The sequence below is a fragment of the Pinus tabuliformis genome, chromosome 7, assembly GCF_031772625.1.
Source record: "Pinus tabuliformis cultivar Carrire ecotype Pingquan chromosome 7, CPIR1, whole genome shotgun sequence".
NCBI classification, from domain to species: domain Eukaryota; kingdom Viridiplantae; phylum Streptophyta; class Pinopsida; order Pinales; family Pinaceae; genus Pinus; species Pinus tabuliformis.
In genome coordinates, this window is record NC_142293.1 from 892,682,213 (window position 1) to 892,826,391 (window position 144,179).

The following is a 144,179-nucleotide window of genomic DNA, read 5'->3' on the forward strand; positions in this document are numbered from 1 at the left end:
CGTGTCTTCATCCATGGATGCACCCATTGTTGATCATTCGCAGGACTCACCGGATGTTGGCCCATCATTAAACAATGGAGAGGATAAGTTATTCATTGAAAATTTACGTGATCTTTCATTTGTCTTTTTTAGAAACATAGAGGATGAGTTTGTTCGCTTTTCATATACCCCTCTGTTTGATTCATTTGATCATGAGGATGCCGTTGAAATCATTTATTTTTCTGATTGTGGCGGTCATGATCCATTTGTTTCTGTATTTGATCATGATCATGACTCCATCACAGTTGATCTTTCGAAGTGATATGGATTTAAACAGGAATGCAACAAATTATAGAGATAACCATATACACAAAGATGCAATGGAAATAATACTTCATTTCATTAATGGAAAATACTGAAATATGCTTACAACCAGAAATGGAAATAAACCAGTTAGGGTGATGATAACTTATCTCTGAGAAGAGATGTGTGGCTACTTGCCTATGAACTGTTCTGAACTATGTTACAATGAGGCTCAAAGGCCTATTTATTGTTGAGAAACAATGGAAAACCCTTCACATTCCAAAACCTAACCCTAGAAGATGAAACGCCAAATTGTGGGCCCCGTTTTTTGGTAAGTTGGTACATCAACTTCTTGGGGTCGTGAATTGGTCGTATTATCTCCGTTTGATGCACATGATAGCCTGTTGGAAAGATATCTCCGAGGACTACGATGAAAACGACAATTTTTGACAACAAAATCGCTGGTGATTTATTTCCCAAAAAATGTCGTTTAGGGCCTCAAAACGGCTCCGGAAGTTTAGGACCCAATTTTTTTTTTAAAATAGTAAACTGCGCTATAATTAAGGAAACTGAAAAACTGAAAGGGACAGTTGTGGGGGTCCAGATGGGATAGGTGGGTGGCCACCAACATCCACCTGGATCACGAAGCCACCGGTTTAGGATGATCTATGTGATGATGAAGTTGAAACACCCAAGACTGTCGAGGCACTTCAGCCCGAGCTAATGGTTATGTGAGGCCCTCGTTATCTTGGGGTTAGTCTCACTTCCAATCATGAAACTGTTCAATCACACAAGGCTCCTCATCACTCATCTGTATGCATTGAAGCCCCATCTCACACTCAGATTATACTTCCTCCACTCGAACGGCATGATCCCATCGCTCATGCATTGGGGGAATCTTACATTGAAAGCACTCATTCACGATGCAAGTTATCTTTGTTTCTTTCATTTGCTTCCATGTCTCAGTCAAGAGTGTGCTTATGCTCCAAAGTTGCATGCAATGTCAAGTAGCACCATGATAAGTCCACGGACTGCTCGTTATGTACTTGCACCCACTTATGTCCTGTGGGCACTGTCAAACATGAAGTGTGGTTGTCTTCATTTTTATATCTTTCTTGCGTATAGGTTCACACAACTGGGTTGCTCGTGGACCAAGCCTTCACCAACATGGGTCAACCAATGTGCCAGTGGTTGCATTGGAAATATCACTTCACATGATCAAGCCCATGCACCGTTAGTGTAGGAGTAGGAGTAGTGTTTGCTTTCAATTGTTTGCTTGCATGTTTGTTTGCTTACTTGCTTTGTTTGTTTGTTTTATTACTTGCTTGCTTTGCTTTTGATTTTGCTTCTGCTTTTGCTTTGCTTTGTTGTTTGTTTGTTCGCATGTTTCGTTCGTAGGTTAGTTTTGCATGAAACCATGTTTGACTCTTGAAAAGAGCTGGGTGGAGTACAAGAGGGATTGTACAACTATCACTACTTGGTTATATGTCATCTTGCCTTTGTATGAAGAACTTGTTACTTTTAATCCATGATACATCGAAGGAAAATACATACTGTTCGAAGTGAACCTTGGTGAAAACACAATGCTTGCATGCTAATTATTGTCACCTTCTCTAGTTGGTTGTTTTTGGGTTAACCCTTGTCAGTTCAGTCAAGTAGATTAAGGTGAGGGGGAAAACCTTAATAGGCACGTTAGAGATACAATAAACTACTTCTCTACTGGAACAACCTCTTCTGCTCTCAATAAGTTGGGATCCCTCTTCCACCTCTAAAATGAATAAGTGCTATGCATAGATGAAAGAATGAAAAAATGAAAAGTCAAAAAATTCAAAATGAAAAATGAATAAGGAAAAAGAAGAGAAAGGCTTCCTGGATAGGGAGGTGATGCAAGTAACTTTGCCAGGGTACTAACTAGGCTCACTGGCAGTGGAGCCATGCCTGTGTTCCTATGTGACTTTTTGGGGTACTGTCCAGGCCTGCTGGCAGCAGAGCAATACCAAAGATGAAACTAAGACTCTGCCGACTATACTTCTTGTGCATCAATATACCCCTCAACCCCAATCGAAACAACTGTGTTTCCTTGGCTTGGAATGTGTGTCAATTGACAAATATTTTGGCAGATGCTGCATCTTATAATCAAGCTAGTGTGAAACCAAGGTGAGTTGAGAATTAAATAACACTTCCAGAGGTGTTAGACTTATTTTTCATGAAAAAGGTCCATTTAGAGAGCTGGAGTTCTACTAGTGTGTCGCCAAGTGTTGTAGTGGCTACAACCACCCTCCAAAAATTGCCTTAGCTCGTTTTGGAGCCTCCCTACCAACCTTTCACAACACCTTGTGTTGCTTCGTCAAGTATACAAGATTTAGTATCTTCTTGCACAAAGGAAGCCTGTTGATCACAACTTGATGCATTCCCCTCACAGGCTATAAACCCAGACTTAGTATAGTTGTAGGCTAAGAAACTTCCCCAAGAAAATTGCCAATTTATGGAGGGAAACTAGCCTTCCCTCCGTAAATTGCGCAATCTTGTCTAGCAGCGTAGTGGGATCCAGAATTGTACAATTCTTCCAGCCAACACTCCCAACAAGAATTGTGCAAATTTCCCCAGCAGGGATGCTCAGCACAGAATTTGTGCAAATCTGGGAAAAAGTCAGCTGCTCTGCCTAGAAATTGTGTAACCTCCTGGGCAATCAACCCAACTCCCATCCAGAAATGAACATTTTTCTCAAGCGGTCAAGTAGTCTCTTGCATGTGCAGCTGAGTTGACCGGTTCCCTCCGGAACCGAGAAAAAATGACTTGCATGCATGGGCTTCTTCTCCCAAGGTAGCATGCAAAGGCATCCCTTATTTCAAGGATCTATGTTTAGTAGTTGGAAGTTACATGCAAGGATCATTTCAGAAGCCTCCCACCAAGTGTCGCTTTCCCTAGATTTGTGGCATGCACGTTAGAGCTTTGATGTTATCAAAGCTCATCAGCCGGACGTTGCAGAGCTCATTCCTCACATCAACCTTGCAGCTCTGATATCCCACATCACATCTAGGAGCAGTCGGCACATTCAGCTCAACCGTTTTGGGGTAAGCCTACTTTCCATGCATTGTGTTGCATTTATATCGCTTTTTGTGCTTTCGCTTGTGTGAGTACTGTTTGCTTGATTTCTTTGAATTCTTGCTGTCATTTTCATGTATACTAGCTTGTCCTAGAACTGTTTCAGTTTTCATTGCTATCTCACTGTTGTCGCATGCATGAAACTATTTTTCACGAACGTTCGCCGATTTGGTGACTCGCTTCACCGACATGCATGTTGATTTGTTTACTGAATCTTTCATTCATGTTTTCATGCACTGTGAATCACTTCTACTTTAACTAAGTGTTGACATCCACCCACTATCATATTTTCTTTCAGTTTCCTGTCAGCGAGTCAGACCAACCTTGGTCCGGACTCTGCCTTCACTGAGACAACATTGCGTAATTTGGGGAAGGAAGGCTCTATCTTCCTCTCCATAAATGCACATTTATGCCCACGCACTATCCTCCAGGAATGTTTTTCACATTTCTGAGGTACAGTGACTGCTGGCCCAGAAAATTGCGTAATGCAGTCACTGAGCCTGCAGCCATTGCCAGCTGAGATTGCGCATTGTGAAATTCTAGCATCTAGCAACTAGACTGGACTATGCATTGCACAGTTCCAGTAGTCAGCCAGTCTCCCAGCAGCCCAGACTGTGCCTTTCGTAGTCTTGTCAGTCTGTCTCCTGACCTCCCGTCCAAAATTACACAACCTTCATGATTAGTCACACAGGTATGTTGAAAGTCAGTTCTCAAGTTCATTTTGGTTTTCGACTGACAGATTGCTTGCCATGAGTGTTTCCTTATCTCCAGGTATTTTAGGTTTTCATCTTCCTCTCAGTAGTGTAGGTACACTGTTTTCTAAGAGGGCAGAGTCAAAGACACCATTTAGAGCACACCTCAAGATGCATTCGATCAAATGTCTATGATATTGCCTACTCATGAAGATATCAAGTTGTTCGTAGGCAAGAACATCAAGATATCACTGCGAGAAACATCATGAGCAACACTTGAAGGCAACATATGGAACACAATGAATGCAATGAATGTAGCGAATGCAATGAATACAACAAACACAACAAATGCAAGAGGGAGGTTGTTGACAACACAGAGGCAGAGAAAAGTTGAAAGATCAAGTAGATCCACTGATGATGAAAGAAACTTTGGAGACTCAGGGTATGAGGTGACGACGCAACATGAATATCGTACGAAGATAGAGAATGGAACAAAGAAGGAGTTGCATGTGCTGAAGTAGAAACTCAAGGAAGAACACGAAGCTTCACAGGCAGACAAATGAGTTGCAACAGGAACATGAACAACAGTGGGCGCAACATGCACTCACGGATGAAACTGCGCCTGTACAAGTTAAATATCCATCCCAGTAGCTAGCACAGAGCAAACATGGTGAGAAATGTTGTTGATCACATGCAAGGGATTCATGTCATTGTGCGCACGCATGCGATCCAACCCATTCAGCACACCCACCAAGGCAAAGACAAGAAGCAAGTCCTCCTGAAGCTAAACATGTACTTCGACAAGTTGATGCGCATGACCACCAGCACACACTTGAAGATCAATACAAACATTATACATTAGTGTGTTACGGGTTCAACCATACCAAATAAGACCATGCGCATGCTAACAGATGAGTTGGATGAAGGAGCCAAATCAATGCATCAGTTGCAACAGAGGTGAGAGTTTGCTTCAGAAAGATGTCACCATGGGGTGCATGCACACAATCATGGACGACCAAGCTTGGCATCGACTCACCACCTTCGCATCACAAGCATGTCAAAGAATTGGTCTCATTACAACGGACATGGCTTCCTCAAGTCGTGTTGTCTCACAGGAGTACATGTTCATTGTAATGTAACGTCATGTCAAGTGTAAGTCAAGTGTCAATAGTTAGATGTAACAGTCATAGAGTAGGTGAAGAGTCATGAGGGTAGTTGAACTGTCATAAAGAGGAATGTCAAGGGTCACACCACCCTTTGCTATAAATAGTCCCTCATAACTCATTGTCAAGGATTTTGGTCAACCAAGCTTCTGATAAGACTATCTTGGAAAGAGCTTGGACAATATTGTAACATGCCTTGGCTTCTCCACTGCACAGATCTAGTTCATCTCTTTGGAGGAGCAGGTGGATGTGGCTGTAACGTTCCATTGTTGGGGCTAGCAGGTTTACATGGATGTATTGTATGATTGGAACTTACACTTCTTTATATAATAAGAGCCAACACGTTTTCATGCATATGTTGTTATTGTAGTTGGACTGTTCTGGTTGCTATAGCAATGTATGTTGTTTAACTTACGTAGTTGTGTATGAGCACCTTTATATGCAATTATATGAATCTTCTTGCAGATGCGCTGTTGGTTAAACCATCACTTTGGATTGCCAGATTGACCTGCTTTCCATCTTGTGATGCATCTTCGCTCGTGTGTTCCCTTCCAAGCTCAGTACACTTACAAGTTGCCAAGGGGTGCACTCATCTCAACCCACCTATGTTAGGAACCTCTCATGCACCTTCCTTGACTCACTGCAACGGTCACACCCTTGCTACCAATAGATTTATCTTACTTGCCTCTGTGCAACATTGCGGTCAAGGCATTGCCTTACGACCCACTGTTGGGACTCCTATACCAAATGGTCTGAGGTCTAATTGGGACTTCTTATCAGGGAGATCCCCTTGATTGTTGGTGGGTCCAAAACCGTCAACATAATCCAATATTTAAGGATATTTTCATTGTTTCCTAGCTCATTATCATTGTGTGCCTTTTTTGCTAAGCATGTTGTTAGTAAGTAGTTTCATCTTTTTAGCATTTGAGGTATGTCCAAGAGTTCTTTAATGGGGCTTGTCATTATTTCCCAACTCATTATCATTATGTCTCGTGTTTATGCAATCAATGGCATATTTATAACATTTGAGTTATGTCCAAGAGTTCTTTAATGTTTCTTTATTTTGAATTGTTTTGTTGTGGTGTTATATAAATTCTATTTGATTTTCATAATAAAGTAGGACATTTTATTTTTAGTTTTTTATTCTATTTTCTTGTAATTCTTCATGTTTTTGGGTGTATTGCTCTTCAAGCTAGTGTGATTCATCTCATTGTTGGTGTTTGTTGGTGGAAAGGTTAAAAAATTACATCATTTTGTATTAGGCCACTAGTTTATGGAATGATTTCATTAATTAATGCCTCTTTCAACAACATTAGCTTACAATGGTAGAGAACTAGTTTTAGTAAGATTGCATTCACATTCCTCTAACATGCTAAGAATCGTAAGATCACTCACATAACCCTTAATCATCTTTCTAGCCAAAGCATTAGGTGTCCTCAATATTCAATGATTTTTAATCTTAACATTTCAATCTTCACTTATGAACTCTTGTTAAGAAACATTAGTTGATGAGATAAACTCATCTCAAGTAACCTTGCATCTAGAGTTCAAGATGCTATGACAAGAGGTCCTCTTTGACATAACTCAACCCTCCATATTCAAGCTAGATACTAATATTATTCTACCTAAATATGGAGGTTAGATAAATGTAGAGGCCTTGGATCCTTGATCCATGACCCCATAAGCCAATACTAGAGTTTCCCTAATCTCACATTGGCTTGCATTTCTTGGACAATAACCACTTGGAAGGAATCACTCAAGATTGGTGGAAATATCAACACACATAAGCAATGGTGTGTATTGAGTTTAATTATGAGTTCAACTCAAAATCTACTTAAAAATAGTATTAACATTAGGGAAGCATTATGTGATTTCCTCCATCAATATTTTTATAGTTTAGGATACCTCACTAGTTAGTGGTCCAGATGGTATTAACACCATTAAGCCCCTGTGAAAACAATGCAACAATAATTAAGGTGTTCACTTGGACTTCACATTTAGCACTAGATTCTAGATCCAAATGAGGCATTGCTATTAAATTTAATTCCAATTTATTAGTTGTTGTTAAGTTTGATGTTGACTTGTTTGAACATAGTTTTGTTGTTAAGTTTGAGGCTTCTTAATTTGAATGTAGTTGTGTTGTTAAGTTTGAGGTATCCTTGTTTGAATGCAATTCTCTTAAACAAGCCTTCCAAGATGCTCCAATTTTGAATGCAAAATTTAGTGACACCATAATTTCCAACCCTTTAGAAACTCCAACTCTCCTATTGGAGCACACCTTTGCACCTCTCCCAATAGTTGTAGATATTGTACTCTTTCCTTGTGAAACCTTAAATTTGCTAGCACCTCTATTCTATTCTTGACTAATGGTGTTAATGCCATTAAACAAACTCCCACTTTGCAATGGATTATCATGCTCTCAAATTTCAATCAAAATCTTACACACTATATATCAACTAATTGTACTATAAATTTGAAGACCCTCCTACAAATCTCTCTCCTTCACTAGCCCTTGAAATCATATCTTTGCCAAAACCTAACACTATTGAATCCTTTGTCCCTTTCCCACCCCACTAGTATAGATCTATGTTAACCATAGATCTAGCAAGCATTGAGAGGGATCAAATCTCTTGAGGTGAAAATTTCCTTTAGAGTGCAAAACATGAAAAATGTTTTGCACCTCTAAAGATTTTATCCCTCTTGCCATTTGATAGATATGTGGTTAATATGGTTCACAGAAACCATGTGTATTTTTTCATTGTTTAAATTATATTTTTAAAAGTATAAATGGATTCAATGCATTGAAAATCCCCTTAGGAACTTGGGACGACACAACTTAAACTTAAGCCAAAATGTAGAATAGTGAGAATATTTATCTTTTAACCAAAAGAATTTATTTTTTTCAATTATTTTATATAATATATACATAGTTTTTTTTCAAATATGTAAACATATTTGGCATTGAAATATTTTTTATGGATCATATTGTTCATATTAAAATGTTTTCTTTTTGTTATCGCTATATTTGAAATACATATCAATATGACTTAACCTTACATATCGAAATATTTTATTTATGACCCATATTAATTTTTTTAATCATTGTTATTGTTTTTAAAATGTCATATATTAATTTTATATTAAGAATGGAATGAATGACACATCTCCCTCTTATTATTCTTTTGAGGGATTAATCAAAATTTTTACTTCCAATTACATTTTCTCCTTGTGTATTGAAATATTGTTTACGGCCAACACACACATATACTTTCTCTTTATATACACACATATAAAATTAATATTGGAATAATTTAATAAATTAGTTAACATGGATATTGAAATAGTTTATTTAAGTGGTATAGTTAAAAGTATATCTTTATTATATTTAAAAATGAAAATATAAGTTTTTTTTTTAATTTTTTTTTTTTAAACTTATACAAAGTTATCTAATTTCACATTAATATAAAAATATTTTATTTATAGTTTATTTAAATCTTATATATATATATATATATATATATATATATATATATATAATTTTAATTATTTTATTTTTAAAATCTAATGTAAAATTATACTATTTTGCATTGGTATTGAAATATTTTATTTATAGTTGAGAGTAAGAGTAAAATATTTTTATACATTATGTTGTAATATCCACAAAGGATAAAAGGATGACATTATTGATGCTTTATAATGCATATATTTATTTTTTTAATTTTTTTATAATCAACATTATTTTAATTTAGAGAAAATTTTATTTTTAATTTAAAAGAGACAAGTGTTAACAGATTTAACAACACATCAAGATTAAACATGGAAAGAATAACACATCTCCCTAAACTGTAAAATGGACATTATGAAACAATAACAACATCATTCCCTTTCATAACTCTCACTCCTCTAATAACCCTCGAAATCTCTTTGCCTTTACCTAAAACTAAAGCTATTTGACCCTTTGCCCCTTTGCTACACCATGACAACTCCATTCCCTCTTCTAACTTCCACTTTACTCATATTTTCCATTCTCTCTTCTAACTTCCACTTTACTCATACTTTGCAGGTTTAAGATCAAATAGCCTACATGATACTTGACCATAGCTATCAAAGAAACTTCATTTCTTTTGACTTTTGCAATGGAAGTGTCTATCTAAGAGAGGAATAAAAAATTTCAAAATCTCTTGCACTATCAGTGTTTGATTCAAGTTTTTGATGATAATGAATCCAGCACTTTCTATACTACGATGTATTAAAATCCATACAATCTCCATATATTGAAACTCGTTATTTTTACCTCGACTGTTTGTATTAAATATTGAGAGTTGTCAACACCAAAATTCCAGTTTGGCCTCACCGGCCTAAACAATCATTAAGTTATCACAGCTTAAAATATGGTATTGAGAAAAAGACTCGGTATGGGGTAAAGTTAATATTTAATTTATTAAATCCATGGAATCAGTATAAATGTTTATCTGTTATGCATTATATTTATATTTATAAAATGCATTTATATTTAAAATATAGTATTGAGAAAAGGACTTGGTAGGGAGTAAAGTTAATATTTACTTTAATAATCCATGGAATGATAGAAATGTTTATCGGTCATGCATTATATTTATAATTATAACGTGTATTTATATTTATATTTATAATTACTATTAATATTATTATTTATTTTTATTTTGAATATATATAAAATAATTAATTTCTATGATATATATTTATGAGATGTATTTATATTCATAATTTATAAATTATTTAAAAAATAAAATTATTAATATTATTTATTTATGTTTATTTTGAATATATATAATAACTAATTTCAATTATGTATATAAGTATAGATATAGATTTAGTTTGTAATTATATATAATATTTGTGTTAGCAAATTTATCTCAATAGATTACTTTTTGGTCAGTTCAATTACAAAGCTTGACTCTTAGCATCATAATATTTTTAACAAGAAGCTTATAATAATAATTATAATAATAATAATAATAATAATAATAATAATAATAATTATTATTTAATTTGAATAATTATAATTATAATAATAATTATTATTATTTAATTTGAATATATATTGTAACCTTCATTTTAATATAATGAAAAAATAACACAATATTTATTTAATTATTACTAAAAAAACTTTATTTAAAAACTCAAATATAAAATAATAATTATATGAAAAATCATTTTTTTTTAACAATTAAGCCGGAAACAAATTATAGGAAATAATTCAAAATTTTCATTTAATTATTAACTTAATGTGAATATATTTTAAAAATTATCCAATATTAAAAATAAAATAATGGATTATATTGAGTATTAATTTAATTATTAATTGAGAAGTATTACAAGAAATATCAATCATCAGGAAAGATAATAAAAATAATGAGAAATAAGAAAAACACTTGTTCAAATATTGAGAAATCATTATATTAAAGAATAATGAGTTTGGGTCTAGTCATAAAGTAGTTTATAGTTTATGGCGAGCACGTGGGTTTGGAGATGAGCAAAAGTAGTTTGAACGAACAATATTTCAATTTTTAATAAAGTTATTAAGGGTTTAAATATTGCTAGATCGAGCAATACAACAAATGGTAGATCGAGCTCTTTTGTAACTTGAGGTTACCTGGGGCTTGATCTAGGGGTTTGAACTAGGGGGACCGAGTCATAAACTCCATGGAGTAATGGTTTCAAATTTCTTGCCAGTCAAATTCGACGTGGAATTCATAAACAAATGCTCATTCGAGTTTGATGGAGCATAAAATATATTATAAACTGCATTTTGTATTTGTATTAAATATTTATATTTATAAAATGTTATAAATATGTTTTGCAAATTATTACATGTAGTATTTTTTGAGTAGAAATAATATACAAATTTTAATAATAAAATAATTATATGTTTTAGTTATTAAAATTTTAATAATAATAAATAATTATAAAATATAATTTTTTTTGAGTAAGTTTTGTATTGGTGATGATACATCATGGTCATATTTAAGAATAACATTTATCTAAGAGTGCTTTAACAAATAACTTGATTACCATAAACAAAAAAATATAATAATTTAATTAGATATAAATTAATAATTATTTAAAAGAAATTATTATATTTTTAAAATATGTATGTTATTTAATTAAATTTTATTAACCATATTTTTATTATATAATATATTTTAAGGAAATAAAAAATTAAAATTTTAATGAATTCATACTTCTAAATAATTTTGAAAATTTCATATATATATAATTAAAGTAAATTTTGTTTTTATGTATTTTTAATATTTAAAATAATTTAAATTATTGAAAATTTGAAAAAAGATTAAGGTTGAATTTTATTTTATTGAAAAAAATGAACTCATTAAAATCTTCAAATATTAGTGTATTAACTTAAACTTATTAATAGTAGAATATAACTATATTAGAATGGAAACATGATGGAAAGTGCATTTTGGAAGTGGAGTTATGTAAACTAAAGTTATATTTTTTTGAAAATAGTTTAGTAAAAAATTCAATAATAGTTTGATAGATATTTAATTCTAAAATTTTTTGATTACTCATACAATCATGGGTTATAGGTTGTTAATGTTATTAACTAACTATCACCAAAATTATGAATTTTTCTTTATACTTGGTTGTGGATTTGAATGTAAATGACTTGTATGAAGAGTTTATTATTATTAAATATTATATATAGTCCTTTCAACTAGTTATATATTATATTAAAAATTCTTCTTTCTCCCTTCTAGTATTTCTTTTCTCCTTTTTCCTCTTTCTTTTTCCCTCCCTCCCCTCCCCTCTAGTTATATATTATATTATTTAAATTAGAAAAAATAGATTTTTTTTTTAATTAAATTTGATTTTTCATTGAATTTTGTTGGTCAAAAATAAATTATTAATTTTATAACCAATATCATTTATAAAAAAAACATAGGTTACATTTATATATTTAATTTTAAATTTTTTTATTAAATATATTTATATTAATTTTTATATAATTTTAATTATTATCTATATCTATATCTATATCTATATCTATATCTATATATATATATATATATATATATATATATATATATATATATATATATATATATATTTATTAATTATTACCAAATTTATATTATTTCAATGGATTTTTTTCCTTAATTCTCATTGTTGATTGATTTGAAATAGTTGGTATTTCTCAAAGATTGAATTATGATACTTCAATGCATGTATTGAACATTTCATTTAACTTTACTTTAAATACAAACCATGAAAACATTGTATATGTATTTAACTTTTAATTTTTTTATTAAACATATATTTATTATTTGTTTCTTTTTATAAATTTGAGTGTAAATGTGGTATATGAAAATATTTTAATGTAGATTTCATTTTATCTTTAATTTTTTTATATTATTTAAATTAATTTTATCTTTGAGTTTTTTTATATTATTTAAATCAAATGGATACATGTATAATAATTGATTTAAAGGAAAACATTGTAAATAGAGTTTGTTTCATATTTTAAATATTTTATAAGGAAAAATATTTTAAGTTATTTGTTAATTTGAATGTAAATATTATATTTAATTTAAATTAATAATTTTATTTTATTTTATATTAAAATTGTTTAGATAAATTACAAATAATATGATGATCTAATCCAATCAATAATAATAAATTATTAAAATTAGAATAATTATAACTATAAATTTCTTTAAGAAATAGAAAATGGTTATATATATATAACAAATGTTACATAGATATTATTAGCATGAGTTTCCCATTACATTGATTAGTGAAAATATATTAATAATATAGAATATGAGATAGTGGAGACTTCAAGCATTATGAAATTCAACATATATATTTTAATAAATCATTAATCATATGTTTTGTATTATTTTTCAAAGAAATAAAAAATTATCATAATTTCATTTCTTATGCAATGTCAAGTTTCAACAATTCATTGATATATAAATTAAATTATATTATATTAAGTTTCTTGGATTAATTCATATGTATTAGTTTTCTTTCAATTCTAAAGGTCTATGATGGAAACTTATACGGCTTAGACGACTCTTCCATACTTAAAATAAAACTCTATTGCTTCTATTACTCTATACTTTGATTGCCTTCTATTCATTAACTCTATAACTCTTAAAATCAATCCACTTCCAAGTAAATTTATGCATAGCCTTCTCCCATACGACCCCCATCCATAGGCCTTCAGAGTGTAGGCAGGTCAATTACACATGGTCAAGCTCATGAAAGATCACATAGCCTTGCTAGAGTTCGCATTCCATTAGTAGATACTGACTTTGACACTAGTAGGATTGTTAGAGATAGTGCTTTTGTCTCTATTGATGATGTTACAGAGAGTGGACCATCTTCACCTATCACAGGAACACCTTCTATATTTTTAAATCTTCTTTAAACTTTATGTGTTTATGTCTTGAAATTATCTTTAATTTTTGAATCGTCTTAAATCGATGTGTTTGAATTTGCTTAGTTTTTTATATATGTTAAATTATGTTTATGATTTGTAGAGCCTAAGCAAAGCGAAGTTGACGGTGACAACGCAGTGTCGATCCCTTCAGGGGATGACGCCATGGCCATTATCATTAGCATGCATGGATTGCAAAAGAGCTGGGTACAATCTATGCTTACTAGCCTATTAAACCTAGCTTGAATTTGATGCCATAGAGTATCAATCGGTTGATCTAGACCTACTAGATGCTGGGCCTGCACAACAACTTCCAACATGCCATACATAGGACTAGGAGGTAGAAGGCTACAGACATGGATACTTGGGAGGCAGTGAAAGCCACCACCAAGGACATTGATGTGCGTGGGGAGTTGTTTGACATCCCCTCGGCCACTGTGCTAGACATCATGATATGATTCCACTAAGATATTGTAAGATTGTTGATGCAACCCCTTTTATTTATGATCAATTCATTGGAGATTGAGGCAAGTTCACCCACCATGACAAGGCACCCCTTTACTTTTCCCAACATGTATATGTAAAATTCGTGCTACATATGAGGCAATATTACACCAACACTAAAACAAAATTTTATGGACCCGATAGGGGACTTAGCTATGACTGTCCTAGGGCTCATGTGCATGTGCCACCACCTCTGAAATGGATGCCACTAATGTCTCAGAGTGAAAGTTCTATATATATTTGTTGACTTTTTTATTTTCAACCAAAAAAATAAATTCACTATATTTAATTCATAATCAAAATTTCAGTTTCTGATCTTATTTGGCCATTGATATTGGTATTATGATAGAGGCACACATTGATATTATGATAAAAAGCATGTATTTAATTATATTCTTGTCATGTGAACTACCATTAGCATTACCTCGCTAACCTTTGAGGTTAGTTATAAACATTTCACATTCTTGATTGTCTATAAACTAGCATTTGCACCTAATGTTGCAAAGGAAACACCGTAAGGCATAGAGTGTGGAAGAATATTGAAATGTGAATGGGCATTTTTGAAAGCAAGGGTCGATGATAATGAGTTCCAATTGAGGAAGCCATGCCTAAAACCCTATTCGGGGGTTAAGTGGCTATAAAATGGAATAAAAATAGTCATAAATAGCTGTTGAAGTTGTTTAGACACCTTTGTATCTGGATAAAGATTGCCTTCTTGAAGGTGAAGGTAAACAAATGAATCCAATTGAACAACAAGTAGGTATCCATATCGATTTGGATAGGGTTATTTAAGAAATCATTATTTAAATGAAAAATTTAATTAATATCAAGATATATTTAGAACATGTATCATATTCATTAAAATAAAGTGATTTTGTTAAAAAAATATGTTAAAACCCATTCATAATGAATTGGTTGTAAAGACATAAACTATCAACATGGTATTTGATCTTGAAACATCCTTTTTCAAGTTTCAGTTGGAAAATACAAGTAGTAAATTGTAATGGAAGAGGTTAGAGAAGAAATATAATATTCTGGAGAACATTGTGGTTGTCATTCCATATTTGAAGTTGCATCAAAATTTGTTGGAGGCATGGAAGACCTGAAGAAGCAATAATGAACCTGCAAAATGTATATTTTGTTAGGATTTGTAATATGTAAATTAAGTGTGGAAATTTATTTGTAATATTTTGCATGTGAGTTGTGTTAAAATGAAATTGGAATGAATGGAAATGAAGTTACCTTTGCCATGGGGATTTAAATATTGTTAGTCGAAGATGCATGGTGAATGATGGCATACTGAACACCATTGGAGATTTATGCGTAATTGGAGATGCATATTTCTTGATTGCCATTCTTCTCGTATTTTTCGCATTTTGTCATGTTGATGAATGTGGTTTATGCGTTGCAGGGAAGATTTTATTTGTAGTAATAATTGTATAGTTGGACGGAGGCGATATAATGGTACTGTTGGATTTGGTACCAGAAGAAATATGTTTTGTATATGTTGCAGTGTAAGTATTGATGCCTCAATTTCATCCCAATAGTTATATAGTTGTGCTATTTTTGAGTCCATATGTCCTGTTGCAAAAGAAAGAAAATGTTAGAATCGAATGTATAGATAATATAAAGAAATTGTAATATTTGCAAACATGATTAATAATGATTAAATTTGATTGTTGTTGAAAGATATGAAAGGTATGTTATGAAATAGAATGAGCTTAATAAATAGAAGAAACCTTTTGGTGATGTTAAAGTATGGATTGGAGCAGATTATCTAGAGGTGGCATTGAACGGAGAATTTCTTCTGCGTGTTTTCTGCGAGCAATGTTTTTGTTGTCCTTCATTTTATTGTAACAATCGAAACTAAATGTAGGGAAAATCCGGAGATCTTGTAGAGAAGGTACTCTTGAAATTGCTGTGAATGTGAGACCTTGATGTTCAGTTTTCCCAATGTCAATTGTTGCTTTTGGAAGTGTCATACCTTGAGATTTATGTATGGTTAAAGCCCAAGCCATCTTTAGTGGAATTTGTGTACGTCCATTTCTTTTTATTACTGGAATAGGCAAGTGAGTGGGATTTCTTTCATCCCAAGGAGGCCCGATGTATTTGGGAAAAGCTACGACAACAAATCTTGGAATTTGTGGTGGTGCAGTTGATTCTTTGTAAAAGATGGTTATAATTTCTCTGAGGGAACCATTAACAAGTCTGGTTGAAACCCAAAGTTGGAAGTTAACATAATTTTTTCGCCATTGCAAAGTAACAAAATTCGCTCAAGTTGCTCTTCTTCTGACGAAATGTTGGAATATGTGTTGTCATCTTCAGCACTGGATCTTGCGAATGGCTTGTTTAGAGATTTTATCATTTGTTTATTATGGACTATTGTTTGAGCATTTGTTGGAAATAGATGCATGGAATCATGGAAGGAATGTATTTCATCTTCTAATAAAAAGGAATCTGTGCGCGACATGAGTATGTTGTAGTCATTGATTGTTGGATTTGCATCTCTAATGTTATGGAGGATGTTCCTAAAAGTAACCTGGGCGATGTTGTCGCCTTTTTGATGAAATATTGTGTCTAATGTGATCACTGTGTTGAAGGTGTTCCACTGTGCACTTCCGTGGCTCGTCCATGCATATAGAGGTATGCCTTTGAGGGGCGGCAACTGACCGAGATCACCAACCAATATAATGGAACAACCACTGAAAGGAGTGTTTATTTGCTGTGGAAATGGCTCTCGAAACGTTCGTCAATATGGCTGGGAAGATTTGGCCCAATGAAGCTCATTTCATCAATTAGTATGTATCTTATATGCCTGAGTTCTTCTTGGAATTTTGCAAGAGCATTGCCTTCTAAGGGCGTAAGATCCTTTATAGGAAGGTGGAGAGAAAAATGGATTGTCGATGCTTGTATGTTGAAGGCAGCAACCCCTGTAGGGGCGAGGAGCATGATTGGTGAAGGTTCTGGGCTTGCAAGGGTTATGAGCATATCTTTGATGCAATTGATAAGGAGGGATTTTCCTGTACTAGCAGTGCCTTGTATTATCATTTTGAGAGTGGTTAAACAATACTTGTTAGCAAAATGATTAGAAATAATATTTAGAGCTTTTCTTTGCATTGGAGATAATGTAGTAAGAGTTGCCAGGATACATTGATGTGTTTGAAGAATGCGTTGGATGGAGCGACTATTCTCAATGAATTGTATGGCATTATTTTGTAGATCTAATGGGATACTGGTATGATTCCAGTTATGGTTATCATCAAAGCCACGAAGGCCAAGCATGTCAAGGTCATTTATGAGGAGCTCATTTGTAGGGTATAATTGGGAAAGTAATTCCCATTCATTTATTTCCATGGTGTCTGGAGGATTGGTTTCATGAATAGTTGAGTTATCATTTGCGACAGATTCAATATCAGATAGTGTGTGGTGTTGATGCCAAGGTTTGTAGAATGGATGAAATGTTTGCCAATTTGTGATGAATTCTGCAGCAGAATCTCCTATATCTTGTACGATATGGCGAAAGGGTTTGTATAGCATAAGTTCAACTCTGCAAAAGTCAGCATAGCAAGGTTCGGTTGTGGATGGTATGGAGGAGTAACATGGTATGACCTGAATAATTGCTTTTGTAGGTCTTTGTTTCCATTTGTTTGTTTTGCGATGAGGATCATATGACTAGGATCTTGCTACTTCTATAAGTGATGTGGATTCTAGGGTAGAAGGGCGTTGGATATATGTATCTATGATGTGTGGGGATGTAGTGGAGGTGGTGTTTGTTTGTGGAAGGCGCATAAGAATTTTTTGCCTTACGTTCAAAGTAAAGAATGGTCGACTACACAGTATTAATGGTAATTTTTGCAGCATATGGCAGGTTTCTTGTGCTCCAATGTCACGATCAACAAGGGTTTCTACAAGAAATTTTCAAAATGCAGATGTTGCTAGGTCAGCAATGGGTGAAGTGAGGACAATTCTATGTAGCATGTGGTGGAAGCTTTCATATTTTTTTTTTGCTTTGGATGCATATTTGGCGATATATTTTTGTACAGTGTGTATGGAGAGTACTGGTTGGTAGTCAACATTTTCACGCCAAATAGATAGGATGGTAGGGTTATGGGTATTGAGTCGATCGTTGTTGCGAGCAGGGGTGTATGTTTTTTGGCCATTGGAGTCAATGAATAAGGATGATTTTGGATGTAATTCCCATGGTGCTTTATAACGACATTGGAATGAGGATCCATTCTTTCTTAGGCATGTGCTTTCGGTGCATTTTGTGTGACGTTCAATGCAATTGATGAGTTGTTCATAATCATTGAAAGGATTGGTTCTGAAGATTTGCGGTGTGGACAATAGACAAGGGTCTTCAGGATTTGTCTGAATGATTGGTTGGTTTGAAATCAATGGGGTACGAGGGTTCCAAGTGGAAATATATTTGTCAAAGAATTGTCTAGTAATATCAACTATTTCTGTGTCTTCCCAGTTGAGGCTTTCCATATCAGGTGCATTTTCTATCCAAAGGAAACCATGGATGTGTGCAGATCCCCTATGTTGCCATTCATACCTGTCAAGTATGCATTTCTGTAAGATAATTTTGTAGTAGGTGAGGTATGATGTTTAGAGTGTTACGAAAAAAATGCGGTAGAATGCGTACCTGTACCAGTAGTCTTTTGTCTGCAAGTGTTTCTCTAAGATAACCTCACGAAATGCTGTGAATCTATGGTGCATATATAGTGATGTTAAATGTGGGTTAGAGATAATGTTATCATTTCTCCATTTTTGTTGTTTTGCAATATCAGAAGGTTGACATCCGGGCATGATTGCATGAAGATCAGGCCATTTTGTATTAGCTGCACTTAATGTGAAGAAGAACGTCGGGCAACCGAGTTGAGATATCATGTCCGTCAGTTCATTTTTAGCTTTGTGCCAAAAAGATCTTGTTCCACGCAAAGAGCAACCGAATTGCATGACTTGCTCTGCCAATTGCTCATCTGGAAATTGTTTTAATCAGATGTTTAGATCTTGAATAGATGTTGGAAAGTTATCTACGATGTTATTTTTCACAAAAATCGAGGCTGTTTCTTGACTGCAATATTGCATCATGAGATTATATATGTAATAACGAAAGCGTGGGTGCTTTCCAAATCTGTTATCATAGTAACGTATGAGATGAAGTGCATATTCATGTAACTGCACTACTTTCATTCTTGGTTGATTTGGAATTGCAGCTCTTGTGGGGAAAAGGGTGGGGAAATCGATAGAGAGTAGACCTTCTGTGTTGTATTCATTGATTGGGGATAAGCCAATTTTTGGCCATTCAATTGTAGTATCATAATGGTGGTTGTAAGCATGTAAATAATGGCGGATTTCTTGGATTTTTGTATTTGTATTAGGCATGATGGGTACGAATGATGATGTTTGGTGTAGGGATGGGTTTGTGGAATCTTCAGTGGGCTCATGTGGTGGTTCAAGTGAAAGGTGGATAGTTGTTTCTGTAGTATTTGAATGGCGAAGGGAGGAGGAGACATCGGTGGGGATTTCTAGTAAGGATGCTAGTGCGTTGTTATCAATATGAGCATTCTTATAGTATGGGTCATTTGCCAATTTGTATTATAATGCAACGAAAACGCGATGTCTATAAACAATGCAATCATAAGCCTTATGGTCACTATTATGACAAGTGACAATTAGAATGTCCAAGTCTTCAACACATTGTGGTAACATGTTTTCGATTTTTGTAATGTCTTGAGGAAAACAAATTGTGTGGCCACTGTATTTAGATTGGCCACCACGTGCATGTGTTACTTGCAGTATAGGGTTAACCCTAGCAATGAGCATTTCTTCTATTTGTGAAAGAGATGTAAGGACAGCTGGTTGAGGACCAGGGTCCATGTTGTTTGATAATGATAAGCGATGACCCTTTGTTTTGGAGATGCATCTGGAGCAGCAATACATTTGGTTGGAATTGCGGATATGTATTCCAAGATGTGATTCAAGAAAAATGGAACATGGGCATTTAGGTGCAAGTTTATCAATCTTTGCACAGAAATCTCGATGTGCTTCATTAGTATAAACACTGTTGAAAGCATGTGCGAAGGATGGGTTAGGGCAATGAGGTATGGATGTATTTGTTTGAGAGGTTTGCTGAAAAGATAGAGAGTTTGATAATTGCAAAGGAGGATTTTTTTCAGGGTGGGTTGTTTCAGACGAGGAATGTTGGTTTTCCTTCTGTTTTTTGTGTTTTTGACATTCTCTGATGCCTTTTTTGCCTGATAAAGCTCGCGTCGACGTGCATTTATTTGTTCTTTATTTGTTGCATAGTATCTTCTGGCACGTTCATCATTACAAGAAGAAGACATTCGAAAAAGTTATGGTACCTATAAGCAAGAGAGGGGAAAATAGGAATGTTATTTGGAGAGAACAACCATGTTATTGTATAAAAGCGAAAGAGGAGAAAGAAATTTAAGTTTTGCATAGTTTTATGTGAATTTTTTATTTGAATAATGTGTTTGAAAGAACATTTTAATAATTTTCCTTTATACATGTAGATAAATTTACCTCATTTTTTAAAAGAAAAAAGATGATAAGAATGTGAATTTGTGTACTTAGATAATGTTAGATACAATGGAGGATGAATATTTATTTCAATACTATATAAAAGAATTTCGTGAGAAGGCATGAAACAATATATGGTGTAAAATTGTATTTATAAAATGTGATAATAGGAATTGTCAAAAAGCGAGGAGTAGATTTTGCGATATCTATCTATGATATCGAGATGTTTTGAATTTCTCGAATAATTTTATTGCATTCTATTGCGAAATGCAAGATTTCTTCTTTTATGATAACACATTTCAACCGTGGTATTCCTTTAAATTTTTTTGTCTTCACTGGTAGTGTGAAGATATGATCTGTCCATAGAGCTTTGGAGACAATTTCCTTGATTAGATCTGGATCTGAGGATAATAAATAGAAGTCTTAGGCATTATTCCCAAGAATTGTAGATCCCGCATCTTCGAAAGTAATAGTTGAAGCTAATTCACCACTGTGATCTAGTATGTCGATTTTCAGTAAGTATATGTAATCATAGTCACTTACTTCGGCATTGCATTTTGGGCAAAACCACATCCCTGTATTTTGTGGAATAAGTTTTTTCATGCATTTTTTCCCATCAACGATGGATGGGCAAGAAATGTAGAAGAAACTGTCCATCCCAATTTTTGTTATTGTTCCCTTTAATTTGAAGAATGTTGGTTTCTCTAAGGAATCCATACTGTAAATATCATCAATTGTTATTTTTTTTTATTGATGGCCAGAAGGAGATCTTGTTGTCAAAGATGTAGAAGCTGTAGTCGAACCTTCTTTTTTAAACCATGACTTTAGTGTGTGGGCCTCTTCAATGTCAGGATCTACAAGAATAATGGATCTCGTTGTAGTGCCGACATTTTTTTCATTAAATTCTCAAACACGGGCAGACTTGATTGCAATGATGGGGTTATTTCCTGCAGCACATAGAGAGGAGTTTATTGTGATACGGTATCAAAATTATCTCCCCAAAAGATTTCATCTATGTTATACCCAGACATGTCTTGAAGTTGTAGTGTTTGTTTAGTAACTTCAGAGCCGTCTTTTCTATGTATAGTGCACACACTGGAAATGTTTGTGACAATACCAAGAATATCAACAATGGAGTTGACATTTGTTTTTCTGATATCGTTGATTGATTTTATATTGAATTGCATCGTTGGATTATGATTTTTTTCGCTGGCAACATGTTCTATGGTAGATGTTACATTCAACAAAATTTCCCAGTCATTGTTCAAGTGGTTGTATTGCTTATTAGCCATTTTCACATTCCCTTTAGAGACAATGTAGACATTTCCATGTTGGATTTTGTCAAAAAAATAATCTGTGACATTGTTGAAACAAGTAATATGTATTTCTCCACCCTCTGTATCGAACAAGTCAAAACCAAACACTTTACTGGGTCCATATTGATTTTGAAATTGTCGAAGAGCTATTTTCCTTTGGATGTATCCTTTTATGCACCAATTTGAGTGGTAACAGTTTAGTGATTTGATGGGAATTTGAACTGGCAGAACGGATGGGGTTGGAGTAGTTGGAAGAGTGCAGTGTCTTTTTGATAAAGGATTTGGGTTCGATGAGGAAGGAGTGTTTTCTTCAGATATGATTGAGATACTCATAGTTTTTGGATTGCCAATTAAGGGTGCAAATGAAGTAGAAATCTCTAAGTCTATTAGCTTTATAGACCTACACGAAAAATGAGAGTCATAGGAATAATTGTTAGAGGTGGAAGTGTTATCAATAAAAATGTTAAATTTGAAATAAGAAATTTATAACAAACTTACATTGATGGACCAATAGATGAAGTAGTCCAACTTTTAACATTTATAACAAAACCCTTTTGTAGCAAGCCTGTTGCTACGAGGTCATTGATATCTTTTGGAAGAATAATGTGTTTCTTATGTGTTCTGTCAGAGATTGCAGTACGATATCGTGGAGTTGAATTTTGCATTGATTATATAGGTTCAAGTTCAACAATTTGTAGGTATGGTTGAATATGAGTTGATCCAGATAGCATTGAGAAAATTGCATTCTCAGTAAGTTTTGTTGTCATTTTCTGAAAGTAGAGATGACAAATTAAGTATTGTACAAAACAAAACACAAAAATGTTGTTTTCTTTGCGTAAGATGTTTAACATTCATTGCATTCCTATAACAGTACATGAAAATATATGAAATAAAGGGCAAGAAGCATGTTCAATTTGTTTCTAAATGAGTGGTTATCTAAGCTTCTAAACATAATAGTGAAGATATTTATTACAACAACTTCTATATCATCATTATTTTTCAAACATAGTTAAAACTGTAAATTAACAATTTCAGAAACCTACGCATGTTAGAAACAATCAGACAGGCGTAAAATACTTAATACTATAAACTGTAAATTTCATAAACCTACCAACATTTAATGCATACCAACATTTCCTTTTTAGTAGAAGTATGATTCGTGCCAAATGCATGTTGTTTCAAATTTCTATACTCTACAATTTAATTATTAAGTTATCCAAGACAATTTGCCAATTATTATGTAGCAGACAAAGATATTGCTTGGACGAAATATCATTCAATATTTTAACAGGAAAAATGTGTACAAATATTTATAGGCACACTCCTTATACCTCAAGTTTTTTGGTTTCAGCTTCAGCTTTTGAAGTCTACAGATTTATCCAAGTGTCAATTCTTTCTTCTTCTCGTTGATATCTGAAATTTACAGACAAAGAATAATTATGAAGAATAAGTGGAGAGTGACAGTTTAGGAATAATATAATCATATTATATTGTGAAGTATTATAGTCCCAAATGATCCCGATCAGCGTAGAGACAGACCACCTATTCTAACCTCAAGGTTGCGATCTCAAGGCCAGCTGAAATTCAAATTGCAGATAAAAAATAATGCAAGTGATAAAAGGTTCCAATTCCAGGATAACAATTTATAGGTTGACAAAAATAGATTAAGACAGGGTTACATCTCTTGTCAAGTATCTGAAACAAGAGATCATAACAAAACACCCACCTCATTCATAACCAATCATTGAACATATAAAGGATGTATGACAAGCATCCCTGCAAGATATCCATATAAAGGCCTAATACCACCTATGCTCGCTCTGGATACTGTTGTAATCATTCTTGTGACAAAACATCACTAATCCTATGCAAATTGTCCTGTTTTGTTGCTTGAGTAATGTCATTCAAATAAGGAAGAACCATTTTTGAGACAAAACACCACTAACTCTATGAAAAATGTCATGATTTTCTACCAAAGTAGTGTCATTCAAATAAGGAAGAACCATTCTTGAGACAAAACATCACTAACCCTGTGAAAAGTGTCATGCTTTGCTACCTGAGTAGTCACTCATTCAAATAAGGAAGAATAATTCTTGAGACCAAACATCACTAACCCTCTACAAAGTGTCCTGTTTTGCTGCCTTATTGTCATTCAAATTAGGTTGCACTGGGGTTATCCCTGTCTACTGAGGGGAAATAGAACTAATGAGGAAGATCAGAGCATAGAATTGAATAATTATGTAGAGCATTGATTCCAGTTGGCTGTGAATCGAGCCCAATTCATCCTCTGTACAACCACATCCCTAATGAGTTGAAAAGACAGAATCATCTCCATATAAACAACTACAAGAGAAAAATGATCATATAAAATATAATATATAACTTTTAAAAAAATGGTCTTATAGATACTCCTTAGCTGAGCTGTCATTCTATACTTGGTGTATCTATGCTAACAAAGTCACCAAGGGCTTACACCTAGTCTAATACACACCCACTTGGAGGGTTTTGAACCCAAGTCTCCACCTTAATAGAAGCCCAGTATATGGTATCACAGACAACATAGATTTATTTTGATTCTAGCATATGAGGAAGGGGTTTAAGATATGTGCTCTTTTTTAAATGGTAACCTCATAATTTATGTAAGAGGATTACATTTTAGAAAAGAATATGACTGTAATAACATTTTTATTGTTTTCTTAAAAATCGATTTTTGGATTAAAAAATAAATCATGTTTGTGTACGCTACAAGCTTCTTAAACTATAAATACGATAAAAAAAACTTCCAAAATTACATAGACATTAGACAACGTTGCAATCATTCTTGTGACAAAACATCACTAATCCTATGAAAATTGTCATGTTTTGCTGCCTGAGTAATGTCATTCAAATAAGGAAGAAAAAGAGGCAGGGATGTGAATCAGACTGTGCTCAATTCCCCAAAAAAGGTTTCTTGTGTTAATGTAACCAATTTATTATGATAAATTGTGATGTCTGAGCTTAGGCAACATGTCTCGGAGGAAATGGATAAGGTAAGGTGTAAATCTTACAACAAACCTATTTTGAAGTCACAGTTGAGGGAATCCCACAAGATTGAATCCCTTTATTTACAAAAACCTATATTTAAGTCACATAATTATTAATATAATATGTTATTTTGTTTGTTAACCTGTCCTAGTTATGCCAAATCCTTTGTAAGCTGCAACTCTGTAACCATTAGGCCCACTCAAGCTGTACAACCACACCCCTAAAGAGTTGAAAAGACAAAATCATCTCCGTATAAACAACTACAAGAGAAATAAAGAAAAGCAATAATATAAAATTTCAAAAAAACACCCAAAAAAAAATTGATAAACATCGATCACTAATATAAAATGACACAAAAAAACTTAATAAACACATATCACTAATATAATTTTTTTAAAAATAGTCTTATAGATACTCCCTAACTGAGGTGTCATTCTATACTTGGTGTATCTATGCTAACAAAGTCACCAAGGGCTTGCACCTGGTCTCATACACACCCACTTGGAGGGTTTTGAACCCAAGTCTCCACCTTAATAGAAGCCCAGTATATGGTATCACAGACATCATAGATTTATTTTGATTCCAGCATCTGAGGAAGAAGTTTAAGATATGTGCTCTTTTTTAAATGGTAACCTCATAATTTATGTAAGAGGATTACATTTTAGAAAAGACTATGAGTGTAACAACATTTTTATTGTTTTGTTAAAAATACAGTTTTGGATAAAAAATAAATCATGTTTGTGTACGCTGCAAGCTTCTTAAACTATAAATACGATAATTACATAGACATTAGACAACATTGGAATCATTCTTGTGACAAAACATCACTAATCCTGTGCAAATTGCCCTATTTTGTTGCCTGAGTAGTGTCATTCAAATAAGGAAGAAAAAGAGGTAGGGATGTGAATTGGACTGTGCTCAATTCCCCAAAAAAGGTTTCTTGTGTTAATGTAACCAATTTATCATGATAAATTGTGATGTTTGAGCTTAGGCAACATGTCTCGGAGGAAATGAATAAGGTAAGGTGTAAATCTTACAGCAAACCTATTTTGAAGTCACAGTTGAGGGAATCCCACAAGATTGAATCCCTTTATTTACAGAAACCTATATTTAAGTCATAGAATTATTAATATAAGATGTTATTTTGTTTGTTAACCTGTCCTAGTTATGCCAAATCCTTTGTAAGCTGCAACTCTGTAACCATTAGGCCCACTCAAGTTGTACAACCACACCCCTAAAGAGTTGAAAAAACAGAATCATCTCCATATAAACAACTACAAGAGAAATAAAGAAAAGCAATAATATAAAATTTCAAAAAAACACCCAAAAGAAATTGATAAACACTGACCACTAATATAAAATGACACAAAAAAACTTAATAAACACATATCACTAATATAACTTTTTAAAAAATAGTCTTATAGATACTCCTTAGCTGAGTTGTCATTCTATACTTGGTGTATCTATGCTAATAAAGTCACCAAGGGCTTGCACTTGGTCTCATACACACCCACTTGGAGGGTTTTGAACCCAAGTCTCCACCTTAATAGAAGCCTAGTATATGGTATCACAAACATCATAGATTTATTTTGATTCTAGCATCTAAGGAAGAAGTTTAAGATATGTGCTCTTTTTTAAATGGTAACCTCATAATTTATGTAAGAAGATTACATTTTAGAAAAGACTATGAGTGTAACAACATTTTTATAAACCATCAATAGAACGCTGAGGTGAAAAAACCCTCCAAACAATGACAAGAATGCGCTCTGAAGCGATTCGACAGTGAAAGACAAATAACCTAGCCGCCATTACACGGACCTGCCATAGCTGCTGCAGGTTCTCCACTGACGGCCGCTCATGGTACCAGCTGCAGGAGGGGAGAGCTCCGCCTCCCCTCCACAGGACATGCCCCTATCTGACAGCAAGCGAAAGCCTGTGACTCTGCCCTTCGCAGACACAGATCTGGAAACGGAAGAAACCCAGCAAAGGACGCAGAAAGAAAAGCTGCACTCAGCCCAGAATGAAGAGGATACAGAAAACAATGATAAGCATACCAATGCGGAACCATCTAAGACAAAAGCGACCTCAGCCACCTGTATACCAAAAGCGGCAGAATCGATCAAGGTGGATCTGCCAAGCCACCGCATCAATAGCGAAATACAATACATGCAGGACTACGCCCTCATCGGAAAGTTTCTGGGATTCTGGCCCACAGAGAAAGCCTTACAAGGCTGGATAGCCTCAAAATGGAAGCCAAAAGGACAAGTGACGTTGCAGCTTGGCCCAAAGGGCTTCTTCACAGCTATCTTCAACTGTCTCGAAGACAAAACAAGGGTATTTGAAGGCGGCCCGTACTTCTTTAACTCCTCCGGTTTGTATCTAACGGAATGGAAGCCAAGATTCAACCCGGACAAAGAAGACTTTAGCTGGGCCCCTGTTTGGATAAGAATGTATTCACTTCCTGTGGAATACTGGAAGGAAGAAACGCTGGCTGACATCGGCAACAAGTTGGGGACCTTTATCAAAGTTGCAACCGAAACAAAAACTCGCAAATACACCTCCTATGCCAGGATCTGCGTCAAGATGCACCTAACCAAGACCCTTGCAGACACGGTAAGTCTCTTTCACGATGACTATGAATGGAAGCAGTCTTTAGATTATGAGCACATCCCTTTTCACTGCAGAAAATGTCATGAGCACGGCCATCTCTTCCGTGACTGCCCCTTAAATGTTCAGCCACTGGCTCCTTCCAATGAAGCATCTAAGGACCAAGATGGTTTTACCAAAGTCCCCACCCGCCGCCGGCATGCCAAGAAAAACCAAGCTATTCCAGACCTAGGCCCCAAGGTGAACCCCCAGAACCGTTTCTCTGTCCTAGCCTCACAAGATTCTCCAAAGCATCCCCTCTCTGAAACCCCTGATCAACCGATCCCCACCGAGCCCCCCTCCAACCGCTCCATCACCTTAAGATCCTCGGACCCAGCCTCCTCCAAATCCGCAGATATATCCTCAATGGAGAAAATCAAATCTGTCTCAGATCTCGAACCCCCATTCCCTTCCAAGGGGAAAATCATAATGAATGAAAATCAAATAGCATCGGATATGGATCTTGATGCAGCACTAGCCTTGAGTCTTCACGATAATGCAGAGGAAATGGAACAAAACATTCCAATCATTATGGAGGAAGACAGGGTAGATGTAAATCTGGAAGAGTTTGACATCTCTAAGCTTGACATCTCCAAACTGGAGACTGCATGCAAACAAAAAGAGTATGACTCAATCCCCCCCTGGCAAATAGATAAACTTGAAGGAGTTTTGTCGAGAGTACATCACCATAAAAGTCTGGGCATTCAAGGAGGCAGTCACTGGGATGGAAAAAAGATCCTTAAAGAAACAAAGAAACGAGGCAGGAAAACAGACCTTCAGAGAACAATAACAGTTGGGTAAATACTTATGGATTCGGGGCTATTCCCCAAGCTGACAAAGTTCTATAAACCCAAAACTCAATCTCCATGAAGCTCATATCCTGGAATGTAAGAGGACTCAACAGTCCCTCTAAACACAGAATGATAAAAAACTTGATCATGCAAGAAAAACCAGCAGTTGTCTTTCTCCAAGAAACAAAAGGCAGTAGCACAATGATAGACAAGCTCAGCAACAAAATATGGGCAGGTAGTAGGTCCATATCAGTAGACGCTTCAGGGGCGTCAGGCGGTTTGGCCATTTTATGGAACCCGCAGATTGTTACGTTGGACAATTTCCATGCCACTCTCCATCTCATTCAAGCCACCTTCCATCTTATAGGTACCAACATTCATGGGCACCTCACCAATGTATATTTCCCACAGTCGATTCAGCAAAAATTGGACCTCCTGGATACGATCTCCCTCCTTAACGCAAATAGACTCTTCCCCTTGTGGATTGGAGGGGGCGATTTCAATATCATAAAATCAATGGAGGAAAAACAAGGGGGCAGAGTCCGGCTCGACAGCGACAGCAATGGCTTCAAGCAATTCATACAGAACAATCAGCTCATGGACATCCCTACCTCCAATGGTATTTTTACCTGGTCCAATAAGCGCAAAGGAGCTCACCAAATTGCCTCAAGGCTGGATCGATTTTTAATTTCAGACAATGCGATCCACCTCGGAGGAGACTTCAGCACCTCAATCATTCCTCAAAGCGGCTCAGATCACTGGCCAATTCTGCTTCATTGGTCAAGACCAGGTCATGGCTGCAATCGACCCTTTCGATTTGAAGCCTTCTGGCTCACAAACAGTAAATTAAAGGATGTAGTTACTCAAGCCTGGACATCATATTCACCACCAGCGGGAGCCAAGATGTATCAGTTTCAAGAAAAGTTAAAACATCTGAAACAAGTTCTAAAAAGATGGAATTGCACTCACTTTGGCAACATACAGGAGAGCAGACAAAAGCTGGAGCAGCAAATGAAGGAACTTCAACAAAAATTCATTCTGGAAGGACGCACAGAAGAACAAATTCAACAGGAGCAGAGCCTTTGGAGTCAGATAGAAGAGCGCCAAAAACAAGAGGAAATTTTATGGAAGCAAAAATCTCGAATAAGCTGGCTGAAAGAAGGAGAGAAAAACACAAATTTCTTCCACAAAACTACCATACAAAGGCGCATGCACAACAAAATCACCTTTGTCAATAATCAACAGGGCGACAGAATAGAGGTTCATGAAGAAATGGAAAAAGAATTTACAGGCTACTTCAAGGACATTCTAAAGGAACCTGAAGTCAATCGGGATGAGGCAATCCGAGCCATCACGCAGCACATCCCCAAAATAATCAATGAGGACCACAACAATCAACTACTCCAACCTGTTACACAGAAGGAAGTAGAAGAAGCCATGGCCCAACTCAAAGATGGCAAAGCTCCAGGGCCAGATGGATTTACGGCCAACTTCTTTCATGAATTTTGGGAGCTCATTAAAGTTGAAGTATGGAATCTAGTGGAAGAATCCCGCAGCATGCACTGGGTCCTCCCTGCCCTCAACTCAACATTCATAGCCTTGGTACCCAAAGAAGCAGCCTCCAGCAAGCCTGAGAAATACAGACCAATAGCATTATGCAATGTGATATACAAACTCATTTCCAAGGTTATTGCAAACCGACTCAAACCGCTACTTCCAATGCTCATCTCTCCAGAGCAAACGGGGTATGTCGAGGGACGGCAGATCATGGATGGAATAATTCTCTCAAATGAAGTCATACATTCTCTAAAGCTTCTCAAAAAACCAGGTATGCTTCTCAAGCTAGACCTTTCCAAAGCCTTCGACAAACTTAGCTGGAATTATATTCATAAAATGCTCTTAGCTTTTGGTTTTAATGCAACCTGGACCAGATGGATCATGAACCTCATAACTTCTCCAAGTTTTTCTGTCTTACTGAACGGATCTCCCTCACCTCCCTTCAAATCCTCACGTGGCATTAGGCAAGGGGATCCTCTTTCGCCATTTCTCTTCGTTTTAATGGCTGAAGGATTAAGTAGGCTCCTCAAATCAGCAGTCTCCTCCCAAGCTCTCAAAGGATTAACCCTCCACGGTCGCCCCCCCCAGACTCATCAACAATTCGTTGATGATACTCTGCTCTTCGGGCATCCCTCTGCTAAAGAAGCCTCCGTCTTCAAATCTCTTCTATCTATCTTTGCTGAAGCTTCCGGCACATCCATTAACTCTGCAAAATCCCAACTCTTTTTTTTCAATACTCCCCCCTCCACGCAAAGGAACATAGCCAAAATTTTGGGATTCACAATCTCCCACTTGCCTTCTAAATATCTAGGAGCCCTCCTCTCCGATTCAGCAATCAAGCAAGCGTCTTGGAGGTCACTTCTGGACAAATTTGAATCAAAGCTTTCCTCCTGGACTTTCAGGGCTCTAAATTTAGCTGGCAGGCTCGTCCTCATTAAATCAGTACTACAAGCAATGCCACTCTATCTTTTCTCCATCTTGGCAGCTCCAAAAGGGGTACTGAAGGCTATCCGCACTCTGCAACGCAACTTCCTCTGGGGTTCCACTGCCCTAAATAGGAAATGGGCTCTTGTCAAATGGACAGAGGTTTGCAAGACCAAATCAGAGGGAGGGTTAGGACTACGGGATCCGCTTCAAAGCAATAACACAATGGGAGCTAGAATATGGTGGAACTGGGTCTCCAAGCCAAACACCCCATGGGCTCAATTATGGCAAGCAAAATATGCCAGGGGCAGCTGCTGGAGCGACCTCATCAGAATTAATCCCACAGCGCAAGGTTCACTCATCTGGAACAATGCAAAAACGCAAAGCCGCTTCATTCAAGAACACAGCTTTTGGGAAATACACTCAGGGACTGCCGCCAGATTTTGGGAGGACTCTTGGCAACAGCTCCCTAAACTCGCAAATTTGTTCCATAAACCTCTCTGGCAGGCTCATATGAAGCAAGCAGGTATCACCCAGGTATACCAGTTCTGGCAGCCTTCTCCAAATCACGATTTTCAGACATGGAAACCAGCGCAACAATGGCAAATAGATTGGCAGGGAGAAACACATACAGAAATAGACCAGGAACTCAAAGAAAGGAGAATCCGCTATTCCAATCAGCAGGATAAACTACGATGGGGATATACAACCAGGGGCACCTTCACCACTAAAGAAGCTCACCATCTGCGATATTCCAATCTCCAAGAGGAGAAAGATCAAATTTGGGAGAAAGTCTGGCACACAGGGCTATGGCCCAAGATTTCCACCTTCATATGGCTATTAAGCAAAAGGCGCATTCTCACCTGGGACAACCTAATAAAAAGAGGATTCATTGGGCCCTCCAGATGCCCAAACTGCAACACTAATAATGAAACTATCAGTCATCTAATGGAAGACTGCCCCCTAGCGAAACAAATATGGAAGAAAGTAGAAAATTGTAATATGAGAGCATACCCCAGACAGGCGGACGTCACGGAAAATATAAGAAACTGGGCCAAAAATCCATTCAAAAGCCAGATTCTAAACTCTCTGTGGAACATCATTCCCGGCTTCCTGTACTGGACTCTATGGAAAGAGCGCAACCACCGAATTTTCAACAACTCTTACCGATCCATGGATGATCTCTGGCTCATCCTCAAACAAAATATACAGGAAACCTTGGCCATCAGAATCTGGAATGACACTGATATGCCCGAGACCCCGCAAGAATGCAGAATTCTGAAGGAATGGGATCTTGATCTCAAGCCCCTAGTCAAGGCAAAAACCTCCACTTGCTTCAAATCCGCCTCTCCTTCCTCCTGGTCCCCTCCTGCCTTCAACTCCTACAAGATGAACTTCGATGGAGCTGCCAAAGGCAACCCCGGCCCTGCAGGCTTCGGCGGGGTCATTAGAAATCACTCAGGAGATGCAATACTCTTGTATTTTGGCACATTAGGCAAAAACACCAACAACGCCGCAGAGCTGGAAGGACTATGGAAAGGAATCTGTTTAGCTGAACAGTATAACCTCTCCCCCCTTGAAGTTGAAGGGGACTCGCTCATACTAATAGAGGCAGCCAAAAGAATACAAGCTGGAGCCAGAGCTGTCAAGATTGCAAAAAGTTGGAGGCTGCTAAGTCGTCTGGAATCCCTGGAGGAAAAGCTCCTCCTTCCCCACAACATAACCTTCCAGCATGTCAGAAGATCAGCAAACCAGGTGGCAGATCGGTTGGCAAATCAAGGTGTGACTCAGTCGATACCTTATTTCGCGGGTGCACTGGATATGGTTGAAGATGATCAACTTAAGAAAGATTGCATCTCTCTGGTGCAAAAAGATCTCCCTCTCCCGGATGCGGGTGTTAATGGTGTTAATGACGCGTGAGGGGCATGTGGCTCGTCACATGGGCAGCTGTCAGCCCGGACGAGCCACGCCACACCAGTACGCTTGCCCCTTAAATTCGCCGGAAGGTGAAGCAATGGGCTCGAATGGTAAGGTTTTCGCGGAGGGTGACGTCGTTGGAATGTTCAGTCCAGTGCAGGCGCCATTCAATGCGCTGCAGCATTCGAGGATTATGGAGGCTATTAAGTTTGAATCCCAAACCACTCTTCCGCATTCCTTCAAGCAATTTGAGTGGGTGTTGGCAGAGGCAGAACATTCGCTGGCCCGGTGTAAGGTTTCTCAGGGGAATTCTGTTTTGGAAGGCAATTGCTGGATGTCCAGAGAAAGGCTCAGGATGAGCAGCCGCAGAGGAGGTTCAAGGGGTCGTTCAGCCTCTCAGAGGCCTGACATTTCGCCCTCCTCTGTAGTGGAGATCACCTCAGAGCAAAATAGGCCTGTGAGCGGCAATGTAAGAGGCAGCAGGGGAATTCAGGAGTGTGGGCACACGGAACACCCGGCCATTCGATACCGAATCCCCTGCGCATTTGCAAACAACACCCTCATCGTTTCGGTCACCGTGGAGCACTGCAGCAATATACGGGGTCGTCTGGAAAATGTGACTGTGCCGAGGGTTGATATGGAAACTCCCACTGTCGACTTTAGGCGACCAATTTAGAAGGATGAGGCCGGCCCTAGTGAACCTGTTCAGTGAAGCCCGCGCCAGGAAGAGGAAGATTCGAAGAAGCTCAAGGGTCCAGCAATGGACGAGCCTCATACCACGGATGAAGATTAACTTTGCAGACGCTCTGTCTTCGCGGCAAGGAATGAATCTCTCTGACTATTTCATTTTGCTCACTTTGTATGTTTGTTATGGGGTTTATGTTTATCGTGTCGGTCCAAATCACCACAGTGTTAGTCTACGTGTCAGTCTACATGTTCACCGTGTCGAATTATGTATCCACCGTGTCGAATTATGTATTCACCGTGTTGAATTATATATCCACCGTGTTGCATTATGTATCCACTGTGTCGGATATGTTAGAAGGAAGGTAAACTGGTCTCTCTGCTAATTCTGCTATGACTGCAAATACATGGGGAAAATCTCTCTGAAGGAACAGGGCCTCGGCCCAGATGTAATTTTTGCTGTAATTTTGGCATTTTTGTAATATAATTAGCTCAGTTTTAACGAGAAAAAAAAAAAAAAACAACATTTTTATTGTTTTGTTAAAAATAGAGTTTTGGATAAAAAAATAAATCATGTTTGTGTACATTACAAGCTTCTTAAACTATAAATACGATAAAAAAAACTTCCAAAATTACATAGACATTAGACAACGTTGGAATCATTCTTGTGACAAAACATCACTAATCCTATGCAAAGTGTCTTGTTTTGTTGCCTGAGTAGTGTCATTCAAATAAGGAAGAAAAAGAGGCAGGGATGTGAATCAAACTGTGCTCAATTCCCAAAAAAAGGTTTCTTGTGTTAATTTAACCAATTTATTATGATAAATTGTGATGTCTGAGCTTAGGCAACATGTATCGGAGGAAATGGATAAGGTAAGGTGTAAATCTTATAGCAAACCTATTTTGAAGTCACCGTTGAGGGAATCCCACAAGATTGAATCCCTTTATTTAGATAAACCTATATTTAAGTCACAGAATTATTAATATAAGATTTTATTTTGTTTGTTAACCTGTCCTAGTTATGCCAAATCCTTTGTAAGCTGCAACTCTGTAACCATTAGGCCCACTCAAGCTATACAACCACACCCCTAAAGAGTTGAAAAGATAGAATCATTGCCATATAAACAACTACAAGAGAAATAAAGAAAAGAAATAATATAAAATTTCAAAAAAACACCCAAAAGGAATTGATAAACACCCATCACTAATATAAAGTGACACAAAAAAAACTTAATAAACACATATCACTAATATAAAATACCATGCCATGTATAAGTAATTTCAAGATTCCATCCTTACCATCCTCTTTCTAGATACGAGGTTTTGATTGGTGAATAACTAAGGCCTTCCCCTATGGCATTAAGGCTAGGCGTTAAACTATACCCATCCCAGGATTGTAGGCAAAATAGGATTTCAACATTTATTTGTATGTTGATGATTCTTTTATACTAATTTTAGTAGCCATAACAGTAGCAGTGTTCCTATATTTTGTTCTCTCACTGTGGGTTTCAACTCCCCTTATTTTATTTCAACCAACTTTGGTTGCTTTAACATGTAAAATAAAAACATACTAGGGTATGAAGGCCATAAATCCTGCTTATGAGAGGCAAGAATCAGTGACTATGGCTAACCAGCTAATTCATTTTGTTCACAATGGTTATGTTAATTGTTTCTTGGTAAGCATGTATTTTGATGATTGTATCCATCAAGGAGTGGATATGCTATACACCAAATTGAAAAATGCGTAACAATTCACAGAAAAAAATGGAATTAATTTGATAAATTTCCAAGTTACCTATTGTCAGGGCCATCTAGTCATGGCAATAAGATATGCAAGGAGGATATACCAGTCATTTAAATGTTAAAATACCCAAATTTTTAAATCAATGGAAGGTAATACCTCAAACTCTGCCAAGTACCTCCATTGAAGAGAGCTTGACATGTAATTTCAAATGTTGAAACTCCACTCCGGACAGCTAAAAGCAGTCCCAAACGATCCCGATCAGCATAGAGACAGACCACCTATTCTAACCTCAAGGTTGTGATCTCAAGGCCAGCTGAAATTCAAATAGCATTGATTCTAGTTGGCTGTGAATCTAGCCCAACTCATCCTCTTACAAATTCCCATGATAGGAGTGGTTAAAAACATTAACCTTCCATCGTACAATGCAGATGTTTAAGCGCTGAAAATGACAAAAATGCTAGGGAAGGTCCTCTTACAAATGCCCATGATAGGCTTAACATAAAAGATAAATGAAGGTCGCCTGAAATGGTAGAAATTATTATCATCAAATGGTGAAACTCCACTCCGGACAGTGAAAAACAGTCACCAAGGGCTTGCAGACTACTTCCTCAATTTATCCTCTACACTCTGACTTATTTGTATTGCAGCCTAGCATGTGAAGGGTGTGCTAGTTAGCAGAGTAGGGCAAAGTCTAAAAAAGCGATAGATGAGCAAATCCTAAACTCCAAAATGACAGGAACCATGGCTTGTCCTGTCAAAACAGAGCAATGAAATAAATGGAAAAAAGGTTGGTTGTCTAACTGAGCCTCCATGAAGATTGAAGATTCAGATAAAGAAATGTATGTATAACAAGGTTACTTGTGAGATCACAAGAAGAAAAATAGGCAGGGATGTGAATCAGATTGTGTTCCATTCCCCAAAAAAGGTTTCTTGTGTTAATGTAACCAATTTATTATGATAAATTGTGATGTCTGAGCTTAGGCAACATGTCTCAGAGGAAATGGATAAGGTAAGGTGTAAATCTTGGAGCAAACCTATTTTGAAGTCACAGTTGAGGGAATCCCACAAGATTGAATCCCTTTATTTACAGAAACCTATATTTAAGTCACAAAATTATTAATATAAGATATTTTCTTTGTTAACCTGTCCTAGTTATGCCAAATCCTTTGTAAGATACAACTTTGTAACCATTAGGCCTACTCAAGCTGTACAACCACACCCCTAAAGAGTTGAAAAGACAGAATCAACTCCATATAAGCAACTACAAGAGAAAAATGATCATATAAAAACTAATATATAACTTTTTATAAAATGGTCTTATAGATACTCCTTAGCTGAGCTGTCATTCTATGAGGGGTGTATCTACGAATGAGTCTTGAATGCCATCGAGTTTGAATTTAAGGTCAAGACTTGGGAGTGCCATTACTTCAGGGGGGCGGGACAAAGACCGAATGAACAACTTTCAGAGAAGGGATTGGAAATAATGGAGCATGGGAAAGAGACCATAGCCACCATAAGGAAATGGAATTAATTTGATAAATATCCAAGTTACCTATTGTCAGGGCCATCTGGTCATGGCAATAAGATATGCACGAAGGATATACCAAACATTTAAATGTTAAAATAACCAAATTTTTAAATCAGTGGAAGTTAATACCTCAAACTCTGCCAAGTACCTCCATTGAAGAGAGCTTGACATGTAATTTCAAATGGTGAAAATCCACTCCGGATAGCTAAAAACAGTCCCAAACGATCTCGATCAGCATAGAGACAGACCATCTATTCTAACCTCAAGGTTGTGATCTCAAGGCTAGCTGAAATTCAAATAGCATTGATTCCAGTTGGCTGTGAATCCAACCCATTCATCCTCTTACAAATGCCCATGATAGGAGTGGTTAAAACATTAACCTTCCATCGTATAATACAGATGTTTAAGTACTAAAAATGACAAAAATTCCAGGGAAGGTCCTATTACAAATTCCCATGATAGGGATAACATAAAACATAAATGAAGGTCGCCTGAAATGGCAGAAATTATTATCATCAAATGGTGAAACTCCACTCCGGACAGCTAAAAACAGTCACCAAGGGCTTGCAGACTACTTCCTCAATTTACTGCTACAAAGTGTCATGTTTTGCTGCCTTATTGTCATTCAAATTAGGTTGCACTGGGGCTATCCCTATCTACTAAGGGGAAATAGAACTAATGAGGAAGATTGGAGCATATAATTGAATAATTATGTAGAGCATTGATTCCAATTGGCTGTGAATCTAGCCCAATTCATCCTCTGTACAACCACACCCTTAAAGAGTTCAAAAGACAGAATCATCTCCATATAAACAACTACAAGAGAAAAATGATCATATAAAATACATAAATTTTTAAAAAATGGTCTTATAGATACTCCTTAGCTGAGTTGTCATTCTATACTTGGTGTATCTATGCTTACAAAGTCACCAAGGGCTTGCACCTGGTCTCATACACACCCACTTGGAGGGTTTTGAACCCAAGTCTCCACCTTAATAGAAGCCCAGTATATGGTATCACAGACATCATAGATTTATTTTGATTCCAGCATCTGAGGAAGAAGTTTAAGATATGTGCTCTTTTTTAAATGGTAACCTCATAATTTATGTAAGAGGATTACATTTTAGAAAAGACTATGACTATAACAACATTTTTATTGTTTTGTTAAAAATAGAGTTTTGGATAAAAAAATAAATCATGTTTGTGTATGCTACAAGCTTGTTAAACTATAAATATGATAAAAAAAAAATTCCAAAATTACATAGACATTAGACAATGTTGGAATCATTCTTGTGACAAAACATCACTAATACTGTGCAAATTTTCCTGTTTTGTTGCCTGAGTAATATCATTCAAATAAGGAAGAAAAAGAGGCGGGGATGTGAATCAGACTGTGCTCAATTCCCCAAAAGAGGTTTCTTGTGTTAATGTAACCAATTTATTATGATAAATTGTGATGTTTGAGCTTAGGCAATATGTCTCGGAGGAAATGGATAAGGTAAGGTGTAAATCTTGTAGCAAACCTATTTTGAAGTCACAGTTGAGGGAATCCCATAAGATTGAATCCATTTATTTACAGAAACCTATATTTTTAAGTCACAGAATTATTAATATAAGATGTTATTTTGTTTGTTAACCTATCCTAGTTATGCCAAATCCTTTGTAAGCTGCAACTCTGTAACCATTAGGCCCACTCAAGTTGTACAACCACACTCCTAAAGAGTTGAAAAGACAGAATCATCTCCATATAAACAACTACAAGAGAAATAAAGAAAAACAATAATATAAAATTTCAAAAAAACACCCAAAAAAAATTGATAAACACTGATCACTAATATAAAATGACACAAAAAATACTTAATAAACACATGTCACTAATATAAATACCATGCCATGTATAAGTAATTTCAAGATTCCATCCTTACTATCCTCTTTCCAAATACGAGGTTTTGATTGGTGAATAACTGAAGCCTTCCCCTATGGCATTAAGGCTAGGCGTTAAACTATACCCATCCTAGGATTGTAGGCAAAATAGGATTTCAACATTTATTTTTATGTTGATGATTCTTTTATGCTAATTTTAGTAGCCATAACAGTAGCAGTGTTCCTGTATTTTGTTCTCTCACTGTGGGTTTCAATTCCCCTTATTTTATTTCAACCAACTTTGGTTGCTTTAACGTGTAAAATAAAAACATAGTAGGGTATGAAGGCCATAAATCCTGCTGATGAGAGGCAAGAATCAGTGACTATGGCTAACCAGCTAATTCATTTTGTTCACAATGGTTATGTTAATTGTTTCTTGGTAAGCATGTATTTTGATGATTGTATGCATCAAGGAGTGGATATGTTGTACACCAAATTGCAAAATGTGTAACAATTCACAGAAAAAATGGAATTAATTTGATAAATGTCCAAGTTACCTGTTGTCAGGGCCATCTGGTCATGGCAATAAGATATTCAAGGAGGATGTACCAATAATTTAAATGTTAAAATACCCAAAATTTTAAATCAGTGGAAGGTAATACCTCAAACTCTTCCAAGTACCTCCATTGAAGAGAGCTTGACATGTAATTTCAAATGGTGAAACTCCACTCCGGACAGCTAAAAACAGTTCCAAACAATCCCGATCAGCATAGAGAGAGACCACCTATTCTAACCTCAAGGTTGCGATGTCAAGACCAGCTGAAATTCAAATAGCATTGATTCTTGTTGGCTATGAATCCAGCCCAATTCATCCTCTTACAAATGCCCATGATAGGAGTGGTTAAAAACATTAACCTTCCATCGTACAATGCAGATGTTTAAGTACTGAAAATGACAAAAATGCCAGGGAAGGTCCTCTTACAAATTCCCATGATAGGCTTAAAACATAAAACTTAAATGAAGGTCGCCTGAAATGGAAGAAATTATTATCATCAAATGGTGAAACTCCACTCTAGATAGCTAAAAACAGTCACCAAGGGCTTGCAGACTACTTCCTCAATTTATCCTCTGCACTCTGACTTATTTGTAATGCAACCTAGCATGTGAAGGGTGTGCTAGTTAGCAGAGTAGGGTAAAGTCTAAAAAAGTGATAAATGAGCAAATCCTAAACTCCAAAATGACAGGAACCATGGCTTGTCCTGTCAAAACAGAGCAATGAAATAAATGGAAAAAAAGGTTGGTTGTCTAACGGAGCCTCCATGAATATTGAAGATTCAGATAAAGAAATGTATGTATAACAAGGTTACTTGTGAGATTACAACAAGAAAAAGAGGCAGGGATGTGAATCAGATTGTGCTCAATTCCCCAAAAAAGGTTTCTTGTGTTAATGTAACCAATTTATTATGATAAATTGTGATGTATGAGCTTAGACAACATGTCTCGAAGGAAATGGATAAGGTAAGGTGTAAATATTACAACAAACCTATTTTGAAGTCACAGTTGAGGGAATCCCACAAGATTGAATCCCTTTATTTACAGAAACCTATATTTAAGTCACAGAATTATTAATATAAGATGTTATTTTGTTTGCTAACCTATCCTAGTGATGCCAAATCCTTTGTTAGCTGCAACTCTGTAACCATTATGCCCACTCAAGCTGTACAACCACACCCCTAAAGAGTTGAAAACACAGAATCATCTCCATATAAACAACTACAAGAGAAAATTGATCATATAAAAATTAATATAATTTTTTTTATAAAATGGTCTTATAGATACTCCTTAGCTGAGCTATCATTCTATGAGGGGTGTATCTACGAATGAGTCTTGAATTCCATCGAGTTTGAATTGAAGGTCAAGACCTGGAAGCACCATTACTTCAGGGGGGCAGGACAAAGACTGAATGGACAACTTTTAGAGAACGGATTGGAAATAATGGAGCATGGGAAAGAGACTATAGGCACCATAAGGAAGTATAAATGTCTACAGTCCTTGGACATAATAAGCCCCATCATTTATGAATGAGCCTATAACAGAACATGTATTTAGCATATGGAGAAATGCACAAGCCAGTTGATATAATTATGCCATTTCATGTAACGAGTTGTCATTGTGCATATCAATAACCACGAGCTTTGAAGATTCAGATAAAGAAATGTATCTCATAAAAGCCTCATGGAAAGAATGTTAATGATTGAGAACACATCAAGCTTGGTGTCATTTATAACAAACAAGATTACAGACACTTGAAATAAAACAAAAATGAAGGTTGGTATAACAAGGTTACTTGTGAGATTAATTTCAAATGGTGAAACTCCACTCCGGACAACTAAAAACAGTCACCAAGGGCTTGCAGACTACTTCCTCAATTTATCCTCTGCACTCTGACTTATATATGAGATGAGAAAGGAAAACAGTATCCTAGAATATATATAAAACCTAATAACTACCACCATAACCATTTGTGATGCAGAGGGCGCCATATTCAGATATAGGGCAAAACGACCAACTAATTATTTGTCATTGCAACCATCCTGGCCCTCCTCCTCCTGCAGAAAAAATGGCCTACGCGGCCCTCGTGCAGCCAAAAAGAAGGCCCCTCGTCCTCTGCGGCCTTCATCATCCTCTTGCAATACTCTATCCAAACCCTCCTCTGTAGGTCCCCAGCCCTCCTCTGCAGCAACTCCGCTTGTGCCCTCCTCTGCACTCCCACCCTCCTCTGCATCAAACGCGGCTATCCGCGAGTAGGACAGAGGTTGGGTTGATTAGGGTAAACCATTGGGTGGGCAATAGAACCGATTTTTTTTAAAAATAATTATTAACTAATATGTTAAGGTTTTTAAAGGTTTTTTAATGTTTTATAAGATTTTTTATTAATTTAGACGGCTGATTATTCTTGAATCGTCTAACAATAGATCTGATGGCTAAGATTAGGACAACAAGGCATTTGGGGGAGTTCATTTCAGAGGGAAATGCCTTACGGTGTAAAAATTTACAGGAACAAACAAATCACTATAGATTGAACTTCCACGTGGCTATTTGCATGTTGCTTTCCTACCCCAAATAATTCACATCTTATTCACCAATTACTACATTTTGGCTTATTCAATGTTGCTTTCATGCATTATTCATTCCTGCTTTAAGCTATCATTGTTGTATTGCCTTAGAAAAATAGAAATAGAAAGTTCAAGATAGAGACAAGGAGGAGTTGTTTGTTGTTTCAGGCAATTCAATAGATACAACGAGGAGCCATGTTTCAAGCAATTCAATTCATTAGTAGGTATTCAGAATCCATTTATAATCATAAATAAAAACTACATAGAATTCAAAATTCATTATTCATTTATAAATAGATGAAAAGACTTGAAAAATAAAAGAGCTACAGCCTTGCGTACCATATTACATCGACGAACAAGATGTTGCAAAAGCTTCATACACCTGTTGATATATTCCTTATTGATATTTTCTCTTCACATTTGTCATTCAGAGGACTTACTCATAACTGCTTTAATTTTTATGTTTTTAGCTTTCATGCATAACCTAATAACTAATATTTTTTTTTCTTTTGCTTGTAAGAAGAATGAAGGCTTAATTATAGCTACTTTAATTTTCAGGTTTTTATCTTTTATGCATCAACTAATAACTAATATTTTTTTTTTCTTTTGCTATAACATGGCTATTAAATAGTAAAATTAGCTAGTGTACTCTAGGTTTTGAGATTTGAAACAATCATTTAACACTCCCCTCAGTTAATTCGGTGCTCAAGGACTTGACTTTTATATATATTTTGAAAAAATTATGAAATTCTTCCTGATGATGAAATACGAAGGGACTAGCTAATAGATTGGTTCTTCCTAACATTTAAAATATTATGTTTTTAAAGAATTTTTTGGGATTTTCCCTAAAAATAATTTCATTTTCTGTAAGATTCGTGGTAATTGATTGTGATTGTTTATTTACCATGGTTTTGAGGTCAAGTGACATTGTAATTGACCAAGTATGTCCATTAATTATTGCCTACTTTCATTTGTTTGAGTATGAAGTAAACTATTTGATTGAAATTGGAATTTTTTCGTTGCATAAGAAATATTTTATATTACTAGCATACTAATCGAGCCAATGAGAGGAAGTGATAAGTATAGCTTGCTTAGAGAGTTTTATTGGAATAATTTTGGTTCTTTCCCATTAAACCTTTTATTGTACTAATTCTCTCTCTTTCCCACGAGACCTTGCTCCTACCATTCTTTTTGAACAGAAACGATGGTTCCTAGCGTGAATTGATGGATTCTGATCACACGACTTGGAAAAGGATAGAAACTGAGTATATTCTACTGGGCCCTATGCTTTCGTAGACTTAAAAACAATGATACATTGAGCCTATATATATATATATATAAAGCTATACATTCATGTTATATATATAATTAGAAGGGAGAAGAAACATATTGAATGCCAACCTGTGAAACTAACCAATTGACCTACCAAAAATATTTAAATCATCAATCAACCTACCATCTACCACCATGGTTGTTGTACAACTCATATCTCCATTTGGCTCTGGGCGTCCAAGCTTGCTTGAATCTTAATAAAACCTGAATACCATTTGGGGAGACTAGTGGAAAAAAATTGTAATATTGATGCACAAAGTTGTTTCCAACCTCGCAGCCCACAGTTAATAGGTCACTACATAAACAATACACTAATCCCACTCCAATGCTCAATATACAAATATTAAGACACACAATACATACTGTTAGGGCAGAGGAGGGACAGGGACAATTGCTGTAGGGTTCACTTGTTGGGTCTACGATGACATTTCAAATCACGTGATATTGATATAAATTTTGTGAGTCAGATAAATCTTTTTGACTCAATCTAACTCAAATTCAATGACCCGGGAAACTTTCAATGAAGAATACATATCAAACTTGAAACCTATCCATTCCCCACCAAAATAAAAAATAAAACAATAAAAAATATCTAATAATAAAACAAAACCAAGGAATCCCTATGAAAAGCAATTAATGCAGGTCACAAAAAACAATTACGGTTGGGGATAATGCTTAATCTTGTTATGTAATTGCTAAAAAATTAGTCAGAAAATTTTGTGTTCTCTCTGCAAAATTAGGGTGACAAATTATTAGGTGGTTACTGCTCAAAATTAGCTTTGCTTTAGATTACTGTTAGTATGCTTAAAGAAGCCATTTCATATTCTACAAGTGGTATCAGAGCAGGTAAAATTGTTTTGGGTTAAATTTTTATTGTTGGAATTTAGCTAAAGTTAATCACGTCGAATTCTAACCATATGCCCATCCTAGAATTTGATGGGAATGATTATGATTATTGGTGCATTAAGATGCTGACTTTTTTGATTGGAAAATATTTGTGGGAGATTGCCGAATTAGGTTATGAGGAGTCAACTAATTGGAATGCCCTTCCATGCAATGAAATAACAATGAGAAAGGAAGCAAGGTAGAAGAAAGCTCAAGCTTTGTTTCACATTCAAATAGCTTTTGGTAAGAGCTTATTTCCAAGAATATCAAGAGCAACAACTGCCTAAGATGCTTGGAAGATTCTACAAGAATCTTACCAAGGTAGTGATCAAGTTAAGGTGGTCAAGCTTTAGACATTGAAGTGAGAGTTTGAGAATTTGAAGATGCAAGAAGCTGAAAGTATAAGTGACTATTGTGTGAAAGTCAAAGATGTGGTCAATAAAATGGCTACACTTGGAGAAACTATAAGTAATGAATTTTTAATTAAAAAGGTATTGAGATCTTTAACACCTAGACGGAATCATGTTTCCATAATCATAGAAGAAAGAAAGGATTTGAAAAAACTACAATGTGATCAATTGGTTGGATCCTTGATGTCTCATGAAGAAAGATTGAAGGACACTTTTGAAGGTGTAGAGAAAGCTTTTTCCTCTAAATTACAAATTACAAAGAATGAAGATGCAAGCAACAATAGCAACAAAAGAAATCAAGGCCAAGGTAAATGGACAAGGCAAAATTATTCAAGAGGTAGAGGAAGAGGTGGCTCAAGAGGAAGAGGTAGTTTCAGAGGAAGAGGTAGAAGTAGATTTGATAAGAGAAATGGTCAATGTTACTATTGTAGCAGGATGGCCACTTTGAAAAAGAATGCAAATTGAAAGAAGGAAAAAATTCTAACTATGCTTAAGAAAGTAGTAAGTATCCTCTAAGTCATTTATTTTTATCTTATGCGAAAGGTGCAAATACTAGTAAAGATGTTTGGTACCTAGATTCTAGATGCTCTGACCATATGACAGGGAATGAGAAGTTGTTTACAAGAAAGGATGGAAGTTTCAAATCCAATATCCAACTTGGTGATGATAAACCATTGGAGGTTGTTGCCAAAGGAGCTATGGAGGTCCAAACAAAATAAGGTATAAAGAGTATTCATGACATTTATTATACTCCACAATTGAAGCATAATTTGTTGAGCGTTGGGCAACTATGTGAGAAAAATTATAAAGCAGTCTTTGAAAATAAGACATGTACTATCTATGATAAGAATAAGGGAAATAGGGTGATCACTATTTCAGCCTATGTCAATAAATAGGATGTTTCCCTTGAGGTTTGATGAACATAACAACAACCTTGCAAATATGGCTTATGAGGATTCAAGTTGGTTATGGCATCTCAAGTGTGGGCATTTAAATTTTCACAGTTTGAAGTTTCAAACCTCACATGCATTAGTTTCTGGTTTGCCTAAGGTAGAGGAGCATAAGGAGGTTTGTGAAGGATGTGCTAAAGGAAAGAATGCAAGGGAAAAGTTTCCAAAGGGAATTGCATGGAGGGCTCATCACCAACTTTAGCTTGTTTATGTAGACATATGTGGTCCTATGTAGACTAATATTTTGGGTAAGTCATCATATTTCATCACTTTTATTGATGATTAATCACAAAATTGTTGGGTATATTTTTTCAAGGCCAAAAGTGAAGCCCTAGATACATTCAAGAAGTTCAAAGTCCTCGTAGAAAATGAGAAAGGGTGTGAGATCAAATGTTTGCGAATTGATCGAGGAGTAGAATTCTGCTCAAAATATTTCCAAATTTATTGTGATATGAATGGCATCAAGAGGCATCATACTACCACATACACACCCCAACAAAATGACATAGCTGAAAGGAAGAATCATTCCCGTGGTTGAAATGGCATGGTGCATGTTACAAACTAAGGGATTGAGCAATTCTTATTGGGGAGATGTAGTTTCTACAACAATATACATCCTCAACTCTAGCCCCACCAGTGCACTAAAAAAGATGACTCCTTATGAAGCTTGGTGTGGAAAAAGTCCTATTGTTAATCATTTCAAAGTTTTCGGTTCTTTGGCTTATGTGCATGTACCTGATCAGAATAGGAAAAATTTAGATGCAAAGAGCGATTTTTTTTATTGGGTATAGTGAGGCAAGCATGGCTTATAGATTGTATAATCCTCTCACTAACAAGCTTATTGTATCAAGAGATGTAATTTTTAATGAAGGGGGAGTTTATCTTCATAAAAAATGCCATGTTGAGAGGACAAAATCTGTTTTGAATGATGGTATAATTGTTGATTTTGATAATGACCAACCAACTAATGTTTATGTAACTAATGGGTTAACTCGACCAAGCAACCCTTCATCAGTTTCTTTAGTATCAAGTTCAAGTCCAACTTCTTATCCAAGTTCTATAAGGAAGGTAAGAAGATTGAGTGATATCTATCAGAGGTGTGCAAATCAAGCACATGAAGAAAACCCAATAAGTGAGATAGTGAATTTTTCTTTATTAGCCAAGGCTAATTTTGAACCATCGTGTTTTGAAGATGCATGTAAGAATGAGGTTTGGGTGCAATCCATGCAAGAAGAGATGGATTCCATTCACTAGAATGACACTTGGGAGTTGACAGAGCTTCCACATGATAAGAAAAACATTGGCACCAAATGGGTCCACAAGACTAAATTTAAAATTGATGGGAGTGTTGAAAGAAACAAGGCAAGATTAGTTGCTAAAGGATTCACATAGAAGTATGGAATTGATTATGAAGAGACATTTGCACTAGTAGCAAGACATGAAACCATTAGAATGTTGATTTCGTTAGCAGCTGAGAAAAAGTGGATAATGCATCATATGGATGTGAAAAGTGCCTTCTTGAATGGGTACTTAGAAGAGGAAGTATATGTGGAGAAACCACAAGGTTTTGAAATGGAAGGAAAAGAGAATAATGTCTACAAGTTGAAGAATGTTTTATATGGTCTCATGAAAGCACCAAGAGCGTGGTATGCTAGGATTGATGGATACTTTCAGAAAGATGGCTTCGAGAGAGGTAAGAGTGATCCTACCCTTACAAGAAGGTATTGATATTCTAATCATAAGTTTGTATGTTGATGATCTATTGTATATGGGTAGTAGTTCTAAGATGAATTATAAATTCAAAGTTGCTATGATGAATGAATTTGAGATGAAAGATCTAGGCCTCTTGAAATACTTTTTAGGAATGGATGTTTATCAAAGTAAGGATGAAATTTTCATTTGTGAGACAAAGTATGCACAGGATATGCTAAAGAAATTTGATATGCTTGATTGTAATCCATCCCCTACTCCAAGTTCTCATGGATTTTTGTTATGTAGAGATTATGGTGCTGATTTAGTTGATGCTGAGACAACTTACAAAAGTATTGTGGGGAGATTGATATTTCTAACCCACACAAGACCTAATATTACAGATTCAGTTTCACTTGTTTCAAGGTATATGAAAAGTCCATCTGAAATACATATGAAGGAAGCCAAGAGGATTTTAAGGTATGTGAAAGACTCTAAATTTTGTTATTCATTACTACTCTTATGAAAAGTTCAATCTTGTTGGATTTAGTGATTCGGATTAGGAGGTAGTGTTGATGACTGTAAATCCACATCTGGAAATTGTTTCTCTTTTGGTTATAGTTTTGATTACCTGAAGCTCAAAAAAACAAAGCATTGTTTCCCTCTCATCCATAGAAGCAAAGTGTGTTTCAATTACCTCAGTATGTACACAAGCTCTTTGGCTCAGAAAAAAATTGGAAGAAATTGGAGAAAACCAAATTCACCCTACAGTGATTTATTGTGATAATGTAAGTGCCATCAAGTTAGCAAAGAATCTAGTTCATAATAGTATGACAAAGCATTTTGACATGAAATATCACTTCATTCGAGATTTGGTGCATAAGAAGGATATTGAATTGAAGCACATAAATACTCAGGATCAACTAGCAGATATCTTCACCAAAGCAGTTGCAAAAGCTCAGTTTTTGGCACTATGAGATAAGATAGTAAACCCTCATTAAGCATTAAGGGGGAGTGTTGGGGATAATGCTTAATCTTGTTATGTAATTGCTCACAAATTAGTCAGTAGATTTTGTGTTCTCTCTGCAAAATTAGGGCGGCAAATTATTAGGGTGGGCAGTGCTCAAAATTAGCTTTTAGAAGATTGATAGTGTCAGTATATATTTTTTTAGATTAGACAGTGATTGATAATTATATGAGTAATACATTTATTATATAAGAATGTAGTTAATGGTTTGATTTAATATGATATTACAGGAGGTTTGAGCTCAAGCAGTGAGTGTGTTTTATTTGGTCATTAGTTTTTTTATATGTTTTTTTTTCTTCATAATTATCTTGGTTTATCAGTTGGCTTAAAGAAGCCATTTCATATTCTACAACTACAAACCAAATATATCACCATCCATGGAAACTAACAACTCAGTGAAAACATGCCTTGGCAGCCTAAGTCTAAGCTAAAGACATAAAAAACAACATTTTGGAAACCCAACAACATAAGAAACAACATTTCTAATTTGTTAAGAAAAAAAAAAAGTAAAAAGAAAAAAAAGGTTGAATGGATCACATCTGAGCATAAAGGGTAAGTTTATAAAAGCCCGAGATAACTTAGAACACAATAAAGAATTATATGTTTAGGAAAAATTACTATTTGTAGTTTGTTTTGTGACCACCCAAATCCATGCAATTGTCCAAAATAATAATGATAAGTAATAAATTGCATCAAATAATTTCTAGTGGAATACATCTTCTATGAGCATACTTTTGGAGGTGGCTTTGAACAATCTTTATCCTTTCCTTCTAACTTCTCTTCCAAAAAACATATTCTATCCAACAATTCTCCATTCCTTTATCGCAGTCGCTCGAGTTCGGCCAAAACCTCAAGCACATTCACATCATGGCCATTGATACCATTTGCATTTGATTCCTTTGTGAAGTAATGTTATATGGTCTAGCACATAGAGGTGCTAATGTTGTTTCCGCCCTACTTTTCAAGCATATCTAAAGGATTAAGGGTACTCCCTCGACCCATGTTACCACATTCGTTATAAGGTTCAACAAATTAAGGCTACTACTAATACTGCCATAAAATGTTATTAGACGGGGAAACAAAATTTCTTTAGAGGAAATACAACATTCTTTGATCTTTTGTTTTGGGTTTTGTTGTGCCTCATTGTCCCTCTCGCATATCTTATGCTCTCTTTTTGCTTTTTTCTCAGAGATAGATTTAGCACTTTAATGGACACTATTATTTTTTTTTGTTTTTTTATTTTTATTTTTATACAGTGGTCAAGATGCTTGTAACACTATTGTTCACTCAGATCACTTCACTCTTTTTTTTTCCTTCATTTGTGGTTTTAGTGGAGATGCTCTTACCACTTCTTATGTTCACTTATATCATTTTAATTTTCTAGTCACTAGTGGACATGGGCATCTAAATGTTAATTCAATTTTTTTTTCTTGAAATAGTCGATGACTTGGTCTTCATCTACTGAAAATTTTATTATTGCAATGAACTTTTGTTTTCTATTATAATTCCATCATTATGAAAATAGTTGTTATAACTTATTCTGATATATATGATCATACTAACTTTATCAATCATGCAAATTTCAGTATAAGGTCCACTAAGCAAGAATTAACTTATAGATGATCACAGAAAGGTCTCAAATCATGCAAATTTTACCACCTAGGTCACCAAGGAGGAACTAACAGATTGCAGTTTTACAAAGTTAAATTGTCAATGAGAGCCATCGACATAATTTTTATCATTGGGCCTAACACGTACTTGATGTCCTTGCACATGAATGTGGTATATTTGCTATCGTGGACAATCTTCATCGACTGAACCGAATCTTGAATCTGGAAACATGATTTTCTCTTACATGTGCCTTTTCCTATTCAAATATCTCCATGCGGATGTATGCAACACCGAAGTTAATGATTTCCTTGCCAAATCGGTTAGTAGTCTATTTCGTAATCAATGATCTGCTTGGTCCGGAAATAAGGAAGTGTTGTAACTTTTACATAACAACATATATTTATGGATTTTCTCTTTTACATATTAATCATTCTCGGAGGCAAGATTTCCTCAACTCCATACTGAGAGGATGAAACAAAATAAGAGACTATATAAACTCTAGCTTTGACATGAATTTTCAGATGATTTTTAAACATGGGTAGCTTACCATGTCAAATTATAAAACACGGAGAAAAGTGCAGCTTCTAATATCTTCATGAGTTTTTGAATATGCTCTAGTTTAATGCCAACTAACATGAGAGAAAGAGTTGACACTAGTATCGAAATAGAGCGAGACTTTTCCGAATATACTCTAGTTTAATGGCAATTGACATGAGAGAAAGAGTTGACACTAATCTCCCAATAGAGCGAGCCATATATAACTTGAGATTAAGTGATATCGTCTTAATCTGTGATAAGGCTTTAAACTAACATTACAATAGAAATTCTTCCATGTTCTATTGTATAATATATCGCTTGTTGTGATCTAATATATGCTGAGATTTGAAGACAAGTTATGGTCATTGTTGTATTTATGCTTCTCTATTTATTTTGTTTTAGACCAAACCACAGGTCATGTTTTTAGTGGTGGCCATGATTCAAGACTTTGTTGAATATTACATGATCAATATTTTATCAGATTTTAAATTAAATTTAAATTTAACCTATTTTCAATTTTCAGGTGAATTTACTAACCAAATGTTTTCATTAACAGGGATCTATCTCATTGTACAAGTTGATTACAGGAAACCTTCATTTCTATAGCCATCTATGTATAGTGAAAATACCAAATATAATCCTTTCGTGATGTTTTATACTTATAGGATTCTAATAGTATCAATTTCATGTTTGGAATTTCCAAAGCCATGGATCTACCTGAAATCCCATGATAGATTGTGTAACTCATATTTCACACAAAAATAAAATAAATAACACAACAAATTCAAAAAAGATCTTTGGCTTCAATAGTTAACGACCTTCTTGACATGGTGAATACATTTCTTCATCTCTACACACATACTTAGCCATATCACTTGCAATCTCTCCTACTATTGGCATCATGTCCTTGGGTAGGGACTTGTTGCTCTTAAACTCGTCTTGTTTAAATATTGAGAAATTGGCACAAGAAGGAATAATGAGTTACCTGTTGAAAAGGTATTTGATGTAGATATAATGGACAACTTAACCCTAGCATTTTTAGCAATAGTGTATAAGGTTGGTAGTTTCAATGACCTCCCAAGGTTGCATATACCCATAAAATTATCTCCAACACATTCTAAGAGTTGACTAGTCACCCATTAGATGCACCCATCACTCATCACGCCAGTTACATCCAACTTAACCTCTAAGAATTAAGGGGATTTTCGTTGTTTCCCAGTTCATTATGATTGTGTGCCTTGTTTGTAAAACATGTTTCACCCATCACCCATCGTACTAGGTACATCCAACTTATCATCCAATAATTAAGGGGATTTTCATTGTTTCCCAACTCATTATTATTTTGTGCCTTATTTGTAAAACATGTTGCACCCACACCCATCGCGTGCCCATTTCCCATCATGCCAGGTACATCCAACTTAGCATCCAATAATTAAGGATATTTTCATTGTTTCCCAGCTCATTATCATCGTGTGCCTTGTTTGTAAAGCATGTTGTTAGCAATTAGTTTAATCTTTTTAGCATTTGATGTATGTCCAAGAGTTCTTTAATGGTGCTTTTCACTATTTCCAAACTCATTATCATTATGTACCTTGTTTGTGCAATCAATGACATATTTATAACATTTGATTTATGTCCAAGAGTTCTTTAATGTTTCTTTATTTTGAATGGTTTTGTTGTGGTGTTATATAAATTCTAGTTGATTTTCATAATAAAGTAGGACATTTTTATTTTTAGATTTTTATTCTATATTCTTGTAATTCTTCATGTTTTTGGATGTATTGCTCTTCAAGCTATTGTGCTTCATCTCATTGTTGGTGTTTGTTGGTGGAAAGGTTAAAAAACTACATCATTTTGTATTAGGCCATTAGTTTAGGGAATGATTTCATTAATCAATGCCTCTTTCAACAACATTAGCTTACAATGGCAGAGAAATAGTTTTAGTGAGATTGCATTCACATTCCTCTTGTAAGATCACTCACATAATCCTTAGCATCTTTCTAGCCAAAGAATTAGGTATCCTTCGTATTCAATGATTTGTAATCTTAGCCTTTCAAGATTCACTTATGAACTCTCGTTAAGAAACCTTAGTTGATGAGATAAGCTCATCTCAAGTAACCTTGCATCTAGAGCTTATGATGCTATGACAAGAGGTCCTCTTTGACATGACTCAACCTGGCCTCCATCTTCAAGCTAGATACTAATATTATTCTACCTAAATATTTAGGTTAGATAAATGTAGAGGCCTTGGATCCTTGATCCATGGCCCCATAAGCCAATACTAGAGTTTCTCTAATCTCATATTGGTTTTCATTTCTTGGAAAATAACCACTTGGAAGGAATCACTCAAGATTGGTGGAGATATCAACACACATAAGAAATGGTGTGTATTGAGCTTAATGATGAGGTAAACTCAAAATCTACTTAAAAAGAGTATTAAAATTAGGGAAGCAATATGTGATGCCCTCCATCAATATTTTTATAGTTTAGGATACCTCACTATTCAGTGGTCCAGATGGTATCAACACCATTAAGCCTCCATGAAAACAGTGCAACAATAAATCAAGGTGTTCACTTGAACTTCACATTTAGCTCTAGATTTTAGATCCAAATGAGTCATTGCTATTAAATTTAATTCTAATTTATTAGTTGTTGTTAAGTTTGATGTTGACTTGTTTGAACACAGTTTTTTTGTTAAGTTTGAGGCTGATTTATTTGAATGTAGTTGTGTTGTTAAGTTTGAGGTATCCTTGTTTAAATGAAATTCTCTTAACCAAGCCTTCCAAGATGGTTCAATTTTGAATGCAAAATTAAATAACACCATAATTTCCAACCCTCTAGAAACTCCAACTCTCCTATTAGAGCACACCTTTGCACCTCTCCCAATAGTTCTAGATATTGTACTCTTTCCTTGTGAAACCTTAAATTTGCTAGCACCTCTATTCTATTCTTGACTAATGGTGTTAATTCCATTAAACAAACTCCCACTTTGCAATGGATTATCATGCTCTCAAATTTCAACTAAATCTTGCACACTATTTATCAACTAATTGTACTATAAATATGAAGACCCTCCTACAAATCCCTCTCCTTCACTAGACCTTGAAATCATCTCTTTGCCCAAAACTAACACTATTGAACCCATTGTCCATTTCCCGCCCTACCAGTATAGATCTATCTTAACCATAGATCTAACAAGCACCAAGAGGGATTAAATCTCTTGAGGTGAAAATTTCTTTTAGAGTGCAAAACATGAGAAATGTTTTGCACCTCTAAAGATTTGATCCCTCTTGCCATTGGATAGATATGTGGTTCACACAAACCATGTGTATTTTTTCGTTGTTTAAATTGCATTTTTAAAAGTATAAATGGATTCAATGCATTGAAAATTCCCTTAGGCACTTGGGACGACACAACCTAAACTTAAGACAAAATGTATAGTAGTGAGAATATCTATGTTTTAACCATACAATTTTCTTTTTTTCAATTATTTTATATAATATATACATAGTTTTTTTTAACCATATGTATACATAGTTGACATTTAAATATTTTACTTAAAAGTAGCATTGAAATATTTTTTTATGGATCATAGTGTTCATATTAAAATGTTTTTTTCTTGTTATGGATATATTTGAAATACATATCAATGTGACTTAACCTTACATATTGAAATAATTTATTTCTGACCCATATCGATTTTTTAATCATTATTAATATTCTTAAAATGCCATATATTAATTTTATATTAAGAATTGAATGAATGACACATCTCCCTCTTATTATTCTTATGAGGGATTAATTAAAATTTTTACTTTCAATTACATTTTCACACACATACACTTTCTCTTTATATAGACACATGTAAAGTTAATATTAGAATAATTTAATAAATTAGTTAACATGGATATTGAAATAGTTTATTTAAGCTTTATAATTAAAAGTATAATAATTATATATCTTTATTATATTTAAAAATGAAAATATAAGTTTTTGTTTTTATTTTTATTTTTAATTATTTTATTTCTTTTTAACATACATATATATATATATATATTATTTTTTAAAATTTAATGTAAATTATATTATTTGGCAATGATATTGAAATATTTTATCTATAGTTGAGAGTAAGAGTAAAATATTTGTATACATTATGTTGTAATATCCAAAAAATATAAAAAGATGATATTATTGATGCCTTATAATGCATTTAATTAAAACTAACCAATTATATTTATTTTTTTATAATTTTTTTTATAATCAACATTATTTTAATTTAGAGAATTATTTTTAATTTAAAAGAGACAAATGTTAACTCAAGATTTAACAACACTTGAAGATTAAACATGGAAAGAATAACACATCTCCCTAAACTGTAAAATGGAACTCGTGAAACAATAACAAAATCATTCCCTTTCATAACTTTCACTCCTCTAATAACCCTTCAAATCTCTTTACCTTTACCTAAAACTAACACTATTTGACCCTTTGCCCCTTTGCTATAACATGACAACTCCATTTCCTCTTCAGACTTCCACTTTACTCATATTTTTCATTCCCTCTTCTAACTTCCACTTTATTCATACTTTCTAGGTTTAAGATCAAATAGCCTGCATGATATTTGACTATAGCAATCAAAGGAACTTCATTTCCTCTGACTTTTTGCAATGGAAGTGTCTACCCAGGGAGACTAATTGCAAAAGTGACCGGAATAGTGACTGGAATTTGGTTAATTTTTTTTCAAAAACTCTTGCACTAGCAGTGTTTGAATCATGTTTTTATGGTGGACATGGATCTAGCACTCTCAAAAACTTCTAAAACACCCAAAATCTTGAAATTTGACAATTGTAATATATATTTACAAAAATATCTACCTAATTTTAAAAAAGTCTCCATAATTTTTAAGACGAAAAATACAGTACAATTAGACTACGGTTTTTGGAATTGCCCACAACCACAATTAGACTCCATGATCAGGAACGTAAAGAAACGACTTATTTTAATTCACGGCATTGATTTACTACGATGTATTAAAATCCATACAATCTCCACATCGAAGGTATTAAATACTGAAACTCGTTATTTCCACCTCGACTGTTTGCATTAAATATTGAGAGTTGTCAACACCAAAATTCCATTTTGGTGTCACTGGCTTAAACAATCATTTAGTTATCACAGCTTCAAATATAGTATTAAGAAAAAGACTCGTTATGGGGGTAAAGTTAATATTTAATTTATTAAATCCATGGAATCAGTATAAATGTTTATCTGTCATGAATTATATTTATATTTATAAAGTGCATTTATATTTAAAATATAGTACTGAGAAGAAGACTTTGGTATGGAGTAAAGTTAATATTTACTTTATTAAATCCATGGAATGAGTAGAAATGTTAATCGGTCATGCATTATATTTATAATTATAACGTGCATTTATATTTATAATTATAAAATATTAATTTTATTTATTTATTTAATATATATAAAATAATTAATTTTTATGATATATATTTATAAGGTGTATTTATATTCATAATTTATAAATTATTTAAAAAATAAAATTATTAATATTATTTATTTATGTTTTTTTAAATATATATAATAATTATTTCAATTATATATAGATTTAGTTTGTAACTATATATAATATTTATATTGGGAAATTTATTTGAGTGGATTACTTCTGGGTAGTAATTATTTTCAATTATATATAGATTTAGTTTGTAATTATATATAATATTTATATTGAGAAATTTATTTAAATGGATCACTTCTTGGCAGTGTAATTATAAAACTTGACTCTTAGTTGAGTGTCCAGAGAATTAACATATGACCTCTCAATAATAAAGATGCTTTAACAATAGGCTTATAATAATTTTATTATATTATTATTATTATTATTTAATTTGAATATATATTGTAAACTTGATTTTAATATAATGAAAAAAATATTTATAAATGAAAAATAACGGAATATTTAATTATTACTAGTAATATATTTTTTTTTTTTAACTCCAATACAAAATAATAATTATATGAAAAAACAAAAATATTTTTAATAATTAAGCGCGAAACAAATTATATGAAATAATCCAAACCTTTTCATTTAAAATTATCCAATATTGAAAAGAAAATAATAGATTATGTTAGGTAAGTATTACTTTAATTATTAATTGAGAAATATTAATCATTGAGCAATGAGAAATATTAATCATTGAGCAATATAATAAAAGTAATGAGAAATAAGAAAAACACTAGTTTAAATATTGAGAAATCATTATATTAACGAATAATGAGTTGGGTCTAACCATAAAGGTAGTTTATAGTTTATGGCAAGTAGCAATATTTCAATTCTTGATAGAGATATTCAAGGGTTTAAATATTGCTGGATCAAGAAATACAACAAACGCTCTCCTTTGTAACCAGTAGTTAGTTATGAGATTGATTGAGTCACTAGCTCGATGAAGCAATGGTTTCAAATTTCCTGCCAAGTCAAATTGAGAGTGGAATTCAAATTTCCTACCAAGTCTAATTGGGAGTGGAATTCGTAAACAAATGCCTATTCGGGTTTGTAACTTGATCGAGCCTATAGCTCGATCGAGCTATATACTCCATCAAACCTTCTTTTTTCTATAACACCCCGAGAGCGGTTTGGTCGGATCATTTTTGTATAGACCACAGACTAAACCCTTCCCAAGTGTGCGGGTTATTTTTGTGTAGACCACAGAATAACCCCTCGATCGAGATATTTAGGAGCTCGACCGAGGAGCCAAGGCTTAACCCAACCGTTCAACAACCCAACCGAAAAAGAAAAAGCTTAATCCTATTGCAAGATGTTTAGAAGTAGAAGTAGGTTTTCTATTATTATATGGTTATTTTAATTTTTATTTCTGGCAAATAAATGAATTAATTAATTTGAAATGAAAACTATCACAAAAACCACCACATAAAATTACTATTGAAAGCCATCAAAAAATTTACAGAAAACCGTTATCATGTGAAAAATGTCAAAATTTAATAAAATTTATCTTAATTATATGATTTGTTATTACATTTTTTATAACAAAAAAAATATTTCAACCTGTTTTAAAAGTTTTGGAGATTTATTTTTTTTTGGTTTTTTTTTTCTCCAAATGATTTATATAAAAATATGTGACAGAATTTCTAGAATGGATTATTTGAAATATGAAAATATGTGAGAGAATTTCTAGAATGGATTATTTGAAAATGTGTCCAAGGCTTCATAAATAGTGTGTAATAAATTATCAAAAATTTTAATATCATTTCAATTTTTTTTAGTTTTAAAATTTATTGAAAATACTCACTCTTCTCTAAAACATGAAACCAAAATTTAAAATATATTATAAATTGTATTTTGTATTTGCAATAAATTTTTGTACTTATAAATATGTTATAAATATGAGTTGCAAATTATTATATTTAGCACATTTTTTTAGTAGAAATAATATATGAATTTTAATAATAAAATAATCATATGTTTTAGTTATTAAAATTTTAATAATAATAAATAATTAGAAAATAATATTTTTTTTGTAAGTTTTGTATTGGTGATGATATATCATGGTTATGTTCAAAAATAACATTTGAATAGGGTGGGGAATTGAACCAATAATTTAATATCTAAGAGTACCTTAACAAATAACTTGATGAAATTTTTTATTTTTTATTTTTTATTTTTTTATTTTCTATTTTTTATTTTTTATTCTTATTTTTATTTTTTTTTATTATTTTTATTTATTTTATTCATTTATTTATTTATTTTATTGTTATTTTTTTTTTATAATTTATAATTTATAATTTTTATTCATTTAGTTATTTTTATTCACATTTAACTCTTATTCACATTTAGTTATTTATTTTTATTTATTTATTATTTTAATTATTATTATTTTATTTCATTTTTATTTTTATTTTTAATTTTTAATTTTTATTTATTTGTTTATTTATTTTATTTTTATTATTTTTATTTTGTGTTTTTTGTATTCAATTTGTTATTATTTTATTTTTATTCATTTAGTTATTTTTATTCACATTTAACTCTTAATTTATTCATAGAAGCGGTCTGTTGTAACTAATTTCTTTTTAAAAATAATTGACCTTTAATTTTTAAATATTTATTAATAAACTATTATTTTGATCCCGGTCCATTAGTCAATATTAACAGTTGGTCAAACTAGCCGTTGGAGGCTCTGCTAAGCTGGATCTGTTTCTTCAACTTATCCTGACGATGAAGCACACTTGTTGGTTCGAAACGCCTCACAAATGGTATTCCATGTGATTTTCGCCGAAAAATTTCTCTCTAACTTGATATGGATCACAGAAGCCTGAACTCTATTAAAAAATATAATATTTTAATCAGATATAAATTAATTATTATTTAAAAGAAATTATTATATTTTTAAAATATGCTTGTTATTTAATTAAATTTTATTAACAATATTTAATTACATAATATATTTTAAGGAAATAAAAAATTAAAATTTTAATCCATTCATACTTTTAAATGTTTTTGAAAATTTCCCCCTCATATATATACATAATTTAAAACAATTTTGTTTTCATGTATTTTTAATATTTAAAATAATTTAAATTATTGAAATTTTGAAAAAAAACTCAGTATTCGGTATTAACTTAAACTTATTAAAAGAGTAAAACATAACTATATTAGAATAGAAACATGATGGACAATTTCATTTTGAAGGTGGAGTTATGTAAACTAAAGTTATATTCTTTTGAAAATAGTTTAATAAAAAATCCAATGATAGTTTAATTTAATTTTCGGATTACTCATACATGATAACTTCTTTTGAAAATAGTTTAATAAAAAATCCAATGATAGTTTAATTTAATTTTCGGATTACTCATACAATCATGGGTTGTTAATGTTATTCACTAAATAACATCAAAATTGATGAGATTTCTCTTTATAATTGGTTGTGGATTTGAATCTAAGTGACCTGTATGAAGGGTTTTTTAGTATTAAATATTATATAAGGTCATTCAGATTAGTCATATATTATATTAATTTGGGAAAAAATGGAATTCTTTTGTAGAGTTTGATGTTTCATTAAGTTTTTTTTTGTGTATTTAAATTATTGATTTTATAACAAATATTCTTGATAAAAAAATAAAAAAAACTATTTTTAGAATATTAAATATAATTTGTCCATACGTTCAATTGATACTTTGACTAAATTATCAATTTAATTTATATATATATAATTTATTATTTAAATAATTTTTTTCCTTAATTCTCATGTTGATTGATTTGAAATAGTTGGTGTTCACCAAAATATTGATCATTTCATTCAACCTTACTTTAAATACCAACCATGAAAATATTGTCTATATTTCACTGTGTAATCTTTTATTAAATATATATTTATTATGTGTCTTTTTTATAAATTTGAGTGTAAATAGTGTATATGAAAATGATTTTAATGTAAAATTAATTTTATTTCTACGTTTTTTAATATTATTTAAGTAATATTATTTAAGTAAGATTGGTTCAAATGAAAACAGTGTAAATAGAATTTGTTTCATCTTTTAAATATTTTATAAAAAAGTTAGATTATTTGTTAATTTGAATATAAATATTATATTTTATTTAAATTAATATTTTTTTTTTTTCAAAGTATTTAGATAAATTATAAATGAGCTAATCTAATTAATAATAAATAAATTATTAAAATAAGAATAAATAATTATTAATATAATTATTATAATTATAAATTTATTTAAAAATAAGAATAAATAATTATTAATATAATTATTATAATTATAAATTTATTTAAAAAATAGAAATTAGTAATAAATAAATTATTAAAATTAGAATAATTTATATATATATATATATATATATATTACTAGCATGAGTTTCTCATTATATTGGCCAGTGAAAATATACTAATAATAGAGAATATGAGATGGTGGAGACTTCAAGCATTATGAGATTCAACATGTATACTTTAATAAATCATTAATGATATTTTGTGTATTATTTTTCAAAAAAATAAAAAATTATCATAATTTCATTTCTTATACCATGTCCAGTTTCAACAATGCATTGATACATACATTAAACCCATGATGAAAAGCCCATTTAAAGTGAATAAAAGCATTTTGACTATTTTTTAATGTACCAAGTTGTTTCATTATGTAGTGTGTTGTACCAGAAACATTGTCTTCATATGTGGTCAGTGTCAAAGTCAAACGTTATAAGAAATTGTCTTATGAAGTATACAATTGGAATGACATTTTATTAGTTTTGCAAATACGTTTATTTGAATTTTTTTATAGATATTTACATATTTATGCTCTATGAATAAAATGCATTGTTTAGAAATGGGAAAAAGTGTCAAGTTAGATTTGATCACTTCTATCATTTGTGTTTACATGGAACTCAATACTTTGGTGATAACTTATCAAAAAAGGGACTCAAAAGTTTAGGAAGACTAGATTATTCTACTTGAGTTTAGAATGATTTTCTTGTCAATATTCTTTAGTCAACATTTTTTTCTTGGATTGGTTTATATGTATTAGTTTTGTTTCAATTCTAAAGGTCTATGATGGAAACTTATACGACTTAGAAGACTCTTGTATACTTAAAATAGAACTCTATTGCTTCTATTACTCTATACTTTGATTTCCTCCTATTCATTAACTCTATAACTCTTAGAATCAATCCCGTTGCAACTAAATTTATGCATAGCCTTCTCCCATACAACCCCCATCCATAGGCATTTAGAGTGTGGGGGGATCAATTACACATGGTTGAGCTGATGAAAGATCACATAGCCTTGCCATAATTCCAATTCTATTAGTAGATCCTGGCTCTGACACTAGTAGGAGTGTTAGAGATAGTGTTTTTGTCTCTATTGATGATGTTAGAGAGAGTGGACCGTCTTCACCTGTCACATGTACACCTTCTGCATTTTTAAATATTCTTTAAACTTTATGTGTTTATGTCTTGAAATTATTTTTAATTTTTAAATCATCTTCTATTGATGTGTTTGAAATGTATGTGTTATTTTTTTTAGTTTATTATATATGTTAAATTGTGTTTATGATTTGTAGAGGCTAAGCAGGGTAAAATTGAGGGTGACAATGCAGTGTCAATCCCTTCGTGGGATGACACCATGGCCATTATCACACACGAGGATGTTAGGGCTGAACATGCATGGATTACACAAGAGTTGGGTACACTCCATGATTACTTTCCTGTTAGACCTAGCTTGAATCTGATGCCGTAGAGTATCAATCAGTCTATCTAGACCTACTAGACGATGGGTCCGCACAACAACTTCCAACATGACATACATATGACAAGGAGGTAGGAGGTTAGAGACATGAATACTTGGGAGGAAGTGAAAACCACCACTAAGGACATTGATGTGCGTGGAGTTGTTTAGCATACCCTTGGCCACTGTGCTAGACATCATGGTACGATTCCACTCAAATATTATAAGAATTTTGATGCAACCCATTTTGTTTATGATCAATTCATTTGAGCTTGATGTAAGTTCCCCCACCATGACGAGGTACCCCTTTACTTTTCTCGATATGTATATGTAGAGTTCGTACTGCATATGAGGCCAGATTACACCAACACTAGGAAAAAGTTTTATGGGCCCGATAGAGGATGTAGCTATGATTGTCCTGGGGCTCATAGGGCCCCTATGCATGTACCACCACCTCCAAGATTGGTGCCACTATCATCTCGAATCACGATATTGTCGATGAAGCTAGAGGAGACATCACAACACAACACTGAGATGAGGGATACCATTGTAGACCACATTGGCAAGTGTGCATGTTTGTTTGCATAGAGAGATGAGAAAACTACCACTATTTCCTCGTGATATGGTAGTTCCATTATTGATTATTCAGTGCTCGAGATTCTATGCTTTGAACATGTTTTTCCATATGAACATTTGTGTCGTGATGCCATTTGCGAGACTTGGAGGGTGTACAACCTATGTGACACATGCCAGGTACATATATACAACAATTTTGACTCTTATAATCAAATTATACATTATTTATATTAATAAGTTCGTATTAAATTTCATTTATATTAATAAGTTCATTATAACATGTTGACACAGGGATATATGGATGAGCTTCTGAGGTCATCTGAGGGGGGAGTTGATCATCCAAAGAATCCTCTGTCAATGCATGTTTCCATGGAGTCTCCAAAACCTCCACCTCCACCTCATCAGAATACTCATATGGATGAGAGTCACTATGTAGAGCCACCTAGACTAGTAGTTGAGGTAAACTTGTATTCCTAATATTTCAACATTTTTTTTGAGTTACATGTATGCTAATTAATTCGTAGACTAATTATAATTTGACTTTTCCATTGTGTACACAGGCCCAAATTTAAAGTGATTTCCAAACTGTAACGATGTGGTTGTATGAGTCAGATGTTGGGTACAGATGCGTTGTCGATAGAAGACCATTGACACAGGTCCCAATTATTGAGCCACAAACATAGGAGCACCAAAAACAGATTGATCATACCCCCATCACTCCTGCCTCTCATTTGGACTCAAGTGAGGTTAGTATATTCATATGTAACTAAATGTAGTTCAAAGTCATTGATTTTTATATTATTTATTTTGTAAATAATAATAATTAATTTGAATTTGAATGTGTCATATTGCAACATTCAAATATTGATGCCATGTTTTACGAGCAGGCACATAGGGGTAGTGGTACTTAGGCCACATAGTTTGTATATTTTCATGCCTATTTCATAGGGCACATTTACATGTGATCCAAACTTTGTATATTTTCATATGGACAATTTATGGATACATGAACATTATTTTAGCTTATGGATTCTTATTATTTTAGTTTATGAATGTTAATGTAATGTAATTTGTATATATTTTCATATGTACAATTTATTGATACATTCATTAGTTCAACTTGTGGATGTTTATTAATTGTTGTTTATGGATGGTCATTAAATTTTAATTTATGGATGCTAATTATTTTGCTAGTTTAAAAAAAGTTTTGTAGTATATTTTTTATTAAAAAATATAAAAATTTAAAATCAATTAATTAAAAGACAACTATTTATATTTTAAAATATAATTTTACTTAATATTTAATGAATTTTATCATCCATTTTGTGAATATTTTTCAATTATATGCTAGACAAAAATTATCTCTCCATGGTATTGAAAAATAGAAGATTATAACAAATCCATATGTAATCAACTAAAAACTCCATGGTATAAAATTTAAGCATTATGTAGGACTCTCTATCAAGCCATGAATATGAAATTTACGAGATTCAATAAGTAAAAACATTATATAGTGACCATCAAACCAGAAATATGAAATCTACAAAATTCAAGAATTTAGAATTTACAAAATATTCATTTTTATTTCTAGTTTCATGGACTAAGAGAATAAATACTATCATCCTATGATACAAGTCATTTTGGTACAGGAAATTAACTAAAAATGCTTCATGTTGGTTTCTAGAAAGTGCTTATGAATATATATAATAATTAATTTCATATATATATATATTATAATTTTATTTTTTCTAAGTGGCTACATCTACGAAATATTAGTATTAAACAAATTCACACAAATGGATCACTTCTTATCCCATCAAAGTCTGGACATTCAGAATATAGAGAGAATTATATGAAAAATATATAATTTTGTTAATAATTAAGTGGGAAAAAAATTATATTAAGAATTCAAATCTATACATTTAATTATTAACTTAAATTTAAGGCGAATGTATTATAAAAATTATCCAATATTGAAAAATACAATAATGGATTATGTTGAATAAGTATTACTTTAATTATTAATTGAGAAGTATTATAAGAAGTATTAATCATTGAGAAAGATAATAAAAGTGATGATAAAAAAGAAAAACACTTGTTTAAATATTGAGAAATCATTATATTAAATAACAATGAGTTAGGTCTAACCACAAAGGTGGTTTACATATTTTGGCAAACACGTGGGTTTAGGGATGAGAAAAAGTAGCTCGATCGACAATATTTCAGCCCTTGATCTAGTTATTCAAGGGTTTAAATGTTGTTCGATTGAGCTCTTTTGTAACCTGCAATTACCGAGGGGCTTGATTGAGCCACGAGCTCGATCGAAAAATGGTTTCAAATTCCCTCAACGTGGAATTTGTAAGCAAATGCTTGATCAATCATGTAGCTCGATCGATCAAGCTATATGCTCGATCAAACCCTCTTTTTTCTGTAAAAACCCTAAGCGCGATCAAGGAACGTAATTTTTGCGCAGACCGTGGACTTTGCGCAGACCGTGGACTAAAACCCTCAACTGAGATATTTAGGAGCTCGTGTGAGGAGCCAAATCTCGACCCAGCGACTCAACTACTTGAACGAGGAGCCGAAAGCTCGACCGAATTGCAAGATGAATGGAAGCAGAAGTAGGTTTTCTACTATGAAAGGATTATTTTAATTTTTTATTTCTTGCAAATAAATGAATTAATTAATTTGAAATGAAAAATATCACAAAAACCACCACAATTAAAAACCACCCAGAAAACTACAGAAAACAACTATCATATGGCATAACGCTAAAATTAATAAAATTTATCTTAATTATATGAATTGTTATTATATTTGTTTATAACAAAAATAAATATTTTGACATGTTTTAAGATTTTTTGAGTTTTTTTATCCTTAAAAGAATGATTTGATTTATTTGAAAATATGTAAGAGAACTTCTACAATGAATTATAATGGTAAATAATTAGATTTTTTGTTTTTTAGTTTTGGTATTGGTGATGTTATATCATGGTTATGTCCGAGAATAATACCCAAATAAAGTGGGGAACTGAGTTATTAACTTAATATCTAGGAGTTCTTTAACAAGGCACCTAATCACCATCTATCCAAGGCCCATGAACAAAAAATATAATATTTTAATTAAATAGGAATTAATAATTATTTTTAAAATATTATTATATTTTTAAAATGTGTTTGTTATTTAATTAAATTCAGTTCACTATATTTAATCATATCATATGTCTTAAGGAAATAAAAAATTAAAATTTTAATCAATTCATACTTTTAAATGTTTTTCAAAATTCCCACACACACACACATATATATAATTTCCTTCTGGAAATTTTGTTTTTATATATATATCCAGTTTGAATTTTAGTTTATGGAAAAAAAATGAATTTATTAAAATATTCAAATGTTCATATATTAATTTAGTCTTATTAAAATGGAAACATGATGGAAAATGCATTTTAAAGGTAGAATTATGCTTATAGATACTTTAGTAATATTCTTTTGAAAATAATTTAGTAAAAAATTCAATGATAATTTTGTAGATACTTAATTTTGAAACTTTTCCATTACTTATACCATCGTAGTTTGTTAATGTTATTCACTAACTAGATTCAAAATTAATGAAATTTCACTTTACACTTGGTTTTGGATTTGAATCTAAATGACTCGTATGAAAGGCTTTTTTAATATAAATATTGTATAAAGTCCTTCCAACTAATCATATATTATATTATTTAAATTGAAAAAACAATGAAATTCTTTTGCAAAGTTTGATGTTTCATTAAATGTTGTTGGTGTGTTTAAAATAAATGGTTAATTTTATAACTAGTATTCTTCATTTAAAAAAACTATTTTTAGAATGTTGGATATAATTCATCCATATGTTCAATTAATACTTTGACTTTGGCTATATACATTCACATATTTAATTTTCAAATCTTTTATCAAACATATTTATATTATTTTTTATATAATCTGTAATTATCAAATATATTTATATTATTTTTATATAATGTTAATTACAAATATTATATAAAATATATTATATATAAAAATATTATATAATATTTTTATTATTAAACCTTTTATATTATTTATTATTTAAATATAAAATTTCCCCAATTCTCATGTTGATTGATTTTAAATAGGTGGTATTTTCCAAAGGTGGGATTATAATACTTCAATACATGTATTGAACATTTTATTTTACTTTACTTTAAATACAAATCATAAAAACATTATACATATTTAACTTTTTAATATTTTATTAAACATCTCTTTATTGTTTGTTTCTTTTAATAAATTTGAGTGGAAACGCTGTATATGGAATTGATTTTAATATAAAATATGTTAACACCATGTTTTTTTATATTATATAAATAAGATTGATATATGTAAAAGAGTTTATTTAAAGAAAATGTTGTAAATAAAAATTGCTTATTTTTTAAATATTTTTAAAAAATATTTTATATAGTTTTTAGAAGGAAAAATTATTTTAGATTATTTGTTAATTTGAAAGTGAATATTATATTTTATTTAAATTGATAATTTTTTTTTTTAAATATATTTAGATAAATTACAAATAATAAAATAAATTAATTTCATCAATAATAAAATTAAAATTAGAACAAATAATTATTATAGTATTATTTTAATTATATGTTTCTTTAAGAAAGTATATATATATATATATATATATATATATATATATATATATATATATATATATATATATAGATAGATAGATAGATAGATAATTTTTTCACTATATTGGCTAGTGAAAATATACTAATAATAAAGAATATGAGTGTTAGGGCTCGAAACTCTCCTAGGTTGTAGCTCGGAGATGCCTGGTAACATATAATCTTCAATATGGTTCTAGGAACTTATTGGGATGGGTGATGGTTTGGTTCAAGCCAGATAACCACTTCTACTTTGTTTTCACTCCAGACATGCATGAACACCCCAGACTATAAGGCTTTAGACCACCAATGCTCAACAATTTGGGAATTACGTGAATAGACGAAGAATACTGACCACACTAGTAGATGCATACAAAATGTATGATGGCCAGCTGCAACTAGTAAAGAAACTTGCAAATCTAATCTATCAATGCGGAGATAAGATGACAGTTATCTTGCATAGATACAGAAGAAACCTGAGTGACCTACTCACTGATACATTCAATTGTCTAATCCAGAGATAAGGTGACAGTTATCTAGCATTAGATGTAAAAGAAATCATGAATACAACACTTCAGGCACAAGCTTAGAATAGAGGAGAAACAGGAATTGAGCAAATAACAACAAAAGAAGCTTGCATTGCTGAAAATGAAGATGAGATGCTGCAAGTTACAGAATATCCATAGTCTCCAGAAGTTGAACCGAAACACAATTGCCAACCTTGATTACATCTTTCTTCCAGTTATTTATAATCTATCATTACAATGGCCCTTAGCCGTTTAGGGATGGAGGGGTCTTAATTGACCACCAACTACCATTAACTGTCTGATAGCGTCTTTGAACATAGTTGCTTTCTCCACTACGAAAACCTGATCAGTTCTGGTACCGTGCTGTCCTCCAGATGGTTGGATTGATCATGGCAGTGGAGTTCCATGACTGTTTAATTCGGTTGTTGAGTCGTGTTGTGTCCTTTTCTCCTCTGGCCATGCTCTTCTTTTAATTCAGTTTCATGGTCAGACTGTCACCAGACTAACAGAGTCGGCCATCTCCTTCTTCGCATAACAGACAGGATATGGGGTATGGAGTGCATGGGAAAATGAATGGTCGTGAGTGATCATGAATGGTGGCCATCAGATCAAGGGAGATGTGTGGTGGAGATCATTTTTTTGGAGGCTAGCGGTCATGGTGGGAGCAGGATATGTCCAGACCGTTAGATCTTCAGGTGAGTAGATCAGATGGTTATCGGGTGGCAGAGATGTGCGAGCGATAACACGCGAGGTGGTTTAGTTTAAGTGGAAACAACTTTTATCGGGTGGGCATCGGGCGGTAAGTGGTAAGTGTTAGAACTCACCCGGTGCCATTCAGTGGATGACACATAGCGGTGGATGAAAGAGAAAAACCGCCCTCATCGAGCGGGTACTTTTCATGCTTATTATCCGCGTGATATGGGCGATAGCCATTAGATCTGGTGGAGGTGATCTAATGGTGGAGAAGTGGTGAAGGTATGGGATGTCTTCGGGGAATGTGCTATAAGCATGTAATACATATGGGTAAGGTTTTATGGGTACTTTTGGCTTTCGAACTTGGGGCTAAGGCCAAAGGGGTGTTTTGTTGGGATTAGGAGGTTAATAAAGGAAATGGGATGGGTAGAGTGTGAGCAAGGTAAAAGAAGAAGGGGAATGATGGCCCATGTGGGACCCCCTTAAGAACAGCAAAGCAGACCCAACCTTTCCTTCATCCTTCAAAAAAATTAGCACTGCATCTCAGGGCTAACACTGGCTCCTTCTGGGGATGAAATCATCCTTGTGAGGTTTCAAGAACCGTAGACCATTGCCTTTTACATAAGAAACAAGATTAGAAATATTACCTAGTATTCCATTAGGCATGGGGTCTATCTAAGCCTACACTAAAACTTTGAAAAATAACATATTTATAATACTGAGGCCTGAAAGCCTTAAACAAAATATACTTTCAAAAACCACCCATTGACTGGGCCATCAAAAACAGTTTCTCCTTCCAAACTTTGCAGCATGAAAGTATTGTTTCCCTAGACTTGAGAGATGACAAATGGTCCTGTCGATAAAGCATCAAATTTACCATGATTGCCTTTATTTTCCTTCAGTACACGCCATTTGAGGACCCAGACACCAACCTGAAGATTGTCCATCTTTTCCTTTCTGTCAAAAGCTTCCTTGATTTTCCTTTGATGTATTGCAGACCTCTTATTCAGTTGATCTCTGATCTAATGAACTTCAACCAAGTCACGCATCCTCCTTGCCATGTCACTTTCCTCATTTTTCTCTTCTTGCAAGAATTTGGCCACAGGGAGGATCAATTGGATTGGGAAAACAACTTCAGTGCCATATACCAACTTGAATGGAGAATTCCCTATGGAGTTCTTAGTGGTGACCCTGTCAGCCCACAATGCAAACTTTAGTTTGGAATCCTAGCTCCACTTGTTGTCTTCCAACAGTTTTTTGATTATCCTTACTAGGCTTTTATTGGATGATTCTGCTATGCCATTACCCTGAGGATAATATGAGGTGGAATGCACTAATTTAATGCCCATTGACTCACACATGTCCACCAATTATTTCACCCTGAAAGCTGCTGCATTGTCTGTAACCAATTTGTTTAAGCAGCCAAACCTGGTGAGAATGTTTTTCGTCAAGAATTTCATGACAACCTGGTGATCAGCTTTCTTGGTAAAATAATCAGTGGCTGCTAAAATCCATTTATACTAGCCACTGGAATGTGGATTAATCTCCCCTATGAAATCCAAACCCCATTGCTAGAAAGGGCCACTGGTATGTATTGGCTTCAGGGGCAAAGATTTCAGCTGTTGCCTTCCTGCAAACCTCTGGCACTTGTCATAAGATTTCACAAATGAAAACACATTAGAGAATAGAGTGGGCCAATAATACCCAGCTCTCAGGATCTTGTGGGCTATGGTTTTCCAATAATGATGTCCTCCATAGATGCTAGAACGGAACTAGTGCATGACTTCCACAGATTGCTCTTTGTATAGACATCTTAAGAGGATTCTGGATGGGTACCTCCAATAAAGCAGGTTCTTACTGATGCAAAACTTGGCTGCTTTGAGCTTAATGGTCTTGGCTTGGCTTGAACTAAGCCCTGGAGGGACTTCTAGCTTCAAAAGGAAATGAATTATACTAGAATACCAATCACAAGAAGCCAAATTCTCAGCTAATGATTGGTTCTACCTTCGTTCTTCTGTTGCCTCTTCTGCTCGTTCAACTTTTGAACCTGCACCTATGCAATTTATGTCCAACAGACTGCAATTTTCCTCAGCCATAAGCTTAGCCAAGCCCTGGCCTTTGATAAGCTTGGTGGGATTTACCTCTATGCTGAACTCTATGAGTTTTGCAATCCATTTGGCCCTTCTTCCATCAACATCTGGCTACATTAAGATATCCTTTACTGAAGCTGAAGGTACATAGGAAACTACCTTGGAGTGCAGAATGTAAATTCAGAATGCCTTTAAAGACTTTATGAGAGCATAGGCTTGCTTTTCAATGAGGTCATACCTTAATTCAACATCTCTCAAAGTCTTGCTGAAGAAGGCCACTGGGTGTTCTATACCTTCATTATTTTTCTGCAACAAGACTACTGCAAGTGTATCATAAGAAGCAAAAGAGAAAATATAAAAATCCTTGGTGTAGTCTGGGCTGACTAAGGTGGGAGCTTCCATGATAGCTTTTTTGATGGCTTCAAAAGATCTTGTTGCTGCATCTGTCCATTTAATCTCTGATCCATTTTTCAGCATGGAGGTGATATGTTTCACTAGTTCTGCAAAATTGGGAATAAACCTCCTCACAAAGTTGATCTTGCCCAAAAAGGATTGAATATCCTTTTTTGACCTTGGGACAGACAATGTCTGTATTTCTTTAACTCTTTCTGGGTCGATCCTGACACCTGCAGTAGAAACGATATGTCCTAAAAGCTTGCCTTCCTCTAGAGCAAACTGTGACTTCTTAGGATTTACTGAAATCCCAAACTTTCTGCACTTCAAAAACACTTTCTTCAAATGCTGCACATGGTCTTGATGGCTGCTAGAGTAAACTGTTATATCATCCAGGTAAACTAGGACAAACTTGTCCTTCAGTCCTACAAAAGCTATATCCATGGACCTCTGAAAGGTGGCCCTAGCATTCATTAGTCCAAAGGGCATCTTGGAGTACATAAAAGTGCCCCAAGGAGTGGTGAAGGCAGTCTTCTCTTGATCTTTTGGGTGTACAACAACCTGATTATAACCTGAGAAACCATCTAAGAAAGACATGACTTTAGCCCTTGAAACTTTTTGTAGCAAGTGTTCCATATTGGGCAAGGGGTAGTTATCTTTCTTAGAGCATTTGTTCAGGTTCTTGAAGTCAACACACAAACTAATTTCCCCACTTTTCTTCCTCACGACTACCAGGTTGGCTAACCACTTCAAATACCTCAGGGGAACTATGATCTTGGCAGCCAACAATTTCTTAATTTCCTTTTCAATCAAAGGGAGTAGCAGAGTTTTTATGGGTCTCAACTTCTGCTTGAAAGGGATGGTGTCTTTCTCCAGTGGGTTCTTATGCTCACTGATGTTTTTGTCATAAGTCTTAAGGTCACTGTATTCCTAGGCAAAGACATCAGCAAATTGCTTCATTAGGGTGCAGTGTTCAGAACTTTGGGCAGTAGACAAGTGGGTGGACAAATTTATATACTTTGGATGATCTGGGCTCCCTATGCTATGCCTATGGATTGCAGACTTATTTTCTTTTTGGGTAGTCTTATAGGGTACATCATTATGGTCAAACAACTTCTCTAGAGGCACCAACCCTTTAGGTATATGGTTACTAGGTAATTGTACAATGCTGTCCTGACCAATTTTGTTTCTTAGCTGAGACTGGTGACATTCCTCCATGGCTTCATTCTCTTGATCAATTTGTATTTCATAGAATTCATCAATGACTTGCAGAAACCTATTGACTTCATCATCATCCTCAAAAACTTTCCAGTATTTGACATTATCAGGTAGAGATGGTCTATATTTTACCTGAACTTCATAAGCCAATTTAGGGGGCATGGGAGGAATGAACATGCTAGCAGACACAATAAGGGAATCATCAAGCTAATTTTTGACTCTGGGAATATATGAGATACAAAAGCTACTAAAAGAATCTTTGAGCCTCCATACCTCATCTCTGTATGCTTTCAGCCTTGGGTGCTTTGCTTGGAACATTTTGTTCACTTGTTGAATGATGAGATCGGCATCTCCAAACACCTTTATGTCTCTGATTTCCATTTCTTTAGCAGAATTTAAGCCCAATATCAAAGCCTAAAACTTTTCTATATTGTTGGTGACTTGAAAAGTTAGATTGAAAGATAGATGTATGCATTCCTGTGTTGGGGATACCAGCACTACACCTGCTCCTGCAGCTTCCCTAGAGCAAGCTCCATCAAAGAACATATCCCAAATCTGTGGCCCTTCTTTCTCCATGACCTGGCATGCTGGTTTCTTGAGCTGCACTGAGGCCAGCTAGGATTCTTCAATTTGGAGAATACATGCTCCAAAATCAGTGTCCACAACATAAATGGGATGATTAGTGGGATTCTTTTCATCACTGATGATATAATCTAGCTGGGCTTCCCTGTATAACCTTCTGCTTTCTCCCCCAAAAACTGGGACAGTGGCATAGGACAAGTCATTTTTCAATGTCCCACCCAACCTCTTAATCCATCCTTTGGAAAGTAGCATGCCAAACTTGGGGGGGACATCTGCTACTACAATATCCATCATCATGCTCTTCATGGGCAGCTGAGATAAGGTGATGGCCAAGTCTTTGATCAACCTTAGAAATTTCACTTTTCTGGAATCGAAAGAGAACAAGTCATGATAAGGTCTGGTGATATCAAGGTCTAACTCATCCATGACAGCCTTGGGCATTAGATTATGACTAGCGCCTGTGTCCAGTAGGCAATTGTGAAGGATTTTTTCATGAATGGTCAAGGAGACATAAAATGATGGGGAATTGTCATCAACAGGTTTATTCATGGTACTAAGAACAACAGGAGGTTTATCATCTTGCAAATTCACATAGTCGTTTGACGCTTGTGTGACTTTGAGCTCAAGGTTATCAAGGATGGGTTTCCTAAAGGCCTCATTCTTTACTAGTTCTATCAGAGGTACAGATATTTTCAACTTCTGGACTTTTGACTCAAAACTAAAAGGGGAAGGGGACTTGTCAAGACTTCTTACCTCTTAAGATGGTGCTTTGAGGATGATGGGATCAGCTGCTGGTCGCTTCTGCTTGCTAATCTGCTGCTCTGTGGGGACAACAGCTCTTTGGATAGGGCTTTCTTTGACATTAGTCATCCTTGACCTCAAGCTATATCTCTGCTGATATTCAGTTTGCAAAACAGCTTCTCTGTCACACTCTTGGCTGGTCTGGTCCTTGAGTAATGACTCCTCATAGGCAGCTAATGCCAAAAAGGAAGCACTGCCTTTGTCTTCCATGCAGTGGATCTCATCCTCTTCTTCAAACTGCTCTTCTTCCATGACTACATTCTGGAAAGGGGTCTTCACCTTCTGTTCATTACTGGCCTCTTTGACTCTTTGCATGATCTGTAATTGTTCATTTGCTCGCCTATATGGATTCAGATTTCTAGGAGCAAATGTATTAGGAACCCTTCCTTTCCATGAATGTTGCTCAACCTTCAGCTTGGAGATTTCAGAGGCTAATGACTCTATCATCTTGGTCATTTTATCTATCTTGGGGTCTGAAGATGAAGCAGATTCACCCCTCTACCTCCTTCAGCTAACATGTCCCTTGAGTTTCTCTGCAGCCATGATGTTGGACTCTACTTCCAAGGCTGCATCTTGCATTTTAGCCAAAGAAGCACATCTTCTCTCCCTCAATAGTAGACAGAAATCAGAATCGAAGGCATTGGCATAGGTAAGCTTAGCAGAGGTAGGTGTGGGTTTCACTTCAACTGGTATCTTGCTATACATGTGGTTGAACCTTTTATTGAAATTGGACAATGACTCCCTATTTTCCCTTTTTAGGTTGCCAAAATCAATATGATAATAGAGCAGATCTTTCTTATCCACCCAATGCTTTAGGAACACATCATCTAAGGCCTCAATGTCTGTTATAGACCTAGGGGTTAATTATCTGAACCATTTTCTAGCCTCTCCATCTAGGCTTTGGACGAATACTCTCATCCATACATCATCTTCACTAATATCTAGGTTATCAGCATAGCTATAGAATGACTCAAGATGTTCTTCTGCTATGACTCCTTCAGTCCCAGTGAACTTAGGCATGTACTTCTGATATTCTCCTACAGGCATGGCATTCAAAGGAGTAGGTAATACTAAGGGCCCATACCTAGCAGCTATGATTCTTTCCATTTTGGTGGGTGCTTGTGGGCCTGCCATGGTTGTGGTGGATGGAAGAGTGCTAACAAGCTGAATGATAGAGAGCTGAGGAGTGACTGACAGGACTAAAGGAATATGAGGGATAGGAGGTGAGGTTTCCTTCAGGCTCAAAGAAAAAGGAGAACCTAAAGAATAAGGAGCTTTATGAACCCCTGAAAAGTTTCCTTCACTGCTAGTGTTAGAGGCTATACTCTCAACATGTATTTGTTATATTACTAGCTTTTCTTGAAGAGATGCATAAGCTTGTTCAGGTTTACCTGATCTTGATGCTCCCTTTTGTGATGTATTTCTTTCCTTGATAATCTTCTCAGGGTCAGGTACTGGGTCAGCTGGTGATTTCTGAGGATTTCTCCGAGTGTGACTCACAAACTAAGCTAGAACTGTGATGTGGAGTCTCCAAGAGTTTCGGCCTCCAGTAGAGTTTCCAGATAGATGATTACAACCAAAATTGTGTTTAGACTTTTTCTACCATCAAAGTTGGATATGTTTCATTCTCCCAGGGAAGTTGAGCTTCAATCTCCTCTCCCTGGCAATGGCGCCAATTATGTTATGGCTCCAGGAAACTCTCCTAGGTTGTAGCTTGGAGATGCCTTGTAACATATAATCTTCAATATGTTTCTAGGAACTTATTGGGATGGGTGATGGTTTGGTTCAAGCCAGATAACCACTTCTACTCTGTTTTCACTCCAGACATGCATGAACACCCTCAGACTATAAGGCTTTAGTCCACCAATGCTCAACAATTTGGGAATTAGGTGAATAGACGAAGAATACTAACCACACCAGTAGATGCATACAAAATGTATGATGGCCAGCTGCAACTAGTAAAGAAACTTGCAAATATAATCTATCAATGTAGAGATAAGATGACAATTATCTTGCATTAGATACAGAAGAAACCTGAGTGACCTACTCACCGATACATTCAATTGTCTAATCTAGAGATAAGGTGACAATTATCTAGCATTAGATGTAGAAGAAATCATGAATACAACACTTCAGGCACAAGCTTAGAACAGAGGAGAAACGGGCATTGAACAATTAACAGCAAAAGAAGCTTGCATTGCTGAAAATGAAGATGAGACGTTGCAAGTTACAAAATATCCACAGTCTCCAGAAGTTGAACCAAAAATCAATTGCCAACCTTGATTACATCTTTCTTCCGACTATTTATAATCTATCATTACAATGGCCCTTGGCCGTTTAGGGATGTAGGGGTCTTAATTGACCATCAACTACCATTAACTATCTCATAACGTCTTTGAACGTAGTTGCTTTCTCCACTATGAAAACCTGATCAGTTCTGGTACCATGCTGTCCTCCAGATGGTTGGATTGATCATGGCAGTGGAGTTTCATGACTGTTTAATTCGGTTGTTGAGTCATGCTGTGTCCTTTTCTCCTTCGGCCATGCTCTTATTTTAATTCAATTTCATGGTTAGACTGTCGCCAGACTAACAGAGTTGGCCATCTCCTTCTTCACGTAACAGACAGGACGTGGGGTATGGAGTGCATGGGTAGATGAACGGTCGGGAGTGATCGTGAATGGTGGCTGTCAGATCAAGTGAGATGTGTGGTGGAGATCATTTTTTTGGAGGCTAGAGGTCGTGGTGGGAGCGAGATATGTCTGGACCATTAGATATTCAAGTGAGTAGATTGGATGGTTATCGGGTGGTGGAGATGTGCAAGCGATAACACGCAGGGTGGTTTAGTTTAAGTGGAAACAACTTTTATCGGGCAGTTTTATAGACATTTTTGGGCACTACAACCTCAAGCATGAAATTTCCATAAACCAAGTGCTCCTAAGTCCCTAAAAGTGTTGTTCTAACCCCTAAAGGAACAAGGTCAACTGATTACAACTTCTCTCAGAAGTTCTCCATGAAAAACTGCTAAGAATTGGTCAAAACAGGATCATTTCGGCTGCTCCATAGGCAAAGTGCGTTGCATCTCACCTAAATACACTGTGTGGGTGCGTTGCATTTCAAAAAGCCCTTCTATGGGGTGCGATGGGCGAGAAGTGACAAATGGCAGTGTCATTCCGTGAGGTGGAGAGGCATGGAATCTTCCAGAAACTTCTCCTGTGACACTTGCCTCTCTGAATTTGACCAAGGATGAGTAAGAGATCATCAATCTCCAAGTGGAAGCAAGAACTATCATAGGGAAGACACTAATCAAATCACAAGCTGACTCATCTCCCTTACAGATATCTATATATGGATCCCTCATCCCAGAGATCCGGAGGCTGGAATTTTGCATATTGTAAGGAATTGTTGTTGGTTTCTTGAGACAACATCAGATTGTTGGGTGATCTAAGCTTTGTATGAGGTGAAGAGGGGCTTCCTTGTAGAGAGGATGATGCTGGGTCAGAACAACTAGTTGTAACTCCCTTGGCTCTTTCTTGTTTATCAATAAAAGCTATTCAAGTTTTCCTCCATACTCTTGTGCCATTTATGTTTTATGCATTTGTATGGTCAATTTACATTTGATCCTAGATTTTTTTGTGATTATAGATCCATGTTCTTGTATAGTGCTATGCTACTGTGATCTTACAGGTACTCTGTGAAGTTGGGCGTACAAGGGAGCAAGTGGCAAAAGAATATCAAGAGAGAGAGGAATCGAACTAGGAGATTAGCGCAGGACAGAGGTTGGTCTTCTCTGTTCTTCTCTCATCTATATTTCATAAAGGAAAAATGAAAGTAGCCTTACTTTGTTTGTTTCTAAGGTAGCTATCACACCTTAGTGGGATAAGCAGTTCTGTGTAGACACTTTTCCTTGTAACAAAATGGCAACTCCACTGGGGACGAATTAGTTTGTTTGTCTATCTTCCTTGTTGTCTATTTTATAAACTTACAGACGGAGCCTGAAGTCGAGCCAGGTAGCTTTCGAACTGCATTTTCTATGCAAATGTAAAGTAGATAAATGCCGCTTCAGTCAATCTCCGAGATTTGTTTATAAATTAAACGACTGATTTACAAACTCTCTGATTGCCCCTTGTGGTAGCTCTTAGAACCTCCTTAGATCTACCCCTAATTGTTGCATTACTGATTACCATTTGCTCAGCCAAAACCCATGAACTGAACTGCAAACTGTGACCCGGAACCCAAGCAAAGTCTCTTCTCTGGCCCAACACAGGTACTGTTCTGTGAATCTGAAATTCAGCGCACTTCTCGAGTGTAGTAGGTGCGTTGCATTTCAAATTCCCTGTGTTACAGGTGCGCTGATCAGACTAGGCATTGTTCAGTTTTGGTTTCTGTGATTCATTCTTTCCAGTTCTATTCATGAATTTTGCTGCATGTAATCAATATATCTCTGTTTGAAACCCCTTTTCCTTGCTGTTATTCCACCTCCTTTGTGCAAAAGAACTGTAAATGTTTTTGTGTATTTGTTGAGTCATTTTCAGTTCTCCTTTGCAAAAAGTAGCGTAATCGTACTGTCGTCCTTTGATTTGAAAGTGTTGCAAGTGTCGTTTTCAGTCATAGGAAAGAGTTTGGTTGCTGTAGATAGTCGATTATCCTGTTACTATTGTATTTGGTCTGAATTTGTAATTTTTCTAGTGTTGAAAGCAAGTATTCATTTCCAAATCGTAAAGTGTTGTGATTGTCTCCATTTTTGATTTCGAAAAGAAACTTGTTAGTAATTGTCACTTGAAAAGTAATTCAGATTTGTGCATTAGCTTTCTTTTTACCATTCACATACTAAGAAAGCCGAAAACAAATACATGCATGTGCATTTGCATTTAGACTGTTTGATTGGTTTTATTTAGGACAGTGCATTTAGAGTGTGCTCTTTGCTCTTTGTGAAAGAATATTGTCTCTCTTTCCTTAGTAGCTAGGATTTTCATTGCACAAAGAAGATCAAAGACTGTTTATCATCTTAGATTGCATTTTAGGAATTATACATCTACATCTCACGGTGAACCTAAAAGGAAAATTTCTTAAACAAGATCAACTATAAAATAAATTCAATGAATCTAACAATGCTTTGGAACCTAACACACAACATTTAGAAGTCTAGGCTAGAGACGTATTCCGACATCGTAAAGCCTGGTAACTGTTGTTCTCACTGATGGTTGGGTGATTCCTCGACTTTGAGACGATAAGTGCCAGTACGGACTTGTGCTCCCACGTACCGTCGAGTATATTTTGGGAGACCACAATAGGCTTAATCCTTTATCCATAGGAAGTCGTGTCTACTACCCTATCGATCGCAATGCATTGAACACAGCATTCGGGAAGATTGACTGCTATACCGTAAAAAGTATTCTGCAGTTTTGTGATTGGTTTGGTAATCCCTCTACCTAGATTTCCAGAGCAGTCCTTTTCGTTCCTTTTCAGACTCCTTAATGGAAAAGGTCCATCTGAGAACTTGTCACTTCAGGCTCATTAAAAATCGAAGGTGACTAGAGTCATCTTTTGTTTTTTCTCGACTCTTAAAAATTGAAAAAACAAGTTGTGTCAAAGCGTCTAAAATTTATTTTAAATGGAATAATCATCACCCTTTCCTACGTTGATCTTAGGTTGAGAAAATGGAACCCATCAACCAAGGAATTCCCCTTGGAGGAAATCCTAGTCCCTTCTCCTCTTGGGGAGATGTTGGTGCACCCCATATGGCCACATTTTCGCTTCCAGGATTGACAATCAGCTTGCCCGTATGGCTCTTCTCAACCTCTGTCGTTCAGAACACCGCAATTCTTGAACAATCGAGTCAGCAACTAGACAAATCCAGAGTTACCCATCAACCTTCTACTTCCTCCAATTCTTCCTCTCCTCCTTCTTCTTCGCTTGATGGGGTTGGTAAAGCCAAAAATCAAGTACCTGAGAAGAAGAAGGAAAAGAAGATGAAAGAGAAGAAGAAGAAGGAGCCAAAAGTGAAAGGGGGCAACCAAGCATCGTCTAGCGAAAATCCACACACTGCACCGACCAGGCCTAAATCACCATGTGTCATTTGCAAAGGAGACCACTATCATAGAGAATGTCCCTGCATCCCTCAGATCTTAAGGGACTGGTCTCCTCGTTTGCACAACCCGGTGTCGTCAACCTCTGATGATCATGTTGAAAGCACACCGTCGACTAGTGAAAGTGAAGCCCCAGGACAAAAAGGAAAATATAGATTTCCTTGTAAACTGTGCGAAGGCGATCATGCCATCCACCGTTGTCCCTTCTTAGACGAGGCTAAAAGAGTTTTGGATGATCATCCGGTTTCACCGTTACGACTTCCTCCTGGATATAAAAAACTCCTGCCGAGTCCGTCACTAGTTGAAAATCTGGCTGACCCGCCCAAGTGGTCAGCTGAAGCATCTATCATTGAAGACAAACCATTTGAACCCATACCAGATGAAAGTCAAAAAGTCGAGGCAGCAGTTGACCCAGTCTTGCCTTCAGAGGTTCCATCTTCAGATGATACAGTCACAGAAGAGAATAAGGATGACACCGTCCAAATTCTTTTCGTAAGCACAGATTCCGATGAACATGGGGGCAATTTATCCGTTCCTTTACCGCAGGAAGGAAGTTCATCAGAGTCGTACCCGGCCGTCTATTTGGTCCCACCTCCAAGCAACCTAGTTGTCTCCTTCGATTGGAATCAACTAGGCAGACCCCGTTTACCGGCTAGTGTACCATTCCGAATTATTGCTCAAATATATAGAATGGTTATGGCTGGTACCATCATTGATGAAGGGGCTTCTGTGAGTATCCTTTCCTCGACTGCTTGGAAAGTTCTTGGTTCGCCATCGCTTTTTGCTGAGATGAGAAATCTAACAGGCTTTGACAAAGGAACCAGTCGACTGTTAGGGATCCTTCCCAATGTGCCCATAACATTGGGAGGGAAAATCGTTCGCATGAACGTAATGGTAGTTCAAGGATCCCTGAATTATAATCTACTCGTTGGACGAGACTATATTTATTTCATGGGAGCCATTGTCTCATCACTCTTTAGAGTAATGTGTTTTGCGCACGAAGGAAGAGTGGTCAAGCTCATAGACCAGCTTTCATTTCCCGGATCACGCATAGCAAATAGTCATATACCATCCCTGAATGGTCTTTTCACGCAAGGAATGTCATATCAATCCCTGGTCCGTCCACTTGATGAGCGCGAGTGATTTGGGGGACATGACTGAATCCCAGGGGGCATGCACCCTGGTCTGCTTCGGCAGGAAAACTTCGGGTATAGGGTAGGTTTCCGCGAGAGATATATGACTGGTCTGTACTCCCGTCCGTGAGTGGAAGTGGGAGTTATTCCGGAATAAGATTCTCTCGTCAAAGTTATGTGAGTGGATTGTCTCACCTTTGTCTATTTCGGTAGACATCGCCGAAGAAGTGTTTTGTTTGCGTTGTGAATAGAACAATCTTTGGTAACCTAAAAGAGGTAGACCTTTCCTGATAAAACAAATGTTTTGTCGGTGATTTGAAGGGTGACCTTGAAACTCTGTTTTATACCTGGGGGCATGCAAACCTTTTGGCGTACAAGAGAAGGGTGATCATTTATCTGTTTTTTGGATTGGTCGTTTCCTAACTTGCATAAAGAAAGGATGTGGGGCAAAACTCTAAAAATTGCCATTTTTTAAATGGGACATTCTTATTATACGACTGGATTAATCGAGCAGTTTTAGCGCATAGTTCAAGCTCGTTAAAAAATAAACATAAGCCATGAGCAAATGTTTCCCCCCGCATTTAAGCTCATTAAAAAATGAACTATTTTCTGGTAAATAACCATCGTGAATGTAGTACTTCAGCCTTTAAAGCCTTGGTCATGTTCTCATCATCACCTCCACTCTGTAGTGGCCGATCATTCACCTCCATTTGATTGTTTACCCTTTTTGAGGAACAGCTGTGAAGAGTGATCCCACTAGCCATCCTTGTAACACTGCCGTGATTGGAGAATTCCAAACCTTACCTGGAATCAGCTGCTACCCAATGTTATCACTCGTTCCTCACAAGACGAGTCTCCTTTAAGCTCTTTTCAATTGACTCGTAAAATATGAAAAGATTGCCAAGCCATTGGCCTCTCCAGCTCGTTAAAGGGACCGGAAGTGTTATCCCTCCTTTAGATTTTAATCTTTTTGGACCTGAGGGATTATTACACAAAAAGATCGAGTGCTTGTTTTGTTCGGCTCGTTAAAAGTATCAAAAATTCATCCCTTCTGTATTGTTTTATACTTTTTTGGACTTAAGGGATTAGATGACGAAAAAGGAATTTTGGAGTTTCCTTTACGTTCCTTTTCAGACTCTCTAAAATTGAAAAGGACCAAGTTATCTTTGTTATTAAACTCGTTAAAACTTAATAGCGACAAACTTGTCCATAGCAGACAAGAACGAGTTTCACTATCACTAGGCTCGTTAAAACATAGCGATGGGTTTGCCCGAAGGGAAAATTATAGAACAAGCATATGTTATCCTCCTCAAGCTTGACAAAAATAAAGAGGTATTGGTCAGCAATGACTAGGGAAAATTGGGACGAAAACTTGAAGAAACTTTGTTGGTAGCAAGTCGCTCTTGAACATGAAACTTTCACTTCGCATCCAAGTCGAGTTGGGTTGTTTCATTCACCGGTCGCATCGCCATGGTCCCATCACACCATCCACATTTGGGGTTAATGCTACCAATCCATCATGTCAGTGTCACCGATATGTTCAAGAGAAGTCATTCAGAGAATCCGCCTGTGTCTCACCCGCTACAATACGTTTACACTCCATTCTTTCATGACCGCCACCCTGAACCTTATGTCATCAGATTGTTTTCACCTCCATTAAAATCATTTGCTTCGTTCCATGTCATTGATGTGGGATTCATTAAGGCCCTCCTGTGACGGATCGCTTCTTGTCGACATCAGCTCATTATCCAAGAAGTCGATCTAGCAACACCCCGTTCAGTACTTTGAAGCTTGCATGCCTCAATGGCAAGTTTCTCACTTCCGGCGACAGGTTTACATCAATGGCCTTCGACTGAAAGATTTTGCGTGGTGTTCGACGCCAAGTCCTTTATTCACACCACGTGAATTGTACTGCAGTACCTTGAGGGTCATTATCATTATCGGTGATTCCTCTCGCGCCTGTTAACAGCTTACATCATTGGCTGGTAATCAGGTGATGTCTTTCCATGTTCAACTCCAAAACATCTCTCACATGGATAGACTTGTACTTCGAGTGAAGATCGAACGAGATTGAAGACCCCAGATCTAGTTTCATCCATCCGGGCTGCAATATATATTCAGGGAAATAAAGACATCAAATGTACATCATTACTGTACAGATAATCATCCAATCAAAGGGATGATGGCTCTACCAGAATCATCAGTCTACACTCAGACGATTGTCTGTCCTATGTACATGAAAATGAATTTATAAAGCTGAGCATGGGAATGCCAGCCTCAGCTAGATCATGAAAATATTATGAAGATAATGTATTGTATTGTATCTTATTACAGGTCTCCTCCCAGCTTGAAAGAACTTTGGATCCTCATAATAAAGCATTTCACCCGACATCAAAAGATTAACGACCTCATGCTTTAGGGGGCAACTGTTATAGACATTTTTGGGAACTACAACCCCAAGCATGAAATGTCCATAAACCAAGGGCTCCTAAGTCCCTAAAAGTGTTGTTCTAACCCCTAAAGGAACAAGGTCAACTGATTACAACTTCTCCCAGAAGTTCTCCATGAAAAACTGCTCAGAACTGGTCAAAACAGGATCATTTCAGCTGCTCCATAGGCAAAGTGCATTGCATCTCACCTAAATACACTGTGTGGGTGCGTTGCATTTCAAAACACCCTTTTATTGGGTGCGATGGGTGAGAAGTGACAAATGGCAGTGTCATTCCGCGAGGTGGAGAGGCATGGAATCTTCCAGAAACTTCTCCTGTGACACTTGCCTCTCTGAATTCGACCAAGGATGAGTAAGAGATCATCAATCTCCAAGTGGAAGCAAGAACTATCAGAGGGAAGAAACTAATCAAATCACAAGCTGACTCATCTCCCTTACAAATATCTATATATGGATCCCTCATCCCAGAGATCTAGAGGCTGGAATTTTGCATATTGTAAGGAATTGTTGTTGGTTTCTTGAGACAACATCAGATTGTTGGGTGATCTAAGCTTTGTATGAGGTGAAGAGAGGCTTCCTTGCTGAGAGGATGATGCTGGGTCAGAACAACTGGTTGTAACTCCCTTGGCTCTTTCTTGTTTATCAATAAAAGCTATTCAAGTTTTCCTCCATACTCTTGTGTCATTTATGTTTTATGCATTTGTATGGTCAATTTACATCTGATCCTAGATTGTTTATGATCATAGATCCATGTTCTTGTATAGTGCTATGCTACTGTGATCTTACAGGTACTCTGTGAAGCTGGGCGTACAAGGGAGCAAGTGGCAAAAGACTATCAAGAGAGAGAGGAATCGAACTAGGAGATTAGCACAAGACAGAGGTTGGTCTTCTTTGTTCTTCTCTCATCTATATTTCATAAAGGAAAAATGAAAGTAGCTTTACTTTGTTTGTTTCTAAGGTAGCTATCACACCTTAGTGGGATAAGCAGTTCTGTGTAGACACTTTTCCCTGTAACAGGCGGGCATCGGGCGGTAAGAGGTAAGTGTCAGAACTCGCGTGATGCCATTCAGTGGATGACACGTAGCAGCGGAGAAAAGAGAAAAACCGCCCTCATCGGGTGGGTACTTTTCGTGCTTGTTGTCTACGCAAGATGGGCGAGAACCGTTAGATCTAGCGGAGGTGATCTAACGATGAAGAAGCGGTGAAGGTACGAGATGTCTTCGGGGAATGTGCTATAAGCGCGTAAGATATATGGGTACTTTTGGCTTTCACGCTTGGGGCTAAGGCCAAAGGGGTGTTTTGTCGGGATTAGGAGGTTAATAAAGGAAATGGGATGGGTAGAGTGTGAGCAGGGTAAAAGAAGAAGGGGAATGATAGCCCATGTGGGACCCCCTTAAGAACAGTGAAGCAGACCCAACCTTTCCTTCATCCTTAAAAAAAATCAGCACTGCATCTCAGGGCTAACAATGAGATGGTGGAGGCTTCATGCATTATGAGATTCAACATATATACTTTAATAATTCATTAATGATATTTTTTGTATTATTTTTCAAAGAAAGTAAAATTATGATAATTTCATTTTTTTTTTTATGCAATGTCAAGTTTCAACAATGTATTGATACATATATTAAATCCATGATCAAAAGTGCATTTAAAGTGAATACAAGCATTTTGACTCTTTCCTAATGTACCAAGTTGTTTCATTATGCAGAGCTTTGTACCAGAAACATTGTCTTCATGTTCTTGTGCCTAGTATTTCATGTGTCAAAGTCAAATATTATTAGAACTTGTCTTATGGAGTATTTGGTTGGAATGAAATAAGGTAATCTAATCCAATCAATAATAATAATTAAAATTATAACAAACAATTATTATAACAATTTTTATGATAATTATTATAGTTATAAGTTTCTTTATATATATATATATATATATATATATATATATATATATATATATATTACTAGTATGGTTTCCTTGTTATATTGGCTAGTGACCATATACTAATAATAGAGAATATGAGATGGTGGAGGCTTCATGCATTATGAGATTCAACATATATACTTTAATAAATCATTAATGATATTTTTTGTATTATTTTTCAAAGAAATAAAAAAGTTAAGGTAATTTCATTTCTTATGCAATGTCAAATTTCAACAATGCATTGATACATACATTAAATCCATTATCAAAAGTGCATTTAAAGTGAATAAAATCATTTTGACTCTTTTCTAATGTACCAAGTTGTTTCATTATGTAGTGTGTTGTACCAAAAACATTGTCTTCATGTACTTGCACCTAGTATGTCATGTGTCAAAGTCAAATATTATAAGAACTTTTCTTATGGAATATTTGGTTGGCATGAAATTTTATTAGGTTTGCAAAAGAGTTTATTTTAATTTTTTACATATATTTACATATTTATGCTTTATGATAAAATACATTCTTTAGAAATGGGAAAATGTGTCAAGTTAGATTTGATCACTTCTATTGCTTTTCTTTACATGGAACTCAATACTTTGGTTGACAAATTATCAAAAATGGAACTGTAAAGTTTAGGAAGGCTAGATTATTCTACTTGAGTTTAGAAATGGTTTTCTTGTCAATATTATTTATTCAACATTTTTTTATTGGATTAGTTTATATGTATTAGTTTTGTTTCAATTATAAAGTTATATGATGGAATCCTATACGACTTAGATGACTCTTGCATACTTAAAATAAAACTCTATTATTTCTATTACAGTATACTTTGATTACCTTCTATTCATTAAATATATAACTCTTACAATCAATCCCCTTCCAACTAAATTTATGCATAGCCTTTTCCCATACGACCCCCATCCACAGGCCTTTAGAGTGTGGGGGGATCAATTACACATGGTTAAGCTCGTGAAAGATCACATAGCCTTGTTAGAGTTCACATTCCACTAGTAAATCATGGCTTTGACATTAATAAGAGTGTTAGAGATAATGTCTTTGTCTCTATTGATGATGTTACAGAGAGTGGACCATCTTCACTTGTCACAAGTACACCTCTTACATTTTAAAATCCTCTTTAAACTTTATGTGTTTATGTCTTCAAATTGCCTTTAATTTTTAAATCATATTCAATTGATGTATTTGAATTTAATATATATGTTATTGTGTTTAGTTTGTTATATATGTTAAATTATGTTTATGATTTGTAGATCTTGAGCAACGTGAAGATAAGGGTGACAATGCAATATTTATCCCTTCATGGGATGGAACCATGGCCATTATCATGCTCGAGGATGTTAGGGCCCATAATGCATGGATTACGCGAGAGATGGGTACACTGCATGCTCAGTTTCCTACTATACATAGTTTTATTTTGATGCTAGAGAGCATCAATTGGGTGATCCAAACCTACCAAATGACAGACCCACATAACGAGTGGGGAGTTGTTTGACATATGTTTGGGCCATTGTGCTAGACATCATGGTCCAATTCTAGTAAGATAGTTAAGAATTTTGATGTGACCCCTTTTGTTTGTGATTGATTCATTAGAGTTTGGGACCACTTCCCCCTCCATGACCATGCCACTCTTTACTTTTCTTGACATTTATATACATAGTTCGTGCTGCATATGAGGATAAATTACACCAACATCATATCAGAGTTTTATGGTATTGACAGGAGATGTAGCTATGATCATCCTAGGGCTTGTTGGGACGCTGCACATGTACCACTACCATCTCGTAGCATGGTACTGTCAACGGAGCTAGAGGAGCCATCATAGCTTGGCGTCGAGATTTGGATACCATTGTGGACCACATTGGCCAGTGTGTAGGTTTGATTACATGGAGAGATGAGAAAACCACCATCGTTGCCTCATGGCCCACCAATTCCATTAGTTGATGATTCAATGCTTGAGCTTCTATGCCTTGACTAGGTTTGTCCATATTTCCATGGAGTCTCCAACATCTCCACCTCTAGCTCCATCTGATCACACTCACATGGATGAGAGTCTCTATGTAGAGCCACCTGGACCAACAGTTTAGGTAAAATTTTATATTCCTAATATTTCAACATTTTCTTTTTTAGGTTACATGCATGCTAATTAATTTGTAGGCTAATTATAATTTATATTTGCCATTGTGTACATATACCCAAATGCAGAGTGATTTCAAGGCCATAACGATGTGACTGTATGAATGGGATGTTGGGTACAAAGGTGTTGCCAATGTGGGCCCATCGATGTAATCCCTAGTCATTGATCCACAAACATAGGGGCACAAAACTCAGATTGATCAGACCCCCATCCCACTTATCTTTCATTTGTACTTGAGTGAAGTTAGTAGATTCATGTGTAACTAAACGTAGTTCAAAATAATTGATATATATATTGTTTATTTTCTAAATAATGATAATTAATTTGAATTTCAATGTGTCATATTGCAGTACCAGGATTTGGACGCCATGTTTCACCAACAATCACATAGGGTAGTGGTACTTAGACCACATAGTTTGTATATTTTCACACTCATTTCATAGGGCACATTTATATGTGATCGAGACTTTGTATATTTTCATATGGACAATATATGGATACATGAACATTATTTCAGTTTATGGATGCTTACTATTTCACTTTATGGATGTTCATGTAATGTAATTTGTATATATTTTCATATGGAAAGTTTATCGATACATTCATATTTCAATTTGTGGATGTTTATTAATTATTGTTTATGGATGTTCATTAAATTTCAGTTTATGGAAATTTATGGATGTTAATTATTTCGCCAGTTTAAAAAAAATTATACAATATATTTTTATTAAAAAAAGATAAAAAATTTAAAATTAATTAATTAAAAGGATACTATGTATATTTTAAAATGGAATTTTACTTTGTATTTAATGACTTTTATCATCCATTTTGTGAACAATTTTCAAGTATATGCTAGACTAAAATTATCTCTCAATGGTATTGAAAAATAAAAGATTATAATGAATCCATATGTAATCAACTAAAAACTCCATGGTATAAGATTTAAGCATTATGTAGGACTCTCCGTTAAGCCATGAATATGGAATTTACAATATTCAATAAGTAAAAGCATTATGTAGTCACCATTAAGCCACGAATTTGGAATCTACAAAACTCAAGAATTAAAAATTTACAAAATATTCATTTTGATTTCTAGTTTCATTGACTAAGAGAATAAGTACAATCATACTATGATACAAGTCACTTTGATACTTAAAATGAACTAAAATATGCTTCATATTGGCTTGTAGAAAGTGTCTTTTAGTGAAATCAATGTATGCTATTACAATGATTTTAATAAATTATTTGAATTCTAAAGTCATCCACATTATAATAAAAAATCTATAAATGGAAATTTCTACATCCCACCCATATACCATTGTGGTCAACTCTTTTAACTTCACTTTAATAAGTTACTTGAAATTTTGAATGATTCTACACATTTGAAATGCTACTAGTTATAATAAATTTAATGGTTAGAATTATGCAGTTTCCATAATTGTGTTTATTCTACCATCATGAATTACATAAAGGGATTAAATTAACATCTCTAATACTATTGAATTTTTTAAACAAAGTTCAATGGTTTTCTAAATAAGTTCAAAATCTATTTGATGCTTTTATGATCTCTCTATTTTTTTTTTTAATTAGAAATTATATACATATTAATTTATATGTCATGTTATGACTAACTTCTAACATTTCAACCTATCATATCAAGATGCAAATCCAAAGGTTTACTATTAGCCTAATTATAAAATCAGTAATATAAACCAGAAAATGTAAAGACCTATTTGCATTGGATATCTCTAATGTTAGTACTTTGTCGAATGAAAAAAATTCCCATCAATTAGATATCTATAAGCTAGAAGTAAATCAAAGATAATCAAATCACAATTTGATGTCAAACACATGTTCAATAGAAAAACAATAAACTCTATTTTCCAATTTTATTTTTGTAAAGAATTCATTCCTTACCAAGTATATAAATACAATTTATAGAGGTATTTAGAGCTTCCTTATGTTGGAGTGATTTTATAATTTGGTGAATAATGGATCTTTGGATTTTTAACTTTTAAAGTCACTTGAACACCTTCTTTTCATATTATTATTTTATTTATTAAAATGATGGTTGGAAATGAAAAATAATGAAGAAAAAATAAAAATAAAAACAATAGTTGAAATAAATTTGAAAAAGTGTTAAAGTTGAAGTAATAGTATTGTTGAGATTTTTTTATTTTTTTTAATAAATTATAATTTCAATTAGTTGAAATAAATTTGAAAAAGTGTTAAAGTTGAAGTAATACTATTGTTGAGATTTTTTTATTTTTTTTAAGAAATTATAATTTCAATTAGAAAAAACCAATGCATAACTGAATTGATAATGATAAAGTAGTTAAACAAATTAATATTGTTTACATTTCTATAAACAAATATAAACCTAAGCCATATGTATTTAAATTTAATATGCCAAAAAACAATTAATAATATGTTTCTATAAATTTATATAATTTTGTGAACTTTCCTAAATTTACTTGGCTATCTAAGTATTTCAATCAATTCCTTATCTTAAGGTTCAATTAAAAAACACAAACATGATTGAATGGAGTAGTTGTTGATTACTCTATTGTGGAAATAATTTATGTTTTAAAAGATGTCCTGTAGACAACAAATAATTTTTATTCTATAAGAGGTTAGGTTAGTCTCAAGTGGTCTCTCTCTCTCTCTCTCTCACACACACACACACACACACACACACACACACACACACACACACACAATCTATTTATTGCACTTTTTATAATCCAATATAAAGCATGTGTGTAACTCTTTCCGTGATTAATATCAAATTTACACATGTTTAAAATTTCTATTTTATGTAAACCACTATTATATATCAACTTTATTGTTCTACTAAAATGGATTTTCTAATCCCCATTATGATGTGTATCTATAATTTCTTCCATGCTCAACATGAATATGATACATGACATTTAAAAAAAATAATATAACAAATTCTAATTCAATGTACATGTCAATCAAATTATGTGCGTGTGTGTGTGTGAGAGAGAGAGAGAGAGAGAGAGAGAGAGAGAGAGAGAGACCACTTGAAAAACAATGCAAATTTGAAAAACTTTAGAAACTTAAGCACCTCAAGGAACCTAAAACTTATAACATATACACCATTATAAATCCATCCTATTTGTAAATATACTTTCATTTGCTACAAATATACATGAATGATGCACCAAGAGGGTATGGGTGCATGGTGTCCTTTCATGGGGTATTTGCAAATATACATGCATATGGCTTCATTCTATGCTTCATTTCCACTTTCATTTTGATTTTATTCCTAGTAGTTAATATTATAGGGAAACATTTCCCTATGAATTTTATTCACATTCAAAATTAGACTATTACAAAAGTATTCAATTTTCACATTTCTAAATTACAAAATTTATATGTTGATCTCTTAAACTAGATTAAATTACACTTGGCTATTATAGACTTGGTTTCAGGGCTTGCCATTTATATCCTCTACTCATCTAGCCAATGGGTGATAGGAATTCAAGTATCCATAATACGTTTATGGTCAGATTTTGTCATCTTCCATCTCCTTGATTCAACTTCCTTGGCTTTGATTTCTGTGAGACTAGTTTGAGCTATTATTACTAGATGAATGTATTAGCAAGATATATATTCAAGCATAAAATCTATATAAATAATGTAACCTCCCTGTTTTTTAACCTTTTCAAAAAAATGACCCATCACAACCATGTCATCAATTTGGTAAGTGAATTGTCCATTTTCATATGGTTGCACCAACCTGCTTTTTACTTATGTGCATCTCATCAAATAGTAGGCCACGTTCTCTTCGTTTCTTGAGGGGGAAGTGACAACAAACACATTGCCTATAACCAAAATAAAAAATAGCATGTATGAGTTATACGTTCAAGATTTCAATTTATAGATTTGAAACAATTAATGATGGATGACACATACCTTCCCTTACAACATCAGAGACCCGATCTTGATCAAGTAAAATGACAACCTCTTCAACATGCATCTCTTGCCACATCAGAATTGGATGAGGTCCCTTTGGATTAAGAGGGACATATTTCCATCCTTTCACGTACCCATGTTTTTCACATTGATCAAGTCTACATCCATTTGCACTAATGCAAAACTCACAAAAACATGTGGGTTTTCTGGTCTTGACAACAAATATTTCCCCCATGCATTAACTTTTCACTGACTATAATTCTCTTGTCCATTTTATAGTATTACAATACCAATGAATGGATTTATTCACATAGCAAAGTTGAACATTCTAGAAGAACCTATGCACAGTCCTAATAAATCTGTGACCTTCATATCCTAAATGGGATATGCACCAATTGACCATCTCTACTGATGATTTGAGTCAATTTGTGTAATGAATCATTTGATACCTCCTAAGTTCTCATTTCACACAAGAACCTGCACCATCATGCTCACCCTTTCCATGTCATGTTTCAAAAAATCTCCAAGCGTCTGAATTGTTGTCTCCTTGTTTAGCCGAATCAACTAATAAAAACTACATGTTGACTTGAACTGACCTGCACAACCATCTAATAATATCCAATACTTTCTGAATGATATGTGATGAGCCCTAGTATTGCGCCAAGGATGTTGCAACTCCCAAGGGCTTCTCAACTTAAATTATCAACCCGAGGTTCATACAAACTTATAGGTGATAGTGCTATATGCACAGAATGTTAGGTTCTACTCATGTCACCCTCATTCATGAAATATGATTAAGGTGTTCAAAGACCACTCCTCCAACTAATTAAAATGAAAAATTCTTATGAAAGCATAAATCAACATGATTTTATTTACAAAGGTGAAAATCCCATTCATTAAATGTAAATTCCAATTGATATTGCATGAAAGAAAAAGAGTCTAATCTATATGTAGAAGTAAACTATGCTACTCTACTTTCACACTTAACCTATATGCATGCATATTTTGTCTACTCATACTTGCTTGAAAATGAGAAATCCAATCTTTAGATACTCATGAAGAAAAATACTAATTCTAACTTTGTTTTGCTATCTGATGGTTGCAATGAGGAAAGAATGAGGTTGGAGTGGCCATAGATTCTTGCCTAATCATAAAATCATAGTGTATGGACCATTACTCAATTTGATTATGCCATATTCAAAGTATGGAGCAAAATTGGTTGGAGAAAATAATGCTACAGGTTTGCTACAGGAGGAGGGCCCGAGAGATTTTTGAGGACATAAATGATGACTTGAAGGAAGAGGAAGGTGAATGAATATAGAAGGAGGTGAATGAAGGGCATGGGAGCCCCTTATTCAAGTATAGTATCCCTCGAAGGTCTATCTTACACCAAAGTTGATGCCCACAACATCCTTCATTTCCTTAACAGAGTGAATTCAAAGGCTGAGTTTGGAAGCAAGGTGAGGTGCCTAGAGGGAAGATGGAGAGGTCTAGGTGGATGTAGAAAGTCGTGCCCTCCTGTGTAGATCACCATATTTCTCGTAGCTAGCTAGCTACATGCATCCAATGATCATTATTGCAGTAAAGTAAATAATCATGGAAAAGATGAGTTGAATTTTGTTGAATTCTACTTTAACCTAAAACAAAAAGCTATCAAACCAATGATACTAAATCCTAAGTTGCAGAGATTAAAAATGTAGAAAAATTGAAATCTAGTACATAACACTTTCCAAGAAATCATAAACAAATAATTTTGAGTTGGTATTGTGTATCTTTTCAATCACTCCTCCCATAAAAGAGGTGATAGGAAACCCTGCAATAACAAGTTTTTATGATATAATATATATTGAAACAAAGAATAAATTACAATTCTTTGAAACAACAACAAGAAATAAATAAAAAAGAAGGGCTAAAGCCTATCGGTTGGACCCAAACCCAAGAGTTTCAACCCTCCAAAACTATTATTATGCAGACCAATGGTAAATTTCTCATTAACAGAAAATGATAGTCACATACATCATATGAAAAGTAAGAGTAACAATGTCAAGCACTAGGTTCTTAGTAGCTACCCTTAGCTGTAACAAAAAAATTGAATCCTAATGAGCATCTTGGCTATTTTATTTATACAGAAAGGTAGCAGATGGCATCTCCCTTGAAAAGACGAGTGACTTCCTCCAAGATATTGAGATTTGTGGATCTAGTCCTCCTTTATATTCACATGTACTTAGAGTCCCTCAGCTACTAGTGAATTTGAGCTATGAGTGAGGATCTTGTGATCTCAAGCCGAGTTAGAGAGTTAATGAGGTGTACAAGCCCCCTATATTCTCTCTTGGTTGTCTCCATCAAGCCCCTGCATAGTAAATGCCTCCAAAAATGCATCTTTTCCTACAAAATAATCACATTAGGCCATAAAATATGACAAACACCATTTATTCTTCTTACTAATCATATTATGGCTAAAAATGTGAATTAATGTGAGTAACGGAGAGTTTCAAGGGTTGGAGGATAACACAATGAACTTCAAAATATACCTATTGATGGGACCCATCATCACCCCCTTGCTAAAGGTGTTTCCCATCCTCTGAGCAACTCATCCACGAATATGAAGCTCATTCATGGCCCTGGTGGTCTCTTTGACATCCCAAGGCACCTCAGATGGTGTGCCCTCCTGTGGATAAAAACCTACATTTGCCTCTATGTTTTTCCATTACTTTTGTTCCTTTGCCTGGTTTCTTCCTTCTTGCAGGCTGAATAGTAAAGAAGGATTGATTTTGAGGCCTATCCATATGATATTCATCCTTTGCATGATTCTTTTGTATAGTTGGGTTCTCTATAAGGAATTCCTTAGTATTTATGGGGAGTGATATTCTCTTATTTGTAAACTGTGAGGCAGGGCCTACCATCTTCTTTGGAAATCCTACAAAATCTTTATCTCCACCATCCTAAACGTGTCATCAAAATGTAGGATGGATTGCTCTTAGGTTGCTATGCACCTAGGTGCCAATTCAGGATCGGAGGAGATGAGACTATGGTTTTTGATGGCAACCATAGGGCTGATTAGTTCTCCTATAATATATAAGGGCTCCTTCTCTTATTTTGTCATCATCCTTTTCACTTCTTCAACCTTTTCCTCCTCATGGTCCAACTAGGAGGCTAATGCGATTAATTTCATGTCTCCCAATATTGAGTTGGGGTCACAAAAATTCATATCTGTGAGGATCAGATTGTGCATGTAAAACTCAACCAATTTTTCTCTATCCTCAATACTTTCTACTTTTCAAAATTCAATGAATTTCCTGTAGTCTTGGAAAGGAGGGAGCTGTATTGTGCCAATGTCTTAATTTATAACTATATCCACTACTCCTTGAGGAAAATAACATAGGATTTGGATGGATGCCATAGCTAAGCTAGCCATAGTAGCAAGTTGTGTCTCTTTTTCTTGCAACTTATCTCTTAGCCTTATGTTTCTACCTATAGCTTCTCTCTCATGATTGACTCCCTTAATACCAGATCATTCAATTTTTTCCCCATCTCATTAACTTTCTCTTCCATGAGGCTGACATATTCTACACTTTTGGATTTTTCACTTTGCATCCATCTATGTGTTTTTCCTCTTTCCTTCTCTAACTCAAAGAAGAGTGGGATGGAGAATTTCTCAGATATAATCCTACCTCCCTCAACAAATTTATATTAAGATTCCAAATTGGGTTGTGAATCGGGATCTTGGAGAACTTGGAGGCTTTTTTTCATATTCTTTTTCAGTGGATTCCCCTTCCTGTAGCACCTCTTGCTGCACCTGCTACTCCTATAGCAACCCCTGTTTCTCCTTTAGCTGCTCTGTTGTGTCTTGAGCCTCTTAAAGGTGACTTCCCTAGTCACGGTCCTTCCCATAGGTAGCACAAGTTGCTTTGTTTTGGCCTTAGGAGAGGTGACTTACTCAAATTTTCCCTCACTAGGTCCCACTTATTCCTTTTTTCTTATTGAATCCTCAATAGTGATAGGGATTTTTGAAGGAGGCTAAGGCTTCCCTTTCCTTATCCTAGTGCTCTTCCTTGTTTTGAAGTATAAGGGTCCTTGCCTTGGCTGCCTTCTTTTGGGCTTGACAGGTGTGCCCAATGTGGCCAATGTTACAACCACTTCTTGCTTTGTGTTCCTTGGAGAGAGACTTGTTTGTTGTCCTTGTTTTCCTGTCTCTTGAGGTTTAGAGGTCTCCTTAGGGTTCTCTTTGTAGAAAATCCTGTAGATTCACAAGTTAATGCAATTTACTAAAGCAAGAGACAAGAATATACTTCTACTCTTTACAACGGAAGCCCATAAACATAGAGCAAACAATAATCAATAGAGGAAGAGAATCAAAGGAACATAACACAATAAATATCCGGGGAAAGCCACAGCTCAAAACCCAACTATGTGTTTTGTATTAATCCGAAAAATCAAGATAAAATTACAATGCTTGTTCTCTCTAGAACAATCCCAACACTCATCAAATTCAGTCTCCAACTCATAAGAAATCTTGAGGCCAAAAATTAGCCTCTTCACAAGATCTCCAAGTCTATATTCCAATGTGTAATTCCTATGAAGGATAGCATGTATTTAAACGGAAATAAAGCCTCTAAAAATAGTGCAATCCGTCAAGGATCAATTCCTGAATGCATGCATTGTTAGTGCAACTCATAAAAATCTAAAATAAATAGTACATTGTCCCTGCACTCTAGTATCAACTGGGTCTTTCTAAGAATCGACATGCATGAGTTCTGATAAGTAAATATTCAGTTAACTAGAGTAGCATTGGTGGAGTTCATTAGTGTCACCACTGACTGTTAACTCACTATTAGTTCTCTCAATTATTTTGAGAGCTAATCTAATTGAATTGACTCATGAAACTGAGTCTTCTACTTTAACACTGACAATTAACTCACACTGGACTCCTACAAAGTAGGGAGAACATATACATGACTTCCAAAATACTTCCAACTCAAATTTCCTAAGTTAAGTAAGTTTAATAAACTTAATTTAACTATTTTAAGTTTCTATGACAATAGAATTCGAATTTAATTCACAGTTTAATTCAAGGACAAATTAAACTCGAATTTCTTGTTGCCATTTCTCAACGCTCCCTCTCAACAAGAAAGGGATTATCAACTACCTTGATCTTGTCTCTATGAAACTCAAATTTACATCTTGATAATGCCTTTGTCAAGATGTCGGCATCTTACTCCTCTGTGGGAATGTAATCTAACAACATGATCTACCTCAATACACAATCTATGAGATGATGATACCGGATATCAATATGATTGGACTGATCATGAAAGAATGGATTTTTAGAGATTTTGATACAACTTTGATTATCACAAGAAATCACTATCAGATCCATTTGCTGACCAAACAAACCAACCAGGATCTTCCTCATCCAGATAGCCTCACATGCTTCCTGACTTGCAACCATGTACTCTGCCTCTTTCGAACTGAGTGCAACCGATCTCTATTTCTTGTTGTACCAAGAAACTACTACTGACCTAATACTAAAGATCCCTCCTGATTTGCTCTTCCTGTCAGATGGACTCCCTGCCCAATCTGTATCAATGAAGCCTTGAAGCTTCACTCCCTCTGTCCGTCTGTACCATAACCCAAACTGAGTAGTGCCTTTGAGGTATCTCAATACATGCTTTGCCTCCTTCCAATACAACTTGGTAGGCCTAACCATCACTTGACTAAGTTGGTTAACTGCATAGCACATATCCAATCGTGTGTTCACCAAGTGCATGAGTGAACCCACAAGCTGCCTATAAATAATAGCTTCCACTACTTTACCATGTACCCTAACACAAACTAAGTAGGGCCTCTGAGGTATCTCAATACATGCTTTTCCAACTTCCAATATAGCTTGGTAGGCCTAACCATCACATGACTAATTTGGTTAACTACATAGCACATATTCAATCATCTGTTCACCAAGTACATAAGTGAACCCACAAGCTTCCTGTAAACAATAGCTTCCACTGCTTCCCCTAAAGTAGAATCCTCCTTTCTCCAATTACCAGCTAGAGGAGTCTCCATGGGTTTACTGCTCTCCATGCAGAATCTCCTGAGTGTCCCGTTGGCATACTTTCCCTGAGATACAAACAACTGCCCATATCCTTGCCATACCTCCATGCCAAGAAAGTAATGCATGAACCCCATGTCCTTCATCTCAAACTCTCTTGCAAGGTCCTCCTTGCAAGATTTGATGAGATTCTCATCACCTGTCAATATGAGATCATCTACATAAAGTACAATGATTAACAACTTACCTTCCACCACTATGTGGTACAAATTTTCATTTTCTTCACTCTTCGTGAAGCCCAACCTAGTGAAGCAGCTATCTATCTTGGTGTACCAAGCACAGGGTGCTTTCTTCAACCCATACAACGCTCTCTTGAGTCGACACACATGCGACTCATGGTCCAATGTTTCAAAACCTTTGGGCTGCTCTATGTACACCTCTTCCTCAATCATTCCATTGAGGAAGGAAGTCTTCACATCCATCTGGTGGATCTTCCAACCCATCTGTGCTGATAGTGCCAAAATAGATCTGATTGATGAGTACCTTGCAACATGAGCAATGGTCTCATCATCGTCAATCCCCTTTACCTGTGAAAAGCCACAGGCCACAAATATGGTTGTATGCTTCTCCAATCTACCTTTTTCAGCTTGCTTTACCTTGTAAAGCCAATGGGAGCTCACAACTGACTTGTCCTCCAGTCTTGAGACCACATCCCAAACATTGTTTTGAACCATGGAGTCATACTCCTCCACCATCGCATCAACCCAAACCAGATGCTACACTGCTTCTTGAAAGGAAGATGGCTTTGTCACAACACATGCACCCATAATTACCATGTATCCAGTGTACCTCTCTAGTGACCTCCTTTGTTTGTGCTAAGAAGAGGGTGCTCCCACATTCTCTCATGCATCATCCAACAATCTGTCACCCTCTCTACTGCACTTTCTTCCCTCTCTGGAAAACTCTGCCTGAGTGGATGTCTCCACTCTATGAAACTATACATGTGGATGCTCCACATCAATATGATGCCCCTCAACCTTAGGAGCTAAAATCTCCTCATCCACATGTAGCTCAATCTCCCTCTCAAAGGGATACTTGCATGGCCTTCTCCTCATCAAACTTGATATCCCTGCAAATCATTGTCATTTGACTGGTCGACATGTACACCTGATATTTGTGGCATGTACCAGTGTACCCCACAAAGATCCCCAACTTTGTTGTTGGCTCAAGCTTCTTCCGTGCATCTTTGGTCACATGGAAATAAACCGATGACCCAAAAATCTTGAAGTGACCAACATTTGGCCTCTTACCAGAATAAGCTTCCTCTGATGTCTTCATCTCAAGTATCCGATGTGGGCTATGGTTCTGAACATAAACTGCTGTGCTGCATGCCTCAGCCCACAAGTGTAGTGGTAGGCCCTGATCATGCAACATCGCCCTTTCTGCCCCTACTATGCTTTTGTTCTTCCTCTCAGCAACCCCATTCTGTTGAGGGTTATGGGGTGCCGTCAACTCTCATTTAATCCCTTTCGATGCATAGAAGTTCTTAAAATCATTGGATACATACTCACCACCATTATCACTTTGTAGAGCTTTAACCTTCTTACCAGACTCTTTCTCTACCAATGCTTTGAACTCACAAAACTTTGTGAAAGTTTGATCCTTTTTCTACATAAAAAATACTCGGCATTTATGAGAATAGCCATCAACAAATATAACACAATACCTATGTTTGGCCATGGATGATGTCGAGAACGACCCACACAAATCTGAATGGACTCTCTCCATAATAGACTCTGCTCGACTATCTTTGTCTCCAAAGGAAGACTTGGTGTATTTTCCCAAAGTACAACCCTTGCATGTATCAACTTGCTCAAGAGTACCTTTGGGGAAATCGGTAGAGATTTGTCACAATATCTTCAAAGCCACATGGTGTAAGTGGCCCAATCACTTGTGCCACAACTCGTTGATGTCTTGGCTCAACATCTTTTTTGCTTTTGAACTCAAAGTAGCACAATCCTCTACCTCTATCTTATAGAGATTCTAAACTCGAATCCCTATCTTCTTTACTTGACCTGTGGCTATGTGTCGAAGGAATGCCTTTCCTTTTGAAAAGATCACATCATAACCTCTATCCTCAAGCATGGCAATGGATACCAAGTTCTTCATAAGTCTTGGTACATGCATAACATTCTTCAAGGTGAGTGGATCCCCATGCTCCATCTGAAAATTAATAGTTACCACACTAGTAACTCTATACTTACCGTCATCATCCATATCAATATGCATCTTGAGATATTTCTCTTCCAGTTCACTGAATAACTCTTTGTCACCAATCATGCGGAATGAAGATCCACTATCTAAGTACTAGACACTTCCAATCATTGAAGACACCATTCATGCAATGAGGGAAAAGTCTAATTTGAATTGGGAGGCAAAAACCTCACCCACCACTCCTCCTGGGGACTTCTACTTAGACTTCTTCAATGGGAAATTTGTAGCAAAGTGTCCCATCTTGTGACAATGAAAGAATTTAACTTTCATCATGTCCTTCTTCTGACCTCCATGATAAGAATATTATTTGGAATTGGAAATTTTACATTTCCCCTTCCTCGCCTTAATCCCTAAGGCAAAATTCTCTCCATCATCAGTCTTTGATGAAGAACCATCCCTGGTGTTCCTTCTGATCTCATCTTGCATCAAATATAACCATATTCGTTCCCTATCTGGTAGCTTCTCCTGATCATTGACACAATCTTGATAATTATGCCAACTCTTTGGGAGTCCAAGAAGAGAAAGGCTCACCATATCCTCCTTGGAAACCATGATTCCAACACTTTCATCCCAACATTGAGTGAACTTAGTCAAGTACTTTGGAATCATCTCACCTTTCTCCATCTTGATTTTACAAATTTTATCCTTTAGTGCCAACTTCCTTTGATCACTGCTATTATGATACAATTCCGTCAATGTTTTCCACATAGCATGAGAGGTTTCCTTTCCATGGAGACTAGAGAAAATATGATATCTAACTTCCTCAAGGATTATCCGCCTTGCCTTCACCACACACTTCTTCCACTCGGCCAAGTTTTGTCCATCAGTAGCTGCTAGCTTAGGAATTTCTTGTTCAACAAATTCCTTCAAGCAATTGTCCTCTAGCACAGACTCCATCCCGTCCCTCGAGGCTACGAAATTCAAGCTACCTTCCAAGGCATACTCAAGCCTCAACCCATGGAACACCATCTACTGATCTTGAAGTATGTATTTCAAATTCGTCTTTCACCTGTAACTCAGAAACTCAAAACTTCGAAATCTCCTATAAAGAGCTAATTTTAAATCAACAATATCTCCCTCATACGAACTCCAATTCGCCCGCTTTTTTTTTTGAATTTGAGTATATTTTCCCAAGGAATCCATATTTTCAATTTTTTTATGAAAATTGTGCACAAAATTTTCTAGATCTGCTCTGCAAAATCTAGGCTCAAAAAACAATCTTGCTCTAATACCATGTAGAAAATCCTATAGATTCACAAGATAATGCAATTTGCTAAAGCAAGAGACAAGAATCTACTTCTACTCTTTACAACGGAATCCCATAAACATCAAGGAAACAATAATCAATAGAGCAAGGATAATTTTAGGGGCGAATGTTCGCCCTTTGGCGAAATTAAGGGGTTTTAAATTTTTAGTGGGCGAATATTTTGTATCATAGTACATTTTTACAAATCACCTCAAATAGGCCACCTTATTTTAAGGGAGAGGGTAAAAAAGGTAAATTTAGCCCTTGAAATTAGGACTTACAACCTTCCATTCGCCCATTTTCAAGAATAGGTTTTATTTAAGTGAATCCATTCGCCCATTTCCAAGAATGGTTTTATTTAAGTGAATCCTATGGGCCAAATACCATATTTATAAAAGAGGTATGGTAAATTAATAAAAATATAAATAAATGAGAGGTATGGTAAATAAACAAAACATTTTTTATATTTACTCCATAAGTCACCTTATATACATGTAACGGTGTAAACAAATAAAAATATAAGTAAAGTGGAGGTATGGTAAATAAATAAAATGTCTTTTTATACTTACTCAAAAGGTATGGTAAATAAATAAAAATATAAATAAACTAGACGTATCGTAAATAAATAAAACCTCTTTTTATATTTAGTCCATAACCCTCGTTCTATTTATGAAGGCTCAAGAAAGAGGTTTTATTTAAGTGAATCCTATGGGCCAAATACCATATTTGTAAAAGAGGTATGGTAAATTAATAAAAATATAAATAAACGAGAGGTATGGTAAACAAATAAAATATTTTTTTATATTTACTCCATAAGTCACCTTATATTTAGGAACACTAAAAAAATGGGTTATATTTAGGCCAAAATACTATGGGACAAATGCCATGGACTAGATTGTTATTAATACCATGCAAAAAACCATTATTAACCCTAATATTAGAATTAATAAAAATAAAAATGGCACATGGTATTGACCCATGGTATTCACCTGGAATGTAGCCTATTTAAATGGGGGACTTAAACCAACATGTAGCCTATGCTAAGATTCACTAGGACTTTACAAAGTTTTATTATTTAGTGAAAGACTTGCTAAGATCTTACAAGATTTTATAATTGAGTAAAATATTCGCCATGCCTGGTGAGAGATTCGCCAAAAAATTATATATACATATTATATTATTGATAAAATCGCCTTCCATTTTTCCTATATACCATGGAGATTCGCCCATTTATTATATTTATAAATTTAGGGGGGGTTCTTAAAATTTTCCCTGCAATAGAGGAAGAAAATCAAAGGCACACAACACAGTAAATATTCAGGGTGTCACACGGAATGATTCGATCTTGCGGACAAGATAGACCTTCCTATAATTTGACGATATCTAGTGACAAGCAAGCCAATCAAAAACTATCTTTCTCTAAATATGCAATATATAAGCAAAGGCAAACAAGTGTTTTAGGCCTACCTTGGGTCCAATGCAATTTTGTGGAAGCCTCGCTCTTTTGATCCAAATGAGCTCCCTTGTAGCGAATCTGCGAACACAAACAAGCAAACAAATTAAATAGCACCTGAAAAGCCAATATCATAAAGCATACTTATCATGATGACTAAGGAATTCATGAAACAAATGACATAAGACAATTTGTTGAGAAAAATGAATCTGATTGTATTAATACAAATCAAAGAAGAACTTTACAACCTATGCCTTGATGTTGTACAAGCTCCTCCCAGGGTCCAACAAGAAGTCTCCTCTACTTTGACAAGTTTCACTCTCTTCCCAATGAAGCCAAAAGGTATGTGATCTCTCCTCTCAAGCTTAACTAGGAAGTCTCAATTCCACCAGCATTTACCCTCAAAAATGTTCATCTTCTAACCTCCCCAGCAACTAGCCCAATGCCTTAATTTATAGTGAAATGGAGGGAAGTTACTAGGTCCTCCTTCAAAGGGATAAAGCCCTCCTTCAAAGGGATAGCTCCTCTCATCAAGGGATTAGCTCCTTCTCTTTTGGGATGCATGAACCATCTAAGAGCGAACAATCCACGTCAAAATTCCTTCTAGAATCATCTAGAATTAACCCAAAGTGGGTTTTTTAGAATAAACTTGCGCCTTTTTGACTTTCACAGGGGTCCGCACCCACTCCTTTAGGGACAGAGCAGGCAGGTCCACAGGTAATGTGAACAGGGGGTGCAGGACCGCAGGAAATAGTGAGAGAAAGTGCGGAGCCAGAGCTTTGTTGATTTTTAATGTCTTTCTCTCATTTTCAAAGCTTGACTTGAAGAGCTGAGGTCTGAGACTTGCTTAGGAGGACAGTACAAGTGATGATAGACCCATACTGACAATATTTTTGTGTAACACAGGGAATGCCACAACTCAAAACCCCACTATCTATTTTGTATTATTCTGGAAAATCAAGATGAAATTACAATGCTTGTTCTCTCTAAAACAATCCCAACACTCAACAAATTCAATCTCAAACTCATAAGCAAGCTCAAGGCCAAATCTCAGCCTCTTCACAAACTCTCCAAGTCTCTATTCCAATTTGTAATTCCTATGAAGGATAGCTTGTATTTAAAGGGAAATAAAGCCTCTAAAAATAGCGCAATCCCTCAAGGATCAGTTCCTAAATGCATGCACTGTCAGTGAAACTCAGAAAAATCTAAAACAAATATCACATTCTCCCTACACTCTAGTCTCAACTGGGTCTTTCTCATAATCGACATGCATGAGTTTCTGATGAGTAAACAGTTAACTAGAGTAGCATTGGTGGAGTTCATTAGTGTCACCACTGACTGTTAACTCACTATTATTTCTCTCAATAAGTTTGAGAACTAATTCAACTGAATTGACACAGTAAACTGAGTCTTATATTTTACAACTCACAATTAACTCACACTGGACTCCTACAAACTAGGGATAACATATACATGACTTCCAAAAGACTTCCAACTTGAATTTCCTAAGTTAAGTAAGTTTAATAAAATTAATTTAACTATTTTAAGTTGCTATGCGAATAGAATTCGAATTTAATTCACAGTTTAATTCAAGGACAAATTAAACTAAAATTTCTTGTTTCCATTTCTCAACACTCTTTTTTTGTTCCTTGTTTATCTCCTTCTCCTTCCTTAGTTTCTACTGCCTACTCTTCTTCGTTTTTTTCTTCCCTACCTTTACTACTAGAGGATGGTGTTTCTTCATGTGTGATGGCTTGGGTTTCAATGAAAATTTCCCTCTCCATGTCTACAAAAGCAGTCCATAGCACAATATTCCTTAGGTGACTTAGATCATCCATAAAAATCAGCTTCATGAGGCCATGGTGGGCAATGCGTTCATGCTTCCCTTCCCTCACATTCTGGCTCATTTTAATGATAGATTATAGGAGGAAATGGGGAACATTGAGTCTCTGTGGGATAGGTAATTCTTCTTTGAATATTAGCTCATGAATAAACATGAAACGATAGGCATATAAAATGCTCAACCTCCCCTCACAAGCTATTTATTTTAGGATATGATAGGCCACTTCATCGCAAGGTTAAGGTAAGCTCTCTCTTCTCACTCCATTTTTTTCTTCTACAGGCTTTTATCTCTGAATGAAGAAGTTCTTCCTGGTTGTAACACTCACTGCCTTATCCTCCTTGCTCCATTGGATTCCTAAGGGTAAGGTAGTCACTCTGCTTATGAGTTCAACATTTAAAGAGATGGAAAGTCCCCTAACAATAATAGTGGCACTATCTTCTCCTTGAGGGTTTAGTGCCATGGAAAATTCCTGAGTTATATCATCATCGTACCTTTTCAACTTTTCAAACAAGTCAATCCATTGATTTCTTAGAAAAATATCTACCACAGGAGGATGTTGATGAATTATTTGTGTGTCTATGGGTTCTCACCTACTGAAACCTCCCCCCATTTCTCCTACTTCGTCTTCTCGAGGTTACTTATGTGTATTTCAAATTTTGGCCTTAGGGCAGTATCATTTGTAGAGACAATGGCAAGTTTTCATTTTTATCAGAGGGGGAGAAGGATGCTAATAATTTTTTTTTATCAAAAACAAATTTCCTTTGATCTTATCTCTCCCTTACATCTAACAATTTCCCAATGGGGAATACTACACAATTGTTTGCTACAGGGCACTTAATTCAAGTAGAATTTTCCATGCAGGGGTATGGAAAAAAGAGGGTGAAAGCCACTTACTCCTTTCAAGATAAATCTATCATGTGCATGAGGTTTTAAGGAAAACCTTGGGTAGTTTTGGCTCCCTTTCTCCCTTCAATTATTTCCTATAGCTTCCTTTCGGTGCTCCTATAACAGTTCAAAGCTTCCTGTAGCTCCTCCTATAACACATGTAAAGATTGTTTGAAGGTGGAATGGCCTACTATAATGTTTTACCTTTGGAAAAAATCATAAATTTGACTGACTTGAACACCTGAGCATTGTCAATGACAATTTTCTTTGGGTAGTCAAACCTGGCAAGGATGTTTTCCTCCATAAACTTGATGACTACTACATCAGTTGCATTTCTAGCTGGGGTAGCTTCCACCCACTTAGTGAAGTAATCAGTGGTTGTGAGTATCCACTTGTGTTGGCCACTAGAAGGTGGATGTATTTCTCCAATGAATTCTAACCCCCATTTCCTGAAGGGTTCTTCTACAAAAACAGGGATTAAAGGAAGGGGGGCCAACCTTTATTTTTCTACAAACATTTGACATTTCTCACAAGCCCGAACATAGGCATGCACCTCACCAAACAACTTAGGCCAATAAAAGCCTGCCTTGAGAATTTTATGGGTTGTAGCTCTCCAACTATAATGTCCTCCACAAACACAATTATGGAACTCATTAATCACTTTATGGATCTCTCCTTCAACCAGACATCAGAGAAAAATCCCGATTGGGCCATTCCAATACAGTTGGCCATTTGAGATTACAAATTTATGGACTTGTAGCCTCAAAGCTCTATATTTAACTTTATCAAAGTTGACTAGACTCCTCAGAAAAAGTAAATAATGAACAATATGTTTATACCAGTGGGACACAATGTATTTCATCTGGATTTTCTGAGTTAAGGTCTCAATTCTTTGTCGTTCCTCTTCTTTTCCACTTCCTGCAACCTTTTATGTCAGTAAATTTCAGCCCAAAGCTTGGCAATTTGCATTAGACAAAATTTTAGCCAGCCCTTGGCCCTTTGATCGACTTGGTGGGCTTTATTTTCTTGGCCATGGAATCCCCCCAAGGCATGTTTTGGGACTAAAAGACCAAGTTTTGACCAAATTTTGTTGTAAAGCTCCGCAAATTGTGGGCGCGTGGTGTGAAAGTATGATAGAGTCACAAGGTTCTCCACCCTAGTTTTGTAATGTAATGTCAGCTGGATAGACGTACCCATGGTCCGCGGACCATGGGATTGTATAAATAGAGCAAGGCTCTAAGTAGAGAGGACAATAGTAGAGAGAAGGAGGAGTCTAAGTAACTAAGTGAAGTGTGTCTTGGGTTGTAGAGTAGGAGAAGGCTCTGCAGCTGAGTGCGCAGAGGCCTAGTAGTCTGAAGCTGAGTGTGTGGACTCTTGCAGCTGAGTGTGCAGGGTGGAGTCGAGTCTGTAACCGAGGAAGGAATTAATAAAGAGAAGTTATATCATAATTCTGTGTATATGTTCTTGGGTTAATGCATGTTTGATATAATTTGCAAATATATGGTTGTTTTACTATGCGCTCCTGTATGAATGGTTTATATGGTTAAGTATACTTAAAACACTCAAGTAGGCAAAGTTAAGTAACTAACGTTGGAATACCATTAAGGTCTAGGGTAATAACGTAGAGCGCGATGTTCAGCCCCTCGGTAGGGCTACGCGAAGGCAGTATATCAGGCTACGAGGTAAGGGAAAGTGCGCCTAGCGACTTGCGTGTAGGGTTAAACCACAGACCACTTGAACTCATCAGACATCTCTAGGGTGCAGAAACTTGGTTCTAGCACCCTCCCATACTACTTCGGATGAGACCTCAGTCTGCGCTCCACAGAGTATTTCCAAAAGGGTCAGTAGCACTGGGATTTGTTTGGCTAAATCAACTTTGAACTTGGATCAGGCCCCACTAAGCCAATAAATGGTTCCATTGCTGGGACCGAGATCTGCATAAGAGATGTCTGCTGTCGTATCATTGGAATCTGACAAAGAAAGGAATTGAAGAGTGGTTGGATAGAAAGATACACGAGTTTGTGGCACAGGAAAACAGGAATCTGCGATTATCGGAGGAAGAGTGGTTAGATTGCTACTTATATACGAAAATCCACGAAATTTTCTTTGCATCCTTCCCCTCTAAGTTGTACGAGTGGATTGCGAAGCTAGGAGACAGTCAAGGAAGGTGTAGGCTCGACAAACCTATTGTGTGGACTCTAGAGTTGGTGCGCAGACTGGAAGCATCAAAAGATAAGATTGCGTGCACTGTGGACAATTGGCTCGATCAAATTATAGGATGGTTTATCACCGAGTTTGCGGTAGATACTTCAGTCAGCTATAGTGATGCAGAACGACGCTTCCTCAAAGGACTACGAGGTAAGTATGTTAAATCTTTGAACACTTGGATCAAAATGCTACTTTGTGAAAAGTAGGTTATGCGAATAAATTGATGTTTGGGTCTATGCGAAGTGGGAGGATCTACAGAAATGAAGGTAGCGCAGAACTAGAGTCTAGCCCCTTGATTTCACCTCTGCGAGAAAGCAAGGAAAATATCACAAAGATTTCACCAAGAAGTGCAATTAGTTTGATAAGGCAGGGAATTCCACACATACCACTTCCACCTACAACACCACCAGTCTCACCATCTTCACCCCCGTCTTCGCCCACACCACCTCCGCCACCACCACAGTTCAATATGGTGAGAGCGATAAAATTGCCTGTGTTCAAAGGAGTAGGGTATGAAGATCCGAACCAGTTTTGGTTCATGGTAAAGGCTATATGGGAAGCGCAGGGAGTCACAGATGAAAATATAAAGAAAGTAACATAGGTCAGTGCTTTGCAGGATCGTGCACTGACGTGGTACATTAAGCATTCCCATGAAAATAAAAATGTAGGATCACGGATATCCAAGCTGTGCTAAACAGGGAATTTAGTAGGCCAAAATCAGAGACACAGTCGATTATTGGATTTAAGTAAAATGCGATGCTTCCAGGCGAGACCCCCTGGGAGCTGGATCAGAGACTGAAGGGTATGACTTGGGAAGTCAACATGACCTTGACGAATGGGCAACATCGCACATGGTTTGTAGCTTTGCTAATGCTGCATCTAAGGAATTCATTGTCACAGCAGAAGCTATCCACTCAGGCCAAGGCCTTGGAGATTTCAATGAGACTGCACGAGACCCCGATACAAGATCCTAACCTGAGAGCCCAACAAATCTATGCGCAGTTGAAAAATTGCGTCTTGAGATGTAGAGTTTGAAACAAGACAGGACAACTCGCCCAAAAGTGCGTGAGGAGGTATGGTGTGTAAAGTGCAAAGGCCAGGGACATGACAAGGACCATTGTCCAGTCTTCGCGAACTACCTGGTGGGGGGAGGACTAATGCCATTGAGACTAGAGGCATAAGTAGGACCGAGCACGGCACCTACATTATGGTGTGTGATTTGTTAGATAGGAGGGAAGCATGCTACAGATAACTCCCATCTATTACAGAAGTATACGCAGACTTCCCAACAGTTGTTTTGTAATTTCTGTAGGTTAGTAGGCCACGATGAGTGCACCTGTAGAAGTTATGAACTGATGATGGATCAGACTCCTACCTATAGAGTTCAAACCGAAACACGAGTTCTCGATCAAAATGCGGGGATGGCGCGCACTGGATTTCAGGGGCATGGACGAGGTCGAGGTGGAATAGGACCAGGAAGAGGTCGTGGCCAGTTGATTTTTTACAATTGCAGAGGGCCAGGGCATTACACCCGTGATTGTACACATTTGATGAGAGCATCATGCTTATATTGTACCCACTTTGATCATGAGATGGAGGACTGCCCCATGCTGATAGCGAGGTTGCACGATAAAGGAACACTCCAACCTCCCCCGACTCAGAACCTGCAAATGATGAGGTCTGAGCCGCGCGAAGAAGACCCGAATGTAAATATCGTGCTCCGAAGCGGTATTACAACAAGAGATGACAAAGGCAAGCAGCCCAAAGAGAGTGCCTGGGTTCGCAAGGCTCCAACAAAGGAACCAGAATTTGATTTGGAGCGCACTAAGGAGACATTCATGGAAGCTAAGAAGAGCTTCGTGGAGGCCTCCACTTCAGGTAGTAAAGACAAACTGGAACTAGAAATGGACCCATTAATGCTCACTACCTTTCTGGAGACATGCATGAAGATGTTGCGTGATAGCAAGGCTGTGAAGGGGCTGAAAGAACTCATAACTAGATGTGCTAGGATCGTGCAGGAGAACCGCGTGTAGTCAGGAAACTCAGGAAGCTCAGGAAGCACACAACATGAATAGGAAGAGAGATGAATTGACCACGAAAATCGAGGAATATGAAATGGATCAAGTGATTTTTTATCTAGGATCGGACACAAATGTCCTGTCAAAGTAGACCTGGGAGCACATGGGCAGGCCCATGTTGCAATGGTCTCCGATTCAACTATGAATGGAAAACCAACAAAAGATCCTACCTATGGGAAGATTGATGGGAATAATGGTAGATATCGAAGGTGCTAGTGCGCTTGCAGATTTTGAAGTGATAGAGATTGTTGATGACAAAAATCCCTATCTCCGCTACTAGGAATAGATTGAGCCATTGAAATGAATGGAGTGATAAATCTAATGAAGCGCAAGATGATTTTTGAGAAAAAGTCACTGCGCGTAGTGGTACCTTTAGACCCTACGGAAGGATCGCGCTACACAGAGCTGGTGCAGGATTACGATAACAATGATGATCTAGACTGTATTTACAAGATAACTGTGCGGGAGCAGGACTGGGTGAATCCAACAACGGATGACAAGATTTCATGGGAGTGCGAAAGGTCCTGCACCTTATATTTGGATGAAGAGATAAAACGATGGCAAAGCCGGTTACCCGAGGTAACCACGCTCAATTGCAACATGATGACAAGGTTGCTGCACTGTGTGGCAACAGAGGTAAGAGATCTTCCTGTGTATGATGGATTGACCGAGGTGGATGATTTCCTAAACCAATTTGAAAGAGAAGTACTGGAACAACAACATTTCGATGCTCTGAAATGGGCACTGTGCGCTACACCTACACGTTGGTGGGGTACGGACCAACAAAATTTTGAGAACTGGCATGAATGTAGAAGGATGATTCTCATGCGGTTTGGAAAGCCTTAGATGCAGATGAAAGCCGGGTATGATGGACGAAACAACCTACACGCCCACCTTTCCAGATGGGTACAGGCGTATGGTGCGCAACTTGCATGAATGCACACCGTCCTTGCAATAGGAAACATGACCAATAAGCAGGAGCGGGAAAGATGATGGCACGAACGACAACCAGGAAGTATGATAAGACCAAGCGTGTTGAAGATTATCTACGTGGAAGCCTTTGACAAGTATGTGCAGCATTGAATACGGTCCACCATGTGAAGAGGACTGACTAGGACCTGTGTGTGCCAACAGTTCTATGGTCTTGTAGGACCATGTGCAAAACCCTAACTGCGCGGGCACTTCTAGAGCTGGAGTATGAAACAGATGATGTAATCCCTATGGAGCATACAAAGCCTAGTCCATGCAGAGTATTAACCATAGATACGATGGTTCACGAAGCCTGGAAAGGAGGGATCACACAGTCACAAGAGACAGAACGCATGGGACTTGAGGAAGAAATCCAACAGGGAAACCTTAGACTCCAAGAACTTGAAGAAGATAGGGTATGGTTAATAAAGAAAAGCACGCTGGTGGATGAAAAAATCAAGAAGCTGGAGGACAAGATAAAGAAATATTTTCTTAGCAAAAAGACTAGAATGGTAAGACAGGAGGCGCGTGATCATGATAACATAGTTATGGCCTATTTCCACGAGTTGATCAGTCTGATGCCTTGGCTTGGACCGCATATTGCTAAGAATAGTGACCAGGGTAGCATGTTGCAAATGGTGAAGTGTGCGATGCCGAACGTAACACTACAAGGAGGGGATTCTCTAGGAACCATGATGGAGGATAGGATGGAACTCTACACGGGTGGTGCGACCACCTGACTAGCCAAGGGAAGGAGAGTCTTAGCACTCCAGGTAGTTGGAAAGGAGCGCGGGACTATAAAATATCTTGCTGGGAGCTGCACGATATTGGAGATGTGCGCAGAAGCAAAGAGTCACAAGGTCTGTGACCGTGCACAAGGTGCTGTGCTGCTGCGTGGATTGGCTAGGAAGTGACTGTTGAAGTCACTATTCATGATGGGATGCTCGACTTGATGCCAAATGGAGTGGGAGGTAGGCATTTAAGACGCAATTTATGGACAACATTTGGGAAGATCTACCGCCAAGAAAGAATTTATGAACCGGAATTGGGGGGAACGGTCGAAGTCGAATTCAAAAAGCGCTATAAAACATAAAGGGCTGCCCAGCAAACAACACTTGGTCATTTGCAAATTGAGCGATTGAGCAGAGCCCTGATTGTTGTGAGCCGAGCGTTGATTGAGCCCTTGAATTCGCAAGTGATAGATTTCTGCACAGCTACAATGACCGCAACTAAGGATGGTATGGGGATAGAAGAGGTGACCATCGACGAGGCCGCGAAGGCCCTAACTGTGGAGGATGTTCTAGAAGGTGCCAGGATTGTGGTGGAGATCCCGAAATCACCACACACACCAAGACCCAAGAAGGATAAACAAGATATGGCTCATGTACCCGTGTCCCCGTGGAACCCGCTGCGTAGCAAACTGTTGATGGAGGAGAGAGGGAAAGTTGTCACTATAGATATAGATGAAGAAGAAGAGGATCTGTAGGCCCTTATCATCACAGAGGAAGAAGATGAAGGCATGGAGGTGGATACTCAACCTACACCCTTTGTGACAAAACTACCCACCTATGTCCCCCCACGAAAAGGGAAGGCCAGAGTGCCCAAGGACCTAGACGAGACGAAGAGTTTGCTCCAGACCCTGCGCCTCCCAGATGGCATTATGTTTGAGGGCATGCACTTGGGCCGCATGCCGACCATGAAATTTGAAGATTGGGACCTCGCTGACCACGAGAAGTTCCCTCACCTTGAGACCGAAAACCTCATGAAGCAGAACACCGCGGGGGTGGTGATAACGTTAGAGTCGCGGAAGTGGTTGCATGGTGTGGAAAAGCCCGGGTTGCTGAACCTACTATGGGTGCCGCATTTCCACCGTAACCCAAAAACCATTTTCGTCATTAGGCAACTGCTCTACCTGGTGCATGATGGGTATTTATGGCTGGAGGATCCCATCCCCATCACATTAGACCTAATTCATCATGTTTCCTGGCTTCCATACAAAGGAAAGGACCCTGCGACCATATCAGAAGGAAAGGGCAGTGATTTGGCCATCGCAGAGGCCATGAAGAAGAAGTACAAGTTGGAAAAGAAGAAGAGGGGATACGCCATCTCCAGCATCAAGGAAAAAGCAGTATGCGTAGTGACCCAAATCCTTGCAGGCAAAGTTATGCGCAAGTGCCATGCCGATGAGGTACCTGCGTTGGTGGTCGCACTGGCCGAGCAGTGTGCAGAGGGGGTCCAGTTTAATTGGTCCGAATTCCTCTGCACATAATTCTTAGAGAATTGTCGCGAAGACTAGGAGAAGGGTAAAACCTTCCACTATTTATGGCTGTTGCTATCCATAGTGCTTGTAGCAGGGGAATTGTCAGAGGACAGTCAATTCCCCATAATTGATAGAGAATTATCGGAGGCCGCGAAGTACGCTTTGCTCTGGGCCATGAAGGATGCTACAAGGATATGCAACAACAAGATCTTTTGGGTGCTCATGGAGATGAACATCTGAATGTGGATCAATCATAAACTGCACTTGTCACCCATGGTTTACAACAGTCTGCAGGGTTTTGCAGAATTCAAGGCAGACATGCACAATGTATATATCGGGGTGTGTAAGGATCCGATAAAGCAGTGGACAAAGATACCCTTTATAGCCACTGATGACGCCATTTTCATTGTCTTGGAGGCATGGCCTCTAGAATGGCGCGCCCCAGACATTGTAGAACTCAAGAGGTCGACAACGTAGAAGAAGAAAGATGATGCCAAGCTGCGCATCGCATAATTCGCCGAGAAAAGGTGGAAGGAAACAACAGTAGCCGAGGTGCGGGCAGTGCAGGAAGTAGCATAGAAGGAAGCCTAGCAAGAAAAGGCCGTAGCAGTAGCAGCAGCACAGGAACCATCTGTGAAGACGACCGAGGGCCAAACACCACCTTCACAAGGGCAGACAGTAGAGGAAGCAGAAATAGAAGAAGGAGGCACGAAACCACGAACTACGTCCACATAATTGAAGCGCCAACACCTAACAGAGTGAGCAGGATCGAGGAAGATGTTCAAGGCCTCGAAATTTTCCATTGACCCAATCACCCTAATTGAGGTTGAATTGCATAACATTAGTGAGACAGTACGCAATGTCACAAATGAGGCTCTCCAAGATTTCATGCAAGAGAACTATATTGTGTTGGGGGCCCTCAAAGCGTAGTTGCAGGAATTACAGGAGAACCTCGCTCAGGTTGGTGCCCTTTCAACTAACCTCACAGTTGGATCCACGGCAGCAGAGCAGATGTTGCGCGCACAGACGATGAACACAATAGTGTTGTTAGAAGGGGCTCTAGTGACATCAAATGAGACCGACAGGTTTTCAATTAGCACAATGAAAGGTCTCGGTGTTAATCTAGCTACCATTTCACGTGAGACACTATATCTATTGTATGATGGGATAATGGCAGAGCTGTGTGCTAGGGAGAGTCGCGCGCTCCAAGTCCTCATCGAATAGAAGATAAATATGGAACAACTTAGCTTATAGCGCGATGAATTGGTGTCGCAAATTCAACAGTTGGTGTAGGTGATAGGCGACACTTGGTGAAGCATCCCAGAGCTGGCCATCCTAGCAGATCTACTAGTGGAGGTGCGAATCCACAGGTTAGCAGCAGGAGTCTGCGAGGCCAGGGAAGAAATGACAAAGGTTCAGCTGGAGCTGAATCTTTAGATCGCTAAGCTACGGTTACAGGCACAACCATCCACTCCCTCGAAAGTTAGAGAGTAGCACGCCAACGCTATCACAACGGGATTGGTGGAAATCGGAGGTGCAGTGCGAGACTGCGCTCGCATGTTGGAAGAATCACTTGAGGTCCTCACAACTCTACAGGAGGAACCCAACATCCAATGCTTAGAGACAGAGGTGCAAGAACTCCAACATCAGTATGACAATGTTTGAGGAACCGCGTAGACAGTGGTCCTCACCCAACAGCTTGCGAGGATGCAGCAAGCTAAAGCACTAAAGGAGCAAGTGGATGCAACATGACATAAGGAGGCAGTTCTAAAAGTGTGCGTCCAGCATTGGATCGACGAGGCCTTCACTATCATGGTAGACATTGAAGGCAAGCTCGTGAACATAGAGGGGATGCACACATTGATGTAGAGAAGTACCTTAGACACAGAGGTCTCCAAATAGTGTATGCAACAGATCCAGCAAGTAGCAGTGCAATGCACTGCTAACCTCCGCGTAGTTCAAGAACAGTGGGAGGGAATCCGCACCAAGATCGCCGCACTGACAGAGTGACTTGAGGGTGAGTCATGATGTTTGTGTTGGGGGCCTGTTGGGCATGGAATCTGCCCAAGGTATGTTTTGGGTCTCAAAGCCCAAGTTTTGACTAAATTTTGTTGTAAAGCTCCGCGAATTGCGGGCACGGGGCGTGAAATTATGATAGAGTCACAGGGTTTTTCGCCCTAGTTTGTAATGTAATGTCGGCTAGATATACATACCCATGGTCCGTTAACCATGGGATTGTATAAATAGAGTGAGGCTCTAAGTAGAGAGGACAATAGTAGAGATAAGGAAAGGTCTAAGTAACTAAGTGAAGTGTGTCTTGGGTCGTAGAGTAGGAGAAGGCTCTATAGCTGCATGTTTGATATAATTTGCAAATATACTGTTTATTTACTATGTGATCCTGTATGAATGGTTTATACGGTTAAGTATACTTAAAACACTCAAGTAGGAAAAGTTAAGTAACTAACATTGGAATACCATTTAGGTCTTGGGTAATAAAGCAGAGCGCGAAGTTCAGCCCCTCGACAGGGGTGCGCGAAGGTAGTATATCAGGCTGCGAGGTAAGGGAAAGTGTGCTTAGTGACTTGCATGTAGGGTCAAATAACGAACCACTTGAACTCATCAGACATCTCCAGTGTCCAGAAACCTGGTTCTAGCACCCTCCCATACTACTTCGGGTTAGACCTTAGTGCGCGCTCCGCGGACTCTTGCTGAAAGGGCTAGTAGTACTAGGATTTGTTTGGCTAAATCAACTTTGAACCTGGGTCAGGCCCCACTAAGCCAACAATATCCATGTCATATTCTTGTATTTTAGTAATCCACTTGCCTCTTTTTCCTTCATTATCCCCTTGCACAGGGATATCTTTTACTGCGGGTGGTGGAACATAGGTTGTTATGCTTGATTGTAGGACATAGATATTGAAAGCTTGTAGGGATTTGACTAAGGCATAGGCCTACTTCTCCAAAATATTATATTTTACCTCCGCATCTCGTTACACTTGGCTGAAGAATGTGATTGGTTTCCCATGTCCTTCATCATTTTTTTGCAACAAGACAACAACCACCATGTGGGGAGAGGCAAATGAAAAGATAAAAAATAGTTTTTGGTAATTTGGGCTGACTAGTACTGGGGCTTCTGCAAAAGCCTTTTCCATTCTGGAGAATGATCCCTAAGCTTCTACTCTCTACTTTACCTCCCTATCCTTCCTCGGCATCTCTGTGATTTCTTTGACTATTTCAACATAATTAGGTATGAACCTTCTTAAAAAGTTGATTTTTCCTAAGAATACTTGGATTTATTTCTTATTTCTTGGTAATGGAATGTTAATGATGGCCTCTAGCCTTCTGGGATCAATCTTTACTTCCTCCTTTGGCACAATGTGTCCCAATAGTTTTCCTTCACTCAGAGAAAACTGATATTTCTCGGGGTTTAAAGTCAGACCATACCTTCTGCATTTTTCAAAAGTGAGTTGCAAGTGTTTCATGTTCTTTTCATCTGTTTTTAGAAAACAATGATGTCATCCAAATAAATAACTACACACTTGTCTTTTTCTCCAACAAATGTTATATCCATAGCCCTCTGAAAAGTGGCTCCTGTGTTTATGAGGTCGAAGGGCATTCTGTCATACATAAACGTTCCCTAGGGTATAGTGAAATAGGTTTTCTTCTAATCATTTGGATGCACAACGAGTTGGTTTTATCTATAGAAGACATCCATCATGGACATTTGAGCATATCCTACCACCTTCTGTAAAATGTAGTCCATCTTAGGGAAAGGGTAATTATCTTTTAGTGAGGCCTTGTTTAGATTCCTGAAGTCCACACATAACCTTATTTCTCCATTCTTCTTCCTCACAGGGACTAAATTTTCTATCCAATCTGAATACCTCAAAGAAATAATAATGTTTCCCTGTAGCAACCTCCTCGCCTCTTTCTCAATTGATGGAAGTAACAAAGGGTCAATTTTCCTGATCTTTTGCTTATATGGCTTCACCTGACTCTTCAAAGGAATTTTTTGTTGGATAATAGTAGTGTCAAATTTTTTCAAGTCATCATATGACTAAGAAAACACATCTGTATATTGCTTGAAAATATCCATATACCTTTGCTTTTATTCTTTAGGAACTCCTTTTTCCAACTTTATCACCCTGGGGTCTTGTTCTGTACCAATGTTGTAGTCTTCTGCTTGTTCTTCAAGTGCTTGTTCAATTGGTTTGGAGGCCACATCATTTGGGTTAAAAAACCTTTCCAATGGGACCAATCCTCGGGGTATGGTGCTACCCTTTAATTGTAAAATCTTGTGTCTAGCAATAGTCTCTCCCAAACTAACTTGTTGTTCATTTATTGCTTCCTCATCCTCCTGGCCAATCACTGATTTTGAAAAATCTCCAATAACCTCCATGCAGCATTTGATTTGTTCCTCATTTTCAAACAACTTCCAATACTTAACATTGTCTGGTATTGAAGGTATGTATATGACTTCAACTTCGTATCTGATCAAGGGGTTTTAAGGAGGCTTGAAGTTACTAGAAAATATAGCCAAGGATTCAACCATACGATTTCTATCTCTAGGAAAATATTTTTTATCAAAGGCTAAGAAAAAATTATCAATCAGATCCCATACCTCATTTTGATAATTCTTTAATCTTGGATATTTATCTTGGCATTGATTTTTGATTTGCTTCACCACCAACTTTGAATCTCCAAACACTGCCAAGCACCCAATATTGAGACTTCTAACATCTTTTAGCCCTAACAACAAAGCTTCATATTCAACAACATTATTAGTGGCTTCAAAATCTAGATTGAAAGAAAGAGGAATCGTGTTTCCTTTCAAAGACACCAACAACACACCTGCTCCATTTCCTTCCCTAGAATAAGCACCATCAAAGTATAACTTCCATACTTTATTACACTCTATTGATTGTTTATTTAGCTGAACAGAACATTCCACATGTGTTTCATCCATGATTTGATCATCTTCCTCTAACAATAAACAAGAGAAATCCTTCTCTTTACCATACACAAGAGCATTATTTGAAAAATCAACCCTTGTAATTGTCTTTACAAATCTCGATTCTCTATGTGGTTGACGTTCCTCTCCATAGAACATAGGAATGGTGGAATATGTCAAATCCGGTTTGATAGATCCAAAAAATTTCAATCCCCACAACCTAGACAAAAACATGCCAAACCTTGCAGGGATGTCAATAACCACAATATCTATTACAACACTTTTCACAGGAATCTGAGCCAAATTGACCACTAGGTCTTTAATCATCCCCATGCATTTTACTCTCTTAAATTTAAAGGAGCACATTTCTTTATATGGTTTTCTTATTTGCAGCCTCAACTACTCCATGACAAACAAGGGCACTAGATTATGAGAAGCTCCTAATTCAAGCATACAATTATGTAATATAAGCTCATGAATTACCAAGGTAACATAGAAAGGGCCAGTGGAAGAGTCTTTCTCCTCAACATGAGGTCCAAATAAAACAATGGGTCTTTCTTATTAGGTTCAGTTTATCCCACATAGGAGCTATGGTAGGTGGACACATGAACTAAGATACTTGAGCTTAATAATTAGGTTTTTTTATCAATTTAGTTAAGGGAACATATATTTTGACCTTCTCCAACTCTTTTTGAATATTAAAGGTAGAGGGGTTCCTATCAGTTATTTCAACTTCAGTAGGTTCCTTCTCCTTACTACAGACTGACTTGGTTTGGGGAGATAATTTCTCTACTTTGTGGGCTTCAGGCTTATGAGGAACAAGATCTGAGGACTCCTTCTTGCTTGGTGGGACTGGGTCAAGAGGTTTCTTTCCTTTCTATATTGACTTGGGGGAATTTGAGTGGGGAGGTTCTTCATTTTGATCTTGCATTCTAGACCTTTTCCTAGAGGATTTGAGGTCATATTTTCTGTGTAAATGAGCCTGCATGAAGTCAGAAAATTATCTACAACAGTTGTCGATTTCACCATCATCCAGTGGGGCATCCAGGCTGTTATCACTTAGAACTAAAAATTTTATGCATATAGTTGTTTGTCCTAGTCCAATTACAAAGGTCTGTGTCAAGTTGATTTCATTTTATATGTCTTACTTAGGATTTGGAGTTTTAAAGTTTTTGATTTAAACTATACTCGAATCCTATTGGTTCTCCTCCACCCATCATTGTTCCATAGCCATGTATTGTCACATCCAAGTCACCGTGTCTTTTAGTGATTTCACAGCGTAATCCCATTTGCCAGTTTCGCAGCGCAATTATGGTTAAGCGATTTCGTAGCGCGTCATGATTAGGCCGTTTCGCAGCGCATCATTAGAATTTAAAACTAACAGCGCTACGAAATCATGGATTCGTGCATTTCGCAGCGAATCTTTCCCGAAATGTCAAGTCCATTAGGTGAGTCACCAGTTGTGTCCACTCATGTCAGTTTATGTACCCCTCGTTTCACGTTTGAACGCTCATTTGCCACTACCCCACCAATAGATCTGTTAATATGCACAGAAATATCATTCCCAAGAGATTTTACCGTACACAGACCTTAATGATGGTCGTAAGTGCTGCATGAGCGACAAATATGCCTGTGATTATGTACTGAAGTGTTTCAATGAAAGAATTTGAATTTCAAGCGAGGCTGATTTCAAGCGAGCCTGATTACAAGCGAGGCTGAATTAAAAAGAGCTGAATCACCATTTCAACCGGAGCTGTTAGACTTTGTGTGTGAAGATCTCGAAGGAAAAAATGGAGAGAAAAGAGCACAGATCCGGTAAATGCCAGAGGACTGAACCTGAGGGCCTGGACATAGCTTTGAGGGATGAAGGCGTGAAAAAAGCGTTCAAAGATGCTGGGTGCTGGAACTTTTGCAAAAAGCTACAAGGAGGACATGCGCAGGTAACTAAAGAATTTGCGCTAAACTTCACTGGTTTAAATTCAAAGATAGCTATGCTAGAAGTCCAAGTTTCTCCAGAAGCCATAGCTGTTGTGACAGAGATCCCAAGAGGACGGGAAGAATGGTTTAAAAATTTTAAGTTTGATATGAACCCTTGTAAAGAGTTTTTAAAGGAGGCATATGTAAACGAAGACTTAACAAAAGCAGTGCCCATAAATTATGTCAAGGAACATTACGCTCTTCTTCTTACCTGCATACAGAAATATTTGACCTGTGAAGGAAGGTACAATAAGGTTTACTCTTATCATTTCAAACTGCTTTTGCATTTCACTGGGAAAGTCTCCATAGACATTCCTTTTTATTTGTTTCGCAGTTTGAGTAAGATGTGTGACAAGGTGCAGTTAAGGAAAGAGGACTGTGAAACCTCCTTGTTTCATCATGGTTTGATCAAGTTGCTAGTTTTGGATGGCCTTCAAAAGATAGGCAGAGACTGGAATTCGTTTATTTTCATGGCTGGATTCCAAAACAAGACTAGCCTTACTCCACAGCCAGCCAGAGAACTCACAATAGCTGAGCTTCAAAAAGAAGCAAGAGTTAAAAAACAAAACAAGTCACAGCTAAGAAAACCAGTGAAGCCACTAATCATTCAAGAACAACCTCAGCAATCAACAAAGGAAAAATCTCAGGATAAGAAGACTGTACCTGAAACAAGCAGATCTAAAGCAGTCTCAAGGGTAAGGACAAGAAGCAAAATAAATAAGGAAAAAGGTAAAGCCATAGCTGTTGAAGAGAGCCCAGTGTCTAAGGCAAGCTTGAGTGATTTATTACAGGCCATTGAATTCGAGCAATCTGAACCAGTCCATATTGATTTAACACAGTCACCACAAGAAGGTACCAAGAAGTCTAAGGCCTCAAAAAGGCTTAAATTCGATGAGCCAGGTTAAGAATTCATTTTAAAACCCAGAAGACCTATTACAAGGAAGCAAGTAAAAGAAGCGCTGTCAAAAACAGAGGAAACCGGGAAAGTTAGGCAAAGTGATACAAGCAGAACAGTCATCACATCTCAAGGAGATAATATAGCAGTCATAAAGAGCCAGTTAGAAGCAAGCAGTTAGAAAACATGCAGATGTGTATACAAATTATCGTAAAGCTCTGTGGAAAGGGACTGAAACCTTTCAAAACCAGTTGAATTCAGTAGTTGATGGCCATGCACAATTTCACACATGGACAGTACCAGCCATCAAAGAGGCCCAGTTCATTAGAAAAATAAATATGCAATTAAGAGCTGAGAATAAAGCTCTGAAGAAGAAGATTGAAGACCTGAAGGTACAGCTGGGCCAGTTACCTGCTAAATGAATTTTCTCTTCAAGAGAGGTTTTGTTCCAAATTTTGTCAAATTTGCTTAGTCTTATTGTTTTGAAGAAATGTAAATCCCTGTTATACATATGAAAAGTCGAAGGGAGTTTTTGGCAATCAGATATTTGGGTGATAAAAATTCAGGGTCAAAGGCAAGCTGTTTCAAATAATTCAGCAGTTTCGTAGCGCGCTACGAAACTGCTGTAGGTGATGATTTTAACACAGACAGGCAGTTTGGTATTATGGGCGGGAATTTTGAAAAGGAGACACCTAAAGGATATGTAAGACATCAGATGGAGCTACCATAGCCATTCAGATCAAGACAGGTGTACGTTTAGAAAGGTGGAATATTTTAACCCAAGTTCAAATTTCTGTTGTAAAGCCCCTTTATCACCGTTCAAAGGGTATTTAATGATTTTCATACAAGGAACTTTTTCCTGCACACCTGCTCATCGATGCAACCTACTACACATCAAAAACGTGGCAGTGCTCCATATTTTGGGTCATTAAAGGCTAGAAGACATGCTGCTGTACATTCGAGCAATTTGAGGAAAACTGGAACCGAGAAGCAAGGGACATCTCCTAACACTACTGAGCAGTTAAAGATTCAGCGTTCAAGGTCGATATGGAGTATTAAACATCCAGCTCAGCCAAACTGAAAAAGAGACCAGGTGTCAAAGAACAAGGAGAAGTCATTATGCATAGAAAATAGAGTTAGAGTCATAGTTAATTTAGAACTCTTTAAAACTCCAGTCAGCACTTTATTGTATTTAATAATTAGTTGCATAGCTGATAGGTGTCATTAGAGGTAGTTATCGAATTCCCCTCATGCTGGAGGAGGAAGCTCGAATTAGTTAGAATAAGGATTCTATATATAGCTGAAACAGAAATGTAATGGGGGTTGGATATTTTATAAAACAGAGTACTGTTTTGGCTTATGTAAAGACAGAGTTCAGTAATATAAGTTGGCTGCTTTTCTTCTCAGGATTCATAAAGGATTTCCATGTTTAGAATGGTGATTTATTTCTTTCTTAATGTCTTTTACAGTTGTATAAATGCATAATCACTCAGAATTCACTGATTGTGCTCTGATTTCCTGTATGCATTTATAAACTGTGGTTTTATATGAGTTGTGTTCTGAGCACCTAAATGCTAAATGCCCTGACTTCTATGCAAAGGCAATATCATTGTTTACTGAAGTATGATTGACTCCATAGGCCCAATGGAAATTAGTTTAATGTTTGTCCAGCCTTCATATTTGTTAATGTTATTCCACAAGAGTTAGCCATCTTATTAATAGTCAAAAATCAATAACCCTTTGAGAGAGCCCTCTCAGGCTAAGGAGGCTAAGCCTTAGTCAAAAGATTGGTTTGAAATAGTTACTTGAAGTCTTCCTGGTTTGCAGCCTTCCAGGGCTTGATTTTGAGATAACACAGGCGATCACCTTCTTCCTCGTGAGCTTCTATCTCATGTTCCTCATTAGAAAGAGAAGATAATTGGTTTTCTTGAACCTCTATAGTTTCTTCAACATGTTCCTCTAGATCATCTTCCAAATGCAAAGGTGGTTGAATGTGATTTTGTTATTCCTTTCTCTCCCTTTGCAAGAGTTTCAAGTGTGGTCTTCTATATTGAGGGTTGAAATTATAGTTTGGAGATGGTTGACTCTGTTGAGGAGAGTTTTTGTTTTCCAAGTCTAGTTCTACAAGATTGTTAGACAAATTTCTTATCATCTTATTCATCTTCTAAAGCTTTTGTTATTGGGTTTCCTTCACATGGATCCAAGAGCTAGCTTCCTATTTTCTCCTTCTCTTATCACCATACTCAATTTTCCCTTTCCATTTCCTGGTGGAGGTAAAATTTGCTTCAACCTCTAGAGCATCTATTTGAATCTAGTCCAAGGTACGAGATTTTCTTTCTCTAAGAGTGAATCCAAATTCAGGTTCAAAATCCCCAACAAAAACTACTTTAGCAACAACCTATGGAGCTTTGATTTCAGCTGGAAGACTGTTGTATAATTTGTTAAATTTTTTTATGAATTCTGAAACATCTTCATTATGTTTTTTCTTTATCTCATTAAATTCAGTGAGGATGTAACCATGGTCCCTTTTCTCTCCCCATTTCTACATGAAATAATTATCCATCTCCTCCCAGGTAATGATTGAATCATTTGGGAGGGATTTGAACCATTTCATTTCCTCCCCATCTAGGGTTTGGACATAAATTCTTAGCACCACATCCAAGTGTTCTACATTCATATTTTCTGCAATTGCACAGAAGATTTCTATATGTCTCTGAGTGAAGATATCATCTTCTCTAGTGAATCTTGGCAACCAATTAAGATAGTCTTGTGACATACTATTTAGGGGTTGTGGAAAGTCTAGTGGAGCATATTTATTTAAGGGAAAACTAGGGACAACCATGTTTTGAAAAGTAGGTGGTAGGAGGTTTATAATAGGGACTTGCTGAGGAGTTGGCTAAATTACAAGTAACTCGAGCTAAGTTGGGAAACTATTAATGCTCTGTGTTGGAATGTTTATGAGAATATATTTAACTTTCTCAGGTTCTAGGAAAGTATGAAATGTGAATGGAGGAGAGCTGACAAAAGCTTCTTAGATTTTGAATCTTGAGGAAGATGGGCCAAATAGTGCATAACGTTCCTCAGGATATTCCATGACTTTGGAGGAAGAATTAGAGTAGTTTATCACAACCTTTTGAGAGATAGAGGATGATACTTCTAGAAAAGAGGTCACATGAGCTAGAGTGACAAGAGTTATTTATTTCCATACTCTCCTGGATATTATCTTTTGAGGGTCAAAGATAGGGGAGTTCTCTGCTATGAAGTATTAGAGAGAGTGTGTGGTCTTTTGAAATATAGGATGCTTAAAATGAGATTGAAATAGTGGAGTCGCCAAGGTGAGGGATCTACAACCCACACCCCTTTCTACTCACCTTACTAAAGGGTGTATAAATTTCATACCCAAGGAAAATTTTCTGATTCATCCCTGACAGTGGTGCCAAAAGATGTTGTAGCTCCTAGAGACAACCCCTGGGTTGAAGAGAGACCAATTCCTAGGACATCTTGATGAGTTATTTAAGGATCTGTTGAGATTTTATATTACACTTAGTATTTAACATATTTTAGATGAAATTGATTCAGAAGCTTCCTTAAGAGGAGAAATACAAAGTTGGATACCAAATATTACTCACAGAAGCATTAATATCTGACTCTAGTGGCCAACATCACATGAACATGAAATTTTATCAGTCATTTGTAGTATATCAGATAGAAGAATCGAGGAGGAAAGAAAACCAATGCACAAGGCTTAAACTAAGAATACAATGCATTATACCATTTCAACATGGAGTGGATGGGAGAAACATTTAAATGAAGTGCTAAGATACATGGAGCGTATTTTTAGGATAATAATTCATATCAGTTATAAGCATATTTGATCAACATTAGACATAGATGAATCCATAAATCCATGAAAACATATCCAACAGATGCTATTACATGTAATCTAAGAAGAAGAGTGAGAACATATGGAACAAACACAAGAAGGAATACATACTACACATTCATATGAGCCAAAATCGCCAAAAAAAATCATTAATCTTCCACAGAGCATACATTTCATTGACAATTTGCAGAGCTTCTCTCTTGGAAAACCAAAATTTTGAACCCTTGGTTTTGTATCATAAATTGTTTTTATAGGGCCTTAGAGGGAGAACCCATTACAAAATATTCTTTCTTGATTTGGCAGTGAATCATCATAACAAAATATCAGCGTGCTCTAGTGGCACAGTTGTACTAGCCAGATCCTAACTAACTAGTATTGAGTCTTTGAAAACATAATATTTACATGAAACAAAAAATATCAAAGTGTAATGATTTGACACAATCAACAACATATTTACCTATGATAGGCAGGTTCAGGAGGCAACATCGTTGGGTTGATGATCTAGAGCATAGGAGGATTGATGAACTATTCACATCATTGCCACAATGTTGGAGCTTCCATAGGAGCATGAAAGAATCACTTATATGAAATATTGAGATTTGTGAGCCCTGTATAGTTCAACCTAGGGCAGAATAATGTCTTCACCAATCCTAACAGCTAAAATTCCTTTTTGAGATAATTAACCACTATTTTACCTTTAAGGGTGGTAGTATTCTCATGGGAGGAATCCACCTTGCTCTTGGCCTCAACTAACATATGACTATATTGTTCCCATGTGACTAGCATTCCCATAAGATCCCAACAGCTAGGAAACCCTATTTCGAGTCTCTCATCAAACTCAAAGTTTAAGGTTGCCACATCCTTCAACATTATGTCTATGGATTCTTCAACTTTTGCTTTGGCCTCTTCCTTCTGAACAACTTTGGAGATCTCCATGATAGCAGAAACCCTATCCACCACATCTATGCCCCTCAATGCACTAATTTTCCTTTCATTTACAAACTGAATGAACTTCTTACCAATATGGGAGTTCTTTTTACCATCTTCCTTGGAATCTAGGATGAAGAACTCATAGTTCTTGATCACAATCTTATGTTCATCCATCAGACTTATGTATTCCCAGTTGTTTTCATCTCTGTTATAATTTCATCCCAACCAATTGCTTAGCTTGCATGAGAGACATATTTCCTTTCAGAATGCCTTTGAGCTCAACAATCTCCTCATTGGCTACTTGTAGGTTCTTGGTTATTAGATCTGCATTAGTCCTGGTTTTCTCAAGCTGATTTTATTTTTGTGACAGGGTTCATTGGGATCTGTCTAAATCCTTCTGCACCTTTGTTATAGACATTTTTGTGCCCTGCAACCACAAGCATGAAATTTCCATAAACCAAGGGCTCCTAAGTCCCTAAAAGTGTTGTTCTAATTCCTAAAGGAACAAGGTCAACAGATTACAGCTTCTCCCAGAAGTTCTCCATGAGAAAATGCTCATAATTGGTCAAAACATGATCATTTCAGCTGCTCCACTGGCTAGGTGCATTGCATTGCACCTAAATACACTGTGAGGGTGCGTTGCATTTCAAAAGTCCCTTCTATGGGGTACGATGGGCGAGAAATGACAAATGGCAGTGTCATTCCGCGAGGTGGAGAGGCAATGGAAGCTTCCAGAATCTTCTCCTGTGACACTTGCCTCACTGAATTCGACCAAGGATGAGTAAGAGGCCTTCAGTCTCCAAGTGGAAGCAAGAACTATCAGAGAGAAGACACTAATCAAATCACAAGCTGACTCATCCCCCTTACAGATATCTATATATGGATCCCTCATCCCAAAGATCCAGAGGCTGGTTTTTTGAGACAAACATCAGATTGTTGGGTGATCTATGCTTTGTTTGAGGTAAAGAGGGGCTTCTTTGCTGGGAGGTTGATGCTGGGTCGGAACAACTGGTTGTAACTCCTCCTGGATCTTTTCTTGTTTATCAATAAAAACTATTTGAGTTTTCCTCCATGCTTTTGTATCATTGATGCTTGTTATATTTGTATGGTCAATTTATATTTGATCCTAGATTGTTTATGAATATAGATCCATGTCTTTGTATAGTGCTATGCTTCTGTGATCTTACAGGTACTTTGTGAAGCTGGGTGTGCAAGGGAGCAGGTAGCTGAGGACTATCAAAGAAGAGAGGGATCGAATCGAGGGATTAGCACAAGACAGATGTTGGTCTTTCTGTTCCTCTCTATCTATAATTCATAAAGGAAAGACAAACGTAGTTTTTCTTTGTTTGTTTCTAAGGCAGCTGTCACACCTTAGTGGGATAGAGCAGTTCTATATAAACACTTTTCCCTGTAACAAAATGGTGACTCCGCTGGGGAGCTAATTAGTTTGTTTGTTTATCATTCCTTGTTTGTTTGTTTCATAAACTTATAAGTAGCATTCGAACTACATTTGCCATAACAAATACAAAGTAGACAACTGCTGCTTCAATCCATTCACTGGATCTGTTTATGATTTAAACAACTGATTCACAAACTATCTGATTGCCCTTGTGATAGCTCTTAGATCCTCCTTAGATCTACCCCTGATTGTTGAATTACTGATTGCTTTTTACTCGGCCAAAAACCAGGAACTGAACTGCAAACTGTGACCCGGAACTCGAACAGAGTCTCGTTTCTAGCCCAGCGCAGGTACTGTTAAGAGATTCTGAATTTCAGCGCACTTCCCGAGTGGACAACCTGTGCTGCATTTCAATTTCTCTGTGTTACAGGTGCGCTGATCAGACTAGCTCTGTTCAGTTGTGGTTTCTGTGGTTCATTCTTTCCAGTTCTATTCCTGAATTTTGCTGCCTATGATCAGTATATGTCTGTTTGAAACCCCTTTTCCTTGCTGTTATTCCACCTCCTTTGTACAAAAGAACTGTAGATGTTTTTGTGTGTTTGTTGAGTCATTTACAGTTCTCCTTTGCAAAAGTAGCATAATCGTACTATCGTCCTTTGATTTGAATCTGTCGCAAGTGTCGATTTCAATCGTAGGAAAGAGTTTGATTGTTGTTGATGGTTGATTATCCTGTTACTATTGCTTTTGGTCTGAATTTATAATTTTCTAGTGTCAAAAACAAGTATTCATTTCAAAATCGTAAGGTGTCGTAATCATCTCTATTTTTTGATTTCGAAAAGAAGCTTGTTTATATTTGTCGCTTGAAAAGAAATTCAGATTTGTGCGTCAACTTTCTTTTTAGCATCCATATACTAAGAAAGTCGAAAACAAATACATGCACATGCATTTGCATATAGACAGTCTGTTTGGCTTGATTTAGGAAAGTGCATTTACAGTGTGCTCTTTGCTCTTTGTGAAAAGATTCTGTCTTTCTTTTCCCTAGTAGCTAGGATTTTCATTGCATAAAAGAGATAAAAAGTTTGTTTATCATCTTTAGATTGCATTTTAGGAATTACATCTACATCTCGTGGTGAACCTGAAAGGCAAACTTCATAAACAAGATCAACTTAAAATAAACTCAATGAATCTAACAACGCTTTGGAACTTATCGCACAATATTTAGAGGTCTAGGCTAGAGACGTATTTCGGCGCCGTAAAACCTGGTAATTGTTGTTCTCACTGATGGTTGGGTGATTCCTCCGCTTTGAGACGATAAGTGCCAGTACGAACTTGTGCTCCCACGTACCGTCAAGTATATTTTGGGAGATCCCTATAGGCTTAAATCCTTTATCCATAGGAATCCGTGTCTGCCGCCCTATCGATCGCAATGCACTGAACACAACATTCGGGAAGATTGACTGCCGTACCGTAAAAAGTATTCTGCAGTTTTGCGATTGGTTTGGTACTCCCTCTACCTAGACTTCCAGAGCAGTCCCTTTCGTTCCTTTTCAGACTCCTTAACGGAAAAGGTCAATCTGAGCACTTGTCACTTCAGGCTCATTAAAAATCGAAGGAGACTAGAGTCATCTTTTGTTTTTTCTCGACTCTTAAAAACTGAAAAAACAAGTTGTGTCAAAGCGTCTAAAATTCATTTAATTCGGAAACATACTTCCCCTTTATTTTAGTTGATCGAGTAATCCGCAATCGTGGAAGAAAGTCAATTGAAACCCCGTTGTTCGCGGAGGCTTACGAGTCAACCGTCTTTGTCTCCGGAATCGAAGCCAGTACGGACAAAGCGAACTCGTTTAACCTGTTCCAAATCTCCTATTAAAGTTAGAACAAGTGTTCCAATGACATCAGAGACTCCAGTTACTCCAAACATTTCTGGAATCCCTGCCTCTACAGAAGAAGTTCAGCAGCCACAGAAGGATAGTGATACTGATCCTAGTCTAAGAGTAAACACTTGTGTTACCGAACCAGTTCCATCTACAACCGGTTCGGAAAGTCTTGCTCTTCAAACATCTGTTGCTGCCGATTTCGCACCTTCTTCGGCACCATAAATATTCTACGAACCTGAAGGTCTTCCCCTTCCACCTGGCCTAATTGCCATAGAAGAAATTGTAGAAGATCCTCCAACAAATACTCCAACACAATTTGGAGTCAGGATCACTCTATATCCTTCTTCATCAGAAGTTAGTCTACCACCAGCGGAAGCTCCTGTAGAATTGCTAGGTAATATTTTGGATAGACTACAAATGTCTGAAAAACCGTCAACATCTAGGACTGTGTCGTCTGACACAGCGACGGTAGAACTCCCTGCTATCACTCCGAGAATGTTCGCCGATATACCATCTATCCCGACTAGCTCTCAACCGCTAGAAGGAGCCCACTCAGGGGCTACTTTGACAGTATGGTCTGTTCCTGTTTGTTCATCCAGAATAATATCCGGAAACTCTTATGTTGAGTCTCAACAGATTGATCCACTTGGAGGTCAATTTGGGCAGTCCGGCCCCCATGGGCAGACAATTCCCTTGAGTTCTGGATTACCACCGTATGGGGGGCAATATACCCTTTCATTATCCCCTCCGAGGGGATATCCGTACTGGAGTTCACAACAACATTCAGGTTATACTGGAATTACCTCAAGCGGTTGGGTACCAATACTACCTCAACAACCAAGAGTTGTATATTCGATGCAACAATGCTTACCTATGTCAAACATACCGACTATGCCAGCTATTGTGACAGTGTCGCAAGTTCAAGCGCTGCCTGTTGTATGCCAACCTCAGGTTTCTCAGGTTGTAATGCAATAGCCCCTTGACCCTGCGACTCAACCACAATTGCCGACTGGTGGAATGACACAGGTTCAGACGGGTACAATTACCCCTCATCTTGGTCAAACTGTTAGTATCGGTCAACAGCACATGGCTTCACAACCATGGCTAGTACAATACCAACAACTGCAATTCCAACAAGTATACCAAGGTTCTGAGCAACAAATCTTTGCTAATTGTGGGCAGCCGTACATTCAAAACGGTCAAAATCAACCATTTTACAATGGTCATGCCCACCAACCTTACCAAAGTTACCAGCATCAAATGCATTATGCCGGTATGCAAAGACCAACTGCTCAGGCAATCCCATCTTATCCTGGGTATGCTTCTCCTAACCTGAATCAACAGTTACCCTTTGTGGCAACTTTAGAGTTACCTGATTTAAATCGGTTAACAAACGATCCAATCGCTTACGCCCCTTGGTGGCCAGCGATTCCGCATAAACTTCCATCAGATATTCCTAAATTTAATGGAAATCCGAGTGAGGATCCATCGAATCACGTGATGACCTTTCATCTATGGTGTTCATCAAACACCTTAAATGATGATTCGATAAGACTTCGCCTCTTTCAGAGGACGTTAACGGGTCTGGCGAAAAAATGGTACATCGAATTTCCTAGAGCTTCGTTCGACAACTTCAGTACCTTAGCCACAACCTTTTCAACCCATTTTCAGTTACCAATAAGGTACGAAACGGGAATAGAACTTCTTACCAACTTCAAACAGACAACGACCACTCACATATCTGATCATATACATGAGTGGCGACGTCGTCGTAGAATGGTAAAAACGTACGTCCCCGATCAGCTCTTAGCTGAATGGTTTATCAAGTCATTACTGCCTTCCATCACGGAAGATGTGGCAAAGGGGGGAGTCGTAACAGAAGAGCAAGTTATCGCTCGTGCGCAATATCTGGACTTGATTTACACTCAGTCCGGCATGCTCTACGATAAGATACCCGATGCCCCTAGACCAGAATTCTCAATTCCTCCTCCTCCTAAATTGAACACTGACTCTCATGCCGGCGATGGCGTGATTGGCACAACAGACATGAAATCGACAAAGGCTACATCCAAAAAGGCCTGTAAGATTTCAAGTCAAAATGCAAAAGATGAACTTCTTGCTTCGGAAGTAAATGCCATATCGACAGATAAAGGCAAAGAAACTAAACAACCAGGGAGCAAGAAGAAAGGCAAAGGGAAGAAGAAGAAACAAGAGGAATCATCACCTGAAAAATCTTCTTCAAACCCTCCAGGAGATAGGAAACTAAAAAATCCATGCCTTATATGCGATGAGGATCATTGGACCGCAAGTTGTCCACACAGAGCTGAGGTTAAAAAATTCTTCAAGAATTCGAAAACCTCCGCAGTGTTAACTGATCCATTTCCAAATCCAGGAACAAATCTGGTTGAAAGTGATAATGCTTCCCCGTCTCAAGTGCTAATGTTATCGGTTTCAAACAGCAAAATAATGCTTTGATATCGACTAGGAACAAAGATTATGGGAATCCAAAGCTGTCGAACAAAAAGGATAAAGATCAACCTAGTAGTTCGACAACAACTTCGACAGAAGTTGCACCACCTACCATTCCGGAATTGACAATAAAATCGCCAAAGGGAGTAGTACACAAGTCGACGTTTAATCCCCTCGCTAGAGCGGCACAGCATTATAATATAGTGGAATATTTGGCCCAATCGCCATCCGCTATGTCGACTCTTGAAGTACTACAGAATTTCCCATCCCAAAGGCAGGCTTTATTATCGGCTATTGGTGGGATAGACCTAAAGGATTCCAATCTTGTATCCTACGATCATAAAGGATACGATCCTCAATTACCAGCTCAACTAGCTTTCCTTGTTCAAGTGAAAGCCCTCAACAAAATTGTTCACCGAACAATTATTGATGAGGGGGCATCTACATGCATTATGTCGACGAGTTGCTTGAAAACTTTAGAATCTCCAACCTTGTCGCGATCTTCGACGACATTAAAAGCATTCGACGGAAGGACATATACCCCATATGGTATTCTAAGTAACTTGAAAGTTGAACTAGGAGGAAAAACAGTAGAAATAGATGTTGAAGTAATCGATGGAAATCTTGATTACAACATCCTACTAGGAAGGCCATGGATTTATGCTATGGCGGCTGTTGTGTCGACCTATTTTAGGAAGATTGCATTTCCTTTTCAAGGAGGGATTACAATCGTCGATCAACAAAACTTCCTCCCCAATGATTCTCAAGTTATAGGAAGCATTCCCATGATCCATGTAAGCCCTCATTCGCTTCAAAATATCAGAGTAGGCCTATTAAAAGATCCTATACTAATGGGAACTTTCACCCTTCCACCTCCAGTCAACTTGGCGGAACTAGCGTCGATAGGAACCTGCAACATGATATCTTCTACAAAGATCTCAGAAAATGATATCGTCATGGATCATGAAATGGTTTTGCCCCCAAGCCCAATAGAAATATTGTAGCAATCAATGTTCCTAGCATGGGAGGCAAACCCAAATCAACGCTCATCAAGCGTTTGGATAGATAGGCCTAGAGAATATGGTACCCCTTCAGATCCTTGGTCGCAAGTGCATATCACCGACGAAGGAATTGCCTAATCAATGGTAATTGAAGGGGCACCATGGAATGATTCCCACCATCATTCCCTTCTCCTAGATTGTGGAGAAGATACTCAAGATGACCTTTATCATCCTTCAGTCTTTGATTTCCTATCAAATACTGTAAACACGGTGGATTCCGAGTGAAACTTGTCCAACATTGAAGACACTATAGCCATAAATATCTCGACCAAAACAGATGTTGTAGAGAATATTTATGTTGGCAAATGTTGTTCTCCTTCAGAACTGGAAATATATAACGTTTTTTTTCGCGAATTCAGAGATGTCTTTGCTTGGTCATATAGTGAAATGCTCGGCATTGACTCGAGTATCGTTGAACACGAAATTAAGATGTATCCAGATGTCAAACCAGTACGACAATGGCTAAGGCAGGTGCACCCCAAGAAAGCCGCTGCCATTAAGGCAGAAGTTGAAAAACTTCTCCACGCTGGTTTCATCTACCCGGTTCCTCTAACCAATTGGGTATCCAATATTGTCCCTGTTATGAAAAAAAAAGGAACAATTAGAGTGTGCGTCGATTATAGGGATGTAAATCAATCTTGTCCAAAAGACAACTACCCTACACCCTTCATTGACCAGATAATTGATGAATGCGTCGGATGCGAAATCTTTTCATTCATGGATGGATTCTCCGGGTATAATCAAATAAATATCTGCCCACAGGACCAGTCAAAGACTGCATTTATTTGTCCGTGGGGCGCATTCGCATATCGAAAATTACCCTTTGGTTTAAAGAACACAGGGGCAACGTTTCAGAGGACAATGAATTATGCCTTCCATGACATCAAAAACATCGTTCAACCATACCCCGACGACCTTCCAGCTCATTCGCGAAAGCGGACTGATCATCCGCAGCATTTAAGAGCGATATTTCTACGTTGCCGACACTACAAGATATGACTCAATCCACACAAATGTGTATTTTGCATCAGTTCTGGTCGTTTACTTGGCTTTGTAGTCTCCAAGGACGGGATTCGTCTCGACCCATGTAAGGTCCAGGCAATCATAAATTTGCCTCCACCTTCGAATTTGCTTCAGATTCAGAAACTCCAAGGGAAAGCAAACTTTCTGAGGAGGTTCATTCCAAATTATGCTGAACTTGCTAAAGGTTATAGATGTCTTTTGAAAAAGGAAGTACCCTTTGTCTGGGATCAGGTTGCGCAAGCTTCCTTTGATGCTTTAAAAGAATCCCTAATGAAAGCATCATTAATGTATGCTCCTGATTATCAAAAAGATCTTAACCTGTATCTGGTAGCAACGGATACAACCATCGCAATGGTTTTAGTTCAAGAGGTCGATGGAATTTAACATCCTATATATTATTTAAGTAAAAACTTAAATGATACAGAAAGCAAATATTCTTACGTTGAGAAGCTAGCACTCGCAACTGTTCAAGCGATACAGAGATTTCGACACTATGTCCTCTTTCGGAAAACTACCATTCTGTCAGATTGCAACCCCATGACTTATATATTGTCGCAACAGTTGCTGGGGGGCATGTATTCAAAATGGATAGCAATCCTACAAGAGTTTGATATGGAATTTGTAAAATCCAAATCGAAGAAAGCTCTAGTTTTCGCAGAATTATTATGCGATCTCCCATCGTCGTCCAACGATGAAACGTTCGAAGAAACAATCGTGGACGAAAATTTGTTTCTAATATCAACAAGCAATGAGTGGTATGGAGATATAATCATTTATCTCCAAACCCAAAAATATAGGCCAGACACCTCCCGCTCCGAACAAAAACGTATTCAATAACAAGAAAAAGACTACATGATCGTCAGTGATACACTTTACCGTCGTGGTATCGATACAGTTCTGAGAAGGTGCCTCACCCATGAGGAGGCTGAAAAAGTCCTGAATGATTGTCATTTAGGCGCGTGTGGGGGGCATCAATCTGGATATGCTACAGTACAAAAAATCTTACGAGCAGGATACTTCTGGCCAACAATGTTCAAAGATTGCATAACTGCAGTCAGAAGTTGCCATGCTTGTCAAATTTTCGATAGAAAAACCAGAAGACCACCCCCACCTCTGCAGCCAATAGTTGCTGTTGGGCCATTTGCCAAATGGGGCATCGATTTCATGACATGTAACCCCACCTTGACCAGGGGGCATGGCTATATCATAGTCGCAGTTGACTATTTTACCAAATGGGCCGAGGCGATGCCTACATTAGATAATACTGGTGAAACAGCTGCCCTCTTCTTTTTCAATCATGTAGTCGCCAGATTCGGCGTACCACAGGCTATAGTCACAGATCATGGATCGCATTTTTGCAATCACATGATGATCGAATTAGCTGCCAAACTAGGGTTGTCTCACGACAACTCTACTCCATATTATCCACAAGCCAACGGACAAGTTGAAGCAATCAACAAGGTCCTGAAACACATGCTGCAAAGGATGATTGGAGTTCACAAAAGAAGATGGCACCTAATCTTGTACTCAGCTTTGTGGGCTTACCGAACATCAGTAAGGAATGCAACTGGGTTCACACCTTTCCAATTGGTGTATGGCCTGGAAGCAGTCTTACCAATACAGTCTGAAATCTCGTCTCTCAAACTCGCAATTGATCTCCTCCCCGGAACTTCAAAAGAAGAAGCTCGTTTCTTGGAATTAATCCAATTGGATGAAACCCGTCGTGATGCCGCTTTGGCTAACGAAGCCCATAAGAAACGAGTCAAGGCGCAGTTCGACAAAAATGTCAAACCCCGTGTCTTCTCAGAAGGTGACTTGGTCTTGCTTTACGACCAAGAATCCGATAAATTGGGAGCAGGTAAATTTAAATCTTTATGGATGGGCCCCTATATTGTTAAATGAGTGTTAGCAAAAGGAGCCTACGAGTTAATGGATTATGACGGAATTCCACTGGCGCAACCTCGTAATGGGTTGTACCTCAAGCATTACTATGCGTAATGGTAACCTATATGCTTTTGTTATGTTTTTGTTTTTGCTAAAGTGTTTATTTTGGTCAAGTAATCCAATTTTTACATTTGTTGTAGATGTCAAACCTATTGGAGTCATGTGTTGGATATGCCAACGGAGCGAGTCGTAGTTCGCGGAACCTATCTTCCGCAGCCTGGGCTATTTTTGATCCAAGCGGCGAGTTAGTAAGTTTCAGAGGGGTATGTATTGGTCGATCAAAAAATAACATCGATGAATATAGCACATTTATAGAACTTCTCTCTGACGCCATCACACATGGTATACGCCGACTAATTGTCAGGCTAGACTCACAACTCGTAATACTACAACTCACTGGTATCTACTCTGTCCGAAATCCAGCTATTTATCGCATGTTCCTAAGGGTTAAGATTTTGGAAAGACAATTTTATTTTATTCAATATCAACATATTTCCAGAAACTTAAACACATTAACTGAATCATTAGCAAATTATGTGTTAGATAGACATTTGCAACATTTATAAAAAGAAACATACCATCAATGTTTGCATTTGGATCATAACCAAAATAAAACTCCGAAAATAAAAAATATATATAACTGTTTATGGTTTACATATAATGTTCTGTAACCAAGACAAAATCGGTCAAATGACCAAAAAACTCAAAATGCTAGGGGGCACCCTAGTCTAGTTATGCTCGTGATAGCAAGTCACAGCCTGTGCGATCATGCGTAAGAGACGAGTCCATCGTCTGGGCACACCAGTAGTATGCCGCTGTAGCCTCAAAGGTAGCTCGTCAGTCCTCACATCTGGAATACCAAGAGTGAGGCCCTCAACCTGCTCCTGTAATGCTGTGAGAGTCTCGGCCACGTCGAGGTCACGAAGGATAGCCCTTCCGACGGCCTCTCCTGCTGGGGCAGCAGCTGGTACTCTCAGGCGAACTGCTGGACGAACAGGACCGACATCTGCATGTACACATGAGTTTGATTAAAGTATTGATAGGATAAATCACAAGGACATTATAAACAAAAAACGATAAACATGAATATGGTCAAAGATTTTACCAATGGTGCCCCACTGTTCACCATCCGGCAGTACCAAATCTGGATCTCCCCGGAAGTCCATGCCAGCGTATGGATACTCGGAATAAACCATCTCCTGACGATCAAACCACCTGAAAGAAGGTATCAGAAAATGAAATTTGAGATTGGCCAGCATGCCTAGACATATGGTCAACCCATCTCTGCATACGTGGTTCAATAGGAGAAGGTAAATCGAGTGCAATGTACTGGGGCTGCATCAATGGTATCTTCTCCAAGGCAAAGGTGGTCAAAATAGAACCATACCCAAAGTTCTTCAACCTCCCGCTCTTTATCTTGGTCAACTGTTCTTTCATCACAAGAAGTACTACGTCGCACCAATTGAACACCTTCGGTTGGAGGCATTCCAAGGCATACTGCATATAAGATTGGTTGGCTACATGAAGAGCCGCACCACTGGCCATCCTACCAAAAGTAAACAGAATAGTCCTAAGGGACCTGTCAGTGACATCACGGATGATGATCTTGCCATCTTTACTCGGATGAGATCCTTCTCTACAGTACCAGCGAACATAATCTCTCACCGAGTCACCTCCTCGGGCCGAACCTGATAAAGAGATGGGGGCACCTCGCCTCAACAAGCCAGTCAAGAAATAGATGTCTACTACAGTCAAGGGGATAGATTTGCCCCTGATTTGGAAAACCTGGTTGGTAGGATCCCAAGCATCGAGCAAATACTGCAGTAAGTTAATCTGTTGTCTCATGCTAGAAATGTGGAAAAACTTCAGCAAGCCACAGTTCCGCAGTGCGTTTACTGTAACTGGATCATGAAGGGCAAGCATGTCCTCTTCTTCATGCTCACGTTCTCGCCATGTAATGGTCATCTTACTCCAAAGATCTCTGAAAAACAAACAAGAGAAGAGTTAGATCCTGATTTTGGTAAGAAACAGGCAAAATTTCCATTAAAAATTGTGCACAAAATTCCTTCTCTGCACCCATCGCACCTGCAGCAGTACTCTGGGTGCGTTGCATGTCAGATGGCCTTTATACTGGCCCACATTCAATGCACCTTTCGATACACAGAGGGTGAGCTGAAGGCAGAACGCGTTTTTCAAACCCCGGGGGCTTAGAAAAACTAGGAATCAAGCTTAGAATGCAAAATGGAAACCATGAAATGAAATAGCTCAGGTTTAGCTCCTACCTGGTCCAGACGGCGCCGAGAATCGTCCACAAAATCTCCCGAAATCATCTGATGAAAATCAAGCGGGAAAAGCACCTCCAAAGCTCCAACAAACCAAAGTTCAAATGAAATGGTAAAATGAGAGGTAAAAACACTTTTTCATTACTTTTTACGTAGTTCAAAGTAAAATATTAGTGTCCTAACTCGTTTTCAAGCATATATTGTTCATTTTTGACTAGTTTGTTGAAGCAGTTGAAAATACAGTACAATCTTTGAAAGAACTAAGCTATTTATGGTAAAATAAAAAAAGGACCATTCAATCGAGCAGTTTTAGCTCATAGTTCAAGCTCGTTAAAAAATACATAAGACATGAGCAAATGTTTCCACCCGCGTTTAAGCTCGTTAAAAAATGAACTATTCCCCGGTAAATAACCATCGTGAATGTAGTACTTCAGCCATTAAAGCCTTGGTCGTGTTTGCACCGTCACCTCCACTTTTTCATTGGCCGATCATTCACCTCCATTTGATTGTTTACCCATTTTGAGGAACAGCTGCGAAGAGTGATCTCACTAGCCATCTTTGTGACACTGCCGTGATTGGAAAATTCCAAACCGTACCTGGAATCGGCTGCTACCCATGTTATCACTCGTTCCTCAAAAGACGAGTCTCCTTTAAGCTCTTTTCAACTGACTCGTAAAATATGAAAATATTGCCGAGTCATTGGCCTTTCCAGCTCGTTAAAGGGACAGGAAGTGCTATCCCTCCTCTAGATTTTAATCTTTTTGGACCTGAGGGATTATTACACAAAAAGATCGAGCGCTTGTTTTGTTCGGCTCGTTAAAAGTATCGAAAATTCATCCCTTCTGTATTGTTTTATACTTTTTCAGACTTAAGGGATTAGATGACGAAAAAGGAATTTTGGAGTTACCTTTACATTCCTTTTCAGACTCTCTAAAATTGAAAAGAACTGAGTTATCTTTGTCGTTAAACTCGTTAAAAAGATTAATAGCGACAAACTTGTCTATAGACGAGAACGAGTTTCACTATCGCTAGGCTCGTTAAAACATAGCGATGGGTTTGCCCGAAGGGAAAATTATAGAACAAGCATACGTTATCCTCCTCAAGCTTGACAAAAATAAAGAGGTATTGGTCAGCAATGACTAGGGAAAATTGGGAAGAAAACTCAAAGAAACTTTATTGGTAGCAAGTCACTCTTGAACATGACACTTCCAATCCGTGTCCGAGTCGAGTTGGGTTGTTTCATTCACTGGTCACATCACCATGGTCACGACATACCATCCACATTTGGGGTTAATGCTACCGATCCATCACATCAGTGTCGCCGATATGTTCAAGAAAAGTCATTCAGAGAATTCACCTGTGTCTCACCCACTACCATACATTATACTCCATTCTTTCATGACCGCCACCCTGAACCTTATATCACCAGATCGTTTTCACCTCCATTAAAATCATTTGCTCCATTCCATGTCATTGATGTGGGATTCATTAAGGCCCTCATGTGACGGATCACTTCTTGTCAACATCAGCTCATTATCCAAGAAGTTGATCTAGGAACACCCCATTCAGTACTTTGAAGCTTGCATGCCTCAATGGAAAGTTTCTCACTTCCGGCAACAGGTTTACATCAACGGCCTTCGACCAAAAGATTTTGCGTGGTGTTTGATGCCAAGTCCTTTATTCACACCACATGAATTGTACTGCAGTACCTTGAGGGTCAATATCATTATCGGTGATCCCTCTCGCGCTTGTTAACAGTTTACATCATTGACTAGTAATCAAGCAATGTCTTTCCATGTTCGACTTCAGAACATTTCTCACATGGATCGACTTGTACTCCGAGTGAAGATTGGACGAGATTGAAGACCCCGGATCTAGTTTCATCCATCCGGGCTGCGATATATATTTAGGGAAATAAAGGCATTGAATGTACATCATTGCTGCACAGATAATCATCCACTCAAAAGGATGATGGCTCTATCAGAATCATCAGTCTACACTCAGACGGTTGTCTGTCCTATGTACATGAAAATGAATTTATAAAGCTGAGCATGGGGATGCCCGCCTCAGATAGATCATGAAAAATAGTATGAAGATAATGTATTGTATTGTATCTTATTACAGGTCTCCTCCCAGCATTGAAAGAACTTCGGATCCTCATAATAAAGCATTTCACCCGACACCAAAAGGTTAACGGCCTCATACTTTAGGGGGCAACTGATATAGACATTTTTGTGCCCTGCAACCACAAGCATGAAATGTCCATAAACCAAGGGCTCCTAAGTCCCTAAAAGTGTTTTTCTAACTCCTAAAGGAACAAGGTCAATAGATTACAGCTTCTCCCAGAAGTTCTCCATGAGAAAATGCTCAGAATTGGTCAAAACAGGATCATTTCAGCTGCTCCACTGGCTAGGTGCATTGCATTGCACCTAAATACACTGTGAGGGTGCGTTTCATTTCAAAAGTCCCTTCTGTGGGGTGTGATGGGCGAGAAATGACAAATGGCAGTGTCATTCCGCGAGGTGGAGAGGCAATGGAAGCTTCAAGAATCTTCTCCTGTGACACTTGCCTCATTGAATTCGACCAAGGATGAGTAAGAGGCCTTCAGTCTCCAAGTGGAAGCAAGAACTATCAGAGAGAAGACACTAATCAAATCACAAGCTGAATCATCCCCCTTACAGATATCTATATATGGATCCCTCATCCCAGAGATCCAGAGGCTGGAATTTTGCATATTGTAAGGAATTTTTGTTGGTTTTTTGAGACAAACATCAGATTGTTGGGTGATCTATGCTTTGTTTGAGGTGAAGAGGGGCTTCTTTGCTGGGAGGTTGATGTTGGGTCGGAACAACTGGTTGTAACTCCTCCTGGATCTTTTCTTGTTTATCAATAAAAACTATTTGAGTTTTCCTCCATGCTTTTGTATCATTGATGCTTGTTACATTTGTATGGTCAATTTATATATGATCCTAGATTGTTTATGAATATAGATCCATGTCTTTGTATAGTGCTATGCTTCTGTGATCTTACAGGTACTTTGTGAAGTTGGGCGTGCAAGGGAGCAGGTAGCTGAGGACTATCAAAGAAGAGAGGGATCAAATCGAGGGATTAGCGCAAGACAGTGGTTGATAAAGGAAAGACAAGAGTAGTTTTTTCTCTGTTTGTTTCTAAGGCAGCTGTCACACCTTAGTGGGATAGAGCAGTTCTATATAGACACTTTTCCCTTGTTGATAAACAAGAAAATATCCAGGAGGAGTTACAACCAGTTGTTCCGACCCAGCATCAACCTCCCAGCAAAGAAGCCCCCGTTCACCTCAAACAAAGCATAGATCACCCAACAATCTGATGTTTGTCTCAAAAAACCAACAACAATTCCTTACAATATGCAAAATTCCAGCGTCCAACCTCTGGATCTCTAGGATGAGAGATCTATATATAGATATTTGCAGAGGTGTGAGTCAGCTCTGGGTTTTTGATTAGTGTCTTCTCTCTGATAGTTCTTGATGCCACTTGGAGATCTCACTGATCTCTTACTCATCCTTGGGCGATTCTAAGAGGAAAGTGTCCCAGGAGAAGTTTCTGGAAGATTCCATGATCATCCACCTCGCAAACTGTCTCCGCCACTTGTCTTTTCTCGTCCATCGCACCCCACAGAAGGGCTTTTTTAAATGAAACACACTTCCCATGTGTACAAGGTGCAGTGCATCGCACTCTGGCCATGGAGCAAGTGAAATGATCCTGTTTTGACCAATTCTGAGCATTTTCTCATGGAGAACTTCTGGGAGAAGCTGTAATATGTTGACCTTGTTCCTTTAGGAGTTAGAGCAACACTTTTAGGGACTTAGGAGCCCTTGGTTTATGGACATTTCATTCTTGTGGTTGCAGGGCACAAAAATGTCTATAAAAACCTTCTTAAGCTCTCCTTTCGAGACCTAGAACTCGGTGAGGGTCTTTGTGAACTGTTTTGTGGAATTCTAAGGGTTCTTAGGCACAAACACAACACATATGTGAGTATCTATTCTCAACTGAATTTTTTCCGCCTGCTGCTTAAGAGCCACCACCTCATTATTTTTGTTTATTAGTTCTTTTGCTAGGATCTCTTTCTCCTCCTCCACCTATGCAAGTTCCTTGGAATGCACATGCTTACTGGTTGGAATATTTATTTTTCGTATCAACTCCTGAACCTCTTCTTGTGAGCTTTGAACAAGGGTCTGAAATGCGACCTTGTACTTTGGATTCATCCCTAGTTTCACAATCAACTCCTTGAAGTTTTCATTATGCATGTGCAGAGTTTTGGAGATAGATCTTTCTTGTCTTAATCTTTTTGTGGAATTCTACAACAACTTCTCCACTTTACTTATGGTCATTGCATTTATTTTAATCTCACTGTAAATCATTTCTCCCACTTGCATGTGGAATTTGATCTTATCAAGCAGAGGGACACTTACCAAGTCTAAGGATACATCCAGGGCCTTGAACTAGGAGCCTGATGGTAGTGATTGTGCTAGTGGGTGATGCAATGAGAATTTAATTTGATTTCTATCTTAGTCCATAACAGCCAAAACTATGGTTTGGTATGTCACTGAATGGAAAGCCATTTTCTACTGCATGTCCTCCCTTATTTTCTTGTTCCTTTCTTCAATGGCCTTTCTAATAGGATAGCTAGGTTCAATTGTGGTTGCACTTCTTGTTGAACTCAGAATGGCTACCTCTGAGGGTGATGAGGAAATAGCTTGTAGTGGGTCTTCTAGTGTCATTAGGAAGCGTGATTGGTCTGGTTTTGTCTCTACCAACCTAGTCTCAATTTCTTCTTCTTCTATCTCTTGAGTCTTGGGATTTTTACTAGTTTGTAAATATTCCATATCTGCATCCCATGTCTCGTCAACGATCCTTTTTTGCACCTTTTCCTTTGTTTTTGGAGTCTTGACCTCCATCTCTGTGTTAATAGGCCATGAATCAAGGTTATGTTTCCATTCAAGCTCAGGAATATATTCATGCTCATAAGTTGAAGCTTTTATTCTTGCTTTATTCTTTGCAATGACCCCATGAGGATCATAATGCCAAACATCTCCCATGTCAAAATTCATTTGCTTTAGTAACTCCTTAGCTACCAAGAAGGCCTATCTGGAGTTAAAAATAAAAGGCTCTATAGGTTTTCCCAACTTGGACATATTTCCCTTCTTGGCAGGGACAAAGTGGACTTTGTCAACATTAAGACTCTGTCTAGTGAACTCGAGGGCGAATATCCTTATAGGCATGAATACTGACAAGTGGTATGGAGGAAGCTCACACCCATAAATCTGAATAACTTTGTAATCCTGAAAGAAGTACTAGTCTCCCACCCTAGTGTCTTTGCTCAATTGAAGGATTGTTTTTTGCTAAGGGAGAATTCTTTGAGGGGACACATTATGAATAATTTTATAGGAAATGGCCATGTAGGAGGAAATGAAATATGAATAGCCATCGCTCTATGGTTTCCTCCTAACAACATCGTCCTAGTCAAAAACATACTTCCTCTATTTATCTAGTGCCACTAGACTGAGGCCCATTCATTCAAACTCCTCCACATGGGTGTAAATAAACATATAGAACAACATATAATAATACCTAAAGTATGAAGTGGTAGAAAAATGGCATAATCGAAACTTTATGGACTAGACCAAGTAAGTGGGTATGTCAAATAGATGACCTGGATGCATCATCTCCCTGAGAAACACTAGGTATGCTTTGTTGCCCATATTGGAATTGTCATCTCCAAAAAGGTGAGCAATCACAAACAAGATAGATTGTACAAACTCAAAAAATATAGATATTGGGAAACTATCAGCAATGGGAAGGGACTATTAGCTAGGGGCTAATACCATTTGTAGAAAATATTGTTGTTCAACTATTGCAAGGGTAGTATAGTTATAAACTAGGTTGGTGTTCTAGCGGTTGCAACACCCTCCAAAATTTTGGCCTGCATCCAAATTTCGGAGCCTCCCTTGGTTTTTCCAATTGATGGTCACAAACACTTAGGCTCATCCCATGAGCTCTTGTCGAAGTTTTCACACCCTTTTTGCTTGATCGATCACCGGTCGTATTTTGGCATGTTGATCGCTATGTCATGCTTGCGAGTTTGTTATGGCCATTTTGAAGGTTTGTCTTTGTGTGTATGAGTTGTTTTCACTCTATTAACATCGGTCAAACTCACACAAAAAGTTGTAAACATTGTCATGCAAGTGTCGTCACGGTCATTCGAAGACATATTTCAACTGTTGCACTTGTCGCTCTTAACCTTTGAGTCAGTCTCACTGAGCACATGTTGTCTTGTTGGTTTGAGGTGTCTTGTCATCAAGTCATGTTAAATGTGTGATCACATTGTCATGTATACACAAGTACACTTGATTTCACACTTAGTCAATTTTCTTGAAAATCTATCGACTAGACAACCCTCCGTCAGTCAGACCTGATCTCAGTGACCTTGCATTTACTGCACATAGCTTGAGGCTATCCTCTAGGAATCTTTCACTATAAATCTCTCGAAATGAGCCAACTAACTAACTCCTTAACTACATAGAAGTTGTCCCAGAACTTGATCCAATTTGCGCTTCCCACAAGATCTCCCATTAGGCCTCCCACTGTTCAACCAGAGAAATGACCTAAGCTATGAAACAAGGCTGTAGTCATCTCCAAAATTGTGCAGAGTTGTCCTCCACCTACTCTTCTTCCCCACTTCAATCATCCCAGAAATTGCGCAAAGCTATCCTTCACTAGCCCTTCTTCCCCACTCTGCTACCAGCCCAGAAATTACGCAGAGCTATCCTTCACTAGCCCTTCTTCCACGCTCTGCAATCAGCCCAGAAACTGCGCATAAATATTAGGGAGGCTTCCCTGTTGACCTGCTGTTCTCACTAAGAAAAATGCACAGATCTGGCTACCACCATCCCTTCTTCCCTTCCCTCCAATCACCCCAGAAATTGCACATAACTTCCCAGGCCTGGACTGTCTCCCAGGATTGCGCAATTTTGACCAGCAACTCCTACAGCCCGATCTTGTCCTCTAGAAAACTGCACATATTTTTATGCCAATGCCTCCTACTACCTGAACTATCTTCCCGAGAGAATTGCATAGATCCCAGCTAGATGACCTACCCAGTGCTCCACTTGAAAATTATGCAGATTGGCCCAGCAAATCCCTAACTCTGCGCCTAGCCTTCCTCTCGAAAACTGCGCAATTTTGTCTCCCAACTGGGTTTTTCACTGCAGTTGTCATTGTTGTCCCAGATTGTGTAAATCTGCCTCCCAGTGAAATCTGTGCAGTTTTTACCGACATTACTCCCGATCCTTGCATCCTGGCTTGAGATTTTCTTTGCGCAGTTTCAGTGCCTTGTCGCTCTCCTGGTCACTTGCAATGAAACGGAAAAATTGCATCATGTTAGACTGAGAGATTTATGGA

The 144,179-nt window shown here is 36.8% G+C and overlaps 1 protein-coding gene across 1 annotated transcript; it reads left to right on the forward strand.

Annotated features, from left to right (window-relative positions):
* The first annotated feature begins 28,713 nt into the window (after positions 1 to 28,713).
* On the forward strand, positions 28,714 to 32,913 carry LOC149250473 (uncharacterized). The gene is made up of 2 exons (XM_089453661.1): positions 28,714 to 30,257; positions 30,444 to 32,913. The coding sequence occupies exons 1-2, from the start codon at positions 28,714 to 28,716 to the stop codon at positions 32,911 to 32,913; spliced, it is 4,014 nt and encodes a 1,337-aa protein (XP_089309787.1).
* Positions 32,914 to 144,179: the final 111,266 nt, after the last annotated feature.

What these genes read in the sequence shown, in the direction of transcription:
- LOC149250473 (XM_089453661.1), top strand. Translation starts at nt 28,714, where the DNA reads ATGATAGACAAGCTCAGCAACAAAATATGGGCAGGTAGTAGGTCCATA. An exon ending in ATCTCTCCAGAGCAAACGGG is followed by an intron (nt 30,258 to 30,443) that starts GTATGTCGAGGG and finishes AACCTGGACCAG; the next exon opens with ATGGATCATGAACCTCATAA.